The sequence below is a fragment of the Lissotriton vulgaris genome, chromosome 1_2, assembly GCF_964263255.1.
Source record: "Lissotriton vulgaris chromosome 1_2, aLisVul1.2, whole genome shotgun sequence".
NCBI lineage: Eukaryota > Metazoa > Chordata > Amphibia > Caudata > Salamandridae > Lissotriton > Lissotriton vulgaris.
The window spans coordinates 325687940-325832118 of NC_141686.1; the positions used below are offsets into that span (position 1 = coordinate 325687940).

The following is a 144179-nucleotide window of genomic DNA, read 5'->3' on the forward strand; positions in this document are numbered from 1 at the left end:
ACTGGTCCATTGGGAACTTAGACCATGTAATCTATGGGCATAAAAACCATTGGAAATGTCAAGCGTGGTTTTGAACCGTTTACGCTCAAGACTATTCACTAAAGCAGAGCCATGAGTATTCTGTACTGCGCAGTTACGGCAATGCGAGTTTAAATGCCTATAATCCAAAACCAAACGATATGAGCCGTCCGGCTTGTTTACAGTAAAAAGGGGGTTATTCATCGGTGACACACACGTTTCAATTACACCTTGATATTCCAATTGTTCAAGGATAGCCGCGACTGAAGCTTTGGCTTCACGCCGTATGGGATATTGAGGTTGAGGCTGCGGCTGAGACCGTAACGGAATCTCGTGGCTTGGAGACAATTTATCCCAGCCACACTGATTGCGGTACACAGCCGGCGCAAGCGCCAGAGCCCACTCTTCTGTAAAATGCAGCGCTTCCACTCTCGATACAGTGTGCGCGAAACTGGGGAGGATCACCTCCTCCCCTTGCGGAGCTGCGAGAACAAAAGGTGGGGGCCAGTCAGCCTCCGAAAGCAAAATGTCATACGTAGATGAGAGATTTTCCCAAAATACCCCTTTTACAGTTCGCTGCATGTCACCTTCTATTAACAGGACAATTTCAAAAAGACGTTCAGGGGAGCAACATGCGTATCAGCAGTCTCAATCACAACATAAGTGTCAGTCGCTGTCACCTTCAACAGTGGACAGAGGGCCTCTCTCACTATGGTAATCTCTGCTGCGCTGTCCAGCAAGGTCAGAGCCCACGTCAGATTCCGAAGCCGCGTTCTCACTATCTGGGGCATAACGATGCGCTGTCAGTGCGGCGACTTTCTTCGTTGCAAACTGTGGTCTCTTGGGCGTAGCGCCTTCCTGCTGATCTCCACCGTTACGCGGGCGGGGCTGACCACGTCCTTGCTGGCCACCCCGGCCCCTGCCGCCCCCTCCACCACCGGTTGACGGAGCTGATGAGTCCTGAAAGGAACGAGGAGAGCGTTGGTCAGAAGCCTGAAACCTTTCAGGTGACTTAATCATCGCGCGATCACGCAAATCATAAACCCGATCTGACTGCGCAGGCAACGGAGACGCAGGAGCAGAAACCTGTGTTTGTTGTTGTTGTTGCTTACCCTGATTCTGCTTTTTAGGCCAATTTTGTTTTTTGGACTTAGGTTGACCACTAGTATCCGAAGACTGACCCTGGGGCTGCTTTTTCTCCTTATCAGGAAAAGCTTTAAGCCCCTTCGCATTGCGACCAACCGTTTTATAAGCAGCCACAATAATCCTTGCAAACCGACGTGGTCTCTCGGCCTCGGGAACTAACGCCAATGCGTTAGCTACCTGAAAGTTCACTGCATCCCCCTTGACATTCGCAAGGATCAGATCGCAAACTACATCAAAGGTGCCACACAGGCGCATATCCAATTCAACCGCCGACTCCGGTCCGTGTTTATCCTGAACACGTTTAAGGACCGCACCCAGATTGGTCACAGACGGGGTACCATAGCACCTCGAATAGACCGCTGCAAAAGTCTTACCCCAGGTCTCACAGTCAACAAGTTCAGGTGCCAAATCTTTCGGTAAACTTAGTGTAAGAATCCTGTGTTTATCACCAGGACTTGTGCTGGGAAACACAGCTTCCAGCTGGCCGAATTTCTCAGCAAGCCAGAACGGAAAATCATCCTTGTCCTGGGGCTTTTTGCCCATCACGGAATTCACCATGACAGGATTGATTTTCAAACCAGCCTGTTCTGCACGAAGCTGCGCACCCCTAGGGGCTATGTCCTGAACATTACGGCTAGTGTAATGAACAAGCGCTCTAATCACTTCCACTGCGACTTCATGAAGCCGCCGCAGATCAGCCACGTTACAAGTGGCGCGATTAGGGTGAGGAGTGAATCCAGCCAAAGCGGGCCAAGGTGTGCCCGGAATGGACAAAGGACCTAACCTCGGAGCGGTTAAAGCGTGTGGTAGGGCGCCACCAAAACAAACTCCATGCTGCCAAGCATCAATAGGAACTTCCAGTGCCCTGTACGGAGCATACGCAACCGGTACAGCTGAAGTAGTGTATGAATGGAACACTCCAGAATTAGCGTCCACCGCCGGAAATGTCACCCACGAATAAAACAGTTCGTACGGGTAAGCATGTTCCGCACTCACCACCAGAACCACAGCCAAGCCTTCCACAGGGACATTATAAGCCCGCAAGTGGTCCCGCACCGCAATTCGACGATGCTGCGGGATGTCCACGGCTTGCGCCATGGTTGCACAGGAACTCGAAAAAACAAAGAATACTTTGTAGCACAACTGGGTAGTAATTCAAAGAAACCGTTTTAGATAGATTCAAGCTTGAAAAGACCTATTTCGAAAATAGGTAGTTTTTTCCGACACCGCCGTTTTCCGGTAACGGGAATGAAGGGGTTAAGGTTTGAATGATATACTACTCGAGTGTCATGATATAAGGCCAACAACGTATGGGCGCCATGTAGCAGGGTTTCCGTTCTCCCACAGAACTGTGCACAGAGATCTAGAACCTGGGTGAGTTAGGGTGACCCAAAACTCACCTTAGTTTCAGAAATCCCCTTACCAAGCTAGCTACAGTGTCTCATCGGTAGTAATAACTTCCCAATGACTTAGACAATCCAGAACATGAACTTAGGGTACCTCAGGTATCGTGGAACACATGAACACTCTTTCGTTATATAATCATTACTAACCGAAACTGGGAGGCAAAGAACACACGTGCAAGTTTGAAATGTTTATTTTTCAATGCAAAGTTCTCAAACGCAGTATCTTATATAATATCAACATACATAGTATAAAAACCAGAGTTAGCAGCATAGTCACTAGTCCATAATAAGCGAACGGTGATAGCATATTATAATGCAAAATCTATAGAAATCTGTATCACCTATATTTCGCGCACCCTATTTAGCATATTATATTATATCTAAGAAGGTCTCATTTGGGTTCTAGCAGGGCGGGCCCATACCTCTAAATTTCAGTAGGAGTAGATCACATCAACAGCTACCAGCTCTCTGCATGCGAAGCATCAAGTGTGTTGATTCATTCCCTGTAACTCTATCTTAAACCTGCGTAGAGCCCAATGTTGGCAGCAACATTATTTGTGTTATGTCTAATGTAGTGCGAGGATCAGGCTTTCAGCAACCTTGTGTTAGGTTATTCTTAGAGGGTGCAGTTCTCAGTGTGCAGACAGTTGTACCAAGCACGACTGATATCAGAGCAATAACATATTATTCTCAAATAAATCACATCTTTCGTCTAGGTGAAAGCTACAATAACAATTAGGTGTTGTGTGCAAACTGAAGCCGAAGGAAAATATGTAGTTTAAACATTTAATAAACTCATGCTAACTTAACACAATATATAGAAACGCAGTAACCATATGACAGTGGAGTGGTGTGGCTCACTGGTTAGAGGCGGCAGACCTGGAAGCAGAGGTCGGCCCAGGACCAGGGTTCGATTCCTGATGCGGCAGGGTCTTGGGCCATGGTCAGCGGACTCGATAATTCTCGTCTCAGTGCCTACTCCAACCATGGGTCCCACTCAGCAACTCTGGGCAATAGCTTGCTTAATCTCTACTAACGGCCCCATCAGCGCCGGGGATGCTTGTCTTCGCCTTGGAGATGCCCAGGTGAGAACATCTCACAGGGAAAGCCAGGATGGGTTCCCCAGCGGTATACAGTGCCAGGACGCCCCTTTGCTTGGGCAGCTGTGCGCTTTACAAGTATACGACATTTAACATCTAACATTTGAGTTGTTTCCTGAAGGAGAGGTGATCCAGGGTCAGCCGTAGGTGAGTGGGGAGAAAGTTCCATGTCTTGACTGCCAGGTAGGAGAAGGATCTTCCACCGACGGTGGATTTCCGAATTCGTGGGACGGAGGCAAGGGCGAGGCTGGCGGATGAGAGCTGGCGGGTGGGTGTGTAGAAAGAGAGGCGGCTGTTGAGGTACTTCGGGCCCATGTCGTGGAGAGCCTTGTGTGCATGGGTGAGGAGTCTGAACGTAATCCTCTTGTTGACGGGGAGCCAGTGCAGGTCTTTCAGGTGGGCAGAGATGTGGCTGCGGCGAGGGATGTCCAGGATGAGTCATGCTGAGGCGTTCTGAATTTGCTGGAGTCTTTCTGGAGTTTGGCTGTGGTTCCTGCGTAGAGGGTGTTCCCGTAGTCCAGGCGGCTGGTGACGAGGGCCTGGGTGACCGTCTTCCTGGTTTCTGTGGGGATCCATCGGAAGATCTTTCGGAGCATGCGCAGGGTGTTGAAGTAGGATGATGAGACTGCGTTCACTTGCTAGGTCATCGTGAGTGAGGAGTCCAGCATGAAGCCCAGGTTGCATGCGTGGTCCGTTGGTTTGGGTGCGCTGCCCAGGACCGGGGGCCACCAGGAGTCGTCCCACATGGAGGGGGATGGTCCGAGGATGAGGACTTCCGTCTTGTCTGAGTTCAGTTTCAGACGGTTGATCTTCATCCATTCTGCGACGTCTCTCATTCCTTCCTGGAGGTTGGCTTTGGCGGTGGTGGGGTTGTTGGTGAGGGAGAGGATCAGCTGGGTGTCATCGGCGTAGGAGATGATGTTGAGGTTGTGTTGGCGGGCGATGGCTGCAAGCGGGCTCATGTAGACGTTGAAGAGGGTAGGGCTGAGTGAGGATCCTTGCGGGACGCCACAGATGACTTTGGTGGCCGCGGATCTGAACGGGGGGAGGCGGACTCTCTGGGTTCTTCTGGCGAGGAATGAGATGATCCTCTCCAGGGCCGTTCCTTGGATTCCTGTGTTGCTGAGGCGCTGTATCAGGGTGCGGTGGCAGACGGTGTCGAAGGCTGCTGAGAGGTCAAGGAGGATGAGTGCAGCCGTTTCTCCGTTGTCGAGCAGGGACCTGATGTCGTCGGTGGCTGCGATGAGGGCAGTCTCGGTGCTGTGGTTTGCTCGGAAGCCGGACTGTGAGGGGTCGAGGGAACCTTTGGTCTCGAGGAAGGCGGGGAGTTGTCTGTTGACGGCCTTCTCGATGACTTTGGCTGAAAAGGGGAGGAGCGAGATGGGGCGGAAGTTCTTCAGGTCCGTGGGGTCCGCGGTGGGGTTCTTGAGGAGGGCGCTCAGCTCGGCATGTTTCCAGCTCTCCGGGAAGGTAGCGGATGCGAAGGAGCTGTTGATGATGTTCCGGAGTTGGGGTGCGATGATGCAGTCGGCTTTGTTGAAGATGTGGTGAGGGCAGGGGTCGGAGGGGGATCCGGAGTGGATGGTGTTCATCAGGCGGGTGGTGTCTTCGGTGTTGACTGGGGTCTGGGTGCAGAGAGTGGTGGTTGGGGGTGCTGGTTTGGTGGTCGGGTTCGTGGTATGTGCGTCAAAGCTGTTGTGAATGTCTTGCCGTGGAAGAACGATGCGAGAGCGTCGCAGAGGTCTTGCGAGGGAGTGATGTTGGTTTTGCAGGCGCTGGGATTGGAGAGCTCTTTGACGATGCTGAACAGCTCCTTGCTGTTGTGGGTGTTGTTGTCCAGTCTTTCTTTGAATGCTGTCTTCTTGGTGGAGCGGATCAGCTGATGGTGTTTGCGGGTAGCGTTCTTAAGGGCGGCCATGTGTTGTGTTGTCTGGTCGTGGCGCCAGGCTTTCTCGAGGGTGCGGCAGGTTTTCTTGGAGTTTTTGAGGTCGGTGGTGAACCATGAGGCTTTCATGCTGCTGGGTCTGCAGGGGGGGGGGTCTTTCAGTGGTGCGAGTTCGTCGGCGCAGTTGGTGAGCCACAGTGTGAGGTTGCGGGCTGCCTCGTCGGGGTCCGTCGCGTTGGTGGGCTGGTTCTGGCTGAGGGTAGTGGTGAGCTGGTCGGTGGTGATCTTGCTCCAGTTTCTGCGGGGAGCTTGTTGTGGGTGGAGGTGGGTCGTGGTTCTCCTGAAGTCGAAGTGGACGCAGCTGTGGTCTGTCCAGTGTAGTCCGGTGGAGTGGCTGAAGGAGATGTGCTTGCTGGAGGAGAAGACGGGGTCAAGCGTGTGGCCGGCGTAGTGGGTGGGGGTGTTCACCAGTTGCTTGAGTCCGAGGTTGGCGAGGTTGTCCTGCATTATTCTCCTGCATGACTCTCCTGCATGGCTCTGCTGCATGACGCTCCTGCATGACTCTCCTGTATGACTCCCCTGCATGACTCTCCTGTATAACTCTCATGTATGACTCTCCTTCATGACTCTCATGCATGACTCTCCTGCATGGTCCTCCTACATGCATGACTCTCATGTATGACTCTCCTGCATGACTCTCCTGTGTGACTTTCATGTATGACTCTCCTTCATGACTCTCATGCATGACTCTCCTGCATGGTCCTCCTACATGCATGACTCTCATGTATGACTCTCCTGCATGACTCTCCTGCATGCCTCTCTGGCATGACTCTCCTGCATGGCTCTCCTGCATGGCTCTCCTGCATGGCTCTCATGCACACATACAGTTCTCAAAGCGCCCCTTGTGCTGCTCACATCTAACAGGGCCTCGGGATCTGGAAGTCAAAGCTATGACTGCTGCATCAGGTTAAAGAAGGGTGCACTTACAGCGGCCATGTTATGATCAGGTGCACACTCATTGGCTGACTTGTAAAACACAATAGTCCCTCCCAAGGATATGGCTCCTGCAGCAGACAGCAGAGCATGCAAACCATCTTATTCCTGTTATAGACAGTGGAGGATCTGTGGTGGTTAATTTGTGCAGGTGTTTACAGATAGTGGGCACCACCATTCATTTTTAGGGACTAGGACTTATATTTCTTCATCAAACTTTGACTCTAGACAAGAGAGTGAGAAAGGCAGAAAAAGATAGAAAGACAGAGCGTGAGAGATGAAGGGAGCAGGGGTGAAGGGAGAGAGACGAGAGAGGAGAGAGATAATGGACATCGGCAAACAGACAGAGTGAGAGATGAAGGGAGCAGGGGGGAAGGGAGGGAGACAGAGAGAATGAGATCAAAGAGTGAGACGAGAGAGGAGAGAGATAATGGACAGGTGCAAACCGACAGACAGAGTGAGAGTTGAAGGGAGTGTGGGTAGGTAGAGAGAAAGAGATCAGAGAGAGAGAAGAGTGAGTTTGGATAGGTTAGGACAATTAGACAGAGTGAGAGATGAAGGGAGAGGGGGGAGGAGGGGGAATGGGTTCAGTGAGAGAGGAGAGGGAGCGTGGATAGCTGCAGACAGACAGAGAGAGAGAGAGATCAAGGGGGCAGGCTGGTTTCAGGATTTTCGCTATGACTGCTTCTTGTTCCCCAGTCTGGCCTTGATGGAACTGGCCGATGTAATGTTTGTGATGACAACAGGTAGAACTCTGGGGCATATTAGCAAGGAACCTGGTTAAAATTATTGCAGTTTTAGCAGCAGAAAACTGCCACTAAAACAGCGATAATGGGCTTGCTAATATGCGTTATAGAATTCCTATAGGAGCCCAGGTTAGATGTTGCATGACCAATGCCCACAATCCCATGGATGATCCGAGTCTGAAAGAGTTGTACCAAAGAAAACCTGGACATCTTGAGCCAGTTTCCCGCTCACTGTGAAGTGACGAAACCATGTAAAGAAGAAGCACGCGATGCACCAGAACTTTCAATACATGCAAATAACGATAGGTATTTCCAATTCATATTAAACATGGACACTTGTAGGTTTTGCTTAATTCTTTATTAAACACCCTTCGGCTGGCCAATATTTTGAAATAAACACTGAAATGCAACACAGCAGAAATATAGGTGGATTGCAAAACAATATAAAATGGCAGGAGTACAAAAATGGGAGTGGTAAACTCAAAGGTAAATTACAAAGAAGTAGAATACGCGACCAATCAGGAAACAAGACATAACAGGGTGGTAAAAGTGTTTGGCCGCCAGATAGGCCCATTTTTACAAAGACACTTAAAATCCTAAATGGGGTCATTTTATTCTATTTCAATTTCTCAGTGGGTGGAGTAAGGAGGGGGCATTATCTGCTGGTAAACAACAAGGAGCACCAATCAGGAGATGCAGTTGATGAGTCAGAAGATTCTGGTTTCGGATTGGACAATCACTATTAGGGGTCACAGGTAGGGTGCCAAGTTAGGTTGTTCTGACTAAGTTTCATTTTGTATTCTCGGTGCTGACATTAGGGGTGGGCATAACTTGTGTATCTCAGTGCTGTGAAGTCACACAATTACCTAAAAGATTCCACAGGATTATGCAAAATGACACAAGAAAAGTAATTCTTCATTTAGTGCTATTTTCTTAGAGTAAAATGCCCCTTGCGTCCAAAATGAACGAGAGGCTGCATTTTGCCTCAAGAAATATTGCGAAATGCAACAGAACACGAATAGCAGTGCAAACAGCCACTCACGCTCGCTAAATGTGCTCTTGGGGTAAGATTTCCCACCAACTTTCTCCAGACATCCTAAACCTTTAGGGCCTCATTTATGAGCCTGTGCGTCACTTTTACGCCGCCGGTGCGTCAATTTTTGTGCTGCACCAGTGGCGTAAAAAAATGCGCCTTGTTGCACCATATTCACAAAGTGATGCATCTAGGTAGATGCGTCACTTTGTAAACCCCTGCGCCACATTATACCTGCGACAGGTATAATGTATGCAAGGCGGGCGTATTGACGCAAGAAATGGTCATGGAAGTGACGCACTATAAGATTTCACAGTGCCACTTCTAGGACTCAAATCAAATGCGTCCAAATCTTATGCCTGCCTCACAGCAGGCGTAAGACTGACGCAGGCCATTTCACATGGGGCTTGCCCCATGTGAAAGGACACATTGCTGGAGTTGCATCTCTTTTGTGACACACTCCAGCAATGCATCACTTTTGTGCCACACAGATACGTCAGAAATACTGACGTATCTGTAACTCCTTGGGCGCAGCGATGCGTCACTTTTCATAAATGAGGCCCTTAGTGTTCTACAAACCCTGAAATTTGAAAAAGGTGCTAAGATCCCTTTTAAAACACATGCACACTGCTTTTTAAATGCGAGGAAGTGAGAGACAACTGCCTTCCATTATTCCTTCAGGCACCACCCTGTGCCTCCTTTCCCCACTGCCGGAAGTCCAAGGGCGGGATTTCCGGCGGTGGAGAAAGTGAAGGACACCCAAGGGAGGTTCTTGTGATTGACCCTTCTCCCTGCGCCTCGTCATGAAAAGGTAAATATCAGCTGTGAAGTGTGTTCTATCGCTTTTATTCTAAACTACAGAGCTCTACCTGGACCCCCACCTTGTGTCCCTTAAAAGAAGGGTGCGTGCCTCTGTTTTATACCCACAGGTTGTGTTTTCTAGTTTCCAGTTTGTACTGGACCCTGAGGCAGATGGACTCTGTCAGCTCCGGCAGGATTTGATGAAGCTCTTCAAAGTCGTCCCTTGTGAACACGTGGGTCGCAGCCGGGGGGCTGGCGATGGCCTCCAGCTCAGGGCGGCTCACATGATCCCACACACCGACAGCAAAGACCTCCACCCCCGCACCCCGGAGCTCCAGGGCCGGACCTGTGACATCATCCACTGACCCTAGACCTGGGATGAGGACCAGGACCCTGGGCACGTGGGCTCTGGCCCCCCCGCTCTCGACCAGCACCTCCCGTCTGACGAAGGAGAGGGCGCGCCTAGTATGAGCAGGATCGCCCATCCATCGCAAGGGCCGCAGAGAGTCAAACAGGACACTGACGTTGAGGGAGTCGCTGAAGGGGACCTCTATCCGGGCATCAGAGCTGAACGTGACCAGGCAGAACTGCACCGAGTCCCGGGACACGTGGAAGCTTCTCAACAGCTCCTCCAAGAAGGGCCTTGTGAAAGGAAAACTGCTAAGCAGTACAATGAGAGAAGAATGGACTAAAAGCACCACGTCCGCCTTTATATCCTTCCGACCAGAGCATTCTGAGGAAAGAAAAACAGACATGTCAGAGAGGAGCAGACAACATCCGCCCATAGCTGCCAAGGTTTCAGATTGCTTATGTGTGACATTTTCATAATTTCAGAGTAATTATGAGTGACATTCAACGACTGAGTGACACTTTCTAACAAGCAAAACGCCAGGTAGAACAGGATTACTTTAGAAGCCATTGGATAATCATCCAACTACCTTAGAAGTCATTTTCGCGTCATCAACCTCTTGAAGTCATCAGCAAAGCTTTGAAACCTGGGCTTGATGACTTGCAGATGACTCGAAAATGAGTACCTGATTACTTAAAACAAGACTGTTCTTGATGAGTTGAGGATGAGTATCTGATTACGTCACAAGATGGGATTATTCCTGATGACCTGAGGATGACTTGAAAATGGTTTGTTGATTACTTCATGAGCACTAACATTTTGTTTTTATTTGAAATGTTTCCAAACTTGTAAATACAAAATCTGATGAGTACTTTTCAAGCATACCAACCGTCTTAGCAAAGCTTATAATAGTAAAATAGAACTTGTGCTGAATGATTTTACAAAGGCTTGCAACGCAATTCACGGTGGGAGTTGTTTTGCATTGTATGCAGAAAGAGAGTGCACTGTTTAAACTGTGTGAACCTGCAGATTACAGGTTCCAATCATATGAAATAGCTCACCCTAGAGAAGAGAATTAAGCTTCTTCAGATATCTTTGTGTAGCGTACGGGTTACAAATTCACCCCTGCAAGATAGCTCAGTGAGCATAGTGCCTGTCGCATGCACATCTATGTAACTTGCATTCATATGCTACAATAATAGAAAGGCTGATCACAGAGTATCTGCTGGTGAGATCTGTGTTTAGCTTTTAGGTCATGCTCCAACCCACTGGAATTATGCAGCCAAATTATGCGGCAGGGTTGACTAAATCATGTGTCAAGAAAAGGCAAATAATGCAGCATAAAGTTGCACATTTTTTGATAGTATTACTTCATTATTTTGTCATTTTTGCACTTGCTAAAACAGTCCATGCGTAGGCTGCAACTCATTTGTACTAGTTTAGCAACGAAACATAGCAATAAGCAAAATAAAGGTGATCAGTCAAGCTTTGCAAAAAGCCTTCCACATGCAGCAACACGTTGCTGCATTTTTAGTTACTTTTGAACCAATAGAGCTAAAAACAATATTTTTGTTGTTATATCTGCAGGTTATGCAGCAGATGATGGATTATGTGGCATATGCGGCGGATCCATATTTAACGCAGCGGCAGCACAATTGCATAATTCATTAATGGCATCCTTCTAAGAGAGTGTATGAACACTTCTAAGTTCTTTCGCTATTCAGCAGTTAGTAAGCGCTTATTGTGGGGTCTGCCAAGATGAGCTGCCAGAGGTGGGAAGACTCCGCCCCACTTTTCGAAATGGCCATCCACACCTTATGCATCAGCCTTGTCCGGAGTTGCGAATACTTAAGGCAGAAATTTCTGAATATCATTTTATGTTCTCCTACAACCCCCAACACATACACACACACACACAACCCTACGCTCAGTTTGGACGATTGTGGAAGCTGGGACTGTAGCACAATCTTTCTGGTACTACTGGGGGCAACTTGGACAACAAATCGCACCTCCGCTCTAGAATATCACATACTTTCAACCAGTTTATTCAATTGTATTCACTATCACTTAATTTGCAGTAGCTATTAGTTAATATGGTTCTGAAGAAAGCAACGACGAATATGTCTTTAGTTTGCTGAAACATGTCGATCACATAGAACATCCAGACGGTCTCTATATTTTTGACTGTCAATAACAACTACTTTTTAACATTGGAAGGTTGGGTAACACCGGAATAAAGTTATAAGTACCCCCCTATCCTATTTTACATTCACTATTTTTTTCTTACATTCACACTTTTTGAGCACTGCAACATCAGTCCCCAAGTTTTGATATTTTTATCCTCAGAACTTGAGAAGCAAGACCTTAGTTAGACCTCACTGATCGGCGGTGGAGCTCCTTCCTACACCAGGACCCCCGACCGTGATAGTGGATTGGCTATCCCAGTAGTGGTCTTGGTGGAATCCCAAATGATGAAGGGCGGTTCCGTGTGGTGACTGATGGGCATCCCTCCTTGATCATCATGGGGATGACCCCCTTTTTTTAGATACACTTGTGTGTCAGACCATCCGATATATATGTTGTAATATGAACTACATAACCTGCCTGCTTCTATACTCCTGCTCATCCTGAGAGGATTGTCATTAGCTCCTGATTGCTCTGATCTGCCGCTGAGCCCCCACACTTGAAAGTCCATCACAGGGACTGGGGCACAGATGCAACACATGTGTGTATGCCTCCGTTAGCCTCAATGAGACGCCGTCTTTCTTTATATGCAATGTTGTCTTTCCAGTGATCTCTTTGCCTTCACCAATGTGCAGACTTTTGCGGTAGATATTCTTAAATGTTTCAGAACAGATACATGAACCATCGCTAGAGTCACCAATAGACGACACATAGTGCTGATATCAGCAACACTCCCCATGCCCCCATACAGCAATCTCCTGGAGAAATAAACCCACAAGACACCTTTTTTCTTGGAGAAAATTGCTGCAGGTTTATTTGCATAACAAATATGCCAACATGGTGTGTTATCTTACGGGCGATCCAAGGGCCGGCAGCCCCTCGACGCCTGCTACCTGATGAGCCAAATTACACCATAGCCATAGCCAATCAGTGTTCACCAGTTTTGGGGAAGGGGATAAACCCTCCCACCGGTAGACCGCCTGTCCACCCCATTACTCACGCCTCCTGAATGGGGCGGAGCATTCCAGACAACCCCTGGTTGCTCAGGTCCACAACCGCCCGTAGGCCTAACGGGGCTCCGTCGCTCCTCCAGGGTCCAACGCGAGGACCTCCCTTGGGATATTTGGCCTTTGCACCCTTGTTGTGCTCCTACAGAGGGTACCCCATGTACCTTTCAGCCTTCGGATCGCCCTGTAACTCTGCCTGTAACACAAAATAGGTTAAAAAACCTCTCTCACCCTACACCTTGCAAGTACGCCGGGTAAGCGGTAGGGAAGGAAACAGCGTCAAGGGTCGTGGGAAAGAGGACACCAGGTGGGTAGAAGAGGTATTTATACCTCACCCCCTGCCCACTTCTGCCTGGATATGAGGCGGGTGTGCGGATCCCTATGGGTCCCCCAACACTGTACTGACTCGTGTGCTCTCATGTGGCACTAGGGCAGGCGCCCTCCTAGCAGGGTCCCCTTCGTGGACCACGGGCCGCCAACATAGTGCCAATATCAGCAACACTCCCCAACTCACATTCAGCAATCTCCTGGAGAAATAAACAGACAAGACAACTTTTTTCGTGGAAAAAATTGCTGCAAGTTTATTTGCAAAACAAATATGCTAACTTGGTGGGTTATTTTACTGGCGATCCAAGGGCAGGCGGCCCCTGCCACCTGCCCACCTGATAAGCCAAATTACACTGTGGCCATAGCCAATTTTTGTTTACCAGTTTTGGGAAGGGGATAAACCCTCCTACCAGTGGACCGCCGGTCCACCCCATTACTCATGCCCCCCAAAGGGGGAGGAGCGTTCCAGGCAACCCCCGGTTGCTCAGGTCCACAACCGCCTGTAGGACTAACGGGGTGTCGTCGCTCCTCCTGGGTCCAACGCGAGGACCTCCCTGGGGATATTTGGCCTTTGCAGCCTTGTTGTGCTCCTGCAGAGGGTACCCCATGTACCTTTCAGCCTTCGGATCGCCCTGTAACTCCGCCACAGCTCTGGGTGTGGCCACTGTTACAACGAGGGTCCTCCACCAAGGTAGGCATCTTTACCTACACACTGCAGATTCAAGGGCCTCCCCCAGAACCATCAAGAACAAATCCATTCCCACTCTAGACAGGTGTACCCCATCTTCTTCAAAACACCCTGTGGACTTGGCGTGCAGCAAACCATGTCGGATGAAGCCAAACCCCCTCTGCTCGGTGAATTTACGCATAGCGCTGTTAATCCTCCTGCGCGAGGCCTCCATGACCTCCTCTGACCATGCCCCTTGCCACACCAGCCGGGGGGTTGTCTCCGACCACCATAAAGCACATGTCCACTGCTGGTTGCTCAACTTACACATTGTTGACTTCATTTCTTGCAGCAGTACCCCCTTCTCCCCAGAAAAGTCAGATCATTCCCTCCCAGGTGTATGACCAGCACATTGGGAGGAGAGAATCCCCCGTCTTTGCTGCAGCTTCTTCAGCAAGCACTTCCAGCGCATGCCTCGGTATCCCAGCCAAATTATCTCTGTGGCAGTAAGGCCATGCCTCCATTTCCTGCCCACTGTGACCCGCTCAAGACGTCCGAATGGCCAATCACCCAGACCTTTGTTCCTGGTAATTGAAGAAATGAAAGTTTGCAAAAAATGCTATTGAATCACTGCACAACCCAAACTACAAAAACTAAAAAGCACGTCATTAAACACCACTGCAAGCCACCGGCATCTGGTGCCGCAACAGGTTTCCCCGGGTTCCATTAATGATTGCCTGTCATTTCACAACTTTACATGTCCTCAGGCCCATTCTGTGACAAACTCACGCCCCAGCTGACTATTCATGTGTAGCCCATAACCCTGAGTTTTTCCCAAAGGTGTACCAGGATTATGTTGAATCTTAGCTTACTTCGCTGCTGATTGCCCCATGCACAATTATAGGTTTTTCTTTCTTTGCCTTTTCCGTTTCTGGTTGCCAAATTTGAATGACATTGCAAGCACCAATCCCAGGCAAATAAAAGGAAGCATAAATCGACAAGGGACTTGGCCTATTACTCATCCCCTGTCTGGTGCTCTGGACTGTTATGACAAGCGTCAATAAGGCCTTGCAATCATGTGTATCAGATCCTCTTGTGGAACACATCTGCTGGGTAGCTGATGTGCTTCCTATCTGTAGTACCTTGTAGTTGTAAATGTAAATGTACCGGCATTTATAGAGCGCACAGCTACTTCCCTGAGTAAGTGTCCCCGCGCTGTCTGTATACTGCTTAGGAACCCTTCCTGGCCTTTCCCTGTGAGTGTCCACTCCTGGGCACCCCCAGGGTGAAACCAGGCATCCCAGCGCTTTTGGGGCCGTTGTGGAGATTAAGCAAGCTATTGCCCAGAGTCGCAGAGTGGGACCCATGATTAGAATAGGCACTGAGGCGAGAATTATCAGGTCGGAGGAAATTGAGCCTAAGACCTGCCAAGGCAGGTATTGAACCCTGGTCCCGGGCCAGAGCTCTGCATCAGGGTCTGCCGCTCTAACCATTTGAGCCACACTTCTCCATGTGTTCAATGATGACAACAGTGAGGCCATTGTGATCACCCTTCATCCTCCTGTGCATTGATCATTTGGATAAGCCCTGGGGAACCTGGAAAGCTCGTTGAACCTCCTGTCCTCTGCCCAAATAGCAAGCACCACCCACTGTTTCCCCAAAGGGGCTCCCGTTAGAGAAGAGTGTGAGTCTTGCCAGCTTGGCCACCACAGGCTAATATACCTTTGTAACCATCCTCCCCAAAGAACAAACCTGCCAAGCTAATGGTGCGTCAAAACAAGAGGCCTTAGGGAAATGCCTGTCGCAGTTCACAATATCACTGGTGCAGAAACATTATGTTGGAACCTAACCTGTGCAGTTTCATGTCCTGGTGCAGTTCCCAATTATGGGATTCCACTGGACACCTCTACCTAATGCGCGTGACCTAGGTACTTGGTCCAGCTTGCTTGGAGGCTTGCCAGTCAATACACCAGCCCCAAGTAGAGGTACTGCTGCTAGTCTAACGCTAAGCGCCGCATTGCCCCTACTGCGCCTATGACAGGTCAATAACTTTGCTGCAGTCTGAATGTGGTCTGTGGTCTTTCCTTTTACTGGTTGGTAACAAATACTGCCTGACACATACCAATGCTCTACTGAAGATCTACCAGGTACAAGCATAAATCAATTAGTGGTAGCAGCAAACCCCAAGGGGCGGTATCCTCTCACAACGCATCCAAACATTTCCCCGTCAGATGCTAAACCTGAAAAGTATAAATGAATGTCTCCTCACATAACGCAACTGGTGCTCGTGTAAAGCTCTCTGATACCTGATACCTTCGGGTCAAGTTCACGCTATATAAAACTCCATTAAAAAAAAAGAATATTTAGACACATCTCATGTTTCAACACATAATGAAGACATACTGGGACATGAGATGAAGGCATACTGGGGCATGAGATGGAGGCAAGCTGGGACATGAGATGAAGGCATGCTGGGACGTGAGATGAAGGCATGCCGGGATGTGAGATGAATGCATGCTGGGACATGAGATGAAGGCATGCTGGGACATGAGATGAAGGCATGCTGGGACATGAGATGAAGGCATGCTGGGACATGAGATGAAGGCATGCTGGGACATAAGATGATTTCATGCTGGGACGTGAGATGAAAACATGCTGGGACATGAGATGAAGGCATGCTGGGACATGAGATGAGGGCATGCTGGGGCATTAGATGAAGGCATGCTGGGACATGAGATGAAGGCATGCTGGGATATGAGATGAAGGCATGCTGGGATGAAGGCATGCTGGGACATGAGATGAAGGCATGCTGGGATGAAGGCATGCTGGGACGTGAGATGAAGGCATGCTCTGACATGAGATGAAGGCATGCTAGGACATGAGATGAAGCGGTACAAAAAGGGGTGGTGATGAACCAATCAAACACTCATACCCAGTCAACAGATCTGGGTTAAATCCTTCACCGTTCTTTAGCCCACTCTACCACCCCAGTTCAGACATGGCCATATGCAAATCAGTCTGCCCCTGTGCCTCATGGGAACAGTCCAGCCCGAACTGCCAAGCCATGCCTTCCCTGAACCGGAAACAAGCTTCCTAGGACCGGTTTCTGGCATTACAGCCGTCTTCAGCCAGGCTTGCTTGAATCCAGTGGCAAAGTGAGCAAGGGACTTACGTCTGAGCATACCCTGCCAAATTATGGTGAACAAAGCGGTACAAAAGGGGGTGGTGATGGACGGAGCATCTGAACCAATCAAACACTCACACCCAGTCAACAGATCTCGGTTAAATCCTTCACCGTTCTTTAGCCCACTCTGCCACCCCAGTTCAGAAATGGCCATATGCAAATCAGTCTGACACTCTGCCTCATGGGAACAGTCCAGCCCGAACTGCCAAGCCATGCCTTTCCTGGACCGGAAACAAGCGCCCTAGGACCGGTTTCTGGTATTACAGCCGTCTTCAGCCAGGCTTGCTTGAATCCAGTAGCAAAGTGAGCAAGGGACTCACGTCTGAGCATACCCTGCCAAATTATGGCGAACAAAGCAGTACAAAAAGGGGTGGTGATGGACGAAGCATCTGAACCAATCAAACACTCACACCCAGTCAACAGATCTGGGTTAAATCCTTTACCATTCTTTAGCCCACTCTGCCACCCCAGTTCAGACATGGCCATATGCAAATCAGATTGACCCTGTGCCTCATGTGAACAGTCCAGCCCGAACTGCCAAGCCATGCCTTCCCTGGACCGGAAACAAGCTTCCTAGGACCGGTTTCTGGCATTACAGCCGTCTTCAGCCAGGCTTGCTTGAATCCAGTGGCAAAGTGAGCAAGGGACTCACGTCTGAGCATACCCTGCCAAATTATGGCGAACAAAGCGGTACAAAAGGGGGTGGTGATGGACGGAGCATCTGAACCAACTAAACACTCACACCCAGTCAACAGATCTGGGTTAAATCCTTCACCGTTCTTTAGCCCACTCTGCCACCCCAGTTCAGACATGGCCATATGCAAATCAGTCCGACCCTGTGCCTCATGGGAACAGTCCAGCCCGAACTGCCAAGCCATGCCTTCCCTGGACCGGAAACAAGCTTCCTCGGTCCGGTTTCTGGCATTACAGCCGTCTTCAGCCAGGCTTGCTTGAATCCAGTGGCAAAGTGAGCAAGGGACTCACGTCTGAGCATACCCTGCCAAATTATGGCGAACAAAGCGGTATAAAGGGGGGTGGTGATGGACGGAGCGTCTGAACCAATCAAACACTCACACCCAGTCAACAGATCTGGGTTAAATCCTTCACCGTTCTTTAGCCCACTTTGCCACCCAAGTTCAGACATCGCCACATGCAAATCAGTCTGACCCTGTGCCTCATGGGAACAGTCCAGCCCGAACTGCCCAGCCATGCCTTCCCTGGACCGGAAACAAGCTTCCTAGGACCGGTTTCTGGCATTACAGCCGTCTTCAGCCAGGCTTGCTTGAATCCAGTGGCAAAGTGAGCAAGGGACTCACGTCTGAGCATACCCTGCCAAAATTGCCCCTCAAAAGCTCCTTGTTGTTTATATAGAATCTAGGAATGCCAGTGAGCATCCTGAAGAGCCGGTGGGGGAGGCAGAGAATTTAGATGGGCAGCTTGAGGGGCCATTGGGCCCAACCGGGGAGAAAGTACATTCCAGGGTGGGCAGCAGTGTTTCTTCCAAGGGCATGTCCCCTTGAGGGCTGGAGGACACGGAGAGAGAGAAAGTGTATACGTTGGAGCTAGCCATGCTCAAAATAGATGGTCAGAAGTACATAGAGGGCAAGAAAATAGAAGTTGGGATGGAATTAGTAATGAAGAAGTTAGCCTTAGAAGAAAAGAAAATGCATTTTGAACATGAGAGAGTGTTGAGGGAATTGTAAAAGTTTATAGGTTCCTCTCTCTGGTGGCAGCGCACCACTGGTGCCTGTAGAAACAAGGGCCGACATCCCCAAATAAGTAGTTAAGGATTTCCACAAACATGAGGATATTGGTCAATGGTTCAGGGCTTATGAATCTGTAATGTTAAATTTACCTACAGAGGATCACGTGTCCTATGGCCACATGAAAGGAGCCCTAATGTCAGAGATAAAAACTAAATACAGGGCCTCCATTAAAGCCTATAAATCTGCTCTAAAGGCAGCACAGCTTTTTACGGAGAGAAAATTATTGCATCTCCTAACTCATCGAAAGAGATTTTCAGAATTGTTAAAACTCTTTTGAAACCCCCTGACCCCCCTCTTGCCCCAAATGCATGAGGCCCGCTGTGAAGAACTCGCATTTTTCTTCCACACTAAAATCCAAAAGATTCTTCTGGGTCTCCCACCCATCCCCATCTCCGAACCATTATCATCAACTAAACCTCCCTCTCAAGGCACCACTCCTGAACTCTCTTCCTTCACCCCGCTCACTGAGGAATTGTTACCCCCCCTCCTCAATGCAATAAAAAGTGGCTCGTCGCTTGATCCTGTTCCAATTAACATCCTGAAATCAGTCCTGGCCATTATCGCCACTCCAGTCATCAATCTGATCAACTCCTCGATCGAAGCAGGCACAGTCCCACAGGACTGGAAAATGGCCATGGTCAAACCATTGTTAATAAAAACTAACCTGGACCCTGGAGACCTATCCAGCTACCGCCCCATCTCCCTTCTCCCGGGTATCAGTAAACTGGCAGAAAGATTTGTAAACCGCCAACTGTCTTCATTTCTGGAAGCCTTTAATCTACTCCATCCTTCTCAAACAGGCTTCCGCCCTGGACAAGGGACGGAGACGGCACTTCTTAAGGTGGTTGAAGAGTCTAGGAGGATTCTGGACACAGGTGGCAATGTGGCCATTATCCTCCTAGACCTCAGCGCCGCCTTTGATACGGTAAATCACTGTATCCTTTTAGCCTGTCTAAACAAAATCGGAGTCTCGGGAAAAGCCCTCTCATGGCTTGAATCTTTTCTTCAGGAAAGGTATTTTAAGGCATTTGAAGGGGATTGCCATTCATCGCCGATACTCTTGCAGTGTGGGGTCCAACAGGGCTCCTCCCTTAGCCCCACACTTTTTAATGTGTATATGTCCCCCCTAGCTGAGATAGTGGACCCCTACGGAATTGAATTAATCAGCTATGCTGATGACACGCAGCTCGTGGTCTCTCTGAACCAGGCAGATTTGTCCCACACGAGTTTGAGTGACAGTCTTGAGGAGGTAGCAAAGTGGATGGGCCAGTCTCTGCTCAAACTTAACAACAAGAAGACCGAACTGATGTTACTGGGCAAGAAGGCATCATTTAATTCCCCCACTTTATGGCCCCCTTCTATGGGCACTGGTCCCACCCCAAGAAACGTGATCAAGCGTTTAGGATTCTGGTTAGACAAGGATCTTTCATTTAAAGTACAAGCCAGGGAAACTGCGGCCACCTGTTTTGGCCTGTTAAGATCCATACGCAAAATCCTGCCTCAACTGCCTGATAGAGCCAAAAAGATCCTAGTTCAAGCCTTGATTTTATCTAGGCTTGACTATGGTAACGCGCTCTATCTGGGAGCCCCGGCCTCTGTGAGCTCCTCAGCCAAACCAGCGCTTAGATCACTCTATTGGCTACCGATAAGAGAACGGATGCACTTCAAGGCCCTTTGTATTGCCCATAAAAATCTCCAAGGCAAAGGCCCCCGATCCTTACTAACCTGATTAAACCATACAAAATGCCCAGGAACCTGCGTTCCAATGATCTCAATCTGGCAGAAGTCAACAGAATCAATAAGGCTCGCTCTGGTGGTCGCCTTTTCTCTTATAATACCTCAAAGTTATGGAACTCTTTGCCCCTCTCCCTTCGTCAGGAACCCAATTTCCTCACATTCCGCAAGAAAATAAAAACATGGCTTTTTCCCGGAAACTAACTAAATAATCAGACTCCTTCTTTCATTCTCAGACCTCTTGTCACCACGGCTTTAAGCGCTGGGATGATTCCGGGTAGCCATGCGCTATAAAATAACTATTTTCATTTCATTTCATGTCCAAAGACGGTATGACCCCAGAGATGTACAGACAACGGTTTAGGAATTGCAAGGAACTGGAGTCTACCACATAGGTGGAATATGTGTCTTTCTTTTGTAGACCATTGGATGCGTAGAACCAAGAAAAGCCCACCTCAAGGAGGAGTGGGGGCTTGGTGGTGCAGGAATCACCTGAGTCTACTCTTACCCTCCTTATATAATAAAGTGAACCCGGAAACCTTCGTCTGCAGAGATAACCACCTTTATAGCAATAGCCCGGGCTATGGAACAGAGTCCCAATCTAGTCAGAGACAAAACCCAGGAGGCTGCTGCTTTACTCCACAGCGAACAAGCCTTACATTCATTTTTATTCCACTCTTTTGGCATTCAGTCCATTGTTCAATCAGGGCTGTGTTTGTAGTTGATGACCTGATCAAGGCGGTGTTTGTAGTTTATGACCTGATCAAGGCTCCGCATTCAGACCATTGTTCAATCAGCTTGATCAAGGCTCGAGCAGTCAGACCATTGTTCAACCAGCTTGATCAAGGCTCGGTCAGTCAGACCATTGTCCAGATGACATGATCACGGCGTCAAGGATGTTTACCAAGCAGGGAGTAGAAGATGAAAAACAAGCTTGTTTACACAGGGCGTAGGTGTCTCTTGGCTTTCTGTTGATGAATTGGTTAACTGCAAAGAACAGGGGGCTTGGGTAGGTGATCGTTTTTTTAGCGTAAGCAGAAATGGAGGCTGTAGGCAGGGTTTTGTCACGAGATGGCAAGAAATGGAGGAATGTAATGAAATTATTAGGACCTAGTAAAAACGTATTTACTTCAGCCCCTCCTTTTGCCATTGAGTGGCAAAACATGTTCTTAGGAAATGTCTATTTGCATTAGGTCGCCAATCTCTTGTTGAAGCATTATTCTTACGTTGATGTCACGTGTATTGACTGGGGAACTTTTAAGGGCCTGTGTACACATAGCACAAAGCATAGGCAAGCACTGGATACACAGGCAGCATGAGATGATGACTGCTGTTCCTAAGGCAAAAAAATGAGGATCCCCCATCCCCATCTGGAAAGGAGGCCCCAAATCCAGCCCATGAGGGACCAGTCATTTTGTTGTTGATGAATCTCAGAGGAAAGTTTATGCAGACGTTGGATAGCTTGATAGACTGATGGAGCGTTATCAGGTATGTAAATACAGCAGCTGGAGCCAATTAGTTTACATACACCACCACGATCAGCAAGGATGATTTCAAGTACCATTCGATGTTGTAGTGTCATCAGGTGGTCCGCCTGAAGCTCTGCAGTGATGTTTCCTAATCTGCCCCTGCTGTTTCATTAATGATTGCCTCCACCACTCGGGTAAGGTGTCGTATGCTTCGGATGTTGACCATAGGACACAAGAACGGCAGGAATTCTTTGAAGAAGTCCCCCGCCTCCTGTCCTGCAGTGTCATGGGCCTCAATTACTCCATTAGGCATACAATGGTGGAGGTGGGGATTGGTGAAGTGATGTGTCCCAACAGCAGTAAAGGTAGGAGGAAGAAGAAAGGCCAAATAACACAGACCTGACCAATTTCGTGGAAGCCAGGTATAAGCAGACTGTCCACAAACAAAATTGGTATTTAGAGAAGCGATTAGGAGTGGTCATGACGTAATATTCAGTGTACTGACTATTGAGCAGTCACTGACTCCTACCTCCCGGGTCCCCAGTCCATTTATGCACACTTGGCCATGCGTGTTGATCACATTAAAAGCCTGCAATTTGGTGGGAACTTTGCGTCTGGACCGAAAGCAGGAGAAGATTATTCTACTTGAGGTGTTGAACATAACAATCTCATTGCGTTCAGCACGAGAGATGTTCAAGATGTCAGATGTCGTAGTAGGGCAGAAAGGATTACTGACATTGCCTGTTCTGTTTTGGGTGAAAGTGTCATAAAAATCACCAATGATGGAGCTCTTGTTCCATTGATCGTATATGCATCGGTGACGAGCATCCTCCAAGCCAGCCAGGACTCAAAAACAGAAAATGGATAGACGAAATAGGGGACAGTGTGCATCATAGGGTGTGGCATGAGCCCACATACCCAACAGTGCGAGGTATTAATCACAAGCTGATGCTGGTGCAATAATTGTACAAAAGTATTGTTCATGAATTCCAGGCGTCGTGGTAGGTCGTGGGGTTACAAGGTGGCGTGGAGATGTTCTGCAGGTGTCAGTGTCAAATGCCAGAAACCGGTCCCCGGCAGACTAATTTGCATGTAGCCAGGTTCTGAGCTGGGATGGTGCAGTGAGCTAAAAAACGGTGATGGATCAAGCCCTGATCTCTTGACTGGGTAGGAGTATTCTGCATCATTCAGAAACTCTGTCCATCACCACCTCCTTTTCCATAATCGATTTTGTCCACACTAAGTGTGGGAGGGTATACTCAGACGTGAGTCCCTTGCTCATTGCACCATCAGGATTCAAGCAAGCCGGGCCGACGACTGCTGAAATGCCAGAAACCGGTCCCCGGAAGCTTGTTTCCTTCCCAGTATAAGAATTGGCTTGGTAGTTTGGTTTGCCCTGTTCCCATCATGCACTGGGACAGGAACAGACTAATTTGCATGTAGCCAGGTTCTGAGCTGGGATGGTGCAGTGAGCTAAAAAACGGTGACGGATCAAGCCCTGATCTCTTGACTGGGGAGGAGTATTCTGCATCATTCAGAAACTCTGTCCAACACCACCTCCTTTTCCAAAATCGATTTTGTCCACACTAAGTGTGGGAGGGTATCTCAGACGTGAGTCCCTTGCTCATTGCACCATCAGGATTCAAGCAAGCTGGGCCGACGACGGCTGAAATGCCAGAAACCGGTCCCCGGAAGCTTGTTTCCTTCCCAGTATAAGAATTGGCTTGGTAGTTTGGTTTGCCCTGTTCCCATCATGCACTGGGACAGGAACAGACTAATTTGCATGTAGCCAGGTTCTGAGCTGGGATGGTGCAGTGAGCTAAAAAACGGTGATGGATCAAGCCCTGATCTCTTGACTGGGTAGGAGTATTCTGCATCATTCAGAAACTCTGTCCATCACCACCTCCTTTTCCAAAATCGATTTTGTCCACACTAAGTGTGGGAGGGTATACTCAGACGTGAGTCCCTTGCTCATTGCACCATCAGGATTCAAGCAAGCCGGGCCGACGACGGCTGAAATGCCAGAAACCGGTCCCCGGAAGCTTGTTTCCTTCCCAGTACAGGAATTGGCTTGGTAGTTTGGTTTGCCCTGTTCCCATCATGCACTGGGACAGGAACAGACTAATTTGCATGTAGCCAGGTTCTGAGCTGGGATGGCGCAGTGAGCTAAAAAACGGTGATGGATCAAGCCCTGATCTCTTGACTGGGTAGGAGTATTCTGCATCATTCAGAAACTCTGTCCATCACCACCTCCTTTTCCAAAATCGATTTTGTCCACACTAAGTGTGGGAGGGTATACTCAGACGTGAGTCCCTTGCTCATTGCACCATCAGGATTCAAGCAAGCCGGGCCGACGACGGCTGAAATGCCAGAAACCGGTCCCCGGAAGCTTGTTTACCTCCCAGTATAAGAATTGGCTTGGCAGTTTGGTTTGCCCTGTTCCCATCATGCACTGGGACAGGAACAGACTAATTTGCATGTAGCCAGGTTCTGAGCTGGGATGGTGCAGTGAGCTAAAAAACGGTGATAGATCAAGCCCTGATCTCTTGACTGGGTAGGAGTATTCTGCTTCATTCAGAAACTCTGTCCATCACCACCTCCTTTTCCAAAATCGATTTTGTCCACACTAAGTGTGGGAGGGTATACTCAGACGTGAGTCCCTTGCTCATTGCACCATCAGGATTCAAGCAAGCCGGGCCGACGACGGCTGAAATGCCAGAAACCGGTCCACGAAAGCTTGTTTCCTTCCCAGTATAAGAATTGGCTTGGTAGTTTGGTTTGCCCTGTTCCCATCATGCACTGGGACAGGAACAGACTAATTTGCATGTAGCCAGGTTCTGAGCTGGGATGGTGCAGTGATCTAAAAAACGGTGATGGATCAAGCCCTGATCTCTTGACTGGGTAGGAGTATTCTGCATCATTCAGAAACTCTGTCCATCACCACCTCCTTTTCCAAAATCGATTTTGTCCACACTAAGTGTGGGAGGGTATACTCAGACGTGAGTCCCTTGCTCATTGCACCATCAGGATTCAAGCAAGCCGGGCCGACGACGGCTGAAATGCCAGAAACCGGTCCCCGGAAGCTTGTTTCCTTCCCAGTATAAGAATTGGCTTGGTAGTTTGGTTTGCCCTGTTCCCATCATGCACTGGGACAGGAACAGACTAATTTGCATGTAGCCAGGTTCTGAGCTGGGATGGTGCAGTGAGCTAAAAAACGGTGATGGATCAAGCCCTGATCTCTTGACTGGGTAGGAGTATGCTGCATCATTCAGAAACTCTGTCCATCACCACCTCCTTTTCCAAAATCGATTTTGTCCACACTAAGTGTGGGAGGGTATACTCAGACGTGAGTCCCCTGCTCATTGCACCATCAGGATTCAAGCAAGCCGGGTCGACGACGGCTGAAATGCCAGAAACCGGTCCCGGAAGCTTGTGTCCTTCCCAGTATAAGAATTGGCTTGGCAGTTTGGTTTGCCCTGTTCCCATCAGGCACTGGGACAGGAACAGACTAATTTGCATGTAGCCAGGTTCTGAGCTGGGATGGTGCAGTGAGCTAAAAAACGGTGATGGATCAAGCCCTGATCTCTCGACTGGGTAGGAGTATTCTGCATCATTCAGAAACTCTGTCCATCACCACCTCCTTTTCCAAAATCGGTGTCAGTGTCATAGCCAGAGGAGCTGGGGGAGAGGTCAATAACAGAAACCATCCCACAACCAGCAGGATGAGGAGAGCAAAAAGTATAACTATCGTGGAAAGGAAGCATTTATTTTTCAGAAGTTTGACATATTTCTTGTGCGCTTCAGACCCTTGCACCGCTGCCATTGTGCTCAGCTTGTTGTCACTAGTCGTTGCCTGTGATATGTGATTGCTTCACTGGGTGTGGATAACAAGAGTCCTACGGACTTCCCATTGGTCCAGCATACCAGCACCGGTCTCAGCCGGAGATATTATAGCCCTACAGCCTATTAGACACCAGACAGAGTCAAGGGCCAGCCCCTTTTCTTGGCCTCAAGTTGTAGCGAGTGGAAGAAGGTATTGTAGTGGTCTGGAAAGAGAGCTTCTCGTTCCTTCCTCTGGTCCTGCAGAGGAGGGATGACTGGACCCCTATGATTCAATCAGTTTCGGCTGCCATAGTGGTGTAATGAAGCTGAGCATCACTGAAAGGGACAAAGGTCGGTACTACTTCTGTGTCGCAATCCGGCAGTCCTTCTTTCACCCTTTGGACGTACGGGAAGGGGAGAGGCACCCTTTTACAATTGGTAGCATGTATCCAGTTCTTTCTCCCTTCAACTTTTACAGCAGAATGGGTGGCCAGAAGAACCTGTCGGCGGTGCGACCAGTGGGGCTCCAGACCCTTGCTACGCTGAAAATTTCGGATCACAACCCAGTTACCTGGTTAAATGGTGTGACCTGGACCTTTGCTGTTGTCGGGGATAGCAGCGTGTACCTGATGATAAAGAGTACGAAAAGAATTGGTTAACTGGTACAGGTAGTCAGTCAATACTGGGAACTCAACATCAGACAATTTCTTTGGCCTTGGTATGCCCCATACATTAGCTGGTCTACCGAATACCAATTCGTAGAGAGATAATCCTATCCTTGAGTGGGCAGTCGTCCTTACTGACAAGAGAGCAAGGTGTAGGGCATCTACCCAGGTAACGCCTGTTTCCGCCACTATTTTGGCCAATTTTAAATTAAGTACCCCATTGTATTTCTCCACCAATCCAAAGACACGGCCCAGCTCATCACGGACCTATCTGCTGTAGAACTAGAACAACTGATAATGACTCCCACACATGAGGCAGGGCACACGCTTGACGGTATTTTCTCTAACAACCCTTTCATTACCGTGAACAGAGTACTACCTCTTATTTGCTATATTTTTCGATATCAAAATCAAATCAAAGTCAGGTAAAAATGCTTCACACGATTCTCTTTTAATCACCAGAGATTGGCGAAACTTAGATTACAACCATCTTGATCTGATTATCACCGATGCTTTCGTACACACAGAGGGGGAAACGGACCCAAATATTGCGGCCGCCACTTACACCTCCATTCTGGAAAGGACGTTTCAAACTCTAGCTCCGCCCAGAACCTCCAAACGTAACAGAAAAATTCCTTCGGCTCCATGGTTCACAGAACAACTTAGGCTACAACGTCAATATTGCCGCAACTTAGAACGTAACTGGCGCAAACACTACAACACACCAGATAAAACAACCTACAAAGCTGCACTCCTTGATTATAAGCAGAAAATAGCCAGGGAAAAAAACATCTACTACACCACCCAAATAGACCAGGCGAAATGCAGCATGAAAAAGCTTTTTGATGTAGTGAACCACCTCGCAGAACCAGCTCACCCTCCTACCGAAACTTCACAAAGCCTATGTAATAAATTAGCTGACTATTTCTCAGATAAGGTCACCTCTATATTTAAGGACTTCATTCCCAATCCAAACATTATGGTGCCTACGAACACTCAACCAGAGCTGAACTCAGCTACTTTCATGGAATTCACCCAGGTACACTCACACCGTATTCACAAACTTATCTTGTCAACCAAATCAGGCTCCCTTCTGGATCCTTGTCATCCCTCTGTACTTCATTCCATTCCAGACACTATTTTTTCACCATTGACTCACATCTGTAACACCATGTTCTCATCTGGTATATACCCGAACATCTGGAAAAATACTATAATAAAACCGTTACTCAAAAAGCCCTCACTTGATCCATCTGAGTCCTCCAGCTACCGTCCCATCGCTTCATTGCCTTTTCCAGCTAAGATCTTTGAATCTGTCATGAATGAACAACTATCTGACTACATTCAAGCCAATGACCTACTAGATGACACCCAGTTCGGTTTCCGACAAGGTCATGGGACAGAAACGGCTCTGATCAAGGCCGCTGATGAAATCAGAGCTACAATGGACAACAATGGTCAGGCTATTTTGATTCTGTTAGACCTATCAGCGGCTTTCGACACGGTCGATCACTCTACTCTGATCGGCCGTGTCGAGGCCATTGGTATCAAACACAAGGCCAAGGACCTCATAGCTTCCTTCCTGGCCGACCGCAAACAGGCAGTGAAGATGGGTCCATTCACCTCACCAACATTCAAACTCCCTTGCGGTGTCCCTCAGGGCTCCTCGCTAAGTCCGACCCTTTTTAACATTTATGTGTCGGACTTTGCGAGGGTAATAAAAGCGTATAACATCAACCTGACTACATACGCCGATGATACCCAGCTGGTATTATCTATTCACAAAAACGGATCCACGATAGCGGCCAACTTTAGGGACGGTATGCGAGCCATTAGCAGTTGGATGGCCTCCAACTGCTTAAAACTGAACTCTGCTAAGACCGAGGTAATGCTGTTCGGCAAGGTCCAGCCTGCCTGGTCCCCCCTGTGGTGGCCGGAAGAGATGGGCACTCCACCTGAACCGGTTAGCAAAGTGAGGAACTTGGGAGTTACATTCGATGACAAACTCCTTTTTCATCACCATGTGAATTCTGTTGTTTCATCGTCATTTAACATCCTGCGAAAAATTAAGAAGCTTTTGCCATACCTCCCCATCACAACAGGCAAAACGCTCATCTCACCTTTGGTGTTTTCTCACACCGATTACTGTAACGCCCTTTTCCTCAACGCGCAGGAAAAAGTCATTTCCAAATTACAAATGATTCAGAACGCTTCTGCCAGAGTTCTACTTGGCATTCCAAAATTTGCCTCTGTTACAAAACATTTGGCCCAACTACACTGGCTCCCGGTCAGAAGCCGTACTAAGTTTAAGTCCTTGTGCATTGTGTACAAGGCAATAAACAACATGGGACCCAAATTTCTCAGAAACTCCTTAAAGCCCCTCCCAACTCGCAGAACGCTTCGTTCCAACACGGCCCACCTGCTTCAAACCCCCAGAACAAGAAAAGTAAACTGGGGAGACAGACGCTTCAGTATTGCAGCAGCAAGATTATGGAACTCCCTTCCTCTCAACATAAAATCTAGCCCCACTTTGCTCACTTTCCGAAAGCAACTTAAGACTTGGTTGTTTTCTCAATGAGCCCTCAGCTTTTTAGACTCAGAACTTACTTGTCCTTAAGATACTGGTACTATACATAGCTCTTAGCGCCGAGACACCCACGGGTAATTGTAGCGCTTTAAAAGTCACATAAATAAATAAAATAAAATAAATAAATAAATCCCGCTGACTGGGGGTGATTAGCAGCATGAAACTTTTGTCTGACACCAAGCCCGGAACACACAAACTGGAACACATTGGCTGTAAAATGTTGGCCATTGTCACTCCAAATCAAATGGGGCAACCCAAATCGGGGAAAGTATTCTTTCAACAAAACATTGGCCGTTGTAATAGATGTGCAATCCTTGGTGGGGTAGACCTCCACCCATCTGCTGAAGGCACAGACCACTACAAGGACATATTTCAAATTCGCACACCTGTCCATGTGGATATAATCCATCTGCATGGCCTCAAAAGGAAACGTAGGTGGGGAGAAGCCACCAGCGGGGTTAACTGTACCTTTTCCTGGATTGTGCATAAGGCAGATCATACATGACTTAACCACTCGGTCAGCATATAGGGGTATTTTTTCATTGTACCATGTTGGCTCTAGTAACTTGCATATTCCCTTTGCACTGATATGGGCAGGGCCATGGGCCATAGTGACAACTGGGGATGACTGTCTGGTAACATCCATTTCCTCCCTTCGGATATACGCACCCAACATCCCGCTATCTCTTTCTTTGCCAGATGTTCCTCCCATGTGTGCAGTTCTTTTGCAGTAGCATGAGATTGAATCTCGACCACACTCTGACTAGTATTTTCCAACATTCCTCCTTTCACCACCCCTCTTGCTGGTCCTGTCACAAACATTCCATCTCATTTACTTAGAGCAATCTGTCTTGCTGTTTGGTCTGCAAGGGTGTTGCCTTCCCCTACATTATCAGTCACTTTCTGGTGGGCTTTACATTTAATCACTGCAACTTTTCTAGGTAATTGTAAGGCGTCTAGAAGTCTGTGTATCAGGGGGCCATGCTGTAATCTGGTCCCATGTGAGGTGAGAAAATGTCTTTCTTTCCAGATTCTACCAAAACTGTGAGCCACCCCAAAGGCGTACTGACTGTCTGTATAGATATTAACAGTCATGTTTTTACTGATTTCACAAGCTCGTGTCAAGCCCATTAACTACTGTAACCAGAGTGGTGAGGGCATATGCAGCAGATGTAGTTCCATCCGATCTTTTAAGACATGAACCATCTATGTATAGTGTTCCCTCAGCGTCTGTTAGCGGGGTGTCTTGTAGGCCCACACGACCCTTTGTCTCTTCTTCAGTCCATAATATGCAGTCATGAGGGTCAGAATTTTTCCCTTGTATCTCAGTCGGGAGTAGTGTAGCTGGGTTTGGAATATTACATCTCCTAATGTCAATGTGACTGAAAAAAAGACTGAGCTCATAACCTGTAAGTCGTGCACTGGTAAGGTGTTGTGTTTTGGTGTTCTTGAGCAAGGTATCTACTGCATGTGGGACCATTAAGGTCAAGGGTGTAGACATAACAATACCTGCGCTTTGGCGGACCATAAGTGCAGCAGCAGCAGGAGCGCATAAACATCCAGGGAATGCTCAGGCTACTGGATCAAGTGTAGCCGAGAAATAAGCACAAGGGAGATTTTTGTCTCCAAAAATATGAGTCAAGACCGAGCAAGCGCAGCCATGTGTCTCATGGACAAAAAGGAAAACTTGTTTGCCATAGTCTGGGGTGCCTAACACTGGAGCTGTACAAAAGGCATCTTTGAGTGTCTGAAAGGCAGCCACATGCTCAGTTGTCCATGGAAAACCTCTCTCTGGCATATCTTTAGTAGTGAGAGCTAAAAGAGGTTTGACAATGGCCGAGAAGTTAGGGATCCATTGTCTGCAATAGGAAGTGAGGCCTATAAAGGCACGTACTTGTTTCTGTGTCAAAAGGGGAGGCATGGAGGTAATAAGGGACACTTGGTCAGCAGTAAGTTGTCTTCCCTCCTTCGAGAGGAGATGGCCGAGGTAGGTCACTTTCTCTCGACAAAATTGCAATTTGTTCAAGGTAACCTTATGATTGTGGGAGGCAAGGTGGTGAAGAAGATGTACTGTTGCTTGTTCACAAAGTGGAGCAGACGTGGCTGCTATTAAGAGGTCATGTACATATTGCAACAGAGTGGCTCCTGCTGGGAGCGTCAGGAAGTCCAACTGATTCTTGAGAGCCTGACTATAGGTGCTGAAGCTTTCAGTAAAACCTTAGGGGGCGCAGCAGAACCGGAAACTCCTCCCTACAAGGGAGAAACCAAAAAGATGTCTACTGTCCAGATGTTTGGGAATGCTGAAAAACGCATTCTTTAGGCCAATAACAGAAAAATGAGTGGCGGTCGCTGGGACCATGGTCAAGAGGGCTGTGATATCAGGGACAATGGGATACTGTGAGACCGTAATTTTGTTGAGAGCCCGCAGATCGATGACAACCCGATAAATTTTGGGGGCCGCGGGAGAGGGATCAATAAATTTTTTAAGAACTGGAATAATTGGGCTGTTACACTCATTACCACGTGTCTCCTCAACTACTCCCGGCTTCATGAGATCTGCTATTATAGATAATAGGGCAGCCTCACCTTCCTGGGGAAGGTGATACTGGCGAAGCCGGGGCACTTGGGCACCTTGCTGGATACGGACAGTATGAGGAGCAATGCCGAGAAGTCCTACATCAGTGTCAGAAGTGGCCCAAAGTGATGAGGGTAAGGCCTGCAGTACGGGAGGGAGTGGTCCAGAGAGGAACATAGTGGTGGAGGAATCTGGTGATATGGTAAGGGACACGCCATCAGGACTACAAGAAATTGTAGCATGTAAAGCCTTTAACAAATCCATACCCAGCAAATTTTCACTACATCCAGTCGTGAGGATCAAAGGAGCATCCATATGAGTTGGACCGAGATCCAGTGGGAGAGGATTAGAGATGGGCTTGGTGACAGGGATCCCAGAAAAACCCACAGAGACATCGAGAGAGCCAGAAAGGGGTGCCTCCGGTATCAAGGTGTGCGCAACAGAGGATCTAGTAGCCCCGGTGTCTCGGAGAAACTTTTTTTTATCCTCTGCAACTGAAGTCCAGACATAAGGACCTCCCTGATCCACAGGAATCCGTACTCTTACATTACCTCTTTTCTGGCTTTCCTATGGCTGGTAGAAACCTGTCTCATCGGTCTCATCATAATCATCGTTAAAGTATGTCCTAGTGGCCTCATACCCGTTGTCAAATATGTTGACTGTACCCTGGGGTGGACCCATACGGGGTCGAACATTAGGATCTGGTGCACGCCTCTGCCTAGGAGGCCCATATTTCTTTCCCTTTGAGTTCGGGGCCTAGTTTTTCCTGGCTGAATATTCTGGGCTAATACCGGGCATTCAGTAACCCGGTTTCCATAAGCCCTACAGTAGGTGTGAGAAGTTGGCCTGATATATGATGTTCACTAGTTCTAGTGACCACCTTGTATCAGTCCAAACAACCCTTATGATGATTGGTTGTAAGTCAGCCTTATAGACCAGCTATCCTAGGGGTAGCATGGACAAAGCAGTCTTAGGCTAAACTCTGTAAAGGCATGTGAAGCAAGCTGTTTTACCATATACACTCTCCTTGAATACCAAATGAAAGTACACCACACAGATATATATTAAAAATATATATATATATATTTATTTACTACAAGTATCCCCTATACTCTTTATGAGCACATAAGCAAATGCGTTAAAACAAAACAGTGTTTAAATTTACAAAAGTTGCACAATATGGATAGGTCCTGGTGGCCACTCAAACCATATACTAAAATAGTGATATAAGAACCACGTATGTAAAAGGAAGAAGGCCTAGGGCCTTGGCAATCGCTGGTACTACCAGGAGCTAACAATAGTTAGTGACCAGGAGGCCCACGGAGTGCGTGTGCAGTGTTGAAAGTTACACACGGGCACCCATAGATTTTCAATGGGTGCGTAAAAAGTACAAAGTTACTGCAAAGGGAACCTTCCAGATGGACCAGAACCTAACAACTTAAAACCTAGACACTAGAGATGTTTCTCTCATAAGGAGCACTGGAGTGCAAGCGTTACCTCACCCACAGGAAGCGGGTGCATAGGGTTCAAAGTGCGTCGGGTTTCGTCGTGTAGTTCAATGGAGCCTGAGGATGAAGATGCTGCAGGCGGTCAATCTAGAAGAGTTCCGGTGGATCCAAGGGTGGATCTGAAGAGGTGAAGACCTGAAAGCAGAAGGGACAATGTTCAAAGTCACTAGCCAGTGACTGGTGAGGAACCAGGAAGGGACCAGGCGTTGTCGGGTGCAAACAGGTGAAGAGGTGCAGGTTGTCTCCGCAGCCACGTGGACACGAAGAGGTCGAGGACATCCAGGAGTCGATCACGAGCTGCCCCACGAAGGCTCTAGCTGATGGCTTTATTTTACTTTGGAGGGAGCCTACCCCTCGAATGCAGCCGAGATCGCCGCCGACTCCGCGGCCCGCCTGGTTGTGGGCAGGACCGCCGGACGGAAGCGGAAGTGGCAACACAGCATGCTGACGCAGGGCTCCCATTCGGAGGAAAGAGCCCCGCGGTTGCGGCCAGATGGAGGAGAGCCCTGGGTCCCAGGAGGGGGACCAGGTTAATCCGAAATGGTGGCCAAAGCCGCCAACGGCAGTGTGAGGCTCCCAGGAGTCCTGGGAAGCCCCGCAGGAGAAGTGCTTCCGTCCCCATGGAGAGAAGTCCCCAGCGAGCAGCCTGGTGAGTAAGAAAGGGCTGGGGGGCTCCGTGGGGACTATTGGTGCTGCCAGATAAAGGCACAGCACCATGTGATGCGTTTTGAGCGGCCCCGGCTTGCAGCGGGCCGCTCCACATTGGATACAAGTTCTTTCACTTTGAGGCCATCATTATTTACAGGGCCAGAGGGGCCCAGGTGGTCCCCAGCTTTTGTGTTTAGAGCCTAGATGGCTCCAACGCTTTGCTCATTATTTTAAGGGCCCCGTGTGGCCCCAACATCTGCATTGTTATTTAAAGCACCAGCGTGCTCCACAGTGATGGGGGGCAAGTTCTCATTCCTGATTTTGGGCGCATAAATATTTCAGGAGCCCGTGTGCTCCAGGGAACATTATTTTTAGAGCCTAGGTGGCTCCAACGTTTGGCGCATTTGTCTCTGAGGGCCACTGAGAGCCTGGGCCTCATTTGAATGTTTTCCAGCTGCCCAGCAAGTAGTGGGCAGCTGCACCGTTTAGGTCTTTCTTTCTAGGGGACATGGTTAAGCCAGGAGTGAGACGCACTCCTTCGCCCCCATCTTTTCCTGCACAGCTTTGCAGCACTTAGTGCCAGCTGCAACGTTTTGGTTTGCGCAGATGCGCACCCTTGACTTTGCTGCCTAGGCAGCAGCCCTGACTCTTTGGACATAGGGCATTTGGGTCCCCCTTTTGAGATGGCCAGTTGGCCAGGGGGATCGTTACATTTATGGGGCGCCGGGCCCTAATGTGATTTCTGTGCTAAATGTGATGTGGTGCTAGGAAATGTAAAGCATTTAGTACGTTTTACGTACCCTGTTTGATACCTCTAAATATGGTTTATGATTATGAGGTTGTTTTGCATATTATGGTTTGTGTAAGTGACCTTATGCTTCACTGTGTGATTTACGCCCCTAATGTGAGTTATACTTAGGAGGTTAAGGTCTAATGTATTTAGACTTGTGTGATACTGTGCATAATGTAGTTTATGTCACAGACTGATGCAGGGTACAGGGATTACCAGTGTTTACTGGTTGTACGTTGTATGATCTATTTTACTTTTACTAAGTTCACTTTGTGATAGTTCTGACAGTGGTCCATGTGGCCCTGTCAGGTGTACGTAATCCCTTGTAAATATTGCCCAGTGCCAGTTGGCACAATGTCCATTATGTGTTTACTATTCTAATGTTTTTTGAGAATACAAATGCTATTTTTGATCTAACCTTGTGTGGAGTTTCTTTTGAACGGTGCCTGGGATGTTGTTGCTGTTGTGTGCGTGCGCAAATGCTTTACACATTGCCTCCGGGATAGGCCTTACTGCTCGTGCCAAGCTACCAAGGGGGTGAGCAAGGGTTATCTTTGGCGTGTAACTCGCTCGCTCTGACTGCAGTGGTCTATGTTTGGCTTTGGCAGAAGCCTTAGACAACCAGAGATCCCATTTCTAACAGAGGAGGAGACTGAGCTTCTTCCTGACCTCCTGTCTGCAACAGAGCAAAATGGGTCAGTGGATGGTGTAAACCTCTCTTCCACCTTGAACCCTGAGTAGCAGAAGGACTGTTGCCAGTTGTTGGGACAGTTTTCTGATCTATTCTCCCTGATTCCCAGTGTCACTGATTGGTGTGTCCATGATGTAGACACTGGGGTAAGTCCTCCTGTTAAGCACAAAACTTACAGAGTGACTGAAAAGGTGAGAGTTTGCATCAAGGAGGAGGTCTCCAAGATTTAGCATTGGGGGTGATTGAGTCCTCTATCAGCCCTTGGGCCAGCCCAGTAAGCTTGGTCCTAAAGGCTGCTGCACCGGGTGCCACGCTTAAACTCCAGTTCTGTGTGGAATACAGAGGGCTCAATTCAGTCACCAGGACTGACGTGCACCCCATCCCCAGAGCTGATGAGCTCATTGATCGGTTAGGTGCTGCCCGATACCTCAGCATGTTTGATCTAACATCTGGGTACTGGCAGATTGCCTAAACTGATGGGGCAAAAGAGAGGTCTGCATTCTCCACACCAGATGGGCACTACCAATTCCGGGTTATGCCCTTTGGGATGAAGAATGCCCCTGCCACCTTTCTGAGGTTGGTCAACCAGGTGTTGGCTGGACTGGAAGATTTCAGTACCGCTTACCTGGATGACATTGCAGTGTTCAGCGCCAGTTGGGAAGAACATCTGCGCTACCTTTGGGAAGTGCTGATGGCACTGCAGAGAGCAGGCCTCACGATCAAGGCGAGTAAGTGCCAGATCGAGCAGGGTTGTGTGGTGTACTTGGGACGCCAGGTTGGGAGCAGCCAGATGGTGCCCCAACAGCCCAAGATTAAGACTATCTTAGATTGGGAACCCCCCAAGACCCAGACAGATGTCAGAGTCTTTTTTAGGACTCACTGAATACTACAGGAGGTTTGTCAAGGGGTTTGACAGCATTGCTGCGCCCTTGACAGAGCTGACTTCCAGAAAGCAGCCCAAGAAAATGAACTGGACTAACACCTGTCAAAATGTTTTGGATGGCCTGAAGACTGCCATGTGCATGACGCTTGTGCTTCTGGGGCCCAACTTCCCTAACGAATTCATTGTACAGACAGACTCTTTAGAGCATGGTGTGGGGGCTGTTCTTTCACAGATAAATGAGGAGGGCCTAGATCAACCTGTAGCTTTCATAAGTAGGAGGTTACTTCCACGGGAACAGAGGTGGAGTGCAATTGAGCGTGAGGCATTTGCTGTGGTCTGGGCACTGAAGAAGTTGAGACCATACTTGTTTGGGACTCACTTCCGGGTTCAGACAGACCACAGGCCCCTCAGATGGTTGATCAGATAGGGATGCAAATCTCAAGCTGTTGAGGTGGTCCATTTCACTACAGGGGATAGACTTCACGGTGGAACACAGCCCAGGTTCAGAACACGCCAACGCTGAAGTGAAGAGAACTCCCAAGGGATGGGTAGTACTCCCCACATTTCAGCTGGAGGGGGACACTTGTTAGACCTGGCACCATTGGTGTGGGTATCCCTTCCATTATTTTGCTGTTGCCTTCTATGTTTTTGCTATGTTTTTGCTGGTCTAGATGCTTTGGGCACTTTGCCACTGCTTTTCAGTGCCAAAATACAAGTGCTCCCATTGTAAATTGTTGTAATCGATTAGTGACTCCATAATTGGCTATTTGATGTACTTGTCAGACCCTAGTACAGTGTACCATGTCTGCCCAGGACCTGTAAATCAAATACTGCTGGTGGGCTTGCAGCACTGGTTGTGCCACCCACAGAAGCAGCTTGTAAAATGTGGCATAGACCTGCCATTGCAGAGCATGTGTGCAGTCTGGGGCTGCCGTGTCGACTTGCCAGTCCCTAAACCTTCCCTTTTTTATGTGTTAGTCACCCCTAAGGTAGGCATATTACCAAGCCCCTTATCGCCGCGTTATCGGCACTTTTCGGCCGATAATGCAGCGATATCTGCATCGCCCTATTATCAAGGCAGTGTTAAGTCAATTAATGTGGCTTAATGACACGTTAATTGACTTAACGGTGCTTTGGTAACAGGGTCCTTTTCACGATAAACTCATTGTGAAAGGGGGCGTGCAGTGGGTTTTGCGGTGGGCGTTTCACCGCAACACCCATTCACTTCGACGCTGCCACCTATTTTCAAGCTTGGCGATAATAGATGGCAGCGCCGAATTTAAGAACAGGTCAGACCTGTTCTTAAGGTGGCGAAACGAGGAGAAATGCTTCATTTCTCCTCGTTTTTGCATTTTCCATGTGTGCTGCCTTGTGCAGCACACATGGAAAAAGCAAAATGCCAATGTTTGTTTATGTACAGGAAGGTGTCCCTTCCTGTACATAAACAAACCTCTTTTTAAAAATGCTAATTTGTAACTTACATGTGTGCTGCATAAAGCAGCACACATGTAAGTTACAAAATGGCATTTAAGCTTCGTTTATGTGCAGGAAGGAACTCCTTCCTGTACATAAACAAACCTTCCCTGCCTGCGCTGGCGTTAAGTTGTAAAACTTATCACCTTCGCAGGGGGAAGCGCTTGGCTGCACCATATCCTTGGTAATATGGTGCAGCCTAGCGTTTCCGAAGTGGCGAAGAGAGGCGTTAAGCCAAGGCAGCTAACACCTCTCTTCACCACTTAGTTGCTAATGTGCCCCCTAGAAAGCTGAAGGAGGAGACTGCCCTTGTGCTGTTTGCTATTTCTGGGGTTGGCCTGCAGTGGTTACTTCATTTGCTAAGGAAAGGGGAAGAGAACTTTGTGAATTTTTCATCATCCTGAAGAAGAATCTCCAAGGGCTTGAAGTGTGTTTGCCTCCTGCAAGAAGTCTCAGGGATACAAGACTTCACCACCAGCTCCCCTGAATTTCCTTGCTGGGAATTTTACCTGCAGAGAGGTGCCTACTGTTGTTTGGACCTTCTTAGAAGACTGCGGGTCGCTGGGAGCTGGAAGCGTGACGTAACGAGGAGAAGTGTGTCGCCGCTGCAGCAGTTACCATAGCATTGCCAAAGAAGCATGCCGCCGCCACAGCTGTTCGCCGTTGCATTACCGACGAAGCGTGTCGCATCACCGTAGAAGCGTGTCACCGCCGCAGATATCGCCATCGCATCACCGGAGAAGCGTGTCACAGGGCCTGTCGCATCTCAGAAGTTACCGAATTTGCCGCACGGCCGTGGGGCGTGCACGCATCATATTCAACGTTGTCTCATCGCATCAAAGATGCCATTTTGTCACATCGCACCGGATCATCGCATTGATTCGCTATCTTCTCGCATCGTCACTGGGCCGCAGTAAGAAACGACGCATCAACTCCCCACAAAATAAGGAAGTGATGCATCACCTCCCCTGCACAGCAGTAAGGAACCAACACATCGACTCCTCTGAGTGTAAGGAACTACGCATCAACTTCCCATCGACCCTTTTGTTTGCATTGTGTGACACACCAAAGGAACTTCGAGAGTTAAGGATTGCATTTACCATCTACATTGAACTAAGCTAATTTTTTACCATTTTAAAGACTTATTTCTGATTACTAGGGCTGGGCCGTCCCCCGGCCTGCTGCCCTGCCAAAGGCCCGGGACGGGGTTCCATCATGCCTGGGGAGCCTCCCCTTGCTCGGCTGGGTTCAGGGGCTCCCTGCGGCCCCTGGGAGGGTGGCCTCCCAACCCCGAGCTCCGTCCTCAGTCCCGCCCCTTGGCTGGGTGCCTGGGATGGTGTCCGGCAGGCCTGGCTTCACCTATGCCCCCAGGCCTGGGAGCCCTGGCTGGGTCCAGGGTCCCTGCCGGGCCCCGGGTCTGGTGCTCCGGAGGTCGGTACTTTCACGCCTTGGGTCTCCACTGTCACCTTGTGTGCATGGATTACAAGAAAGGGGGTAATTTTCCTCTGGATTACTAGGGAGAGGGTGGATCAGCCCTCCGTGAGGTCCGGTGATTCTGAAACAGGGGAAGGCAGAACCCGGGCCTGCCCGCCGGGGCCCCCAGGGGACTGGGTACCCACCTGCCTCTCAGCCCCTTCCCAATAGTCCTTTTTCTCTGAGTTTCCTTAGCCAGACCTCTGTGAGGTCCGGCGATGCTGAGACAGAGGACGGCAGCACTCAGTTCCTTCCCGATGGTCCTTTTTCTCCGAGCCTGCTTGACCTGGGAGCAGGCAGGGATGCTAAGCCAGCATACCCCCTGCGCAGGGTGGCCTGCCAAGGGGATGCCCCAGCCGTACTCTGATCGATTGGGCACTCTCGGTCTTTTTAGGGATGGGCTGCTTGTCCAGCCTCAGCTGTTGTTTCAAGCAAAGCGCTTCCACCCCGCATGGACCGAGCGAAGGCCGAGCAGCCCCAGCAGCTCATGCCCCCCAGTGGTCTGACTCAAGCGGAAGGGATCGGGTGGCGCCAGGCCCTTGGATACTGCTGCCCAGCAGGTCCGAAGACCCAATGTACCATGCCATCACCCCTCTCTGCCCAGCACATTTCCACAGGAGCTCGGAACAACTGTTCCAAGGGGTGCTGCCGCCGCTAGGCTCCGGCACCCCTCTGTCTAACTCAGGCTGCGCCTCGGCCTGCCTCTCCCTCCCGGGGGAGACGGCTGGGCCTGCCGGTGCCCATGCGACCGCTCCTCTCCACACCCCTACAGTGAGCCCTCCTGCCCAGGTGGGTGGGCTCCTTCCCTTGGCATGCTCCCGAGAGGGAGAGCTGCGTTAAGGTTGCCGGGCAGGGAGATGGGCATGCGGCCCCACCACGTCAGCAGGTGCAGCTACCTAGTTGATCCTGCCAGTAGCATATGCTTTTCTCAAAGATTAAGCCATGCACATGTAAGTACACACGACCGGTACAGTGAAACTGCGAATGGCTCATTAATTCAGTTATGGTTCCATGATCGCTCCATCTGTTACTTGGATAACTTTGGTAATTCTAGAGCTAACACATGCCGACAAGTGCTGACCTCCCGGGATGTGTGCATTTATCAGACCAAGACCTATCGTCCCCGTGACAATACATTCGGATGTCTGCCCTATCAACGTTCGATGGTACTTTCTGTGCCCACCATGGTGACCAAGGGTAACAGGGAATCAGGGTTTGATTCCGGAGAGGGAGCCTGAGAAATGGCTACCACATCCAAGGAAGGCAGCAGGCGCGCAAATTACACACTCCCGACTCCGGGAGGAAGTGATGAAAAATAATAATACAGGACTCTTACGAGGCCCTGTAATTGGAATGAGTACACTTTAAATCCTTTAACGAGGATCTATTGGAGGGCAAGTCTGGTGCCAACAGCTGTGGTAATTCCAGCTCCAATAGCGTATATGAAAGTTGCTGCAGTTAAAAAGCTCGTAGTTGGATCTTGGGATCAAGCTGGCGGTCCGCCACGAGGCGAGCTACAGCCAGTACCAACCCTGCCTCTCTACGCCCTCTTGATGCTCTTGACTGAGGGTTCTGGGGGTCCGAAGTGTTTACTTTGAAACAATTAGAATGTTCAAAGCAGGCCAGTCGCCTGAATACTTCATCTGGGAATAATGGAATAGGACTACGGTTCTATTTTGTTGGTTTTCGTAACTGGGGCCATGATTAAGAGGGACGGCCGGGGGCATTCATATTGTTCCGCAAGAGGTGAAATTCTTGGGCCGGCGCAAGATGAACCAAAGCAAAAGCATTTGTCAAGAATGTTTTCATTATTCAAGAACGAAAGTCGGAGGTTCGAAGACGATCAAATACTGTCGTTGTTCCGACCATAAACAATTCTCACTAGCGACCTGGCGGCATTATTTCCATGACCCGCCGAGCATCTTCGGGGAAACCAAAGTCTTTGGGTTCCGGGGGGATTATGGTTGCAAAGCTGAAACTTAAAGGAATTGACAGAAGGGCACCACCAGGAATGGAGCCTGCGGCTTAATTTGACTCAACTTGGGAAACCTCCCCCGGCCCGGACACAGAAAGGATTGACAGATTGATAGCTCTTTCTCGATTCTGTGGGTGGTGGTGCATGGCCATTCTTACTAGTTGGTGGAGCAATTTGTCTGGTTAATTCCGATAACGAGCGAGACTCCTCCATGCTAACTAGTTACGCGGCCCCCAGCGGTCCGCATCTGACTTCTTAGAGGGACAAGTGGCGTTCAGCCACACAAGATTGAGCAATAACAGGTCTGTGATGCCCATAGATGTCCAGGTCTGCATGCGCGCTACACTGAATGGATCAGAATGTGTCAACCATCGCCGACAGGTGCGGGTAATCCGCTGAACCCCATTCGTGATAGGGATTGGGGATTGCAATTATTTCCCATGAACAAGGAATTCCCAGTAAGTGCGGGTCATAAACCCGCGTTGATTAAGTCCCTGCCCTTTGTACACACTGCCCGTCGCTACTACTGATTGGATGGTTTAGTGAGGTCATCGGATCGGCACCGCCTAGGTCGGCAACAGCTCAGGTTTAGCGCGGAGAAGATGATAAAACTTGACTATCTAGAGGAAGTAAATTCATGACAAAGTTTCTGTAGGTGAACCTGCGGAAGAGTCATTAACGGCGGAGCGGCCCGAGTGACCGACGGCGCCAGGCTGAAGCCCTCAGCCACCTCCTGCAAGTATGCACCATAGGCACAGGGCCCAGCCCTGCCCTGGCATGCCCCGGCCGGTGGAGCGGTCCGCGGCCGCATGGGGTGCTCTGGCGAGGACCGAGACTTCGGTGGGCCTTTTCCACCTGGGGAAGGCACGACCAATGCTCAACCAATGCGCGACTGAGACAGAACCAAAGCTCACTCAACACAACCCTTCCAGCGGTGGGGAGGAAACAGAATGGCAGTGCATCCGTAGGCTGGTACCACCCCTCCCTCAAAAAGGCCCTGGCGCTGGCTGGGCCCTCCTGTGCCCGAGTCCAGCCTGACCGGGTTCCGTGTGACCGAGGAGCGGCCCTTCTCCTGCGGCAGACCGGCCCGGAAGAGAAGGGGCAGAGGGTCTGTCTGCTCCTCTCGGTGTGAGGTGTGCAGGATGGGGTGCCGCCTGGTTCTTCCCTTCCTGCTCCTCCGACCCAGGCGAGGACAGTGGTGAGCTGATCGCCAGCCAGCTGGCACGGCTCTGGCCGCCCGGCGACAGACGGCTGATGTGCAGTTGGGGCGAGCCTCCTTTGTTGCCAGGTACCAGGTTCAACCCGGTCCCGTGTGGCCGAGCTGAGAGGTTTGAAGACTCACCTGGTCCCTCCAGGGTTACCGAGCCGAGCGCCTGGCAATGTTTTTTTTATTCCCAATGGTGCAGTCTGACTCCCAGAGGGGAATCCTTGAATGGGATGCCCGGGCTGTCTCGCCGCGCGGGCAGTGGACGAACGGCATCGCCTTCCTCCCGCCTCTCCTGCGCCCACAGGTGGGAGAGCGTTTTTTAAAAGTTGCCTGGGACTCTTGGCGGTGGATCACTCAGCTTGTGCGCCGATGAATAACGCAGCTAGCTAATTGCAGGACACATTGATTTATCGACGCTTCGAATGCACCTTGCGGCCAGGGTTCCACCCTTGGCTATGCCTGTCTGAGGGTTGCTCGATCCTCAATCGCCCCGGGGGTTCCCCGGGATGCAGCTAGGGCCATCGCAGGGTGAGCTCTGCTTTCCCTTTGTCCCCCCACAAGGTCAGACCCCCCGATCGCCCGTGACAGGGTCCCTCGCCGGGTCCTGCCACGGAGGAACGCCACCTTTGCGCCTAGCCCTGAGAACGGGTCTGGCGACCGTTCTGCCCCGGGCCCGTCCCGGGGCACCTGGGTGCGGGTGGCACGTAGCTGTCTGTGGTATCCAACCGGCTGCCCGTGAACACGCGCCTCGGATGCCCTCCTCCGCAGCCGGCTTTCCCAGCGAGGGTGAAACCCCTCCCAGTGCGATCCAGGAAAAGAGGGCGCGCACTGCCGGGATGCCAGGCCCCTCCTCTGGCAGGGGGCTAGCCTTCCCTGCTCCCCCTTAACGCTCCGGCGTTTTCTTCCGACTATGACATCAGATCAGATGTGGCGACCCGCTGAATTTAAGCATATTACTAGGCCCGGGAGTTCTGGATCCACTCCGTGGGACTGGCGCCCGAGCAGTCCTGATGTGCAAATCGGTCGTCTGACTTGGGTATAAGGGTGAAAGACTAATTGAACCATCTAGTAGCTGGTTCCCTCCGAAGTTTCCCTCAGGATAGCTGGCGCTCAGAGCCCCCAGTTTTATCTGGTAAAGCAAATGATTAGAGGTCTTGGGGCTGAAACGATCTCAACCTATTCTCAAACTTTAAATGGGTAAGAGGCCCGGCTCGCTGGCGTGGAGCCGGGTTTGGAATTCGAGTGTCTAGTGGGCCACTTTTGGTAAGCAGAAATGGCGCTGCAGTGTGAATGGAATGCCGGGTTAAGGTGCCCAATGCCAATGCGGATCAGACCCCAGAAAAGGTGCTGGTTGATATAGACAGTAGGACGGTGGCCATGGAAGTCGGAATCCGCTAAGGAGTGTGTAACAACTCACCTGCCGAATCAACTAGCCTTGAAAATGGCGCTTGAGCATCAGGCCGATACCCGGCCATCGCCGTGACTGAGAGCCACGGGAGCTAAGCTGCGATGAGTAGGAGGGCCGCTGCGGTGAGCAAGGAAGCCCGGGGTGAGGGCCTGGGTGGAGACGCCACAGGTGCAGATCTTGGTGGTAGTAGAAAATATTCAAACAAGAACTATGAAGGCTGAAGTGGAGAAGGGTTCCAAGTGAACAGCAGTTGAACATGGGTCTTAAGAGATGGGCGAGCGCCGTTCAGAAGGGAGGGGCATTGGCCTCTGTTGCCCTCAGCCAATCGAATGGGAGTCAGGTTCAGATCCCCGAACCCAGAGTGGCAGAGACAGGCGTCCTTGCGGGTCCAATGTGCTAATGCAAACGATCCCGGAGAAGCCGGCGGGAGCCCCGGGGAGAGTTCTCTTTTCTTGGTGAAGGGCCGGGCACCATGGAATGGGTTTTCCCCGAGAGAGGGGCCCGAGCCTTGGAAAACCTTGCGGTTCCGGTGGCGTCCGTTGAGCTCTCTGGTTCTTGGAATCGGGGAGAGATGGTGTAAATCTCACGCCGGGCCGTACCACTATTTGCAGCAGGGGCGTGGGGCAGGCGTTCTCCCTCGGCCAGCGCATAGCAGCTGACTTAGAACTGGTTCAGACCAGGGGAATCCGACTGTTTAATTAAAACAAAGCTTCGCGAAGGCCCGAGGGGGGTGTTGATGCAATGTGATTTCTGCCCAGTGCTCTGAATGTCAAAGTGAAGAAATTCAATGAAGTGCGGGTAAACGGCGGGAGTAACTATGACTCTCTTTGATCCACACACTGGCCATGCAGGCAACAACAAAATGAATGAGGCTCTTGTCAATTGGGCTACTGTCATTTAAATTGGAAATGACTGGAACAGAAGCTAAAACTTTATATGTTTTGGATCAAACAATAAAAAAGTATGTCATACATTTTCTACACCTTCCTGCATGCACATGTGATGGTCTCCTATATTCGAAAAGATCATTTGGGGGCCTCAGTATACCAAAACTATGTACAACAATTGGTCTAAATAAAGTCAACAGTTTATTGTATCTCAGGGCAGCCCCAGATCTGTACATAGCTCATTCATTCATGTACACAGGAGAAGTAATAAATGAAAAACTGATAACATCATCAAAACGCACAAACTCAACATTTTAGACGGTAGGTTTCTGAGTTATGATTTGAATTTGTTAGCAACATTTGATCGGAGAAAAGAAGAATTTGAGAAATGGGCAAATCTCCCTGTCCAAGGTGATGGTATAAAATGCTTAGAAAGTAATCCAACCTCAAACTTCTGGATCAGCAAGCATAACAAAATGAAAAAACATCAGTACATAGCTGCGCTGATGTTAAGAGCAAATGTTTATTATACTAGAGAAACCATCACTAGGGGAAGAAATCGTACATTTGCTACATGTAGGTATTGTAATGATGTTTGCGAAACAATTCCACATATTTCAGGCGCATGTCCTAAAACCATGTCCTAAAACCAAGGACATTATTAGGATAAAAAGACATAATAAAATTCTGGAATTGCTCATTGATAGAGCAAAAAGGTGTGGTTGGATGGCATATAGGGAACCTCCTGTTAAGAATAACCAAGGTGAACTATGAACACCAGATCAATTTGATATGAAAACTCACAGAATTCCCTTGAATTAGCGTTTGAGAGTAAAGTTAAATACTATCAGGATCTGTCACAGCAAATCAAAGATCTCACAAAATGCACCCCTGTAAAATGTCATGGCTTTATCATAGGATGTTGTGGTCTTTGTCCTCAATGTAATGATGTTGTCCCAGCTGATCTAGATAAACAAATGTCTTTCTCATTCAAGAAAAATGTTTGCCTGACTACTTTAATGACACTCTTAAAATGTGCCAAGTGTTTATGGACAATTGAGTATCAAGCTTATACTGAGATGTACACTTTATTGCAGCACACATGTCACCCTTATAAAGCATATTGTTTTAACATATTAGTTGACACAAGATTGAGTATAGATGTGAATTTTATAGATGTGAATTTTTAGAATTTTATAGATGTGCATTTTCTAGTTAGATGTGCAAATTGTAGATGTGTATTTTTATAGATGTGTGCTTATAATAATTTAGATATAATTGTGTACATCATACTTATTGAAATGTCTTGAATGATGAATAATTACATACACATAATTACCACACATTGATTATTGATGTCCTGCTAATCATACTTTAATTTCTCTGGACTGTCCGTAGACAATTTTAAATTGTTGGAATAGTTCTGCAGGGTGTACTATCTCTGGCCTATATGTGATCCCTTTTCCAGTGAGGACAGCGTTCAGTGTGGCTGTACTCCGGAGCAAAAGAATGTTGTATTGTTGGAAGCAAAACCGATTTGACGATGATGGGCAGCATAATAACCCAGAATGAGCCACCGCAAGGTGGTACAGAAATAGCCAAATGCCTCGTTTTCTAATTAGTGACGCGCATGAATGGATAAATGAGATTTCCACTGTCCCTATCTACTATCTAGCGAAACCACAGCCAAGTGAACCAGCTTGGCAGAATCAGCAGGGAAAGAAGTCCCTGTTGAGCTTGACTCTAGTCTGGCACTGTGATGAGACATGAGAGCTGTAGGATAAGTGGGAGGCTCTCGGGCCGCCGGTGAAATACCACTACTCTTATTGTTTTTTCACTTACCCGGTGAGGCGAGCCTGGTGGTGCTCTCGCTTTAGGCTCCAAGCGCCGGGCGCCCGCTGGGCGCGAACCGCTCCGGGGACAGTGGCAGGTGGGGACTTTGACTGGGGCGGTAAACCTGTCAAACGATAACACAGGTGTCCTAAGGCAAGGTCAGGGAGGACAGAAACCTCTCGCTGAGCAGAAGGGGAAAGGCTCGCTTGATCTCGATTTTCAGTAGAAATGCCTGTAATGAAGGACATGTGGTGTAAGAACCAGATCTGCCGACTTGAGAACTGGAGAACCAGGTTCTAGTCTCAGCATTGCCTCGACATTCCGCGATTCTAGGAGAATCGCACATTCTGTCAATACCTAAAAAAGACCTCCCGTAATATGAGGGTGCTTATGTAATAATAATAATAATAACTTTATTGCATGATTTAAGAAAATCCTTTGCAAGTTACAAAAGATAAAAAATTATTGCACATTTAAAAAGAAGGAAAAAAACCTCAGTTCGTTATAAAAATGACCTAGGTGTTGCCCATGTTTGCGAAGTGCATGATTATAGTTGCCCTTTCGCCGACTCATTAGATGTAACCCTTTGAGGCAATGTAGTAAAGTTCTGAAAATTAAAAGTAGACCCCCTTTCTTGGTAATAGGCCCCCAGGCCCCCCATTTTTGCTGGCTGCACAATCGACATTGCACTGCCGCCAGCACGTTAGGTTTGGCCCTTTTGGCACCTCACTTCCATATGTTAGTGTAGGAATAACTCTTGCCTGTGCTACCTGCAGTGTTGGGGCGAATGTTGGGCCAAAAAGCTTCTTGTGAATGGACTTAAGTGCGAATGCTAGTGCCACACCCTTCTTTTTTTGCTCTTCTAGGTGAGTTTTGAATATGTTGTTGTTATCGAAGAGACCTCCTAGATACTTTTGGCACTTGGATTCTGTGATGCTTTCAGAGTTTAAGACCCATGTCTGCTTCTTAGGTCTTCCTGGACGGACAACTAGAATTTTTGTTTTCTTATTATTTATCTGCAGCTCGTTCTTTATTGAGTATTCGACCGTGGCAACCATAAGTCTTTGTAGGCAAATCTTTGTGTTGCGATCTCGATTTTCAGTATGAACATAGACCGTGAAAGCGGAGCCTCACGATCCTTCTGACTTTTTGGGTTTCAAGCAGGAGGTGTCAGAAAAGTTACCACAGGGATAACTGGTGGCGACCAAGCGTTCATAGTGACGTCACTTTTTGATCCTTCAATGTCGGCTCTTCCTATCATTGTGAAGCAGAATTCACCAAGCGTTGGATTATTCACCCATTAATAGGGAACGTGAGCTGGGTTTAGACCGTCGTGAGACAGGTTAGTTTTACCCTCCTGATGATGTGTTGTTCCAATAGTAATCCTGCTCAGTACGAGAGGAACCACAGGTGCAGACGTTTGGTATATGTGCTTGGCTGAGGAGCAATGGGGCGAAGCTACCATCTGTGGGATTATGACTGAACGCCTCTAAGTCAGAATCCCCCATTAACCATAACGATACCGTAGTGCAGTGGAGCCTCGTTTGGCCTGGGATAGTGGCCTCTCTCGGGGGGCCGGTGCGTAGAGCCACTCACTTGGGGACCGGAACAAGGACGGAAGGGTGCCGCCTCCATTGTCCTTCATGCACCGCATGTTTGTGGGGCATCCGGTGCTAAATCATTTGTACACAACCTCATTCTGGGCCATGGTTTCGTAAGTAGCAGAGCAGCTACCTCACTGCGATCTATTGAAAGTCATCCTCTGTGCCAAGCTTTTGTCTCTCCGGGCGTGGACGCCTGTCAACTCCCTTCTCCACCACACCCAGGGGTGGGTCCCTCTGCCACCGCGCCGTAGGGGGCAACGCAGGTTTGTGGGAGGCTGCCTCCACCATGTGCCCTCTGGCACAGGGGCCTCTCCCTCCTGTCCCTGCCCCACCGGGGTGTGAGACGGGGGCCACCATCCCTTGCGGGTCGGCAGGGTGACGAGATGGCCTGGGCCAGCTGGCCTCTCCTTCCCGCTGCTCCTGCCTCAGTCGGGCAGGGAGGTGAGCAGCAACCTTGGGGAAGGAGCCTCCCGAGTGGCTGCCTCAGTGTGCCTGGCCACCCCTCGCTGGACTGCAAGGGCGACTGGGTATGGCACCCTCCCAGGTCATCTGGGCGCTGGGTCGTCCCGGGCCATCTGGTCACCTGGCTGAGTGACCAGAAGGCCCTGCGGGCCAGGTGACCAGATGGACCTGTGGACTGGGTGATCAGATGGCCCAGTGGGCCGGGTGCTCAGATTGCCCTGCGGGCCGGGTGACCAGATACCCCTGTGGGCCGGGTGACCAGATTGCCCTGCGGGCTGAGTGACCAGATGGCCGGCCTGGCGGCTGGCCGGGCTACCTTCTACTTTTGTCCGTCCCCAAAGTTCTTTAAACCCCCACTACGTGGGGACATAATAGTCAAGAAAAATGGGCTCCCCAGGCAGGCCGTCGGGAAGAGGACATGGCCAAGATTTAACCCTCCTTGGTTTCAGCTGAGGGTCCGGGCGCTGGGGACGGGGGTCCACTGGGTCTCAGGGAGGCTATCCCCATCCTGGCTAGGGTTCGGAAGCCTGGCCCAGGCCCGGGGCTTGTTCTTCATCCCAGTGTCCCAGGGTGTGAAAGCCCCCTGTTCTGCAAGCCAGCCAATTGTGTGGGTGCTGGGGACGGGGGTCCACCGGATCCCAGGGAGGCTCTCCCTGGCCTGACTAGGATTTGGAAGCTGGGCCCGGGCCTGGGGCTTAAGCTCCATCTGGCGGGCAGGCCCTGGGGTGAGAGAGCCCCCTGTCCTGCAAGCCAGCCGAGGGTCCAGGCGTTCATCGGGACACGGGGCCTGGCTAGGGTTCGGACCTGGGACCGGGCCTGAGGATTGTGCTCCATCCCAGGGTCCCAGGGTGCGGGAGCCCCCTGTCCTGCAAGCCAGCCGAGGGTCCAGGCACTGGGGAAGGGGGTCCACCGGGTCACGGTGAGGCTCTCCCCAGCCTGGCTAGGGTTCAGAAGCTGGGCCCAGGCCTGAGGCTTGTGCTCCATCCCAGGGTCCCAGGGTGCGGGAGTCCCCAGTCCTGCAAGCCAGTCGAGGGTGCGGGTGCTTGGGACGGGGTCCACCGGGTCCCATGGAGGCTCTCCCCAGCCTGGCTAGGGTTCAGAAGCTGGGACCGGGCCCGGGGCTTATGCTCCGTCCCAGGGTGTGGGAGCCCCCATCCTGCTAGCCAGCCAAGGATCCAGGCACTGGGGAAGGGGGTCCACCGGGTCACAGGGGTCCACCGGGTCACGTGAGGCTCTCGTGGAGAAGTGTGGCTCAGGGGTTAGAGGCGGCAGACCTGGAGCTTGAGTTCGGCCCGGGACCAGGGTTCAATTCCCCGCCTCGGCGGGTCTTGGGCTCAAAATTCCCTGGACTCGTTAATTCTCGCTCCGGTGCCTTCTCAACTCACGGGTTCACACTCTGCGACTCTGGGCAATAGCTTGCTTAATCTCCACAACGGCCCCTCGCGGTGGGATGCCTGGCTTTCACCTTGTGGATACCCTGCCAGGGTTATCTCACAGGGGAATACCAGGACGGGTTCCCTAAGCAAGCGCTGAGATGCCCCAGGGTAAGTCGTGCGCTATATAAGTTTCATTCATTTCATTTCATTTCATTTCCCCGGCCTGGCTAGAGTTCGGAAGCTGGGCCCAGGCCTGAGTCTTGTGCTCCATCCGAGGGTCCCAGGGTGCGGGAGCCCCCTGTCCTGCAAGCCAGCCGAGGGTGTGGGTGCTGGGGACGGGGTCCACCGGGTCCCAGGGAGGCTCTTCCGGCCTGGCTAGGGTGCGGAAGCTGGGACCGGGCCCGGGGCTTGTGCTCCATCCCAGGGTGTGGGAGCCCCCATCCTGCAAGCCAGCCGAGGGTCCGGGCACTGGGGATGGGGGTCCACTGGGGCCCGGGGAGGCTCTCCCCGGCCTGGCTAGGGTTCAGAAGCTGGACCCGGGCCTGGGGCTTGAACTCCATCCAGCGAGCCCTGGGGTTTGGGAGCCCCCTGTCCTGCAAGCCAGCCGTGGGTCCGGGTGTTCATTGGGGCCCGGGGAGGCTCTCCTTGGCCTGGCTAGGGTTCGGAAGCTGGGACCGGTCCCTGGGCTTGAGCTCCGTCCGGCGGTCCCTGGGCTTGTGCTCCATCCCAGTGTTCCAGGGAGCTGGAGCCCCATGTCCTGCAAGCCAGCCGAGGGTCCAGGCACTAGGGAAGGGGGTCCACTGGGGCCCGGGAAGGCTTTCCCCGGCCTGGCTAGGGTTCGGAAGCTGGTACCGGGCCCTGGGCTCGAGCTCCGTCTGGTGGGCCCTGGGGTGCAGGAGCCCCCCCATCCTGCAAGCCAGCCGAGGGTCCAGGCGCTGGGGATGGTGGTCCACCGGGGCCTGGGGAAGTTCTCCCTGGCCTGGCTGCTTTCAGAAGCAGGTAACGGGCCGAGGAGCCGGGGTTGCTGGCCGCGAAGCGGGACGGAGTTTTCTGCCCACCCCTACTGATTACAGTATTGTGGATTTTTGTTGTTTTGTCTTGTGTTAAGTCTGGTAAAGATTACTTATTTTTCTAAACTGGTGTGGTGTCCATTTGTGCTGTTTTCGCTGTATTACTGTATGTGTTGATTGTGTTCACAAATGCTTTACACACTGTCTCTGAGATAAACCTTTCTGCTCGTGCCAAGCTACCAAGGGGGTGAGCAGGGGTTATACAGGAGTGTACCCCCCTTTCCTTGACTAGAAGCAAGGGTCCCTATTTGGTCAATGGTACCTACCTCTGCCAACTAGAAACTCCCAATTTGAAAACTCTCTAGAGTTCCAAAACCTACTGATTAATTAATAGGATATAGATCAAAACAGTGAACACTCGGTGAAGATGTATGTGTGCTAATTTTACATAGGTTCTAGAAATGACTGCAGCCCAAAGGCGGATCATTCCAGTCTGATGGGTTCAGAGTTAGGAGATTTAGATTAACATAATCCCTGCGTATCATAATTTCATTAGGAATCCTGAAAGATTTCTCCAGATTGTGTTGAGGAAACACTTGTGGTCTAGAATGGACCTTTTATATCAAATCACTGAGGGTTAAAATTGACCAGTGAGGCAAAATAGGACCGATTGAATCGAAAGAAGCATTGGATTAGCTTTCTTCCATAGTATAGTGCAAACTGATGGCTCCAACAGGATGTGTGTGGATTTGAGGGGCTTGAATAGTAATATCTGGGTGGATTGGAATACCCTAGTTAACCAACAGGAAATGCTACCTTTGTTGAACAAGGCACAGTCGTCTCCCACATTTTATTAATCGGATTCCTATTAGTCTGGCATCAAGTTCAGTAATTTTTAGAGCTCGATTAGTTACAGTCTTCAAGTTAATTTGATGCTGACATTGTCCTTTGCAATGTTATCTGACACCAATGTTAGAAATTCTTCAAACTTCTAGTTCTCAATGCCATCAGCTAAACCTGAACTAGGAACAAAATGTAATGATACAGTCATAGTAAAGTAAAAGCATCTTTATTGAAGTTTAAAGAAATGTTTGAAAAATATACAGATTAAATACACTCTAGATTACTAGGCTGGGTAAAAGGTGAGATTAATCACAAATATAAATGTCTATCAACCTACATGATATAAAACGCTACAGAATTTAAGCATTGTTTTCTTTAAACCTAGAATTCAATACACCCTGTAACCATAAATCTTGGGTTTCCCAATCATTGTATGTTTTATCCCACTTTTCACAGGTCTCTGCTGACATCTGCAAGGGCACCTCGTCATAGTTTGACAGGTGCCTGGTTTCAGTAGTTATGAAAGGCTCCCTGTGTAAGGTACGGTGATCCTAAAGTGTCTAAGGAGAGGGGATGTGACCTTGTGGCTAGCTTTCTGACATAGAAGCCTGGAAACATATGATCCTAATCCAGTTTTAGCAGAAAAACATTGTGATTCCGTACAAATCAATGTATAGCCCTGTTCCTCCAATTGGAAATGTGTGTAATGTAAAAATGTTTATTGTAAAAATGTAAAACTCAATACCTTGAATCCCAGCTGGATCCCCACTAGGTCTTTGTTTCAGTGTATGCAAATTAGGGATATAATAAACTCATTAAAACCAGTATTTGTAAAGCGCAAACTACTCACCCTTATGGGTCCCAAGGTGCTGGGGTCCGTCGTAGAAATTAAGTGAGCTATTGCCCAGAGTCACAAGGTGCTGGGCTGATCCGCCGCCGGAGCCAGGGATCGCACCGTGAGCACTTTGCTCTGAAGTTAGCTGCCCTGGCCGCTGCACCACACCTCCCCAGGGGGGGCACAACTAGCAGAGTTACAGAAAACTCCATGACATTCCACAGAATTCTGGCAATAGGTGTAAAATATGCAGCTCGCACTATAATTTACCACCAATAACGTGAGTAGCGCTAAAAATCAGCACACACTGCACCGTGTGTTGCGCAAGAGCGCTCGGTTAATCATGGTGATGTTGCTGGTGCTCAGTAGAACATCTACTTGAGTGGCATCAAATCTACTCCAATGGTAGCCCTCTGGCCACAACTGCTCGCAAGCGCCGGCAATCACCTACGTTAGAAAATTGTACTAGGGGACGCCAAATCTCACTCACTCTCACCAGCTCGTATATTCTGGAGCCTCAATGGAGAAAACGTCAGCCTGATAGCCATTGCAGGAATTTGGACAGTACTCTGTGTTGAAGAGTAACCCGAAGTGGCCACAATTCTGTCAATTCCACGGGTGGAACAGAATATTTCGCCCACCCCTAATGTAAATGCATTTCATACAGTTATCGTATGATATAATTGCTTGAGTGTATGTAAAGGTATCGCATGTACTTATCCTATTATAGGAATGTTTGAGTGTATGTAAAAGTATCTCATGTAGTTATCCCATAATATAATGGTTTGTGTGTATGTAAAGGTATCTCATGTAGTTATCCTGTGGTATAATGGCTTGTGTGTATGTTAAGCTATCTCATGTAGTTATCCTATGGTATAATGGTTTGAGTGTATGTAAGGGTATCTCATGTAGTTATCCGATGGTATAATGATGTGATTGTATGTAAAGGTATCTCACGTAGGTATCCTATGGTATAATGTTTTCAGTGTATGTAAAGGTATCTCACGTAGGTATCCTATGGTATAATGGTTTGAGTGCATGTAAAGGTATCTCTTGTAGTTATCCTATGGTATAATGATTTGAGTGTATGATAAGGTATCTCATGTAGTTATCCTGTGGTATAATGGTTTGAGTGTATGTTAAGGTATCTCATGTAGTTATCCTAAGTTATAATGGTTTGAGTGTATGTTAAGGTATCTCATGTATTTATCATGTGGCATAATGGTTTGTGTGTATGTTAAGGTATCTCATGTAGTCATCCTATGGTATAATGGTTTGAGTGTATGTAAAGGTATTCCATGTAGTTGTGCTATGGTATGGATCCAGCCCTCTTGGACCTACATTGGATATCTCTGAGTCAGGGGTTTACAGTGTTTCACCATTAGATATTCATGGTTTCTGTTATGCCATGTTATCAGTTTTCTAATCAGTTGGAATATTTCCCTTTCTTTATTACTTTTTTTATTTGCCCTCTAGCTCACATTTCTCTGAGATCTTTTGTTCTGGACATTTCTCTCATTTCAATGGGTTTTTTGATATATAAAAGGCAGGCGACCTGGCAAGAAAATATATCTAAACCTAATAACACTCCTGTGAAGGGGCTTAAAGTTTAATTTCTGGTACTATATTTTAAATCAACAAACAATTTAACATTTTGAAATAAAGTCAACTTACCTGCACGGTAACATAGTGTCTGTCTCAGGTAGGGGGATAAACCCATCCAGGAAGAGGAATCTTCAGTTCCAGACTCGTGTCTTACACAGGTGTAGTCCTGTCCACCGGGCCCTCCTTGTTTGTTATGTTGGTCACACTGAGTCACTGCTGTAGAGGAAAAAGGAAAGGGACTGATTTAAAGAGGGAGAGACAGAGAGAGACCGAGAGAGAGAGAATGTGAGAGAAAGAGAGATGAAATGATAGGGCTCGGAAGAAAGAGAGCTACAGGCAGAGAGAGGTAAAGAGAAAAGAAAAGAGAGTAAAAGAAAAGTGAAAGCAAGAGGGCCATAGGGGAAAGCTGAGTAGAGAGAGAGAGCGAGAGAGAGAGAGAGAGAGAGAGAGAGAGAGAGAGAGAGAGAGAGAGAGAGAGAGAGAGAGAGAGAGAGAGAGAGAGAGAGAGAGAGAGAGAGAGAGAGAGAGAGAGAGAGAGAGAGAGAGAGAGAGAGAGAGAGAGAGAGAGAGAGAGAGAGAGAGAGAGAGAGAGAGAGAGAGAGAGAGAGAGAGAGAGAGAGAGAAAGAGACAAAGAGTTGAGAGAAATACTAGGAGAACATGAACGACACAGAGCAAGAGAAAGGGCAGGCAGGGAGTGAGAAGGGAGAATGAGTGAAATTCAGATAGAGTGAAAGAAAGGGGTGAAATAAAGGAAGCAAGAGAAAGAGGGATACAGGTAGATCAAGAAATAGAGAGATAGAGGGGGAAGAGAGTGAGAGCAAAACTGTGAAATATTACTCTTTTAGTATTATTATAAATTACATTCTTCATAAATGCTTTTTTAAATCAGCCCTAAAGTGTTTTTTTAATCCTGGCTATATTGTCCATAGGCACAAGGTTGTTGGGAAAGGATAAAGAAAAGGTTAATGACTGAAACAGAAAAAAGAAGAGAGAAGAAGAAACTTCAGAGAGAAAGAAGACGAGAGTGGAGGAGAACCAGAGGCAGAATAAGAGAAAAAAAGAAGCTAGAAAGACCGAAAGATATACAGAAAGAGAGGCTGAGATAGAGATAGAGAGAAGGAGGATGAAGAGTGAGAGAGATGGAGGAATCAAGAGAGAGATAAAGAGAGAGGGAAATAGACAGGAAGAGTGAAGGAGACCGGGACATCATTCTAGGCCAGCAATGTGGCTACAATTTTAGAAAACTTTCATTGGCAAAGAGGGGACGAGATGCAATGTCCACACCTCACACATCGGCAGCGAAGCAGATAGAATTATATTCCAGTTTTTGCTTGTGTATAAATTGATATTCTGGTGGTATTAATATTAACCCTATTATTATATTGAGAGAAGAGATGCTCTGTTGCCGTGCATCTTTGCCATAAGACACTTCTTCGGCTACAACACCTCTCTTCACCTGGGCAGAGAGTCCCTCTCAAAATGCAGTGCTGATTCGCTAAGTTAACTTACACTTTTAAGTAGGTTTGAACTTTTGAGTAAGGTACGTACTTTGTGGTATTCACAATCTGCACTTTTCTAATAACTTACACTTTTGTAGTAACTTACACTTTTGTAGTATATCCAGCACTACTGATGGCCAACCACTGGTATTGCAACACCCTTCCATAGAAAATGAAATCCCATAGGAAAAAATATTAAATTAAATTAAATGATTTTAATAGATACAAATATAATGAAATATACATTAATGTTAACATATATGGAATAGTGCATATTTGTTATTTAATTATATAATATTTAGGTTATTAAATACTGATCTATACTACTATTATAAAGGAAGAACTTTGAGCCTTTGAGGCGGGTAAACTCAGGAACCACAGCGCCAATCCACACACCCGATACATCGTTGTAATTATCAGGGTGTGCAGATGGACATAGGCTATATAAATTAAAAAAATATAAGTTATTTAAAAAATTTACGAGAAAAAAAAAAGTAGTCCCATGGAAGTAGCGCCGGCCGCGACGTGCTTGCTGACATCAGGAGCGCGGGGAGGAACGGCGTCCAGGAGCGCGAGGAGGAGCGACGGACTTGAGCGCCGTGAGGAGTGGCGGACAGGAGGGGAGGAGCGGTGAGGAGCGGCAGACAGGCTGGGAGTAGCAGAGAGGAGCGGCGGACAGGCGGGGAGGAGCGGCGAGGAGCGGTGGACCTGTGAACTCAGGAGCGCGGGGAGGTGCGGCGGATGAGGTAAGTCTCCGGGGGACCCACGGACAATGTCGGAGCGGGCGGGGGCCCGGAAGCCAAGGTCTGGACGGGCTGCTACTCCGGGGGACCCACGGACAATGTCGAGGCGGGCGGGGATCGGGGCCGGCAGGGGCCGGTGCCGGCGGGGGCCCTGAAGCCTGATTGCTCCCGGACAAGGTCGGGACGGGCTGCTAATATTTAAATACAAATTAAATAAATGAAAATATGTACCCACTTCCAGAAAACAAAATAAATAAAACAACCTTAACTTTAAAAAGATTGCTTGCAGAGCTGCCATTTTCAGCTAATGAGATTAATGCACCAGCATTAACTGTCTCAGTACATATAAGCCATGCCCCCAGGATATATTTGAGCAGTACATGATCTAGTTCTTGAAGTTGGGGCGGGGTTACTGGAACTTCTTGACCCATAAAATGAACTCCTTAGCACAGCGCACCAATGGCAAGCCCATCTACACCCGTCTGCAACCAGAATATGTCCAGAACAGCTACTTTGCCGGTAGGACGGTAGGATCTGCTTTCATGGTCACCCCCCCTTTTTGCTGGCGTTCCTCTGTTTTGGGAGGAGTCTGATTGGGATCCTGCCAATCAGGACCCCAGCCACTCTGTGTCCTCCCTAAATTTGACAATGGTAAGTACTTTGGCACCTTCCCAGTTGGCTACTGGTGTACCCATGTAAGTCCCTAGTATATGTAACTGAGGTACCCAGGGCATAGGTGTACCAGGGGTCTCCCGTTGACTGCAGCAAGCGTTGTTACACCACTGGGAGTCCACCTTAACTGTGACTACAGGCCTGCCATTGCAGCCTGTGTACGTTGGTGCTAGCACCACTCACAACAGATATAATTTTCCTTATATCTGAGGTCAATGCACTAAAAACCTATGCCACCCCTAAAGCAGGCCTTTCAGCCCTGAAGGGAGGGTGCTAGGTTATAAGTGTGAGGGTGCCCTGTATGAGCAGGACACCCCCTACAATCCCTGGAGTCTATTCTCCAGGCTTTGTAAGTTGGGTCCGCCATTTAATACACATAGTGAACATCAAGTCAAATACGAGATGACTAACTATATGCTGGCTGCACCGAAACTGGTCATGTTTGGTATCAAACATGTTGGAATACTGCCCAACACCAATTCCAGTGTTGGATGTAGGATCCCATGTACTGGGGCTCCCCTTGGTTGCCTCCCTGTATTCCTAGTACCAGCCTTTTAGGGTCTAACAGCAAGCTAGTGCTGCTGCCGACCTCAGGCACGATTCTGCCCTCCTGCTGCTGAGCTGAGCTTGAGCATGGAAAGGTAGAACAAAAGGTGTCCTGTCACAGAGAGGTGTGACCACCTCCTATTGCAAGGATCCTGCTCATACACAGAACTGTGCACAGAGACCCAGGACATCAGTGAATTGTGGTGTACCAGAAATCACCTCAGTACCTAGAAAAACCCCAACCAGCTAGCATCAGTGTCACATTAGCTCTTCGTCATATAGCAAAGTAACCAATGATTAGACTACCTAGAAAATGCGACTTAGAACAAACTCAGGAATGGTGGGAAGTAAGAACACTCTTTCGTTATACTCTCATACCAGTCGACAACAGGAGTAAATTAGAGACAACGGTAAGGTTAAATTATTTATTTTAACAACGTGATCTCAGTTGCAGTATCTTAGCAAACATGATTAGAAATAATATGGTCAGCATTGTTACAATTCCATAAAATACAAAAGGAGAAATCATATTACAATGATTGTGCAAACGGGTCTTATAGTGCCTAGTTTTTACACCCTCCCTATATAGGAACTATGTTTATAAAACTAAAGAAGGTCTCTTAGGCTTGTTTGGGGACCCCATTACCTTTCCGCTCAGTAAGAGTAAATCACATCAGGATCAGCAAAAGATCTCTGCACCCCTAGAACATAACATGCGTGCAAAGCAGGCCTTATGCCACACAACACTCCCAGACAGGACTTAGTGTATTGGGCTGGGGAGGGGGCGATTGCCAGCACCACCAGTCTGCTTTGAAGGGCACATTTGGTGCCCACCTTGCATACTCCAGTTTGAGCCAGTCCATGGAGCCATTGGCTCCTGCTCTGGCACAAAACTGGACAAAGGACATGGGAGTGTCCTCCCCGCTGTACAGCCCCTCCTCTGGGAAGGATCCCTGACTCGTCCCAACCCTTTCCTTAGGGTATTTAAGGGCTTACCTGTGGGTGGCTCTTCATATTCGTCATGGGACAAGATTCAGATCTGAAACCACTTCAACTTCAGCCGTCTGGGCACCTTGGACTTCATTGGACTTCGCCTGGAACTGAGACTGCATCAAAGAAGACTCCTGCTGCTCCTGGTCTCGTCATCCTGCCAGTCTTCTGCTTTGTCTGTGCCTGTGCTTCATCCAGGTTCTTCTCCAGGCCTGTGGGCATCAAAGACATCCAAAGTAATCTTTCTTGGAGTGAAGGAGTCACTCCCCCTCATCTGCAGGTACCGCAACAAAGCTGACAGGTCTGCTGCTCCTCCTGATGGACTCCGAAAGGCTCAGGAACACAGGTGGTGGTTCTGCAACTCCCTCGAGACCTGTACTGTCTTCGCAGCAAGTTTGAGGCCAATATCCCTGGTCGGAACCACTGGAAAAGAGCCCCGGTGCATCACATCAACTTGCCGTTGCCAAGGCTTGTTGACTCTCTCCACCAGTGCTCTTCGAGCTACAAGAAGCTCCAGCCTCCAGTATCTCTTCCTGAAAAGATCTTTGTCCTCACCACTTCCTCTGCACCGTGGCCTTCATCTTTGGTGAGCTGCTTGAGGTCCTCTTGCGACTCCTGTGCCTTCGGCCTGTGGGTCCTCTTGAGGGTCTTTCTTTTAGCTTCAGTGGGTTCCTCTGCTCGCTCGGGCCTGCTCCGACTCTCTTGCACCTGGTGAGTCCCTCGGACCTTGCTGGTCCCAATGCTGCACCTTTTTCATTTACCATGTTTGTTGCTGCTGCCAAGGATTGTGTTTCTAAATTTGTAATTTTTTTTAATACATTTCAGTTAAATGCACATAACAAAACAGTTAACATTAATTGCCCACTGATATTGATACATTCGCAGATAACATGACATATGGTGATACACTTTTCACATGGAACCAATATTGCTCAACACAGTATACTACAGTCTTTGTTCAGCCGGGGATCACTCCGGAAGGACAAGGAGGTACGTCGTCATCGGTACCCAGATGTTTTTGGTCTGGAGGCGCTAGGCAATTCCTCTGCATATGTTTTCATTTGATCTCTACAATACGCTATGTCCTTATATCCCCCCTCTAACTTAGGATATGTTCTTTGACCCCAATGTTTTGCAACCCCTCTTTTAGCCAGTAGGAGACTAATCGCCATGCGCTTAGGACAAGACACTTTTTGTGCTTTCACGTATCCAAGTAGACATATTTTTGGGGTACATTGATCTGTTTCAGACACCACCTCAGAAGGATGTGTGTAACCTGCTCCCCGTAGTGGAGTATCTGGGGGCAGCCCCAAGCTAAATGTAGAAAATCAGCCCCTGGGGAGCCACATCAACTACAATTATCATCCTTCCTAAGGCTATGTCTCTGAAGTCTGAGTGGTGTGTGGTACAACTGATGGAGAAACTTAGGGGCCCTTTAGGATGTCGGGCGCATGGTGGTGGCGATCCGACTGACATCCTTGCCCGCCCGCCTCCCATTTCCCCGGCCATGTTACTATGGCGGGGGGGACTGCGGCGGACGGAATCTGCTTGTCCAGTTTAGTCGCCATGTGGTCAATGCGTAGGTTGAGCGCATCAATTTTGGCGTCTATAGATTGAAGGCTCTGCTGTATCGCCACCAGCGTGGAAGCCAACGCCGCAGATCCTTTGGGCCGAACAACCTGCTCTGAATCCGACATCGCCTCGCCACTGAGTTTTGCCACCCTCTTGGCCTTAAATGTGAGGCAAGATTGCTGCTTGTCTGTTTTGCCCATTTTTCAATGATTCACTGATCCAGTGGCCTGGCTGCATGGCAGTGAAGGAGTATCAGTGTCCTTGTCGGAGGGAGAATGCCCATCCATGTTACCGCATGCACTCCAGGTCTCCGTGTAGTTTTGATGTTGTCCATGACTGTCAGCACACACAGTGTGCTTTAAAGATTTTGACTGAAATGAGCACAGGGTTGTCTTCGGTATTTTACTGCTGAGGTCAGCTCTCACTCTGCTGCTACATTGGCGTGTTACTCCGAGATGGCCACAGAGAGAGCCTTAGTCTGGGGTTATGTCACTGAAATGGGTTCTCTATTGGACTGTGGCTTGTGAAAGAAATAAGGGCGAGAACAAAATGGAGACTGTCTCACTCAAGGGCCCGCCTCTATTGTATGTCTATTTGCGAAAGGCCGGAGACCACTGAGATAGCCCCGTTCCTTGCAAGTCATTAATGTCTGTGCCACTCACAGTAGGCGTTCAGATATCCTTTTATGAAATCTGTTGGCTCCGCATATATCTCCTTCAGCTAATGCAGGTATATAGTTCTCACCATGTTTGAACTCACTTTCTCTGTGTGTAAGAAAGTAGGGTCTGCTTTCATGGTTACCCCCTCTCCCCTTCTGCTGGTGTCATACTGTTTTCTGGCTACTCTGACTGGGATCCTGCTAATCAGGGCACCCGTCACTGTGCTTCCTCCCTAAATTGGTACTAAGGTATCTAGGGCCTAGTACACCAGGGGTCCCCATGGGCTGCAGCATCTATTATGTCACCCATGAGGGACACTTCAAACTTGGACTACAGGCCTGCCATTGTAGCCTGTGTGAGTTGGTGCTTGCACCTCTCATGAAAGATATACCTATCCTTATATCTAACATCACTGCACTTAAAACCTCTAAGTCACCCCTTTAGTAGGCCTTTCAGTCCCAAAGGCAGGGTGCTCGGTTCTAAGTGTGAGAGTGTCCCAGCATGAGCAGGACATCCCTGCAACCTTCACTCCAGTCCATTCTCCTGGGTTGTCCGTGCATCAGCCGTTACGATATATAGAGTGGCCATGCGTTATTACACGATGACCATCTATAAACTGGCTGTAACGAACCCTGTCATGTTTGGTATCACAAATGTTGGAATCATACGGTGTGGGAGGCATGATTCCATGCACTGTAAATCTCCTTCGGGGGCCCTCAGTGTTCCTGTAACCAGTCATCCAGAACCAGACAGCAAGCTAGGGCAGCTGCCGACCTGAGACTCGATTCTGGCCTCCTACTGCTGAGCCAACCTCATGCAGGGAAAGGCAGAACAAGAGATATCCTGTCACAGTTAGGTGTGACCACCTCCCAGACGGGGTTTAGCGTATTGGGAAAGGGTGAGGAGGTCACCAGAGTCACTCAGACTGCTTGAGGGGTACACTTGGTGCCCTCTTTGCATGCTCCAGCTCAAACCAGTTCGGGGAACTGTTGCCACCTGTTCTGGTTTGAAACTGAACAAAGGACATGGGAGTACCTCCCCGCTGTCAAGCCAGTCCTTGGGAGGGACCCCGGAAACATCCCAACCTTTTGCTTAGTGTACTTAAGGGCTTACATGAGGGTGGGTCCCTAGATTTGTCATGGGATTCGATTCAGATATAACTCTGTGTCCCCTTCAACCATCTGGCCATTCTAACTGAGTCGTACTGACCGCGTCAGACTGACCGCATCGAACTTCGCTTTGGGCACCAAGACTGTGACCGGAAAGACTCCTTCTACTCCAGATCTCTTCGTTCTGCAAGCCCGCTGCACTGTCAGTGTCCGTGCTCCATACAGGTTCCATCCAGGGCCTATGGATATCCAAAGACCCCTGAAGGAATCTCCCTTGAAGTCTGACCTCCTCATGGACTCGATAATTCTCGCTCCGGTGCCTTCTCAACTCACGGGGTTCACACTCTGCGACTCTGGGCAATAGCTTGCTTAATCTCCACAACGGCCCCTCGCGGCGGGATGCCTGGCTTTCACCTTGTGGATACCCTGCTGGGGTTATCTCACAGGGGAATACCAGGACGGGTTCCCTAAGCAAGCGCCGGGAAACCCTTTGTGGGTAGCTGTGCGCTATATAAGCTCAAATACATTTACATTTACATTTACATGGTCTGTCCAGGGCAGATTCTTCCATAAAGGGCTTGGTCAACTCCTTATTTAACTTGTCACTCATGCAAGAAAACTATTTCAATGTCTGGAAGAAAGCACTAGTGGGGCCTTTACTCGAAAAGACAAGTGCAAGTCCATTAATGATGAGTGATGCAAAGTAGTTGCCTTCAGGCAAACTCAAGTAATTCGGAAATTTTAATGTTTGGAAACTTATCCCCTCTGGACATTCAAAGAATCAATCAATCAATCAATCATTGTACTTATAAAGCGCGCTACTTACCCGTGAGGGTCTCAAGGCGCTGGGGGGGGGCGAGGGGGTGCCGCTATTACTCGAAGAGCCAGGTCTTGAGGAGTCTTCTGAAGGAGAGCAGGTCTTAGGTCTGTCGTAGGTGGGTAGGGAGGGTGTTCCAAGTTTTGGCGGCAGGGAAGGAGAAGGATCTGCTGCCGGAGGTCATTCATTGGATGCGGGGGACAGTGGCGAGGGCGAGGCTGGCAGAGCGGAGCCGGCGGGTGGGGGTGTAGAAGCTGAGTCTGCTGTTGAGGTAGGCTGGTCCGGTGTTGTGGAGTGCTTTGTGTGCGTGGGTGAGTATCTTGAAGGTGATTCTCTTGTCGACGGGGAGCCAGTGTAGGTCTCTCAAGTGGGTGGTGATGTGGCTGCGGCAAAAGACGTTGAGGATCAGTTGGGCGGAGGCGTTTTGGATGCGTTGCAGTCGTCGCAGGTGTTTGGCCGGGATTCCTGCGTAAAGTGCGTTGCCGTAGTCCAACCTACTGCTGACGAGGGCTGTGTCACTGTTCTTTTTGTTTCAGTGGGAATCCACTTGTAGATCCTGCGGAGCATGCGGAGGGTGTTGTAGCAGGAGGAAGAGACGGCGTTTACCTGCTTTGACATGGAGAGGGAGGAGTCGAGGTTGATTCCTAGGTTGCGTGCGTGGTCGGTGGGTGTCGGTGCTGTTCCCAGTGTGGTCGGCCACCAGGAGTCGTCCCAGGCTGAGGGGGTGGATCCGAGGATGAGGACCTCAGTCTTGTACGAGTTCAGCTTTTGTCGGCTGCCTCTCATCCATTCGGCGACGGCCTTCATTCCCTCGTGGAGGCTGGTTTTGGCGGTGTGCAGGTCCTTGGTGAGGGAGAGGATGAGCTGGGTGTCGTCGGCGTAGGAGATGATATTGAGGTCATGCTGGCGGGCTTTGTGAGCGAGGGGGGCAATGTAGACGTTAAACATCGTCAGGCTGAGGCATGAGGCCTGGGGTACGCCGCAGATGATATCGGTGGCTTCGGAGTGGAAGGGGGGAAGTCGGACGCTCTGGGTTCTGCCGGAGAGGAAGGATGTGGTCCAGTCCAGGGCATTCTCTTGGATTCTGGCTTCTTGGAGGCGTGTCTTTAGTGTGCGGTGGAAGACCGTGTCAAAGGCTGCTGATAGGTCCAGGAGGATGAGGGCTGATGTTTCGTCATTTCCTAGTTAGATCCTGATGTCGTCTGTGGCGGCGATGAGGACTGTCTCGTGCTGTGGTTTTGTCAGAATCCGGACTGGGATGGGTCTAGTATGTCGTTGTCCTCGAGGTGGCGTGTCAGTTGTGTTTTGACGATTTTCTCAATAACCTTCGCCGGGAACGGAAGCAGGGAGATGGGCCGGAAATTCTTGAGGTCCTTGGGGTTCGCCTTGGGCTTCTTGAGAAGGGCGTGCTTCCAGCTTTCCGGGAATGTAGCTGTCTCAAAGGAGATGTTGATTACTTTCCGTAGTTGGGGTGCGATGGCTGCGTCTGCTTTGTTGAATATGTGGTGCGGGCAGGGGTCTGAAGGTGATCCTGAGTGGAGGGAGTTCATGATCTTCCGTGTTTCGTCGTTGTTGACATTGGTCCAGGAGGTCAGGTGGATGATGCGGGTGGTGTTCATAGGGGGGGTGGAGTCTGACGTTGTCGGGGTGGTCATGTTGGTGTTGAAGCTGTCATGGATGTCAGCGATCTTGCGGTAGAAGAAGGTGGCTATCGAGTCGCACAGTTTATGTGAGGGCTGGATGTCGTTGGCATTGGCGCTGGGGTTGGAGAGTTCCTTCACAATGCTGAAGAGCTCTTTGCTGTCCTGTGTGTTGTTGTCCAGGCGGGTTTTGAAGGACGATCTCTTGGCTAATCTGATGAGATGGTGATGTCTGCGGGTGGCATCCTTGTGGGCTGTGTGGCTGTCCGGTGTTTGTTCGTGGAGCCATTTCTTCTCCAATTTCCGGCATACTCGTTTGGAGGTCTGGAGTTCTTCGGTGAACCAGGTGGCTTTCTTGCTGGTGCGGCTGTTGGAGGGTTTCTTGAGCGGGGCGAAGGTGTTGGCGCAGTCGTTAATCCACTGTCTAAGGTTGCGGGCGGTGGAGTCTGGGTTGGTGGGATCAGTGGGTGGGTTCTGGGAGAGGGTGATGGGCAGCTGGTCTTTGGTGACTTTGTTCCAGCACCAGCAGCGGCAGGGCAGTTGTTGGGTGTGGTGGGCTTCCTGTAGGTGAAATGGATGCAGTGGTGATCCATCCAGTGGAGTTCGGTGGAGCGGTCGAAGGAGACGTGGGTGCTTGTGGAGAAGATGGGGTCAAGCGTGTGGCCGGCGGCGTGGGTAGGAGCAGTGACGAGTTGTCTGAGGCCGAGGTTGTCGATCAGGGTGGTGGAGTTGGCGTCTTTGTTGTTCTCCAGGTGGAAGTTCAGGTCCCCGAGGAGGATGTAGTCCGTGGAGGCGAGTGCGTGGGTGCTGACGAGGTCGGCGATGGTGTTGCTGAACTGTGGCCGGGGTCCTGGGGGTCTGTAGACGAGTGTTCCTCTGAGGGTGGTGTTGGGGTCAGTGGCATATAGAGTTGATGGTCGCCCTGATGCTAACCTCAGTAGCCAGAAATGTGGGGGTTAAACTAGACGCAGAACTATTCTTCCAACCACAGGTGCAAGCTGCTGTTGCAGTTGGCTTTCCCTCATTAAAGGCCTTAAGAAAGATTCGATTATAACGAAAGGTACCAGAGGGTCTGAGATAAAAAAAAGGAGTTCAAAGGTGTAGGATATCTACCCAACAGACTGCAGTCCCTTATTTAACTATAGGTCAAATTGATCGACACAAAGGCTCTCAAGGGATGAGGAAAATACCCATCAGTCACCATACGGATCCGCCCTTCATCATTTGGGATTTGTCCGGACCACCGGTCTGAGAAAATTAGTTTTACAATCAAAGGATGACCTGGTGGTTAGGAGGTCCCCTCTGTTGTTCCAAATACAGTGTGGTCTACCACTCGATCTTAATGAGTGGAGAGAAAATATGGGACTGGGGTGTGCAGTGCAAATAACTGTGAGTGAAAAAAGAAACCAGAACAGGAAAATGTGTTAAAATTGGTTATCAGGGCACGGAACAACCTTTATTCTGTGTATGCTCTCAATACCAAGATTAAAAAATACATAACCTTAGGCAGTCAAATTAGGTAGACCGTCTGAGGTAAGGTCGACATGTTTCAGCAAACATGGACTATTGCGTCCTTGCTTTCATCAGGACCAGAAATATAAGGCTAGTGCTACTGCACAAAGTGAAAAAATCATAAAGTGACAACAGAAAAGGTAAAACAAGTGCAAGGAGTCACCTGTATGATCCAAATGCCAACACAGTTAGTGTTGTTCACTTAATCTGTAAGGTAGAATCGCCTCACCCCACCTTGCAGTGGCTCAGGGGAAAATGAAGCACCGCTCTGTCCGTCAGTACTCCGTGGCCGGCGTCCTAGCCGACTGGGGAGGAGAAAGATTCTACAATTTCTTCCAGCTGATGCACGGAAAGATATTGTACATGCCCTAGCAACTTCTAGGCTGGATTATGCAAATGTCCAGTATTTGGGACAACCAATCAGACTGTTAAATAGATTACATAGAGTGCATTAATATTCTAAGAATAGTACTTAATATTCCTACAATATCCAGGAGTGGATCAGGGGTAGTTCTTTCTCTTTCCAGGCAGCTAAATTATGGAACTCCTTGGGGGCCAGCCTTGCTGTCTAGAAATAGAGCCCGTCTTTTAGGCTTACCTCAAAACCTGCCTTTCAATGGAATATAGATAGCTAGAAGGGTTGACTGTGCTTTCCTTGTCATTATTGATTCTCTGCCTAGCGCCAAGACGCTCTCTTTTGAAGCAGCTGTTTTGTGCGATAGAAATACATTTTCATATATTAATAAGTTAATGAACAAAAAGTTTGCACATTACAACCTTTTGTACATCTCGCATCGCACTCTGGTGCAGGGTGGATCCTTTGTCCTGTGGCTCCAGAATCAGCCGTGTAATGTCCCACAAACTATGCCCACCCCCCACAGCCCCAAAGACTGCTGAACACTGCAGTGGACAGTGCACAGTGGGTCTGGGTGTTGTCCATGGCTGCTCTATGTGCCAACTCACCAACAGCCACACAGCCCTCTGACTGCCCTCAGTACCCACCCCCCTTGGCCCTACAGACCGATGAACACTCCAGCGTACAGTACTGAGTGGCTCCGGGAGTGGCCACTGGCCGCCCTCTGTACCCACGCCCCATGGCCCCACAGACCTCTGAATACTCCAGCGTACAGTACTGAGTGGCTCTGGGAGTGGCCACTGGCCGCCCTCTGTACCCACGCCCCATGGCCCCACAGACCGCTGTACACTCCAGCATACTGTACTGACTGGCTCCGGGAGTGGCCACTGGCCACCCTCTGTACCCACGCCCCATAGCCCCCCAGACCTCTGAACACTCCAGCGTACAGTACTGAGTGGCTCCAGGAGTGGCCACTGGTCGCCCTCTGTACCCACGCCCCATGGCCCCACAGACCGCTGAACACTCCAGCATACTGTACTGAGTGGCTCCGGAAGTGGCCACTGGCCACCCTCTGTACCCACGCCCCATAGCCCCACAGACCGCTGAACACTCCAGCGTACAGTACTGAGTGGCTCCGGGAGTGGCCACTGGCTGCCCTCTGTACGAACCCCCCACGGCCCACAGACCGCTGAACAGTCCAGCGTACAGTACTGAGTGGCTCAGAGAGTGGCCACTGGCTGCCCTCTGTACCCACGCCCCATGGCCCCACAGACCGCAGAACATTCCAGCGTACTGTACTGAGTGGCTCCTCGTTGGGCCGATGCTGCAATGCCCAATGGGCCCTCACACCCCCGAGGGGTGTCATGCTTCATCATCGGGCAGCTCCTCGTTGGGCCGGCGCTGCAATGCCCAATGGGCCCTCACCACCCCATCACCCTTCACAATAGTGACATGTTCTTCCTAACAGAGAAAGGGTTCAACGATACCTCTCATTCTATGTTTGATCTCCTATTACCCACAGGCTATTCTATTTTTAGGAATAACAGACCTATCAAAGTTGGGGGAGGTGTTGCAGTCATCTTTAGAAACTCCCTTCAACTTAAAGCTTCTCCCATCAGGGCCGTCCGCTCTTTTGAATGTCTATCTCTTGAGCTTCAACTACACCACCACTCACCCCTCAGATTACATGTCATTTACCGCCCACCTGGCAGTGGCCCTTCGTTTATGGAGGAACTCACTGACTTCATCAGCAACCAATACTCGCAAAGTGACAATAAGACCTTGCTGGGTGACTTCAATATCCACTGGGGCTCTCTGCAAGACTCTTCCGTGAATTTGCTGGCTGGCCACCTTCCTCTCTACAAACGATCTTATCCAACACTGCACAGAATCAACACACTCTAAGGGCTCAATCCTGGACCTTGTTATTTCTAAAGCAGGCATGCTCTCTATCGCTACCCCTATTCACGTAAACTGGTCTGACCACCTCCTCATCCCATTCTCTCTTAACCTACTCTATAACTCTTGGCCAACCTAAAAGGGCCATCTCCTGGTTCCGTGACACTAAAAATATTGACACCGTTTCCCTCTGTGAATCAGCTTTGCTGTCACTTCCAAGGCTAGACCCGAAACCTAGATGTTGACGTTCTCGACTTCCAATGCCTCTCAGTCCTTGCAGTGGAAATCAATAGCGTCGCTTCTCTCCGAAGCAAAAAGAAAAGGCACATTCCCTCAGCACCTTGGTTCAACAAAGCCCTCTATAAAGAAAGGAAGCACTCTAAGACTCCTGGAGAAACAATGGAGGCAAGCGCCCTCACCGATAATTTGGCCACGCTTCGTTCAGCAAGATCCAAGTACGACAAGCACATCTTCCTTGGGAAAGCATCCCACTTCAGAACCCTCCTTGACTCAGCCAAAAATAGACCCAAAAAACTATTTGATCTCATCAAGAATACTAACTGCTCTCCCCCAACCTCCAAGTTGGAAGATTCTACAAAGAAAGCTGCGGATTTCGCTGTATTCTTCGACGAAAAAGTGAAATCACTTGTGGATCAGGTCGCTCATCCTACTCCTCCACAGGAACGCAAATCACTAGTCATTTGGCAGAACTTCGACCCCATCTCTGAAGAAGTCCTCCTCAATTGCATCCTCAAAACAAAGCCCTACAACCATTCTCTTGACCCCATCTCTAGTGCCATTGCCATTGACTTCTATACCCATTCTCTTCCCTCTGTCAAGGCTCCCTTCCTGTTCCCTTCAAAACTGGGCAGGTCACCCCTCTGCTAAAAAAAACCCACTGCTGATGCGAATGACCTCAATAACTTCCGTCCCATCACTAACCTACCCTTTCTTGCGAAGATCACAGAAAGATGTGTTGCGAAACAACTCTCTCGTCATATCAGGCACAGTGATCTTCTTGACAATTTTCAGTCTGGCTTCATCCAAAATTGCAGCACTGAAACAGCCCTGCTGCAAGGGATTGATGACGCGCTGCAGATACTTGATTTGGGGGGGGTCTTGTCTTCTTATTCTCCATGACCTTTCTGTAGCCTTTGACACTGTCACTCACAACACCCTCCTCAACACTCTTCAACAGAGAATGGGCATGGAGGGCACTGTGCTTAAATGGTTTGCTTCCTTCCTCTCTGATAGATCCCAAATGATCAAAATAGCGGACAGTCTTTCATCTCCTTTGGCGGTGGGTCAAGGTGTTCCTCAAGGCTCTATACTTGCACCCACATTGTTCAATCTCTACTTGGAACCACTGGGAAATCTCCTAAGTAAATCCGGGGTCCACTATCATCTCTACGCAGACGACACTCGAATCTACCTCAAGGTTGCCTCTATTCACGATCGCTCTGTCTTAAGCTCTACTCTGGACTCCATTCAAAACTGGATGTCAAGGCATCAACTGATTCTTAATCCATGCAAAACTGAATTCCTCCTCCTCTCCTCCTCACTTTCTCCTCCCCCGGTTCAATCATGGATGGACCAGATGAATCTACTGAACAATAAACCCATCATTGTCGACAGCGCAAAATCCCTTAGTGTCATACTCGACACAAAACTCAATCTATTGTCCCACATTAATTCAATTGCAAAGTCTGCTCGATACCAACTCCGCCTTCTTCGGGGATTGGTCGCTTCTTCCCGGAGTATGACCTTAACACCTTCGCTGCGGCGGCTATTCCGCCACTGTGCTAAGGGGGCGGGGGGGCGCACGGCACGCACACGCTGGTGACGGAACCGCTCCGTCACCAGCCTCGGGTGAGCTGTGCTGATGACGGAGCGGTTCCGTCATGGCCCCGCTTGCTCAATAGAACGCGCCGCGCAGGAACAAAATCAGCGCACGCAGGCGCGTCGGGCGGGCCATGACGGAACCGCTCCGTCATCAGCACAGCGCCACCGCGGCTGATGATGAAGCGGTTCCGTCATCAGCGTCGAAGAGGTTAAAACCCTGGTCCAATTGATGGTCCTCTCCAGACTGCTGCAATTCTCTTCCTACTGGCCTCCCCAAATCCCACCTGTCCCCCTTAAGTCTGTTCTCCATTCAGCAGCTCGTTTCATTTATGGGGCCAAAAGAAGTGACGACATCACACCCATGTTATCCACCCTCCGCTGGCTTCCCATTGTGGCAAAATCTATCTACAAGACTGCCTGCATTACCCTCAAGGCCTTGCACTCCTCCTCTCCTTGCTACCTGGCGAATAAACTGAAACTCTCTGGAGGCTCTTGACCATCACGAAATGCAGAAAATCTACTGTTTGAACCTCCCACTTTCAAGAAGGAAAGATCAATGGCACAATCCTTTTCAGGCAACGCAGTGAGAATCTGGAACTCACTTCCGCCTCAGCTCCGGACCACCACCTCCTCCCAGGCTTTCAAAACTGACCTCAAAGTTCTCCTCCTTCAAAGACACTTCCAGAGTTAATTCATGTCCTCTCTATTATCTGAAGGAAGACCTTTTAGTATAGAAAATGTCCATTTTCCATGACTATGGAAGTGCCTTGTATGTGTATCTATAGAGAGAGAGAGGACTAGAAAGCTAGTCCGTATCCCCAGGGATTTATATGTTATCAACATGGACTAGCTAAATGTGACCGTATTATTGGACTCTGGACGGTATTATCAGCAGGCACCCATTGGGTGTATTTAAAAAGCCCTCACCCACCAACTTGGTTGGTGGCATGCTTCATCATCGGGCCCACCCAGTGACACCTAGCGTGTCCCTGGTGTGCTTCGATGCCTGATTACAGCGGAGCAGGTATGTTACTGAAAGTGCAGTGTGGTGGATTGTGAAGTGAAGTTAAAATGGCTAAGACGGTGGTCCCAGTACCCGAGGGTGAATTACATTTTAATACCTGGGCCTCCGTTAGCAGTTAAAAACAAGGCAGGTGGACGTTGTGGTGGTAAAATTAAGACCTCCTACATCCAGTTGTGGTCGACATGTTTCAGCCAGTGCCTTTAGTAATGCTGGCTTTTCTCAGGACCGTAGATAGTGCAAGTGCAGGTTAAAAACAATTAAGTGAGTGTAATCAGAATATGTGTCGCACTCACTAAGGTGCTATAAGTGTGCGAGGGGGATTCCCTCACCAAGCATACGCTAGTGTTTTGCTGTGAGTGCTCCCTGGAGAGATACTGCAAGTTGCTTTGACCGGGATTCTTGGTCAGGACCTGCGGGATACCTGTTGTACCGTCATCCGGAGGCTGATACAGGTACAACAGGTATCACACTTGCAGCAAAACGCTAGTGTATGCATGGTGAGGAAATCCCCCTCGCACACTTATAGCACCTTAGTGAGTGCGACACATAGTCTGATTACACTCACTTATTTGTTTTGTACGCTTTTGTAACCTGCAAACATGTCACTGTTTCCTCCTGTAATGCACCGTTTGCTACCTTGTGTATTTTGTTTGCTCACAATTGTCACTTTTGCCTCATTTAACTTAGCGTTTGCTTTTGTAATTTGTTCACCTATAATGTTCTCATGTATCAGTTCTGTTTCTATTGTAAAGCGCTCTGACACCGTCGGGTAAAGTCTGCGCTATATAAAAACGCATAAATAAATAAATGCTTCATCGTCAGGCACCTCCTCGATGGGCCGGCGCTGCAATGCCCAACGGGCCCTCACCCCCCCGAGGGGTGTCATGCTTAATCATCGGGCAGCTCCTCGTTGGGCCGGCGCTGCAATGCCCAACGGGCCCTCACACCCGAGGGGTGTCATGCTTCATCATCGGGCAGCTTCTCATTCGGCCGGCGCTGCAATACCCAACGGGCCATCACACCCCTGAGGGGTGTTATGCTTCATCATCGGGCAGCTCCTCGTTCGGCCGGCGCTGCAATACCCAACGGGCGCTCACACCCCGAGGGGTGTCATGCTTCATGGTCGGGCAGCTCCTCGCTGGGCCAGCACTGCAATGCCCAACGGGCCCTCACACCCCGAGGGGTGTCATGCTTCATCATCGGGCAGCTCCTCGTTCAGCCGGCGCTGCAATGCCCAAAGGGCCCAGCAGGGGGGCTGTTTGCTGGAGTTCTTTTATTTTTTTGCCAATGTGAAGAGTGAGGTGTAGAGTGGGTGTGATAATGTGAGTAGACTGGTGTAGAGATGAGGTAAAAATAACTTGGAAAACCCTCGGTGATTTTAATAACTGCGCTCATTTGTTATGATTAAAGTCAGGCCGGCTAGAAATGGATGCAATGGTCCGATCAAGCACAAGGTGATGTTTTAAGAGAAGCTCAAAGTTTTTCTTGTCTAATTACTGTCGAAAACATCATACCAATTCATCAGGACCAGAGCCCTAATCTACTCCTGTGAGGGTCGGTGACGAGTGTCTGTGAGTTATACTGCACCCTACAAAATATCACACTAGTATACAGTATACCTTCAGGATAAAAGCTGACCTAAAGAAGGAGATAAAACAAAGAAAATGAACAGAACAAAGAATAGCATGCTGTGCATTAAGAACAAGTGCATGCTGAGGCCGTCAACGCCCTTATATTGTGGGTGTGGAATGCACTAGTTTAGGCATGATTCATGCAAAGATACCACACACTGACAAGACAGACATGTAACACTCAGCGTAAGCCCAGAAGTATAATATGGGGGCAGAAGTGCAGGCGAAAGCCCCTGTCCCAACTAAGAAGGCTTACCAAGTATGGGGAAAACTGCACCACAACAATGAATGGTACTTTGGGGGGACAATATGGAAAGAATCAAATGATTGTGAGCACCAGAAACAAGTAATGCTTGTGGGGCCAGTCCAGTGGAGCCCGTCTGGGGGGTGGGGGGAGGTGTATAGTCAGGATATGCTTCTACTCTTTTGAATTTTTATTGTTTTGTTCTTGTTTCATTTATTAAACTAAGAGTTATTTTTCTAATTTTGTGTGGAATCTTTGTGTGTGGTGTTTTCACTGTTTTACTGTTTGAAGTGTTGCACAAATACCTTACACACTGCCTCTAAGTTAAGCCTGACAGCTCTGTGCTAAGCTAACAGAGGGTGAGCACAGTTTAATTTAGGGTGTGTTTGTGACTTTCCCTGACTATGATTGTAGTTACTGTTTGACCAGCGCTTTCACCTCAATCAACCAGAAACCCAATTTCTATCAGCAGCCATTAAGGTACTCCGTTAGCTTTCAATGAAGTTACAGATCAAAATCAAGACTCTTTCTCCCATCCACGCTTCCTCCAGGATGAAAGGTCCCACTGCTAAGAAAGGTGGCCTCTCACTGCACTTGTACCAGGATCCTGCAATCATCTTAGTAGCATGAACAATCAGAATTTAAAAAAACTGGTGGGAGATCTGTGGGCATTGATTCTGGAACGCCTCAAACCCTACCTTAAAACAAAAAGCCACTTGCCTCTAATACAGGAATATGAAGCAATTATGCTACCGGATATGAACGATTGTGCCATTTCTGAATGCAAAAATGCTTTTACAAATGAACATTACACAAATTGTGATTCCGTGACAAGTTACCAAATCGCAATTTGTGTTTGCAATTCGGTATTTGGAAGGGTAAGTTTATATCGTCCATTCCAAATACTGAGTCTGAAAGGGATATATGAATGTTTTGTAAATTATGGTGGCAAAACATTCCTATTTCACCGGCTCCTTGAAGGAGGTGGTAAACCATTCGCAAATCGGACGTGCTCCCCATAGGACCGTTTCCCCTTTGAGATTTTTTAAAGCAGGCAGTGGTCCCGTAGCCTACTCTTAAAAATTAACCTACAAAGTTTCACGTTTTTTTTTAAAGCACCTTGCTTTACTTTAAGGAAGACTGCGTGCATTAAAAATTAAAAAGCAATCGCAGTCATGGTGGTCTGCTAACCCTTGCAGGCCACCATCTCTGTGATGACTGTGAATCCTAATGGTCACAAATTCCAACCTCCCTCATTAATATGCATGAGGTAGATCAATTTGCAACCCACAAGGAATCCCTAAATGAAACTCAATGACTTTCATACATTAGGAACACCAAGTTCTTATTTACGAGAACTGAGAGAATCGCAAATTGGAAATCGGCGTTTGTAGATCTGGGCCTTACTCCTTTAGACCGGTGGTCTACCAAAGGCAGGTGAGAGCACGGAGAGAAAACAAGGCACACGGGTTTGGGATCGACGCGACATTCAGATCAGATCGATTCTAAATACCTTGGACTGTGTTGGCAGCTCTCAGGATCTTGTTTTATTTCCTGACTTCATATTGGCCTGCAGGGGCTTTGAGGAGACACATTTTACTCTATAAACATTCTACATAAATAATTTTAGGTTTACACGTATTTTTTTTGCGTGTGTTACAGAGGGCACTAAGGGGTACAAGGATGTGGGGGTGTATAAATTCACAGAAAAAATAAGGGATACTATGGGGGTATTCGCAAGTCTTCCTATAATAAAAAAGCTGACATTTAAAACCAATCACTGAAATTCACCAGTTATACATCACTGACACAAGTGTAACTTGTACATCATGGATTGAAGTTGTCATCAGTGATGTGATACGTGTTGTTGTAAGCAGTGCATCATAGCGGTGCAAGTTATAGTTATGTCAGGTACGTATATCTGGTGAATCTCAGTGTTTTTTTGTTTTTTTAACATTAGTTTTTGTTATCATTAGAAGACCTACCTATATCTCCACTTTAACCTTTGCTCTTTTCAGTAAATTTCTTTGGTTCCTATAATATAAAGTAATATCTGATTATGATATGTCTGCATTGCAGGCTGGTTCTAGTGTTGTGTGTGCAGCCAACTTACCATGAACCCACAGTTCTACTGATACCGCCTCACACCTTCATAAGCCACTGATCGCTGGTGCACACCAACATCCCTCCCTTGTGATGCACTGATCCCTGGTGCACACTGACATCCCTCCCTTGTTATGCACTGATCCCTGGGGCACACTGACATCCCTCCCTTGTTATGCACTGATCCCTGCTGCACACTGACATCCCTCCCGTGTTATGCACTGATCCCTGGTGCACACTGACATCCCTCCCTTGTTATGCACTGATCCCTGGTGCACACTGACATCCCCTTGTTGATGCGAGGTACAGTGGCGAGGGCTTGGCTGGAAGAACGTAGTTGGCGGGAGGGGGTGTAGAAGGACAGTCGTGAGTTGAGGCATTCTGGTCCGATATCGTAGAGTGATTTGTGTGCGTGGGTTAGAAGTCGGAAAGTGATCCTCTTATTGACGGGTAGCCAGTGGAGGTTTTTCAGGTGACCAGAGATGTGTTTGTTACGCGGGATGTCTAATATGATCCTGGCTGAGGCGTTTTGGATTCGTTGGAGTTTTTTCTGGAGTTTAGCGGTAGTACCTGCGTAGAGGGTGTTTCCGTAGTCCAATCGGCTCGTGACCAGAGCATGGGTGACTGTTTTTCTGGTTTCGGTGGGGATCCAGCGAAATGTTTTTTTGAGCATGCGAAGAATGTTGAAGCAGGATGAGGAGACGGCGTTGACTTGTCTGTTCATTGAAAGTGAGGAATCCAGGATAACGCCTAGGTTCCGTGCGTGGTCTGTCGGGATGGGTGCTTTTCCAAGGGCTTCCGGCCACCAAGAGTCGTCCCATGCAGAGGGGGATGTACCTAAGATGAGGACTTCTGTTTTATCTGAGTTCAGTTTCAGACGGCTGTGTTTCATCCATTCGGCCACTTCTTTCATTCCTTCATGTAGGTTAGTTTTGGCGGTGCTGGGGTCATTGGTGAGAGAAAGGATCAGTTGAGTGTCATCCGCGTAAGAGATGATGTTGAGGTTGTGTTGGCGGGCGATGGCCGCGAGGGGGCTCATGTATACGTTGAAGAGGGTGGGACTGAGTGAGGATCCTTGTGGTACGCCACAGATGACTTCAGTGGCCTCGGACTTGAATGGTGGAAGGCGGACTCTCTGGGTTCTTCCGGTGAGGAACGAGGTGATCCATTCAAGTGCTTTTCCTTGTATTCCGATGTTTCTGAGGCGTTGTAAAAGGGTGTTGTGGCAGACTGTGTCGAAGGCTGCAGAGAGATCGAGGAGGATGAGGGCGACTGTGTCTCCATTGTCCAGTAGAGTTCGAATGTCGTCTGTTGCTGCGATGAGGGCGGTCTCAGTGCTGTGTTTTGCTCGGAAGCCAGACTGTGAGGAGTCGAGGGATTTGTTGGCTTCGAGGAAGGTGGCGAGCTGGTTGTTGACAGCTTTCTCGATGACTTTGGCCGGGAAAGGAAGGAGCGAGATGGGGCGGTAATTTTTGAGTTCGGTGGGGTCCGCTGTGGGTTTTTTCAGAAGGGCGGTGAGTTCAGCGTGTTTCCAGCTTTCCGGGAAGGTGGCGGAGTTGAAGGAGCAGTTGATGACGTCTCGGAGGTGCGGTGCTATGACGGAGTCTACTTTGTTGAAGATGTGGTGAGGGCATGGGTCTGTGGGGGATCCTGAGTGGATGGAGTTCATCAGGCGGATGGTGTCCTCAGTGGAGATTGGGTTCCAGTCGTTAAGGGTGTTCAAGGGGGGAGAATGTTCATCATATGGTTGGGTGGGTTGGTCTCCGGGTTTGTTGTCGAAGCTGTTGTGGATGTCTGCAATTTTGTTGTGGAAGAATAAAGCCAGGGAGTCGCAGAGGGCTTGAGAGGGGGTGATGTCGTTGGAGTTGGCCGAGGGATTGGTAAATTCCTTGACGATGTTGAAAAGTTCCTTGCTGTTGTGGGCGTTGTTGTCTAGTCAATCCTTGAAAGCTGTTTTCTTGGCCTTTCGGATTAGTTGGTGGTGTGTGCGGGTGGCGTTTTTGAAGGCGTCCTTGGTGCTGGTGGTTGGGTCTTTTTTCCAGGCTTTTTCAAGGGAGCGGCAGAGTTTCTTGGACTTCTTAAGATCATCGTTGAACCATGAGGCCTTCTTGCTGCCAGGTTTGCTTTGACGTTTTTTCAATGGTGCTAAAGTGTCGGCGGTGTTGGATAGCCATAGGGTGAAGTTGGTGGCGGCTTGGTCTGGATTAGAAGAGTGGGCTGGGGTGTTTAGACGGAGCACACTGACATCCCTCCCTTGTTATGCACTCATCCCTGGTGCACACTGACATCCCTCCCTTGTTATGCACTCATCCCTGGTGCACACTGACATCCCTCCCTTGTTATGCACTCATCCCTGGTGCACACTGACATCCCTCCCTTGTGATGCACTCATCCCTGGGGCACACTGACATCCCTCCCTTGTAATGCACTGATCCCTGGTGCACACTGACATCCCTCCCTTGTAATGCACTGATCCCTGGTGCACACTGACATCCCTCCCTTGTTATGCACTGATCCCTGGTGCACACTGACATCCCTCCCTTGTAATGCACTCATCCCTGGTGCACACTGACATCCCTCCCTTGTTATGCACACACATTACAGATACTTTACCAGTACATACCTTTTTGAAATAGTATATGATTCTTTTCAGCTGGACGGAGGCACTGAGTGGGTTTCAGAAGAGAGGCGACAGAAGTCTGGAATGACCGGTCCTCATGTTGAGCGGCTTGTTGAAGACCAGCACAGGTCTTTTCATGATGATTGAGATCAGAAGAGCTTCTCGCTTTGGGATTGTAAAATATTTCTCTCTCCACTGCAAGACAGAAGGACCAGGAGAGACAGAGTGACTACAGGATGGGAGAATGAACAGCTGTGAGACTGAACGAGGAGAAAAGGTACTCTTCAGCAAGACTGACATAGGTCTACATTGTTTACAGTAATAACAACAAGCACTCAAGAGGCACTTTACACTGTCAATGTAAACATTGGTAAAGTGTGAGAATTGACTGACTCAATTGATATAACAATACAAGAGAATGACCATGATAACTAGGATCTAGACTACTAGACACATCACAAACAATGCTGATTGGTCCTGGGCATCTAAGATGTGCCACTATTCATGTCTTGATCATTTTGTAACAATATCACAGAAAAAGCAGACTACGCCCAACTTCAAGATCAACACTAACCATCCCCTGCCTGACTATTGATGTGGCTCACCTGTGGAGTACCTCAGTGTTTCATATTGTCCTGCATCATTTTCAGCCCCAACAGGGAGCCCCTTCTGGCTCTACTCACAGATAAAATGAAAGGACACCACCACACTCATGACTCACAGCTGTATTTGAAGGTCACGCCTGCGACAAACACCCAATTCTTAATTTGCTTCTTGTCCTTCGTCCAGACCGGGATGTACAGCACCTACCTGAAGTTTAATCTGACCAAACTAGAAATCCTGATGTTACCCACGAACAACATCCCACAACTAGTCATGCCTGGCTCATGGACAAAGAACCTGGATGGATTTAAACACAAATTTACACCCGGAGCCATCTCACTCTAGACACAGATCTCATCTTCATGGAACACATTCCCAAGAAAACTAAGAGGGCCGAAGGCCAGACCTTTCTACTAACTGAGACTAACTAGAAAGCAACTTTAGACCCACCATTCATCTGCTTGGTTGCAATGCTCTGCTCCACAAGCTTCTCCTTAAGAGTACTCTTCACACAGCAGTGCAGCAGGACGGCCAATGATGGACCTGAAGAACTAAGACCAATGACCCCCACCCTGATGGATCTCCACTGATTGCACCTCAAATCCTGTAGCATCGTCAAAACCAGCTGTATCATCTACAAAGTCTTAACGAATGGTAACCCCGCACATCTAGCTAATAAGCCAACCATCTCCTGTGGACCTACAGAAAGGACACTATCAGACTGGAGACAAAGCGGTGGAAAAATCAACAACAAGGCAGCAGGCCTTCTCCATCCATGCATCTAGAATATGGAACAACAATCCCATAACAGCCAAAAGTGCTCCAATTTAAAGAATGATTCAGAAAAGGGGGTGGTGATGAACAGAGTGTCTGAATTAAGCAGACCACTCTTACCCAGTCCAAAGATCAGGGCTTGATCCATCACCGTTTTTTAGCTCACTGCACCATCCCAGCTCAGAACCTGGCTACATGCAAATTAGTCTGTTCCTGTCCCAGTGCATGATGGGAACAGGGCAAACCAAACTACTAAGCCAATTCTTATACTGGGAAGGAAACAAGCTTCCGGGGACCGGTTTCTGGCATTTCAGCCGTCGTCGGCCCGGCTTGCTTGAATCCTGATGGTGCAATGAGCAAGGGACTCACATCTGAGTATACCCTTCCACGCTTATGGTGGACAAAATGATTCAGAAAAGGGGGTGGTGATGAACAGAGTGTCTAAATTAAGCAGACCACTCTTACCCAGTCCAAAGATCAGGGCTTGATCCATCATTGTTTTTTAGCTCACTGCACCATCCCAGCTCAGAACCTGGCTACATGCAAATTAGTCTGTTCCTGTCCCAGTGCATGATGGGAACAGGGCAAACCAAACTACCAAGCCAATTCTTATACTGGGAAGGAAACAAGCTTCCGGGGACCAGTTTCTGGCATTTCAGCCGTCGTCGGCCCGGCTTGCTTGAATCCTGATGGTGCAATGAGCAAGGGACTCACATCTGAGTATACCCTTCCACGCTTATGGTGGACAAAATGATTCAGAAAAGGGGGTGGTGATGAACAGAGTGTCTAAATTAAGCAGACCACTCTTACCCAGTCCAAAGATCAGGGCTTGATCCATCATTGTTTTTTAGCTCACTGCACCTCCCAGCTCAGAACCTGGCTACATGCAAATTAGTCTGTTCCTGTCCCAGTGCATGATGGGAACAGGGCAAAACAAACTACCAAGCCAATTCTTATACTGGGAAGGAAACAAGGTTCCGGGGACCGGTTTCTGGCATTTCAGCCGTCGTCGGCCCAGCTTGCTTGAATCCTGATGGTGCAATGAGCAAGGGACTCACATCTGTGGAGAAGTGTGGCTCAGGGGTTAGAGGCGGCAGACCCGGAAGCTGAGATCAGCCCTGGACCAGGGTTCAATTCCCCGCCTCGGCGGGTCTTGGGCTCAAAAATTCCACGGACTCGATAATTCTCGCTCCGGTGCCTTCTCAACTCACGGGTTCACACTCTGCGACTCTGGGCAATAGCTTGCTTAATCTCCACAACGGCCCCTCGCGGCGGGATGCCTGGCTTTCACCTTGTGGGTACCCTGCCGGGGTTATCTCACAGGGGAATACCAGGACGGGTTCCCTAAGCAAGCGCCGGGAAACCCTTTGTGGGTAGCTGTGCGCTATATAAGCTCAAATACATTTACATACATTTACATTTACATCTGAGTATACCCTTCCACGCTTGAATCCTGATGGTGCAATGAGCAAGGGACTCACATCTGAGTATACCCTTCCACGCTTATGGTGGACAAAAAGATTCAGAAAAGAGGTGGTGATGAACAGAGTGTCTGAATTAAGCAGACCACTCTTACCCAGTCCAAAGATCAGGGCTTGATCCATCACCGTTTTTTAGCTCACTGCACCATCCCAGCTCAGAACCTGGCTACATGCAAATTAGTCTGTTCCTGTCCCAGTGCATGATGGGAACAGGGCAAACCAATTCTTATACTGGGAAGGAAACAAGCTTCCGGGGACGGACTAATTTGCATATAGCCAGGTTCTGAGCTGGGATGGGGCAGTGAGCTAAATAACGGTGATGGATCAAGCCCTGATCTTTGCACTGGGTAAGAGTGGTCTGCTTAATTCAGACACTCTGTTCATCACCACCCCCTTTTCTGAACCAATTTAAAAAAAGCGCTAAGTATCCGCCTCTTTAAAGAACTTTAGCTCACAATGCAGTACCGTGTGCCTTTGTTATTAATAAACAGCTGACTCTTCAGTCACACGATGACTGTATCTTTGCCTTTGACACTCTAAATGCTCTGCTGCCTTTCAGCTATGTTAGCATACCACATACATACTTACAAAACTTGGGCAATGTCACATATTTCATTTATATGCATAGACATCTGGAACATAACAGTCAGATTATAAAGCCAATCCTTAGAGCAATATAGGGCAATTAAAAATACTTTGAAACAGAAAAATTGCGACAGACTCAAATAATGAAATCAGATGAGCGCTATTGCAAGTCTATGGTTCAAAAGCACAATTCAGGGTTAAACATACAAAGCCAGTTTATGATCACAAACCCTACAATTCACAAAATCACAGGGTTTGCCACCACAAAATGTCCATTTACTATGTACTAAATCCGTTGGACCAGCATAGTTTTTGCCACACATATCAAATCGCAATTAGGAAGGGCTGTAAAAGGGGTGTTTCTTCCTAACTACAGTGTGGTATTGTACGCACAATGGTCTCTCACCGTAAATGCCGTCACAAACCATTGACCAGTTCCTGAAACCCCGATGGAGGAGGTAACTGCTTTGCTAAGGAGAAGGGATTCCGAAGGGACCTTTGAAAGTCATGTCATTCGATCACGGGGGTAACATGCTATGGTCAACTGGATCACCGCTTGCTCTCCCCGAGATCTTCTCAAATGGAATTTTTTTAAAGCAGCACCAGCCCCTTTAATAAAACAAGGCTCCTTTTTTTAAAAAAAGAAAAAGTGTTTTACAATGTAAATACAAGAAGGGGGTCTGCATCTCCTGGCAGGTCTTCGGCTCTGAATTCACAGCTAAGGATAAGGATTGCAAATTGTCACCTTCCTAATTAATATTCATCAGACAGGTCCTTTTACTACCTCCTGCGAATGTACATTTAGCCATTCAACTTTTTGTACATGTGTTGAATCACAAATTACATTACCTTTCGGGGGTGGGTACACTAAGAGGGTATTGTAATTTTCAAAAATGTATTTGTATTTTATGGTTTTTCTTTTGTTTTCATATGGACTACATCCCAGCTGATATAGTTGGCAAATGGATGAAAGGCAATCAATTAAGATGCTTTGATTGCACGCAGTGCCTGCTTGGAAAGCTCCGGGATATATAACTATAATCTATGTCAATGGTATTTGTTTAGAAAGTACCAGCCTCTTTATTGCACTTTAGCCATACTTTCAAACTCCAGCTGCTTTGGTACTTAAATGGATGTTTCTCTTTACAGTATCTGTTTACATAGCACAAGTCTCTTTATGCACCTATGCACTTCGGATACACCCTAGATGCACTTTAGAACCTCACCTGCAAAGGTTTCCAAATGGAGGGATCTTTTTGATCATATTGGGGCAGATTCACAGTACTAATCTGAGACAAAATCCTAAACTTTCTACTTTTGGTATTCACAGAAGACATTTAGTAGTAGCAAAGTTAGGATTTTGTCTTCAGTTAAGATTTTGTCTTACTTTAGGATTTTGTCTTAACTTAGGATGCTTTCTTAAGTTAAGATTTTGTCTTAATTTAGGATTTTGTCTTAAATTAGGATTTTTTCTTAAGTTAGGATTGTGTCTTGAATTAACCTTAAGTTTGTCTTAAGTTTTGGTCTTAAAACAAAATCCTAATTTAAGACAAAAGCTTAACTTAAGACAAAATCCTAACTTTACTACTACTAAATGGCTTCTGTGAATACCAAAAGTAGTAAGTTTAGTATTTTGTCTCAGATTAGTTCTGTGAATCGGCCCAATTGAGACGTGAGGTATAAGGGCAACAATCTTTCAATAGATTAGAGGCCTATTTTATTAAAGTACCTGTTTTTATGAGCACGAGTCACTTTATACACACTGATGCACTTTTTTTTGCTAGCACAAATCTCTTTCCAAGTTGATACGGTATACGACTGGATGAAATGTATCCTAAAGGATGATGCTATGCACGAATCACTTTATATATTTTTGCTTCATTCTGGCTAATGTGAGCTCTAAATCCTCCACCTGGAAAGACTTTAGATATACCAAGAAGCCTTGTTTGCACACTGCACTTTTTGAGAGTTTGGAGAGTATATGTTTACTGTATTTAGTTTTCAGAACAGCGTGCGCCCCTTTTTTTAAGCCTAAGTACTAGTAGGTAATAAGTAGTGAAGACCTCACAGTACTCTCTTTTCATGCCAATGGACTAAATAATAATTGTAAAGCCAGAAACATAGAAAGCTGTCTCAGAAGTCACTACCGGACGTTATATTCCTACAAGAAACCCACTTTAGGTACTCATTGGATGCGAGTAAAATTCTCCAGAAATGAGCAGGCTTCCATTGTTCGCCAAACGCGGGTTGTGCACAGAAGGGGGTGGAAATATACGTAGATGAACATGTACAATTCCAAGTATGAGTCACGTAGAGAGATCCAGGAGGGAGATGGGCTTTTGTACACAGAAGGATAAATCAGTCAAATCTTATCTTAGCTACAATTTATGCACCAGTTCTCGATAACCCTCTACCTCTACTTCAGCTTAAACAGGATTTAACTAGTATCCCTGGCCCTATCATATGGGGGGGTGATTTCAACGTTCTTCAGGATCGACCAGGTGACTCTTCCAAGAATGTCTGAAAACAAAATAAGCCTCAGGTGACCATTGCTGTGGCCAGTTGCAAAAGGGATTTAGACCTGGTGGACCTGTAGCGCCTCAGAAATCCAAGGAAACATGCCTTCTCATGCTTCTCTGCAAAATATAACACGGTCTCCAGGTTAGACTTCTTACTGGTTTGACATGTTCTCATAATGAACATGCAAGATTACATCCCTAACCCGTTCTCAGACCATGCATTAGTTACAATGGTAATAGCAGAGGCAGGGCCTGAAAAAAAGCATAGGAGGTGATATTTTTTATAAAATCAACTTAGAAAGAGAGAACTGGTGCACAGAGGTAAAATAAATTAGAAGCCTTTTTATTAACAATTCAGATACCACCTCGATAGGCATGGTATGGGACGCCTTTAAGGCTGCACTACGAGGGATAATTACATCTAAATAATTCCCCCAACACAGGGCCATAAAGGAAAACAAGACTACAGATTGAGTTAAGGCTTGCACAAGCAAAAAGAGAGTATAACAAAGTTAGAAACCCAGCAACAAAACAAGAGCTGTTTCAAGCAAATCAAGAAATGCAGGTGTATTATTACTACCGAGGTGATAGAGCTAACATAGCATACCTCCAAAAGACATATGAGGAGAGCGAATATAAAGGGAGATTACTTGCATGGCAGGCAAAAGAGAAACAGGTCCCAAACAGCATTGAATCCCTAAAAGACGGGGAATCTAAAGCACATTTACCTAGGCCCTCGGACATTGGGGAGGCTTTTCTCAGACACTATGAGAAAATATATCAGATAGATCAACAGACACTGCCTGACCATATTGTAAGATTTCTAGATAAATTACCAATTCCATCCTTGAGCAGAGAACATAAAGGTTCAAAAACGACAGAATTCACTATTGAATAATTAGAAACAGTAATAAGTTCCATGGCCAACTGCAAAGCGACTGGGGAGGATGGATTGCCAGTAGAACTAAACAAAAAGTTTGCCTCAATATTGAATGCCCAACTCCTTAAATTAACTAACTACGTACTAAAAGGGAGCACACCTCTGGCCTCCTTTCATACAGCGGTGGTAGTTAGCATTCTGAAATAGGATACAAATAGGGAAAATATCAACTCCTATAGTCCAATAAGTCTTCTTAATGTTGACTATAAGATTTTTACAAAGCTTCTCACCAAACAGGCTCAATAAAATTTTGGGATCCTTGATCCACATGGACCAATGTGGCTTTGTAGCCGGTAGACAACTATCAGCCAACCTTAAATTTTTAATAGAAGCACTGGATTATTTTAATAAAAACAACATAGCGGCACAGGTATGGCTTTTTTAATTCTTGATAAATTTGGCTTTCCAGAAAGTTTTATACAAATAAAAGTTTATATAGGGGCTTGCAGGCACAAATAACAATTAATTCCAGAAATAAGTAGGGGTACAAGGCAAGGATGCCCCTTATCCCCAATTTTATTTGCCCTATTTATAGAACCTCTGACAATAGCCATTAGGCATAATGCATTACAAACTGCTCCACTACAGGGCATGACCAATATAAAACTATACGCCGATCACATTGTTTTATTTCTAAAACCCACGGAGAGTAACCCGAAGGAAATATTAGGGATTTTTTCAGGCGATTGGTGGCTATAAAATAAATAGGGCAAAACAGAAATGTAGCTTTATAATTCCTTGGTTGATACACTAATACCAAGCTTTAGGCTAATATATTACTCCCGGCCCAAGAGATACCTGGAAATACATGTGTCGGAAAGAGTAGGGGAGTTGTATAGTTTAAACTACGTTGTCCTGGTGCAAAAAGTTCAACATTTACTAACAAAATGGAATCAACTTCCAATATCAATATTAGGCCGGGTGGTGCTTCTACGAATGACAATCCTACCATTAATTAATTTTCTGTGCAGCAGCACCAGGTCCAACAAGGCACCAAGACTAGCGCTAGCTACTTTAAACTACCCGACTGAGGAGGGAGGGCTCTCCCTCCTAAACATAAGGGAGTACTACCACGCAAACTTTGCACACAATAATCACAGCTCAACTCTCCAGTTATAGCAAAAATGTTAGATGAATATAAAATCACAGACCCAATGAGGATAACTAAGAACCTGAAGAAAGAATGGTACAGGGTTCTCCAATGACTTTTAAAACAAAAAACACAATTGTTAATATTTTATGATATCCCTTGGATAAATAGTTCTACAAGACTGGGTGACCTATACATTAGGGAGGACAGGCTGTTGCAAACCGGTGTATTAAATAAATGGCAGAAGAATGGGGGTACAGACAAGTAGGAGACTTTCTTAACTCAGAGATTGGGCTGCTTCATTCCAGAGATATGCTCAAGTGATCATATATCCAAATCAAGCATTTTTTTAGAAAGTATTAGTCTTAGAGTGCTAAGAATAAGAACAGAATTAAGCAAAGCATTACAAGAAAAAACAGACAAGCGGTCAATAAGCACTTGGGTGAAAATCTTGAATGAAAATGAATCCTCTATTGTTTATGAAAAAGCTCAAGATGAATGGCAGAAAAAAAGAAAGCCTTCAGATCTCCTGAGCAGTCTGGATTAGAATGAAAAAACCTAATTTATTTTGTTTATTTATTTAAAAAATGTTATATAGCGCTGGCTAGACCCGGAGGTATCAGAGAGCTTTACATGGGTATCAGACAATAAATTGCAGGTTACAGCTTTACAAAGGTTACACAGTTATTAGAGCATGGCAATTTTAGTTACAAGTAAGGTTGAGACAAACAAAAAGGAACACATAGGTAAGGGAAAAAGCTGTCAAGGGGAGATATTCCGGGTAGTAGGGGGTTAGAGCAGGGGAAGTAGACAGAGAGTGGAGGAGGGAAAGAGGAGGGGAGGGTCAAAGACACGGCATGGCAAGAGGAGTGTGACAGGGACACAAACCGGTAGGCGAGTCAAAGCTGCGCCCAAAGTCCAGAAGCTGTGATCCCAGGGGGAGTGGTATCATTTCCACATCTCTGTTGCGAGAGGCTCCCTAAGCGCAGTGGACTCTCTCAGAGGGGTCTCAGACTCCAAGGCCTATTTACTGGATCCTTCCCCAAAAAGGGGAGAGGGAGTGCTTTGGCAAGGGGTGTCATACTATACCTCAATTGTGAGTGGCTCCCTTGGCGCTGTGGACTCTCTCAGCTAGTATTCTGAGACTCCAGTGAATATAACTTGGATCTTTCCCCAAAAAGGGGAGAAGGAGTGCTTAGTCAAAGGGCATAAAAGGACAGGGGGCTAGGTGATGAAAGCAGGCAAGGGGAGATATTCCGGGGAATGGGGAGGTAGGAGCAGGGGAACTAGACAGAGAGTGGAGGAGGGAAAGAGGAGGGGAGGATTAGAGACACTGCAAGGCAAAAGAAGGGGGAGGGTGACAGGGACACCTACCGGTAGGCGAGTCAAAGCTAAAACAATTAGAGGCGCCAATTTTAGAAGAATGCAATTTTACACAAAATGGTTGATATATAGGACCCCTGAGCTTCTCCCTAATATATACCCTCAGATTGAGGAGAGGTGTTTTTGTTGTTCCAGGAAGGGGGGAGGTACTTGGTCTCATATTGCCTGAGATTGACCAGAGATCAAGCAACTACGGGGAAAAATTGAGAAGTACCTCAGAACAACTAAAGGGCAAGTTTTAACTATTGATAACAATATTTCTATCCTGGGATGCTGTCCAAACATATTGATGGATAAAATGCAAGAGTAATGTTTAATGATTTCAGCCCTAGTGGCAAGATCATTAATTCTGCAAAATTGGGGCAGTGATATTGTACGCCCCTTTCAAGCTTGGAGAGCTAAACTCCATAAAGACAAAGAGTTAGAGAGACGATATGCTTTAAGATCAGGGTCTCTTACGTAATTTGAGAAACACAGGAATTCAATATAAAATTAATCTGTGTAAAGAAAAAGAATGAGAAAAAAAAAGAAATGTTAAAAGGAAATTGTGTAAACTGCGACTCCCTTTTTGTTATTTCCTGTTCTATGTATTCTTAATCAATGTTTTTTGATGTGATCTAGAATGGGTTATATATGTGGTAATGATGTCAACCGAAATTGAGTACTTCAAGCACCAAGCACTTTATTTTGTATATGTGTGTCATACTATGCATTTAACTCTCAGTAAAAAAAAAATTGCATTTCCTTTCGCAAACCAGTAGGTGGGCAAGTGCACATCCCTAGTTTGTGAATGGGAATAGTATATCCAATTCCACATCCTTGCTACCGGCTCCTAACAAAACTATCTATGTTTGTAGCTGTATTGGTGGGCATTGACCGGTCCGGAGTGTGAAGATCTGATCATTGCTGCTTACCCAGACGGTAAAGAACGATGATTATGAAGGTCCACACGGCTGTCATCACTCCCAGGGCTATAGCTTGTCTCCTCACACGACGGAGCTCTAAGAGAACTGCAAATAAAATAATACATTATTATTATTCACTATTCAATACCTGAAGTACAACCTCAGTGAAGATGTACGGCCCTGTCCTAGCGAGTGTCTTTGAGTGTGTATCAGGACTAGCCAGGGACTGTGTGTGTGTGTGCAAGGTCCAGTAAGTCACTGTATGTGTCTCAGGTCCAGTGAGTGACTCTGTGTGTGCCTGGTCAAGTCAGTGATTCTGTGTGTGTGCCAGGTCTGGTGAGTGCCTCTGTGTGTGCACCAGGTCCAATAAGCAACTCTGTGTATGTGCCAGGTCCAGTAAGTTACTCTGTGTGTGTGCCAGGTCCAGTAAATGACTCTGAGTGTGTGCGTCAGGTCCAATCAGTGACTCTGTGTGTGTTCCAGTTCGAGTGAGTGACTCTGAGTGTGTGTGCCAGGACTAGTAAGTGCCCCTGTGTTTGTGTCAGGCCCAGTCAATGACAGTGAGTGCGTACCAGGACAAGACACTGAGCGTTTGCCACAACTGTCAGAGTACTTTAGTGTGTGCCAGGGTAAACAGTGCCTCCCATCTGTGCCAACATTAGTCAATGACTTTCAGAGTCTGCCAAGACCACCACAGATTGCTGGTGTATACCAAAGTGTAATACTGGCTCTGAGTGTGTGCTGAGCTAGACAGCAATTCCTTGTGTGTGACAGGTCTAGTTATCAATTTTCAATGTGTGTCAAAATTGACCCTTGACTCTCAGCGTGTTTGAAGTCCGGCCGGTGACTCTGTTTGTGCCAAACCCAGACCATGATTGTCTGCGTGTACTAGTTGTACCCAGTAACTCCTAGTGTTCACCATGACTAGCTTCTGAGTCTCAACGAGTACTGTGGTCTTTGACTCAGTGTCTCCCAAGATGGGACACTGACTAACAGCGTGCGACAACACTGGCAGGTCAGTTCAGTGTATCCATGACTAGTCAGTAAATATCAGTGTGCATCATTCATGGTCAGTGACTCCCAGTAAGCTCCATGACTAGCCTGTGTGTCTCAGTGAGAGTCATATTTAGAGCTTTGGCTCTCAGTGTCTGCCAAGATGAGACACTGACTATCAGTTAGAGACAACACAGTGTATTCCATGACTGTTGAGTCAATCTCAGTGTGAGTTGAAAGCTAACCTCATCATACTGTATCATAATAGCTTCTCGAAGTGCTGCCTTACCTTCGGGAGAAGGTTCACCCCTCCTCGGAGCACTGGTTGACGCCATTTGATCCTCTGCAATCCACAGGGCTCTGTGTAGAGAAGAGCTTGAAGAGAGGTGGTTTGTACCTAAAACAGACACAGGAAACACCCTAGAAAGTGCTGATGCATCTCTCCATGATGCACACCGTGGGGGAGGGAGGGAGGTGCTGAGGATCAGATACAATCTTGTTAATGCTGCAGTTTGTGTGAGATGAAGAGATGCTGAGAGTCAAGATAAGAGGCAGCATCACCAACACCTATCTTCAGTGGTGCGTAGGAGGGAGGTGGATGGGGTAGAGAAAGAGACCGAGAGAGAGGCAGAAAGGGAGGGACGAAGAGAGAGAAAGAGTGAAAAGAGGCATTGTGCAAAGGAAAGTGCTGTGAATAGAGAAAAAGTTAAATATGCCCCAAAGTATGGAGAGGACCCTGAGCTAATTCTCGTTCACCTAATTTGAAACACTATGCAACATATTTACAGGGGAATTGCACCGTCGGAATGTCTCTTCTACCGACGTTCCAGTGGCACAATGTCCTGCACCATATTTACAAAGAGGCGTTAAGCCACTTTTTGAGGCTTAACGCCGCTTTGTACACATGGTACCTTTTAACACAGGTATCTGCGTGAAAGGGGCGGGCAATGGGTGTTGCTTTGGGCGTTCCACCTCAACACCATTGCTTTTCACGCTGCTCCAGATGTACAAGGATCTGTAAATCTGAGGCAGCGCCAAAAACAAATGCCATTGAAAAACAGGCGCTATAGTGGCGCAACGAGGAGAAACACTTTTATTTCTTCTTGTTTTTGCTTTGAAAGTGATTCTTCCCACAAATGAGAAACCCTTAAATTAACCCTGGGCAATGAACTCCGCTCCGCTAGCGGAAGTTGCAGAGATTTGGTATCTACGCATTTCATTGACAATATGGAATTCATGCAATAATTCCCACTCTGCTGCGCAATGGAGTCACCCTCTGTACCCACAACCCTTTGATAAATCAACTTCATCTTTACATGCTACAAAAAAACATATAACTGATTCACAAAAGTGAACTTTGAAAAACATCAGGCAATAAGAGAGGTGATAATTTTGGGGTCGACCCTTACCTAGGGAGAGAACCAAGCAGATGCATTGAACACAAAGAGCATATCATGCGGAACAATTCGGTGGTTGTCCCATCCTCCGAGGACCGCCCCAAGCAAAGCTATGGGCAAAAATACAGTGTCAACCAAAGGCTCAGCAAAGCATTATGGGACGAGATTCTAGCGTTTAGTGAATATTATAGTATTGGCTCTCAGCTGAGCCCAAGAGCCTGTCCCTTGAGGAATGTTTTGATATTGGATACTATAATATTCACTGCACCCTAGAATATTGTCCCATAATGCTTTGCAGGGCCTTTGGTTGCAATTGTGTTTTGCCCATAACTGTGCTTGGGGTGGTCCTAAGAGGATGGGACCATCACTGAATCGTTCAGCATGATGTGCTCCTTGTTTTCAAGGCATCTGATTGGTTCTCTCCTTAGGTTAGAGAGGAAATCAAAATCATCACCTCTCTCACTGGTTGCTGTATTCTCATTTTCACTTTTGTGAGATGATTATATGCATTTTTAGTTCATAATAAAAGAGTTGCTTATCTTTACCAAGGGTATCTGAGGTTTATGTTTTATTAATTGTGGTGAGATGGAATGGAGTTGTGGAGCGGAATTCATGGTGTTTTTGATCAATTCCGCAGAATTCCATGTAGTGGTACTTTGCCAACTACGCCCACACTTACATTCCTGCATTTTGGAAATAGCCGACAGTGGAGATGCAAGATTTGCTGCATCTCCCTCTCCATCATTTCTTGTAAATATGCCCCATGACTCTCTCATGCCCTCTAAAGCCAATATGTTGATTTGGATATTTTTACTAGTTGATCTAGAAAGTATATTACTCAAATTAGCTACCAATCATACAGCTCACACATTTTTGTCTGCACACCACCAAAACTGGGGGCACCTTATGTACTGTGATTTCTGTTACTATTAAAATGCTCAGTTCTTGCAAGATACATAATAAGTATACGCCGGTATGTTAGATGTTTGACTAATGTATTTGAGTTTTGTTAATTTTTGACATACATAAAGATCCTTGTGTTTATGTTAATATCTGAACAATAAAGTAAATTGTCCTCATTCACTTTCAGCTGCTGCTACCTTAAGGTCCTGAAACAGAGGCATCAAGGGCAGGGTACCACGAGCATGCTAGTGCAGTCGCTGTGACCCTTAATTGATGTCCATAGATGAAGTCAGAACCCTTCTACTGTACTCGGCATTGGTCGGTCCACACCAAAGACCTGCTCTTGAAGCCATTCTCAGCAGACATGCCCACAGGCAGGCTCACTCTACTGCACCACTGATCTGATCAGACCAATCTCTTACCTCTTACTCTTTGGATCCACCAGAACAATTTACTCTGATCCATTCCCCTAGTATCCCACCCTTAAAAAGAACACACCCCTTGAGTAAAGAAGACCACCTCAAACAACCTGCCTCTATGCTCCTGACTTATATGATTGATGAGAACCTGCAAAAATAAGCCACCATTGAGCCTCTGGTTCCTTTCTATATCATTTTATTGGCAAACTCAAATTCATTTTATTTAGCATGCTCCAAATAATAAAAAATATTATGAATATAGAATAGTATTTTTTTAAGGAAAAATATGATAACATGCATTTACTGTGTCAGTTTAATTAAGAGAAAGAAGTTGGCGAAATTGGCAGAGATTAATTCGACAGGATACAGCAGAGTTACATTAAAATTCCATGAGAATCTGCTGAATTCCGTGACGGGCATTTGGTGCTATTTTCTCAGCACAAAACGCACCCTTGCGTCGGAAAATATATGCAAGGATGCATTTTGTGCTAAGAAAATAGTGCAATGAACCGCGCTTGGCACACTTACATACCCTGCAGTGATTATAGTGCAGAGTATGAAAGGCACTGACTCCGAGTGGTACGCCATGGTTTCTTAACTTTAGAAACTACTGCATATGACTCTGCAATGCACACCCCTCAGCATCCTTGCACACTCTGCAGTGATTATTAAAGAGTATGTAAGGGTGCCGATGGGTGTTTACTGCAGTGATTATACTGCAAAGTATGTCAGCGTGCAGAGAGGTATGCACGGAAGTGTTTATTCTGCAGAGAATGTAAGGGCACCGAGGGGTGTGCACTGCAGTGATTATTCTGCAGAGTATGTAAGGGTGCCAAGGATCGTGCACTGCAGGGATTACTAAAGAGTATGTAAGGGCACCAAGGGATGTGCACTGCAGTGATTATACTAGAGAGTATGTAAGGGTGCTGAGGGGTGTGCACTGCAGTGATTATACTGTAGAGTATGTAAGGGCACCAAGGGGTGTGTTATACTGCACAGTATGAGAAGGCGCCAAGGGGTGTGCACAGCATTGTTTACTGCAGAGTATGGAAGGGCACTCAGGGGTGTGCACTACAGTGATTATACAGCAGAGTATGTAAGGGTGCTGAGGGGTGTGCACTGCAGTGATTATACTGCAGAGTATGTAAGGGTGCTGAGGGGTGTGCACCGCAGTGATTATACTGTAGAGTATGTAAGGGTGCTGAGGGGTGTGCACTGCAGTGATTATACTAGAGAGTATGTAAGGGTGCTGAGGGGTGTGCACTGCAGTGATTATACTGTAGAGTATGTAAGGGCACCAAGGGGTGTGTTATACTGCACAGTATGAGAAGGCGCCAAGGGGTGTGCACAGCATTGTTTACTGCAGAGTATGGAAGGGCACTCAGGGGTGTGCACTACAGTGATTATACAGCAGAGTATGTAAGGGTGCTGAGGGGTGTGCACTGCAGGGATTATACAGCAGAGTATGTAAGGGTGCTGAGGGGTGTGCACTGCAGGGATTATACTGCAGACTATGTAAGGGCACCTAGGGGTGTGCACTACAGTGATTATACTGCAGAGTATGGAAGGGTGCTGAGGGGTGTGCACTGCAGGGATTATACTGCAGAGTATGTAAGAGCGTCAAGGGGTGTGCACTACAGTGATTATACTGCAGAGTATGGAAGGGTGCTGAGGGGTGTGCACTGCAGGGATTATACTGTAGGGTATGTAAGAGCGCCAAGGGGTGTGCACCACAGTGATTATACTGCAGAGTATGTAAGGGCACCTAGGGGTGTGCACTACAGTGATTATACTGCAGAGTATGGAAGGGTGCTGAGGGGTGTGCACTGCAGTGATTATACTGCAGAGTATGTAAGGGCACCTAGGGGTGTGCACTACAGTGATTATACTGCAGAGTATGTAAGGGTGCTGAGGGGTGTGCACCACAGTGATTATACTGCAGAGTATGTAAGGTCACCTAGGGGTGTGCACTACAGTGATTATACTGCAGAGTATGGAAGGGTGCTGAGGGGTGTGCACTGCAGTGATTATACTGCAGAGTATGTAAGGGCACCTAGGGGTGTGCACTACAGTGATTATACTGCAGAGTATGTAAGGGTGCTGAGGGGTGTGCACCACAGTGATTATACTGTAGAGTATGTAAGGGCGCTGAGGGGTGTGCACTGCAGTGATTATACTGCAGAGTATGGAAGGGTGCTGAGGGGTGTGCACTGCAGTGATTATACTGCAGAGTATGTAAGGGCGTTGAGGGGTGTGCACTACAGTCATTATACTGCAGAGTATGGGAGGGTGCTGAGGGGTGTGCACTGCAGTGATTATACTGAAGAGTATGTAAGGGAACTGAGGGGTGTGCACTACAGGGATTACTGCAGAGTATGCAAGGGGGCTGAGGGGTGTGCACTGCAGTGTTTATACCGTAGAGTATGTAAGGGTACTCAGGGGTGTGCACCGCAGGGATTACTGCAGAGTATGGGAGGGTGCTGAAGTGTGTTCACCGCAGTGATCACTAAACAGAGCGGAAAGAATGAGCTTGCATTGAAGTGTTTTGAAGTCATCAGACTCTTAAGTCAATGTTTCAAATAAAGTTAAATGCACACGGTGTGTAAATATGATTACATTTCCAAGTTTATGTAGTAATTTGTAGAGTTTATATCCATCATTCATGGTTTTTGGTTCATCAAAGATAAAACCTTGCAACATCTAAAGCTCAGCTGGTGTATTATTATTATTTCAAGAGGCAAGAGTGTGGGCTTAGACTTCTGTAGACAATGTCACTGATTCCTAACCCAGCCATCCCCTCAGGGAGAAAGGTTTCACCACTGATAGATAATGTTTCTATAGATATCAAGAGTCTATCAAGTACTTCCCATAACTTCACATGAGCAGAATGAAGCCTTTTCCCAATGCCTCTCTGAGATCCTCTTCACAACCCTCAAAAGAACTAAAGGGGGGTGAAGGATTTCCCAGGGGGGAAAGGGGATTGGGATAGAGAAGAGACTGCCTCGTCTTCTTCTTAAGGTGTCTTCTACTTCTACTTCTAGAGTTTCTTGTTTTATATTTTAGAACACTGTAAAACAAATGAGCATATTACTTCACACTTGAATACTCTCTACCTTATCATGCCTATTATGCTAGGTATTTATCTCTTCTTGAACGAACATACCCTTAATAAGACAGGCTATTGCTCCTCTTCTGTTTATGATTCTCTTGTGTTGAGTTGAGAATTTATTTCTCATATGGTATTTAGATTACTCCTAATAACTATACTTTCCTGGTAAGTGAAAAACTTTTATGAATAATAGTATTGTGCAACTGTACAAGTAGAAATTGTTTCAAGGGAGGCTTTTACATTTATTATTGTAAACCTTCCTATTCAGACTTCATAATAAGTTCTGTACCACTTAAATGTTTTAAATCTTTTTCTTAATTTTTTCTCTACGGGTTCTTGCATAGACTGGCAGAGTATGATACTGAAGAAAATATAGTGAGTGACAACCTTCAACCTTGGACTCTCTGTGAAGAATGATACTCTATTGATACCTCTTCAGTCTTTTTCTTTTTCTTTTTTCTTTGTAGGCTCCTCCTTGAAGCCGGAATCACACCTGACGAGAGACGGAACACTAACACTGCAGACGGGCATGCACAAATCAGAACTAAGCTACACTATCCTAATCACTGGTACGCAGGGACAAAACACGCCACTACTCTCCTGACTACACTCGATGAAGTGCGCTGTTGGGAGGGTGCGCATGTGCTTCACACTGTTCCTTTAGACCTCGTGCTCCCAACTGGGAGACTCAAGTGCTGACCCTAGACAGCTAGTGGTGACCATCTTGGAAAACAGCAACCCTACCTATCCTGTTCATGATGAGTTTTAAAACTCTCTCTGGCATTGGTAAAAACTGAAGCTCCTGCTCTTCCTGCTCTGAGACACTGATCCCACCATTTGGTTGATCTTGTTTCCTGACAATAGGTGAGTTTCCACACTGTCAATTTATGTGAATATATGCATCAACAAAAACTATACCTTATGAGTTAATTAAAGCCAATAGATAAGCAGCCTAAACCCTTAGCAAGGCATTGACCTCAAATGATCAGAAGCAACAAGAAACCCCAATCAGCCCTGGCCAGTCGATGAGGTTTTGATGCACTGCTACTGAACATGTTCCTTGGTGCTAAGATTGGTATTAAATGCCATACCTAAACAGATACATTTCTGAATTATATACATTATTGCTTTATGAACAACTCATAATATAGTTATTTTATCACATAATATTCTGAAGACCATAATTTTAATTTTTTAAATATTTATTTAGCAACAGCATTTCTTTACAAATTGCTACAAAGTTGCCACTTTACTCTGGAGACCTTTGGGAGTAAGATCAAACTTCATAATGTCGTCAGCATGTTTTAATAAAATATTTAGTTCATAGCCCAATTGTGGGGTGAAAATCATATGCAATTAGTTTTGCTGTTACATCAGCAAAATACTGGGAAAAAACAACACACCCTTTATCAATGAAAATCTCTTTCTTTACAGGAATAGTAAAGACAAATAAATGTGTGGCACCAAGTTGTGCCCTATTCCAGTGTCCTGCGTGTAGCTACTTTAAAGAATTAAATAAGTGTAAGAGTAGAGCCCATTCTTCCAACTCATCCCACAGTAAAGCACAATCAACTTCATTGAAGAATGAAGACAAATCAGTAAGACAGAGGCTGCTTACTGTGAATAGGATATTTTTTAGCTAAGAACCTAAGGGAAATAAAGTTTAAGCAGTCCTATATTTTATGATCACAGTCTACACAGATGTAGTAAGGATTTACGCCCCGTTTAGTGACTGTGTGAATAGTGTTATGGGCCTGTGGTTGGAGAGGGGATGAGGGTTACAAGTCTTTTCTTCGTATAAATGGGCACAACCAAGCTCCTTTTCCATGACTCGGGAGTTTAAGAATTGGTTTTACAGTCATTAAATAGCACGCTGAGGTTCCGTGACGATTTGAACCCGTGTTTTCAATATTGTCGGAAATACATAATTTTGGTATCAATGAACCGCAAATGATCCATTTAGCATATCCTGGTGTTTTCGCTATGCCACTAGCAAGAGTACTCCTGATACAAACACATTTCCGATCTACCCATGGCATCCATCTTAGATCATGGCAGCCATTTTGTGTTTCTTGCCCTCACATACGCAATAACCTCTGATCACTGCATCTCGATTAAGGACACGTAGGCTTAGCCGGCGATTCACCTTTCCAGTGACACGTGCACCTTAGAACAGAACACGCTGTAGCTGCATGACTCGACAAAGGCTACCTCCTCTGCCCGAGGCCAGTCCTGCTATACTGGTTCTTGTGTTCGTTGGCCTGATCATGATTAGGTGGCCGAAGCCGGTAGCCTTGCCCATTTACAACCCACAAACATCTCTTATCCTGCTTTTCTATCTTCTACACCTGGCTCTGCTCCTTTCCTTCTGGGCCTTTATTAGGGGGAGGTAACGAAATTTACGATGAGGCGGTCTGGGTCTTGAATGAAAAGTTGACATGAGATTATGATGGAAAAGTGGGAACCCCTCGGTTGTAATGTTTTGACATCAGATATTGTCGATGATTCCTGTGCAACGCCAAATATTTATTGTTTAGGACACAAAGGTTTGGGAATGTATTACATGTAAAGAATTTGCCTCAAGCTCAAATTTTAGTATATAAGGAGCAAACCCTTTTGTACAAATCGAACAGGCTCCTAGAATCTGCTTTGTGTAGTTTCTGTGACTTCTGTGTCCCTGCAGTAATAAACCTTTGGTCTTTGACGCCACCATCGAGAAGCCCGTATTTCTGTTTATTTGTGCACTGAGACAGGTGGAACTCCGGGGTCTTCGGGTGTTATCCCTGACACCTCTGGACGGAACCAAAAAAGTCCAGAACTCCAATTGGCGCCCACGTGGGGCGACGTCATTCGGTACCGGTCCAAAAGCCTGAAGAGTTTGAGAAGCTTCGTGTGAAGATTCCTGAGGGAGGCGCCCCACTTCATCGATCCCGGCATATCGCAAAAGTGGCCCGACGTTCTCTTCCACGAGGGGTCCCGTTCAGGACGGCTGCAGTGGTCTGTTGCCTTGACCGTCGCCCTGTCTTGGACCCGAGGTGCAGTCCTTAGTACGGCGAAACGTGACGGGTTTCTCCTTGGTGACGTCTTCAGTGCCTCAGTTAAGTATTTAGTGGTTGCTAGTTGGTTACTTCGTAAGGGTTGTTAAAATCCTTTTGGTTCTTGGTTTGGTTTGGTTTCGTAAGATTATCACTAGTTGTACTGGTTACGATAATCTATTGGTTTAGTTTGGGTATCGATACATTTGTTCGCTTTTGGTAGGCCTAAGTTCTTGGTTCAAGTGCACATTCTTGTTTGTGTTTGTTTGTTCTGTGTTCCGGATTGCAAAATGGTAAGTCGGAAAAATTGTATGTTGTCGTGCTTTGGTTGCAACAGTGATTCCCGGTTGGAGGACTCATGTCTGGTTCCTCCGATCGGAACTCCCCTATATGATCTTTATTGTAAATTTGGAGTGGGTCCTATATCTTATAACGAGGTGTGGGTCCGATACACTGAAAAAGATGGTGTCCTTAGTTGGCCACTACATGGTAGTTTTGAACCTGAAGTTCTTGACAATTTAGAAGTAAAATTGTTCAAGAAGAAAGCCCGGCCGGCAATGTTTGATTCTTTCCGTTTCTGGCGAAAAGAATCTAAACAGAGAGAAATTAAAAGGTTGAAAAAAGAACAGAAAGAGCAAGAGTTAACTTTAGAACAAGCGGCTAAGCAGCTGCAAGAAAACGAGTCTGAGAAGGCCATGGAGGTGGCTATTAGAGAGCGTAATTTAGCGATCAACAAATGCTACCCTGCCTTGCCATTGAGTACAACTAAGATAGTAGAGGACCCCGAAAACGATCCTCTGTTGTCTTACTTGTTACAGTCACCCCCACCGTATGCACAGGGTGCTACGGCTCCACCTGTACCGAATGTTCAATTGCCGGTTGCTGGACAACCTGGTATTCCTGCTCCTGCCCCTCAGAATCAAGCTCCTGTGCCTCCTGTGGTTAATGTAAATGTTCCTTCGGCACCTCCTCTTCCTGGGTTGCCGACTTCTTTGCCTATACCTATATTGCTTACACCTACTGCTTCACAAGCTACCTTACTCGATACCCCTACTGTCCCTGTACTATCTGTTCCAACTGCTACTGTGTTTTCTACATCTGCTAGTATTATGACTCCGCTTTCTGTTCGTCGAAGAATCACTGACTCTGTCTCTAACATTCTGTCTCCTTTCTATAAATCTTTAATTAAGACCCCTACTTCTGAGTCTGTACATAGACGTAGTCAGCTTCCAAGTACTGAGGAACGAGGAATCTTAGATTCCACGGCTCTCCAATGGATTTCGAAAAATAGGAGATATAGTACGAGAGATGTACTAGATACATTTATGCAGTGGAACGAACCAACGCAACGATATGTATTCGACGAGATGTGCTCTCTTTTACGTGAGGAACTAGAAGAAGATGACTCAGAATCGAATTTAGAAGACTTAATTAAAGTTCAGAAAGAGTTTGCTGCAGGAATGATAGTAGGCCCAAATATAAAAGAAGCGATGGAACTGATTTTAAGTTATAGGAATGATCCATCACTTCGTTCACCAAGGGACTTAGAGAAAAGTAGTACGAAGCAGAATCGCCAATATCCAATGAGGGAGGTTCCTCCAATTTGGCGTGATGCTGTGCAAGCTGATGCGGTCCGTGGTATTGCAGCCGCTCCGGCGCAATTCCAGAGAGTGTGGATACACATTCCGTGGAAGCGAGCTGAAGTGTTAGCAGTGAAACAGGCCTTGCCAGATCCGCGTAAGAATCCTGCTGGGTACTATAAGGAGTTAGTACAGACAGTTGAGGCTTGGGTTATGAATTTAGCGGACATCGACATGTTATTTGGGAATGTAGTTCCACAACCAATTTGGGCTAAGATACGTAAAGAGAATCACCCAGTTGCCCTAGGTGGTGATTGGGCAGCTATCATAGCGGCGGATGGTCAGCAAATAGGAGGTTCCAAACCCGAACCTCTAATTGCTAATCTTCCAGGTAGGATAATCGACTTAATGAAGACTCTGATGCCAGCATTGCGTGTTAACTGGGACAAATTATCCGCATGCAGGCAAAAGAAAGATGAAAGTGTCTCCGACTTTTTCACAAGGTTTGAAGAGACTTTTGTAGATCACAGTGGTCAGGATATGAGCACAGAAGGAGGACAGAGATTGTTTGTCGATAAATTTGTACACAATTTGCTACCAGAACTCTGTAACAAATTGAAAGATTCCGAGAGTGCATGGGCTGTCTCTACAACTGCACAAATACTTGCAACTGCACAGTATTATGAAAATAGGGATAAAGAGGAGAAAGAGAAATCAGATAAGAAAACGAAAGATTTAAAAACTAAGGTTCTTTTGCAACAGGCATATCCGCCTCGCATGAATCAGACTAATACGCAGCAAGGGTCATATCAAAGAACAGATTATAGTTCACCGAGGCCTCAATATCAGTGGAACCAGTGTGCGTACTGTAAGAAAGAGGGTCACTACCAGAATGACTGTCCGATCTTAGCGCAAAATAATGCTGCAGCAGCTCAGAGAGGTCGTGGTGGTTCTATGCAAAATTCTAGAGGTCGAGGACGAGGCGCTATGCCTCCACAGACGAATGATCGCCCTTCCAATCAATTTGATCAGCGAAATGGACAGTCTGCTCAACAGAATAGGTCGCAACAGTATCATGTCGAAGACTATTGTGAAAATGACGAGGGATTTCAGCAAACTGGATACTAGGACAGCCATGGACAGAGAGAGGGATTAGTATCAGTTCCAGTGGATCAGAGTGGGCCTTATGTCGCAGTAGCAACATCAGGTGTAGTCGAACCGTTTCTGTTGGATACTGATGCCGCAAAAAGTTCTATCATTCATGCGAAACTCCCTGGCGCACCTTTGTCCGGCTTAACAAATGTTTCTGTAGGATTTTCAGGCGCCCCTGTTTACAACCCTGTATCTGGTCCTTTGTCTATTTCTGTTGGACCGTGTCAATTGAAAGCACCCTTGATTTTGACGACAGGTTGTAATGAAAATCCGCTTGGTTTAGACTTGTTAAAACGCCTACATGCGACATTGTACTGTTCTCCGGAAGGAGTACAGCTAACGTTAGGTAAAAGGATCACCTCTCCGATGTACTTGTCAATGGATGCACTCCCACCAGAGCTGCGTTCTCTCCCTGATACTCTTTGGGCGACTGGTCCTAACGATGTGGGCCTTTTGGAAATACCACCATATGTAGTCACTTTAAAAGCAAATGTCAAATTTCCACGAATTCCTCAATACAAGATTTCTAGTGAAGGTGAGCGTGCACTTTTACTAATTGTACAAGATTTGATTAAGAAAGGTGTGATAGAAGAGACTAGAGGAAATGTCTGTAACAGTCCTGTATTACCGATTTTGAAACGTACTGATCCTTCTAAACCTCCAGTATATAGATTTGTTATCGATCTCAGAGAGGTTAATAAGATTGTGGTTCCGCAGTTTCCTGTGGTTCCAGACATTACTACCTTGTTAACATTGATTCCTGCTACAGCCACATGGTTTTCAGTCATCGACTTGAAGAATGCCTTTTTCAGCATTCCGATAGCCGAGGAAAGCAGAGATATTTTCGGCTTCTGTCTAGGAGGTCGAAGCTTCAGGTTTAAACGCGCTCCACAAGGCTATTGTGAGAGCCCATCCATTTACAGTCAGGCATTAAAAAGTCAGTTAGATTCCTTTGTACTTCCTCCAGGTTCTGCTCTAGTGCAGTATGTAGATGATCTTCTAGTGGCCGCCGATGACAAGGAAACTTGCAAAGCAGCTACGATTTTGTTATTACATCATTTATCTAATCTGAATCACAAGGTGTCACCTGCAAAAATGCAATATTGCTGCCAAGAAGTGACCTACCTAGGTCATCTCTTGTCAAAGGAGGGAAGGAAGTTGACCCCAGAGAGAATAAAAGCAATTACGCAGATTAGTGTTCCTCGTACACAGAGAGAAGTACTTGCTTTCTAGGTATTACCTCTTACTGTAGACAGTGGATCCCAAATGTTTCTCTTTTAGCAAAACCATTGGTAGCTTTGACTGGGAAAAATGTTCCGAGTCCGGTGCCATGGTCTGCCGAATGTCAGGAGAGTTTTTCTGAGTTACGAAATGCACTATGTTCAGCTCCTGTGTTGGGCACACCTGATTACAGTAAGCCATTCACGCTCTATGTTCACGAGAGAGAAGGTTGCACGTTGAGTGTTCTGACACAGAGATTTGGTGACAAACAACGCCCTTGTGCGTATTTTTCATCAACATTAGATCCGGTAGCTAGAGCGTTGCCTAGTTGTTTGAGAGCTACAGCGGCAGCTGCGGCTTCCATTCGACAATCTGCTGGTCTAGTGATGAATAATATGCTAGTGGTCATGGTTCCTCATGCTGTGGACACACTCATGAACCGAACCAAGACACAGCATCTTACCAGTGCTAGATTATCTGGCTACGAGCTGACACTGCTAGCGAGTCATATTCAGATCAAAAGATGCAATGTATTGAATCCAGCAACACTGTTGCCGGCCAATCAAGAGTCGAGTGATTCCGAGCCCCATGATTGCTGTTTCAGAACTGAAGAGGAGACAAAAGGACGAATTGATTTAAAAGACACCCCATTGTCAGATCCAGATGGCACGTTGTATGTTGATGGGTCATGCTTTAAATTGGAGAATGGTGATGTGACTGCTGCTTATGCAGTAACGACTTTGAGTACGATTGTGGAGACTGCGAGAGTGAGTCAGAATTCTGTCCAAGCTGCAGAATTAATCGCTCTAACGAGAGCGTGTGTTTTAGCTGAGGGAAAGAGAGTGAATGTGTTCACAGATAGTCAGTACACGTTCGGCGTGGCCCATAATTTTGGCCGTTTGTGGAGAGAAAGAGGTTTCATTACGTCCCATGGGACTAAGATTCAACATGGTCAGCTAGTTAATGACTTGTTGGAATCTCTAACCTTGCCGACTGAAGTTGCGATTGTGAAATGCAATGCTTATAAAGCAATCACGGATGATGTTGGTCGTGGGAATGCTTTTGCGGATGAGACCGCTAAACAGACAGCTAGAGATATGATGAGTAGAATGTATGTTGCAACGTCTGCAAGATGGATTTCTGAGTCTGGAATGTGTGAGGATACAGTGGAAAGTGTGAAAGAGATTCAGAAAGAGGCGACTGAGGAGGAAAAGCGTACATGGAAAGAAAGTACGGGCAAGTTGGATTCGAGTGGGTGTTGGATTGACTTGTCGGAACAACAGCGTTGGATGTTGCCTGATGCGTTTGTGCTTGCAGTAGTGACAATGGCACATGGAGTAGCGCATATAAGTTCTAAGGGGATCTGTAAGATGTTAGCTCCAGTTTGGAAGAATGATGGGATTAGTAAGTGTGCTGAGAGAGTGGTGAAAAATTGTATGGTATGCCTGATGCATAATCCTGGCAAGGGAATCCCTACTCCTGCTGGTCACTTCGCTCCTCCCTCTTGCCCTTTTGAAGTGATTCAGTTAGACTTCATTCACATGGATCGGTGCAATAACTTAAAGTACGTCCTGGTGGTAGTTTGTGCTTTCTCCAGATGGGTCGAAGCATACCCACTGAAGGACAATACTGCCTTGTCCACTGCCAAAATCCTTCTCAAAGAATACTTCCCCAGATTTGGAATGCCACGGATTGTATGGTCAGATAATGGAAGTGAATTCGTAGGGAATGTTATGCAGAGTGTGTGTGCCGGTTTAGGCATAAAACAAAAATTCCACAGTGCAAACCATCCCCAGTCTGCTGGTTTAGTTGAGGGTTACAATGGCACCCTCAAACTAAAACTAGCTAAGATACAGGTATCCACGGGTCTATCCTGGCCAGATGCACTACCCTTGGCTTTATTATCAACAAGAGCGACTGTACATTCTAGAATAGGGCTTAGTCCCTACGAGATAGTTTTCGGTCGTCCCGCTAACATTTGGGGAGTGCCTAGGCCAAAGGAATTTTGTTCTCTGGAATATCCAATGTTGATTGATTACCTTTACGACTTGACTGCTAAATTGAGTCTTATTCATCAACAGGTTTTCGATGCGTTGCCAAAGCCACCGGAGAGTCCAGGTCACCAGCTGAAACCAGGTGACCACGTTGTGGTGAGGAACTTCGCCAGGAAAAAGAACCTTCAGCCCAGATTTGTTGGCCCCTACCAAGTTCTACTTGCAACGAGAACTGCTGTTCTTGTGGCCGGACGCAAGCACTGGATCCATGCGACACACGTCAAACGGGTGCCCCTGCCACTCCCTTATGACGACTGGGTTAAGAAGGGAATTGGTGCCTCTGAATTCGAGCAAACACCCAAGTTTGTCCCTTTTAGCGATGCCGAATTGATAACTGACACTTCGAATTCTGACTCTCCTCCTGAAACCATTCCTTTGAACTCTGAACATTTGTCCTCTGCATCTGAAGAAACTCTGTCATCTGCGAATCTGAACATTGCAACATCCACTAATGATACACTATTTCCGGATCAAACAGTTCCTGCAAAACTAAGATACAATTTACGGTCTCGTAATATGGACAAATAAAGCAGGAAACTGCCTATTGTGATATTTGAATTTTGACATTTTGCCCTCAGCCAGGAAGTTTGCTATTGTTTTATTGTTTTAAATTGCCTTGCCGTCTGGGTAGCCGTAGGGTCGTGGCTGTGTGCCTAGTTGAATCTGCGGGGGTCAGACACAAGGTCGATCTTTCTGTTAGTTCTGGGAACTCCCAGGGCTGATAGAGGCATTTTCATCTACGTACACATCATCAGTGGTCGCGAGCGGATTGTAGAAGATGGAGCTTCCTGCGCTGCAAAGAGAAAATGTGATTTATGTTCACAGAAACAGACTTTACAGAATCCTCCACAGCAAATGTTTTCTGATGCAATGTGCTATTACGTTTTTAATTGTTTTAATAACGTTGGTGGGTGGAATTGTCTTCGGTGTGAATTTGATTTTTGTGCCAGTAACTACAATACCTCCCCTTGATCCTGCTACTTCTACTGTTTCTTCTATGCACTCTTTTCACTCATTTCCTGAACATGAGCAAGCTCGACGCTCAGAATTCATCAATAACACTTTCATACAACTCTTGCACCAACATCAACTGGTAGTTAACACCACAGACTGCTGGGTGTGTGGTTTGATACCCCACACTATGGATAAAGGCATTCCTTATCTGGTATTGCCTTTTAGCTATAATGGATCATTTCAGGCCCTTCAGACCATTTTTGCTTATGCCCTTGAAACCTATCCTCCGCGTCCACCACGTTCCACTAAATATAACTCTGCCAACAAAGCGTTAGTCCAGGGAATTATTGACATGATCAAGGATGTCAATAATACTCCATCTTACCCTAGAGATGAATTACGAGTATATTTGAGTTGGAATTCATCAGAGTATCGCCTTAGTTTGGGAGAAAGCAAGCGTAAAAGCTCAACTCCAATCTGGGTCGTGCCTCACCGAGGTCAGGTCTGTTTGCAAGGAAATGGGAGAAATCCGAGAGCTCAGCTAGGGAGGAGTGAGTGCATTGAGACTTACGTGTTTCCGTCTAACTCCTCCCCTGCTTTTCTTACTGCTAGGGGTACCTACTTCATCTGTCAAGACAGAGCGTATACATGGTTGCCTGCTGACTTTTCAGGTTCATGTTATATTGCTCGACTATTGCCTCCAACGTACACTGCTTCATCTGATTATCACAAGACCAGAGTAGCAAGAGGTGTCTTCAGCAAGGAAGATACTGCTGGTCAGGAAGCTGGAGACTTCTTCAAAGGTTTCCTTCCGTTCTGGGGGCCTATGGCCAATAGTAGAAACATACGTCAGCTAACACGGGTAGTTGAATCTACTATTACCAAAACTACTGGTGCCCTTAGCAACTTGACAGCTGAGCTTCAGGCGGATAGACTCATGACGTTGCAGAACCGTATGGTTCTAGACGTAATACTTGCAGATCGAGGTGGGGTATGCAGAATGATCCAATCGAGCTGCTGTGTTTTTATTCCCAATAATGCTCCAACTGTCTATGAGGCGATCTCTAAGCTACACAAGATTTCCGACTCTATACATGTAGACAAGGGAAACTGGTCCTTCATGGAGTGGTTTTGGACTCTGATATCAGCGTGGGGATGGAAGGTTCTGATGGTCATTGGTGTCATCCTAGTATTCCTGTTCTCGTGTTGCCTGATTATCCAGTGTGGTCCCGCTCTGTGTAGTCTCTGTGCTGCAACCTGTTTCAGGAAACCACCTGCGTTTGGAGAAAAGGCGCAAGAAAGGATGATGATACAGCAACATGTCACTGACCTGATGAGCATAGAGTTAGACTCTGACATAGACTGAGTAATTGCCTATGTAAGGGCAAAAGGAGGGTCTGAGGTTCCGTGACGATTTGAACCCGTGTTTTCAATATTGTCGGAAATACATAATTTTGGTATCAATGAACCGCAAATGATCCATTTAGCATATCCTGGTGTTTTCGCTATGCCACTAGCAAGAGTACTCCTGATACAAACACATTTCCGATCTACCCATGGCATCCATCTTAGATCATGGCAGCCATTTTGTGTTTCTTGCCCTCACATACGCAATAACCTCTGATCACTGCATCTCGATTAAGGACACGTAGGCTTAGCCGGCGATACACCTTTCCAGTGACACGTGCACCTTAGAACAGAACACGCTGTAGCTGCATGACTCGACAAAGGCTACCTCTTCTGCCCGAGGCCAGTCCTGCTATACTGGTTCTTGTGTTCGTTGGCCTGATCATGATTAGGCGTCCGAAACCGGTAGCCTTGCCCATTTACAACCCACAAACATCTCTTATCCTGCTTTTCCATCTTCTACACCTGGCTCTGCTCCTTTCCTTCTGGCCCTTTATTAGGGGGAGGTAACGAAATTTACGATGAGGCGGTCCGGGTCTTGAATGAAAAGTTGACATGAGATTATGATGGAAAAGTGGGAACCCCTCGGTTGTAATGTTTTGACATCAGATATTGTCGATGATTCCTGTGCAACGCCAAATATTTATTGTTTAGGACACAAAGGTTTGGGAATGCATTACATGTAAAGAATTTGCCTCAAGCTCAAATTTTAGTATATAAGGAGCAAACCCTTTTGTACAAATCGAACAGGCTCCTAGAATCTGCTTTGTGTAGTTTCTGTGACTTCTGTGTCCCTGCAGTAATAAACCTTTGGTCTTTGACGCCACCATCGAGAAGCCCGTATTTCTGTTTATTTGTGCACCGAGACAGGTGGAACTCCGGGGTCTTCGGGTGTTATCCCTGACACCTCTGGACGGAACCAAAAAAGTCCAGAACTCCAACGCACGAGCCTTTATTGCATTGTCCAGGGTTCATTTAATTAGTGTATCTCAATCCTGATCTGGACCTTGAGCCCACTAAGCTTTCACAAACTGAGTTAACTTGGTACTCGAATTAGGTGGATTTACTTAACGTTCACCTTTTGCTGCTGACACACTTAAGGCATCTTAAATAAAACAGCAAATCTGCTTCAGTCAAATGTGAAGTTTCATTCAAGGGAGGTTCACCAGTAGCAGGTGGCAGCAATAACACTCTGTGGACTTCCAGAATGGTCTAAGATGCTATAAGCTCATAGCTCAGTGATGATGCAAAGGGCTTTGACTGGCATTATGGTAATCCTGGTGCACAAGTCTCTCTTATCAGCATTATTCCTAGAATATGCAATGGGCTCTTGTTCTCATGCTGCAGGCAGGCCGCTAACTCTGGGCCCCTGTTAAAAATGGGGGTCTCTAGTTGTCAACAGTTTGCACTTTTGTCCAAATGGGGACCATTCCTTCTAGTCAGGATGAGGGGGATACACTCCAAAAATAACCCAGCTCACATCCTTGGTAGCTTGGCACGGGCAGTCAGGCTTATCTCAGAGGCACTGTGTAAAGCATTTGGACATAACACACAGTAATACAGTGAATACACTACAAAAGGACACCACACCAGTTTTAGAAAAATAACCGGTATTTATTTGTGAAAACAGGACCAAAAACTTATAAAAAATAATCCTACATAGAGTATTCAAAAATATGCACTTTGCAAGAATGACTTTAAAATCCAGTTCCTTGAAGTCAGTAGCTCCGTTTGGGGCTACCGCGGTGCTGAAAAACAACAGAATCTAACAGTTCAGCCCACCGCATCCGTGTTGACCGGCGTTGATGTCAGCAGAATTATAAACAGTACCTTAGGTTGCGGCCGATTGCGGTGGTGTGGGCTGGTCGAGGTGACCATCGTTGTTACGATGTGAAGCGATGCGGTGTGCGCTGCCCTCGGGTGGCAGTGCAGGCAACGACTCGGTGATGGTCATTCAGCGGTGTCAGTGAGACCAGGGCAGCGGTGGAAAGTGAGGCAGTGCTCGTTGTGGTACTGACAGGTCACGATGCAAGCGGCAGTGCGGTTTGATGGCAGCTGGCGCGGTCAGCCACAACTGCGGTGTGGGATGGAGTGGAGCTTCGTATGACTTATGAGTGAGCAGTACCCTCAAGCAGTACCCCTAATCAATGGTGCAGACATGGGTGTTGAGGTCAGTGGGCAGCAACGCCGTCAGTGAGACTAGGTCAGTGGAGGGAAGCGAGGCGGTGCAGAGTGCGGTGCCCACAGGACACAATGCAAGCAGCTGCTCGGTGGTGGTGGCTGTTGTTGTCATCGGTGAGACTAGGGTTGCTGTGCAAAGTGCGGCAGTTCCCTCTGCGGTTCCTTCAGGACATGGAGCCAGAAACATAGTTGGTGACAGTGTTGGCTACTTTCCCCCTTTGTCACAAATTAAACCCACGGTTTCAGAGGCGGTACCCAGAGGTAAGTAAAGTGTTTACTGTCCCTGAGACTTCATGAACAGGAGGCAAGCTCTATCTCAAATCCATGGAGATACTCAGCGACAAGTGAAGAAAGTTCAGTCCTGTCCTTTCACTGCCCAAGGCAGAAGGAGCAATTTCAGGCCAACTCAGCAAACCAACAACACAGCAAAGGGGCAGTTCTCCTCCTGGCAGATCTTCCACTTGACAGGTTCCTTGATCCAATTGAGGTCTAAAGTTCTGGGGTATGGGCCCCAATATTTATGCTCTTGGGCAGAGAGTGTCTGTGCTCAGTCAAAACCAGCTCAGTTCTCTCTGGCCCCAGCTTCCTGGCAGGAGGTGGAGACCGCATTTTCCAAGGCAGATCAGGCCCATTAACGTGCAAGGAAATTAGATACAATTTTCTCCCACTACTCTAATTGCAGCCCAGGTCTATTCAGCTCAGCCCTGACTCATCCAGGAAAAGCAGGACACACCTCAACCCCCGGTGGCTGTCTGAAGAGAATGCACATCCCCAGCCCCTGTCACTCCAAAGCCAGACAGCCAATCCACGAACCAGCTGAGGCACATAAGATGGCTAAGCAAGAAAATACTCACTTTCACTGAAATTCAGCTGCAGCCATGGTTTGCCTCTGTACATATAAAGTAACATTTTTCTCTAGCTTCCTTGGGCGAAGGGATGTGCTTTGAATCATTTCAAAGTTATATGCTGAGTCTCCAGTGCTAAATTCACAGTGCAGAAGGGTGTATTGACTTAGGTCTTATATCTCATGTTTCTGTCCAAAGACAATTGTTTGTAAGTAGGTGGATTGAAATCTAACTGTTTGATTGGTTTACTGGGAAAGTAACATTTCAGCACTGCCTTTTTACATAATGTCATGCCATGAATGTGTGTGCTATAATTGCTATAATTGAGAATTGGAATAAGCCTTCTTGTGCACATCTTTCCTTAATGGTCTTGGCTGAATATTGAGGCACAGGACTCTCCCTTTCCAGTAAAATTGACCCTCCTTTAAGTTCATTCAGTTGAAGCATCAACATGTCCCTAGGGTGTGGTGCTTTCCATTTTTGTTCTGTTTCAGAGATGAACCTGTCTCCTGCGTTATTCCCTTCAGGTGCCTGAAATGTTTGATGTGTGTCTCATGTGAAAAATCCAGTACATATCACAAAATAAAACAATCAAAGAAGACACATAGCAGCAATCAAATATAAGTCACAAAATTATAAAACACATACATGAGCGCCCACTGCGAGCTACCCCTACCAAGACAAAACCTGAAGTCTCAGCAAAAACCTGAGCTGGTGGAACTGAAGATGGTGCTTACTGGATTCCTGTGTCACACTTATGACATCTGTGTATCCTCAACGCTTCTTCTGTTATCTCTCACCAAAGCTAACCTTCAAAAGGGGGTAAGTGAGAATAATCTAAAGTAAATGAGAGCAACAGAAAACATTTGAGACCCAGAAAAACAAAGCACTGACATGCACTGCCACAGCCTAAATGAAGGTTTTGGTAATAAAACAAGTAACCCCCTGTGTGCATACATAAAACACACCATGTGAATGAAACACCAACCAGCAAGAACATTGTGGGAAATGGGGTTCCTGGATGAGGTGGGGTGAAACCCAGCTCAAGCATCAATCACAATTCTTGTCAGGGTGAAAAACCAGCAAACCCCAAATTAACCTGTGCTTAACCCTCTGATAACACGGCTCAAAATCAGTCAGGCTTAACTTAGAGACAGAGTTTAAAGTATTTATGCAGTACACAAACAATAATAAATTAAGACCCAACACAAGAAAAATTCCACACCAATTTAGAAAAATAGTTAAAATGTAATAAATTATTTGACATCAAAACAACAAAACCCAATTATTAGAACAGAGGATATCCAATTTCAAAGGTTTAGGTATAAATAGTGCTGAAAAGCATAAAGGGCCAACTGGTGTTAACTCGTCGCACCATACCGGGACTGAGTCACAAGTTCAGCCCGATCGCGATGGAGTGTGGGCTGGATACAGGGAACAGGTTAGACCCGCTGAACAAAGTACCTTAAATCCTGGTTGCAGGGTGTTGTGAGGTCCTGTGTTAAGGATGCATGGTGCGGAGGCAGTTCTGACGAGCTGGGGGGCTGGGATGCGAAGTCCTGCACCAGGGATGTGTCACGCAGTGGCAGCTCTGAGGAGGTGTGGAGCTGCGATGTGAGGTTCTGTATAAAGGATGTGTTGCACAGCGGCGATTCCGATATGAGGCTGCGGTGTAAGTGTTCGTACTGCTTTGCTTTTGCGACAAACTGGCCTTGCAGACCACCTTCAGACCCACTTCCAAAGGCCCACACAGGTGGCACTACTTTGAGGGTAAGATTCACAGCAGACAGAGGCCGGGTGCAGGGTTCAAGGTGGTGGAAGCCTTTTCTGTCCCTGAGGCTCTGGTGAGAAGGCCAGACAACTACCCCTCAGACTCAGTCTGTTGGACCTGGGTTCAAGATGCAGGTCTAGTCTTTCTCACCAAAGCAGCAAGTCGGCAGGGCAGCGGAGTAGCAGGGCAGCAGAGTAGCAGGGCAGCACAGCAGGGGAGCAGAGTAGCAGGGCAGCAGAGCAGGGGAGCAGAGTAGCAGGGCAGCAGAGTAGCAGGGCAGCACAGCAGGGGAGCAGAGTAGCAGGGCAGCACAGCAGGGCAGCAGAGTAGCAGGGCAGCAGAGCAGCAGTTATTCCTGCAGGGGAGCAGCACAGCAGTCCTTCTTCCCAGTCTTCCAACGGGCCATATGTGCACTGAAACAGTAAGATCTCTGAGGGTCCAATATTTATGCTTGGTGTCAACTTTGAAGTGGGAGAACTATCTGGAGTCCCCCCCTCCCTACAGAGATGCCAAGAATTTCCTGCTTTTCTTTCCTTTCCCAGCTTGTCTGGGGGCTCAATCGACTCATTTGAAACCCTTTGTGAGTGTGCGGACCCGGAGCCTTTGGGATGTGCAAGCGTGGTACATGGCAGGTCCTATCCCATGCCAAGTTTGAGATGGCCCATCCGGCCAACACCCATTGCCCCTTTGTCTCAGTGTCTGGGAGCAACACGAAAGGAACTACAGCCAGCTACATCTAGTCATGCAACCTTAGATACAGGCTGCAGGCACTAAATGGCTGGGACAAGAAAATGCCAACTTGTGACTTAAAATCCGACTTTACCATGAAAGAGGGTTTCAAATTAGACCAAATCCAACTTTCCTACTTGATACCAAATGAAAGTTATCACTTGAAATAAGGTGACCCAATATTATCCTATTTAATAGGTAGGCCTTGCAGGAGTGAAAAACAGATGTAAGAGATTTTCACCTGACCGGGACATGCCCAACTTTCTAAATACACTGCACCCTGCCTTCTGGGCTATGTAGGGCCCACCCTACAGATGACTAATATATTAAAATGAAGGGTTAGGCTTAGCAAAAGATTTTCTTTAAAGTTGTATGTACCGTGTACTCTCTTAATTATTATTCCTTCTCTGTATACTCCTACTATACAATTTATCTTGCTAGTCTGATACATATGCTGTCTGTGCTACGCGTGTCAACATTACTAGTATGTACCAGTACCTCACTGTGGCTCAGACCAACCTCTGGGTGGTCATTCCCAAGGAGACAGTCAAGGGGGAGGTCTTTACAGACTACCACCCTTCTCCAGCTAAAGAACCCAGCTATTGCTAGGGGTACCACAGCCACAGGCCTAACAGTAACCTCCCCTGAGATAGCCCTTATTTGTCTGCTCTCACTTGGGCTATACTGGTTGGAGAGAACCAGCCTGTCATTCACAAAAGTGTGACTGGAACAGGTATCTCTCAGGACAGGGCTGGAATTCCATTCACCAGTAGGTGGTGACAATGTTTACTCCCCTCTGGAATCTTCAGCTCACCTTTTGGGCTCATTTCCTAGTTAGAGGCTGGGGCGACCTTGTCATCTAAGGAGTTACCATTAAAAGTTACACTAGCAACCCCTGGGAATGGAATGTACTAGTTGGTTTGTTTTTAGGACAACAGCGGTCCCTGGCTAGATGCCCTCTCTTGTTTTACTTAAGGAACCAAGCTTTCTTGGGGTCCCAGTTCTTATCCCGGTACCCATTTTTAGTTTGAGACACATCACTGCCCCCTTCCCTCCTGGACAGGTTTTTGAGGGCCTACAGCGAGAAGGAAGTGATCTGTGTAGGGTCACCCGGGTCACCGCTGACCACCTCTCAGCCTTCCTTATCAAATGAAGAGTCGGAGTGACAGTGGAGAATATATACCAATAATTCTTTATTCAGATATGCTCAGAGCGGGGAGCTGTCTGTACAGTTACGAAAGAGTGCTACAGAGGGAGCTGAACAATCACAAGTATGGATACATTATACATGTCATGTTTAGTCAAGAACACACCCACAATGGAATTTTCCAGGCAGCTGCAGCTGAAAGGTGAAAGACACACAAAAAAGGTTTTTACTCCCATATCTTGCACAACTCGGCCCAGTCCAAGGACGTTTCACTCTGTGCCACGATCAAAGTACCAGACAGGTGGGAGAGGTCCTCTATCTAGTGGGAAAGCTATGTGCTGGCACTAACTGTTCCTTATTGCACAAACAAAACTTAGCGAAGGGCATTGGGCCTAATCTAACAGACCCTGCTTTCCCCACGTGCTAAAAACTATTCCTAACCAGCGGAAAGGAAACGCTATTTATATATATATATATATGCAGTAATATTATAACAACAATAACATAACAGAAAATGCAATACAGCGTCCGAAGGAAAACATCACAGAAATTATGGACATTTCTTGCATTCTTCATCAGACAATGGAACAGCAAGGAGGGATGAATCGTCAACTATGCCCTCATCAATATTCATAATATTATCAGTGTCTTCCTCTTGCATCATGGCAGCTTTGGTAACATGGGCTGAAATGTTCTGTTTTGGTGTAAAGATAGTGGCATAATAAGAACAACAGAAAGGAAGACACTGAATGAGAACGCAACAGAGCACTAACACCACCATACGGTAAAACATTTTCTCGAGAATCCAACCTCAATGGCTGAAAACAGATCAATTCCAGTCTCTGCTTTCCAGTACCTTAACATTCTCTATGATATCCATAATGTGTTCGGTTATATTCTTTTCCAAATTCTTAATACTGACCACACCCTAGTCACCGACCACTGCGCATACACCACCACTTTTGGCCAGAATAAAATCCAATGCATATTTAGTCTGTTCCGAATGCACCCGCATGCTTTCTAACTGAGTAGTGATGTTGCGTAAAGCCGCTACTGTAGTATTAGATAGGATTTGCAACTTGAATCCGAAATATTCTCTAGCTTTCTCACCTCTGGCCATGGAAGTTCCACACAGTGTAAAAATGGAGGAAAGGATGGATCCAAATGTGATACCATTCCTATGATTATTGATTTCAATATTGGTTACTCCTTCACAGAATTCTTTCGTTAATGTCCTTTTTAACCATCTTGTTTTAGGTTTAGCATATTTACATGGTACACTCAAAGGCAGAACCATTACTAGGGCCACATCATCAGTACCATTATATACATTAGAATAAGTCCCATTAGACAAAAAGAAAAACCCTGGGTGTACAGAGTTCATTCGAAAAGTACTTTAATCTTCTTCGTCCACTAAGGGGGACTGTATTTTTGTATAATAATATCTCTGAACAATTAATGTATGCTGCCCCAAACATATTACTATTAATCCTAAAAGTTCTATTATGAAGTGCACACATTGTAATTGGGTGGTTTATAGCAACAATGGGGGAACCAACCAGGGGAGGGAGGATTATGTAGACCAGGGTCATAGAATGGACTCCCCAATTAGCAGTAAGGATCATTTTAAGGTGATCTTACTTAACACACGCTCTTTAAGGAAACTTGAACTGCATGTTTCGGAGCTGCTGTAAGAGTCCAGCCCAGACATAATGTATCTGACTGAAACTTGGCTAACCAAGGCTTCTAATAGCACCATTACTATGGACATTCCCACAGCATATCCGATCCTGAGGAAGGATTGTGTGGGGAGCAAGGGGGTGGAGTTGCAACTATTTTTAAAAGTGATATTTCCTACAATATATTCCATATAGGAGAGCTGGACAGAGCTGAATATTTGGGCTTCCATTGTGCATTATCAGCACACCAATGCCTGGCTGGAGTCTTAGTATTCAGGTCCCCTGGTCCAACTGGTAACTTTGTCAAGCCCTTGAGCGAATCAATCTCATCCCTAACAATTTTTGGTACTAGGTGATTTCAATATTCACATTGACAATCCTACAGAGCAGGAGACTATTTCACTGATTGAGTCTCTTGCTATTTTTAACTTATCCCCATATGTCTGTCACCACACTCATGATAAGGGTCACACACTCAACAAGATCTTTTCGAACATAGAGCTTCAAATTAGTTTAGTTTAGTTTATGGCATTTATTAAGCGCTTGGTTGCACAGAGAACAGTGCGTCCCCGCGCTGACAACCCTACCTACAACTCTTCGGCCGGGCTCAAGAGGCTGGACACAGGGGCAAGAATACACTATGCTGGGTTTAACCTGGGAAAGAGATGGGGTTTCAACCTCTGTCTGAACCTGGTTTCAGAGGGCTCCATCCTCAGTTCGATAGGAAGGTTGTTCCAGTTGTTGCTGGCGTGGAGTCTGAAAGAGCGTCCTCCCATCCTTCTCTGTGTAATTGATGCGCCTTTACCCTCAGTATGGTCTGATCATTACCTGATTAGTTTTAAGGTATGTGAATTGGTAAGAAGCCCTCCATCTCATGAGAAGCATCAAACTACTACCTCAAGACCCTTTCATCAACTTACCCCTGCAGCCTTTAGCGAAGCGCTTGTCGAGCATCCACTTTCATTCAGTGACAAGAATTGGCTGCAGCAACGCTCAATGGCGCTCGCACCTCCTTCCACTCGTTCCACTAAGTTAGCAATAATTTCAGCACGTTGGTACAATGCAGCTCTTAGGCTGAGCAAAAGCACCTGTAAAGGGCTGGAAAGAGTCTGGCACAAAAATTTTGACTCCGAGGACAAAATAACCTATACGCAAGCCTTAAAACGTCCACAACAATAATATTTCTGAGGCAAAAAAATCTATTTTCTCCTCTTAAATCGAGTAATTTGCCAATAAAAGCAAAGGCATTTTTAAAATTGTAAAAGATTTTTCTTCTCCGAAGGCAGCAGCCAGACTTTTCACTCCCACTATGGTATCGACAAGCCTACTTGCCTCATTTTTCCACAATAAAATTAAGACCATCCAAGACTCCTTCATGGAGACCCTCCAGGTGGAGGGAAGGAGCATAAATTATCTAACACTCCCGTTGAGGGTCCATCTCTGACACAGTTCCCTCTTCTTCCAATGGAAGCATCCTTGAAGATCATGAAAGGTCTTAAATCAGGCTCCCCCATGGACTCCTGCTCTGCCAAAGTGTAAGAAATGGTCGCCGAGGCTATCAACCCAGCCGCAAAATTTTGTCCTCAACTACTTGCTGAAGAATGGCCAAGTGCCAAGCAGGTGGAAAAAGCTAAAATCTTACCACGACTAAAAAAGCCTTCGGCCGATCCCTCTGTGGCATCCAACTATAGACCTATCTCGCTCCACCCATTCTTCACCAAAGTACTAGAGAAATATGTGAACTCAGTTATCAAGGTCTATTTGGAAACCCACAATCTTTTCCACCAGAGCCAGGCCGGCTTTAGATCTAATTTTAGCAGAGAGACAGTGCTGCTTGAAATGTATGCGTCCATTAAAGAGAAGCTATATAAAGAAGGGAAAGAGGTGCTGATCTTGCTGGATCTCTCCGTGGCTTTTGATACTGTGCCACATGACCGACTACTGCACACATTGGAGGAGTGCGGCCTGGTGGCACAGTACTTAAGTGGTTCTCCTAATTTTTTGAGGATAGATACCAAGAGGTCTGGTCCCCTCCTTTCGCCCCCCATCCCATCCCTCCTCTGAAGGTGGGTGTCCCTCTGGGCTGGACTTTGCCAATGTCTTATACCTCGGCCTTCCGGAGTGCCTTCTGAACAGACTTCAAGTGGTCCAGAATACGGCCGCCAGGGTGGTCCTTATGCTTGGACCGAAAGCCTGGATCTCACCCCACCTGAAGTGGATAGATTGGCTTCCCTTCCAAAATAGAATTTTTTTTAAAGCCCTGGTTTTAGCCTTTAAAGCTTTATAAGGTACAGGCGCACACTATCTCAGAAAGAGAGTTACACATTACGTCCCCTACAGAACTCTGAGATCATCTTTCGGGAATCAGGCAGTTGTCCCTAATTTCACCTGCACCCGAACTGGAGGTCATTCTTTCCAAGTTCAGTTGGCCCGGGTCTGGAACATCCTACCGGTAACTCTTAAACTGGGGCCTGAGGTACTCACCTTTAGGAAGATGTTGAAAATCTGGCAGTTCCAGCAATAACCTTAAAGATTCTCTCTCCCTTTTTCAGGGTCCGCAACAGCTTAAGCTCCAAGGTTATGATACAGACGCGGACCAGGTTAGCCAAATCCAAACACTCCCTTCACTTCTATACACTGGGATGGCCGAGTGTAGGTGTAATTCACAAGTGACAATGGATATGCAGTCCAAAGAGTAGTGACAGATCGGGTAGGGTAACAAGCAGTCCCTTTCTCAAAGAACCTCTTAGGTGTTTCCAAAAACACAATACTCAGAGTGGCTCTTTTATTCTGTTTTAGCTTGCTCTTTCCTTAGCTCTTTTCCTAATCTATCCCACACTGGTAAACGTGGAATACCCACAGAGTATACTTGTTCTAACTAATGTTCAAATAGCAAAAACAAAGCAAAGCAGAATTCCCTTTATTTTGATCCCTTGTTGGTACTGCTACTAAATACTTTCCTACCGTGCACAGTCCATCCCTAATCTTTTTTGCTCTACAGGCTCAGTCCGAGGATGTAAATTGTACCTGGCAGCTCCAGGCATCATTGGATCGCTGAACAAAGGCTCCTGGATAGCTCGTATTCCTGGTGGTACAGCCTTGTTCAGAACGTATTCGTTTTCCTTGTCTGTTTGTATCCAAGTTAATTTTGCACTGCTGAAGGGCACCACCCTGGGGACTTGTTTACATTCAACATCTCCTAGTCCTTCCTTGACCCACTGGTCATAAGGCAACAGCAAAGGTATCCTTTTACAGTGTACACCATGCACCCAGTTCTTTTGACCAGCAACTTTTACAGAAGTTCGTGTAACCAGCAAAATCTGTTCAGAACCTTTCCACCTGGGTTCCAAACTTTTTTTTCTCTGAAAATTATGTATAAGACGTAATCTCCAGACTGGATGTTGTGGCCGGGTCCCTCTTGTTTAGGAGACAATGAATCTCTGACCTGTTGATGAATAGAACCCAAACTTTCCGTTAACTGCCCAAGATTAACAAGCAATACCAGATATTCTAGTTCTGAAAATCTCTATGGGCGGGAAACACCCCAGACATCAGCCGGGCATTCGAATACCACCTCAAAAGGAGATAAACCAGTTCTAGAGTGTGCTGTCATTCTAGTTGACAAAAGAGCTAACAGAAGAGCATCTGGCCACTTTAACCATGTCCTTGTGGATTTTTGCCAATTTTAGTGTGAGCCTACCATTGTACTTCTCAACCAACCCCCGCTGACTGCGGGTGATTGACAGCATGACATTTCTGTTTAATGTGCAAGCCTTCACATATTAATTGAATCACTTTCCCATTAAAATGAGACCCTTTGTCACTCCAGATAATTCAGGGCATACCAAATAGAGGAAAATACTCTGTAAGGAGTACTGTCGCAGTCGTGATGGCCATATTGTCCTTGGTGAGATAAGCCTCAACCCATTTACTGAAAGTGCATATAACCATTAAAACATTCTTGAGGTTATTACAATGTTCCAATTCAATAAAGTCCATTTGAAGGACTTTGAAAGGGAAGGTAGGTGGTGCACAGTTACTGGATGGTGTGGGATTATTATTTCTCATGCAAATCATAAAAGTTTTCACCAGATTAACAGCGGTCTTGGAGATATCATAACACCACACTGGAGCCAATAATTTAGTAATGCCTTTTGCGCTAATATGAGCCCGACCATGGGCCAAAGGCCATACAAACCCCTGGGAGTACATTTGCATCAGGCAACATCCAGTGCTGTTCTTCAGACTTGTCAATCCAACACCCTTCTTTGTCTAATTGTGCTGTACTTTCCTGCCATATTGCTAATCCTTCCATTGTGGCTTCATTCGGTTTTTCTTTAACACTCTCAACTGTATTCTCAAACATGGCGTTCTCAGGAACCGATCTAGCTGGACGTGCAACAAACATTCTCAAATAGTCTCTTTACCTGTCTGATCTGCAAATGCATTTCCTCTGCCCACATCATCAGTCAGTTTCCTATGAGCGCTACACTTCACGATCGCCATTTTCTTAGGTAGTGTTAGTGCAGGAAACAATCATAAAATAAGCTGTCCATTTTGTATTTTAGTGCCATGGGAATTAAGGAACCCTCTCCCAGCCCACAATTGTCTAAAATTTATGTGCAACCCCAAATGCATATTGCCTATCTGTATAGAAGTTTACAATTAATACTTCACTCAATTCGCAAGCTCGAATAGGAGCAACAAGCTCTGCAGCTTGAGCTGACTGATAGGTGTTTGTGTTGTCTCTACCACTGTAAGTAACGTAGTAATAGCATAAGCTGCTGTAGTGTTGCCATCTTGTAACTTAAAACAAGAGCCATCGCCATATAGTTCCCCTTGTGGATAAGATAAAGGAACATCAGTCAAGTCTACCGGTCCTTTCGTATCTTCCTCATTTGGAAAAGACAGTCATGTTTATCAACCGCATTCTCAGAAGGAAGCGGTAGTAATGTGGCTGGAATCCAGGTGGCAAGTCTTTTGATCGTAATACACTTAGCAAACAATGTCAATTCATAGCCTGTAAGACGGTACACAGTCAAAATATCGAGTAGGAAATATCGACCTACCATAATATCGAGTCTGAAATATCGAAGGAGCATAATATCGAAGTCAAGAATATCGTAGGACAGAATATCGACCCAAGGTAAGTAATATCGAAATTCTTAATATCGATGTACGTAATATCGAAGTTAGTAATATCGATAGCATATATATCAATGTTACTAATTTCGATGACACTAATATCGATATTTGTATTATTTTATAGTTTTTTATTATGTATGTGTTATATGTTTAATTTAAGTTTTTAAAATAATTACTATTATATGTGTATTAATTTTATATAATAATGAATTAATTTATAAGAAAATTGTATGTTTTAGTACCGGAGCGGGTTGTGGTGGGTTTATAGGGGAATAGGGTGGGAAGTAATTTAATTATGGTAAATTGATTATTAATTAGTAGGATTTATTAATAAATTATAATTAATTGGTAATTATTTGAAAATAATAGGAAAATAATTTAAATTAATTTATTAATTGATATATATGTTCTGTAGCGGGTTGTGGATTTATAGGGGAATAGGGTGGGAAGTAATTTAATTATGGTAAGTTGATTAATAATTAGTAGGATTAACTCTCTGGAGTGGGAATAGTAATTTCTACCCCTACGCTATCCAACGCTTTCCCTACTGTTGCACTCGCTGGAGTGGGAATAGTAATTTTTACCCCTACGCTATCCAACGCCTTCCCTACTGTTGCACTCTCTGGAGTGGGAATAGTAATTTTTACCCCTACGCTATCCAACGCTTTCCATACTGTTGCACTCTCTGGAGTGGGAATAGTAATTTTTACCCCTACGCTATCCAATGCTTTCCCTACTGTTGCACTCTCTGGAGTGGGAATAGTAATTTTTACCCCTACGCTATCCAATGTTTTCTCTACTGTTGCACTCTCTGGAGTGGGAATAGTAATTGTTACCCCTATGCTATCCAACGCTTTCCCTACTGTTGCACTCTCTGGAGTGGGAATAGTAATTTTTACCCCTACGCTATCCAACGCTTTCCATACTGTTGCACTCTCTGGAGTGGGAATAGTAATTTTTACCCCTACGCTATCCAATGCTTTCCCTACTGTTGCACTCTCTGGAGTGGGAATAGTAATTTTTACCCCTACGCTATCCAATGTTTTCTCTACTGTTGCACTCTCTGGAGTGGGAATAGTAATTGTTACCCCTATGCTATCCAACGCTTTCCCTACTGTTGCACTCTCTGGAGTGGAAATAGTAATTTTTACCCCTACACTATCCAACGCTTTCCCTACTGTTGCACTCTCTGGAGTGGGAATAGTAATTTTTACCCGTACGCTATCCAACGCTTTCCCTACTGTTGCACTCTCTGGAGTGGGAATAGTAATTTGTACCCCTACGCAATCCAACGCTTTCCCTACTGTTGAACTCTCTGGAGTGGGAATAGTAATTTTTACCCCTACGCTATCCAACGCTTTCCCTACTGTTGCACTCTCTGGAGTGGGAATAGTAATTTTTACTCCTACGCTATCCAACGCTTTCCCTACTGTTGCACTCTCTGGAGTGGGAATAGTAATTTTACCCCTACGCTATCAAACGCTTTCCCTACTGTGGCACTCTCTGAAGTAGGAATCGTAATTTTTAACCTTACGCTATCCAACGTTTTATATAATTAATTGTAAAAAAATTTAATGTTTATTTTATTTTTTATATTACTTACATTTTATGTATGTTATTGTTTTATGTTTGTAAATGTATCAGTAAATTAGCATATATGTTATTAATTTATAAATTAGTAAAATAATTATTAATACTTATTGTTCAGTACATATATATTATATATTTACTGTATATATTTCATTAATGTATTATTAATATATATGTATTATTCATTAATTTTAAACATTATTAGATACTTTTAAATATGTATATTTTATTTATTAGTGTTATATACTTAATTTTACATTTATATATTAAAAGAAAAAAAATCGATATTTTTAACATAGATATTTTTTACATCTATATTATTTTTTTGATATTTTTGTACTTACCATGTTGTAGATAGGATGTCGATATTTTTGCCCTCGATATTGTTGACTCGATATTCTTGTAGGTCGATATTTTTGAGGTTGAAATTCTGTCAGTGATCCTGTAAGATGTGTATTGGTGAGGTGCTGTGTCTTTGTCTTATTCAAAATTGTTTCCACAGCATCGGGTACCATAACTGTGAGGTCAGTATCAAGTACGAGTCCAGCCGATTGTCTAATTGCCGCAGTCGCTCGCAGACAACTCGGAGGGCCCTTCTGAAAGGGTCAGCCACAGCAGAGAAATACGCGAATTTTGGTGTTAAGACAGAGAGAGCACAACCAGCCATCTCATGAACATACAGCACAAACTGTTTTCCATAGTCAGGTGTGCTTAGCACTGGAGCAGAGCAAAGTGCAATTTTTAATTGTTCAAAAGATTGCTGATAATCTTGCGTCCAAGGCAAAGGCTCATGCGCTGTTTTCATTGTTAGCGCAAGTAAGGGTTTAATTAGCATATGTCTGAGGGATCTACCGTCCAGGAGGTGCAGGGTTGTGACGCTTTGTAAATGTAAATGTAAATGCCAATTTGTATCGCGCAACAATCGCTCCAAGGAGCATCTAGGCGCCAAAGTAAGGATAACCAGATGTCAGGTTGTCTCTATGCTTGCTTGACCAGATCCGAAATCACACTAGGCTTCTGGCAGTTGTATCTTGGAGATTAAAGATCCAGGTTTTTAGGTGTTTACGAAAGTCTATTTCCTTGTCCAGTAGTCTCGGATGTGGGGGGAGGGTATTCCATGCTTTTGCACCTAATACCGCCAGGGACTTTCCGCCTCGGGTTTTGAGTCTGAAACCCGGGACGGTAAGCAGTTTGGCAGTTGAGGATCGTTATGCTCGAGTTGGGCAGTATCTACTAAATTTTTCCTTTAGATATAATGGGCCTAGGTCATGAACAGCTCTAAAGGTAATTAGTAGTACTTTAAACAAGACCCTTTTTGTTATGGGCAACCAGTGTAGTGCATTGAGGGCTTTGGTTGCTGATGTTATTTTCGGCCACTTCAAAACCAGCCTTGCTGCCGCGTGCTGCACCATCTGAAGTTTATGTGTGACTGCTTTCTTTGTACCAGCGTAGAGGCTGTTGCAATAGTCGATGCGTGATGTTACTAATGCAACCGTAACTGTTTTTCTTGCTTCAAAGGGCAACAAATCAAAGAACTTTCTCAGTCCCTTTATCACCCCAAAGCACATGCCTGCCACTCTAGCCGCTTGTTGTTTGAAAGACAGGTCTGCGTCGAAGTACACTCCCAGATTGCGGGCCAAGTTGGTGGTATGAGGCGGTATTTCTGCCTTTTCTGGCCACCACAGTCTGGGGATGAAATCATTTTTTGGGCCAATTGGCATGATCTCAGTTTTACCAGTGTTGCATTTTAGGGGATTTAGCTGCATCCATTCAAAGGTGGCCGTTAGGCAACCTTTGAGCTTTTCCTCCCAGACCTGGTTATCCTTATCCATTACCAGGATCAGTTGTGTATCATCAGCATAGGCTATTACCTCTATGCCAAATGACGATATCAACTTTATCAGAGGTGCGGTGTAAACATTGAACAGAGTTGGGCTCAAGCTTGAACCCTGAGGAACTCCCTTCAACAGTGATTTTTCGCTGGAACAGAATTCCCCCAGGGTCACCACTTGTCTCCTGTCACTTAAAAAGTTTTTTATCCACTCTAGTACTATCCCTGTAACGCCAGATGTTATTAGCCGGTCTATTAAGATGGCATGTGAGACCGTGTCGAAGGACGCCGACAGATCTAATAAGATCAGGACGGCCTTCTTACCTTGGTCTAGAGCTGAGCGGATAGTTTCTGTAGTGAACAGGAGAGCCGATTCCGTAGAATGTTGGGTCCTGAAGCCTGCTTGGTTGGAATGCCATGCTTCACTATCTTCCAAGAAACTTGTAAGCTGTTTGTTTACCATTGACTCTGTGATTTTACACAGAGCCGGAAGTAGTGAGATGGGTCGTAGGTTTGACAGTGTGGTGGAATCGGAAAGTTGGTTTTTTTGCAGTGGTTTCACTGCTGCCAGTTTCCACTCAAGGGGGACATTGGCCGTGGATAGTGAGCTGTTGACAATAGCATGTATTACTGGATTGGCAATTTCCACAATGAGGTGTAGGAGTGTAACAGGGCATGGGTCAAAAGTGGATCCTGATTTTGTTGCCAAAATAACTCTTCTGGTCTCCTCCAAACTAACAGGTTGGAAGGTTGTTAACTGCGTAGCCCCTAGCCTTGTTATGTCACCCTCTTTTCTTGGCTCTAATATAGGGTCATCAAAGTCCTTCGTCAAACCCTGTACTTTTTCCTTAAAATAGTATGCGATCTTATCACAGAGTGTCTGTGATGGCGGAATAACCTGCGCTAAGCATTTTGGTTTGTTAAAGCCATTCACAATTTTGAATATTTCCTTGTGTTTGCTGTTAGCTGTTTCTATTGCCGATGAGAAATACCTCTTTTTTGCCTGTTTAATTAGCGCATGATAGGCATTTTTTATCATTTTATATTTGCTACGTTCTGTGCTACAATAGTTTTTCCGACAGCTTCGTTCAGCTCTTCTTAGCTCCCCTTGTTTTTTTTTTAGTTCTCGGTCGAACCAAGGTGCGGATGTCTTCTTTCTTTCGCGCCTCGTTCTATTTTTTCCCTGCCCTGCTGTACCTTTCAGTGCATTCATCCATGTTCTGAAAGTAGTGGGATTTGGAGGTCCTGCCAGCTGGGGTCTACAGTCCCTGGCCATGGTGATTAATTCTGGGTGGGACAATATCGTTTTCCACTCATCCCGTTTGGCCTGGCTGCGTATATTCTCATGTTCATTCTTTCCGTTAAGCACAAGGGGAAGCTTAAAAGGGATCAGCATATGGTCAGTCCAAGTTTGGGGTCTAAGGGGGTCGGTTGTTAAAGTGTCTAAATTAGTGGCGATACAATCTATCGTATGGCCCGCCTCATGGGTGGCTTGGGTGTCACGAATGGTGAGGTCCAGTACCTCCATGGTTTCCCGATGGGAGGCAGCAGATGCGTCTGTTTTGGACTCTAAATGGATGTTTATATCACCCATCAAGGTAAAATTAGAATACCTAAGTATTAGTGGGCTGAGCACTTCTCCGATACTCCCCTGAAAGCCTGTGCAAGGTCCTGGTGGGCGATAAATCAGTGCCCCAGTGAGGGAGAAGTTGTCATTAATTTTGATGGTAAAACCCATCCCTTCCGCGTCAATTGGGAGTTGATCCACTGGCAAGTCGATGTGGTTGTGGGGAAGTAAACCTGGAGCTACTGCGAAAAGTAGAAATTCTTCAAAACGAGGTAGAACAATTGAAGAAAATGGTGACAATCCTAAACACTAGGGTTATATCCCCAGCAGTCTATCCTAGCATACTGCCCCACTCCACCCCCTTAGTACCCTCCTCTTATAAGGGTGCCCCAGTTAACAAACCACCAAGCAATAAACCACAAGGGAGTGGTGATACCGTCTCACAGAGGGTGCGTGACATAAGGATAACAATCCCACTAGTGGCGCATGATTTGAGGGTGGGAAAAGTTTATGCTGACCCATCGAAAACATCGACAGCACCCACAGCACCTGTGGGGCGATACATTCCTTATAACCAGAAGCCCCCTGGTCAACAAACTCGGGATCCACCCAGGGACATAACCAGGGACTCAAGGGCAATAGTTTACATGGTGAAAGTGCCAAAAATACAGGATAGCCAGAGCTATGAAACTGCCGACTCCCTTTGCAATAAAGCAATACACTGGCTTCGCCATGTAAAAGGCTGTAGGTCTATAATCCGTGAAGATATACAGGGTGTGAGAAGAATTACTTTGCGAAACTCTGTCTTAGACTGCATTGAGTTAAGGCTGAAAGACCCTGTCCTTGCCGACAATCTCCTAGCATTGGAGTTTCGCACCTCAGCTCCCGTTCACTCAAAAATTCAAATTAGACATATGCCACTTTGGATGGAAGCTATCACTGTAGATAGAGAGGTTTAAGGGGATAGGAGAAGTGGGTCGGGGATGAATAAGGTCGACTGACTATCTCTCAGGGATACTGAGATCAATACCACCAAAGCAATACCAATATTCCGAAGGGATCCAGACTCACCAGTACAAATTGTAAACCCCGGAACCATATCCGGACACTGTCCTGATGTAGATAGCGTTCAGCTTAGACCTGGTGCCTCCAATCTTTCCCCTGTAGTGGAACCAATGGACAATAGATCTAACACAGTAACACTGAATATTCTCTCATGGAATGTAGCAGGGCAAGAGAAGAAACTTAAACTTCCAGAGTGGCACAGATTTGTGGGAAAATACGAAGTATGCCTTTTCCAAGGAACATGGAGTTTAACACCACTCCACAAATCAGGTTACACATCGTATTGCATTCCCGCCATTAGCTCTAGTAAAGGGAGGCCATGGGGGGGGGTTAAAAATCTCGATAAGAACTGCCCTTAATTGGTCAGTCACTCCCCATAATGGTCACTCTAGTGACATTTTACATCTGACCATTAAAGGCTCGTCTAATGGCCCGGCTCTTGAGCTTTTTAACATATATGCTAGAGGCTCTCCTGGTGTCCAATCATCCCCTGTTATAAACGTCCTAGAGAGCATGTTAGTAACTATACCACCACACTCTAAAATAATTGTAGCTGGGGATTTCAATGTAACCTTGCAACCCCTGAGTGTAGGTGATTTAGTAGGAACTGCTGAAGAGGATGCTAAATGGGACATCCCGCCTCTTGGTGTTGATCCGATTAAAAAGTGGTCCCAGCATGCCATCCAAATTAATGCCCTTAGTTTGTAATATGATTTAAGAGCTGTTAACGGGAGCACGCGCTCCGACCTAAATGGCGCAAACACCTTCAATCGATTATGTTCCCCTTCTAGGATAGATTAAATCTTTCTGGATGTCCGACTATGGCGGAACCTGGTCGATATGATAGTTGTGCCCTCTCTAGATAGTGTTATATTAGAACACAAAAGGAGGTCCAAGGGGAATTTTATGAAACCGACAAAAATTAGCAGTGAGTCAGAAGGGCCAACTGAATTATGTATCCAACAGAAAAAACAACCAAAGTCTTTAAAAAATAGGGAAGAGCAGTCAATGTGAGCGAGTTCCCATCAGTCCACCATCGAGACCGCCCTTCATCATCTGGGATCTCTTACTCGTTTAGAGAACTGGTAGACCACAACAGATCGGCAGATTTTGATAACCAGGCCAAGGGTGTACCAAACACACTAACTCAGATGTGAACAGGGTGTGCCTAGTGAGGAACTGAATAGCAGTGCAAAAAAATGAAAGTGTTGAAGTGAAAAAAAGAAAAAAAGAAAAACAAAGAGAAAAGCTCTAAAATTGGATAGTGATAGGGGATTTTTTTTTTAATATGCCCCCTTTCACTCCCAAATCAATAAAAACAGTGGAAGTAGTAGTATAACAAATGACTACCAACAAGAATGTTAGGTCGACATGTTTCTGCAGTCACTGGAGCCTGTATCCTATATCCTTGACTTTCTAAAAAGATTGCACATAGGTAATTATGCGAGAATTCGATGGGGAAGCCAAGGGGAGGTGACAGAGAGAATTGTGGTGAACAAAGGGGTACGACAAGGATGCGTGTTGGCCCCCACCCTATTTTCGCTATTCATTAATGGGGTGGTGGCCTATCTCAAGGAGGAACAAACAGACGCTCCAGTGTTGGCAGGGGAGGAGACACCCACCCTCTTTTTTGCCGACAATACTATCCTAATTTCTAAGTCACCTGGTGGTCTACAGAAACTCCTAAACAGATTTGATTCATTTTGCAAGGAGCAGGGATTAACTATTAACACCAGTAAAACCAAGCTGATGACAATCAACCCCTCCAAACGCTTTAAGAGCAACATTACTCTAAACGATGTCCCACTAGATGTGGTTGAGTCCTTTGACTATCTGGGGATTAGAATTTCGAAAAGCATGAAGTGGTCCTTTCTATTTAGATAAGATGCTTTTAAACCATAAACGGGTGTCCGCGGCAATCGTTAGAGAGCAGCATCTTCTGCAAGCAGGCCAGTTGCCCCGGCGCTTGCTATTTATGATGGGAAAGCACTACCCTCTGCCCTTTACGGAGCAGAACTCTGGGGCATGGAGAATATTGGAGATTTATCCAGGTCTGAAAATACATTTTTAAGAGACCTCACCTTACTCCCTACCTCCACCCCTCTGAAGCCCTTGTTCTATGACACAGGAAGGAGGCATATCCAGGATATTGCTAGGCTTCACCCCCTGCTCTTCTGGGCCCGCCTTAAGAGGTCTACTGAGCTGTCCAATTATGCTGCGGCGTTTGATGAGTTGTTGACAGTTGATACAGGGCACAGGATAAAATGGTTGGCTGACCTCAGACACCTAGCTGGCCTCATTGGATTAAGTGAGGCTTGGGCTAGCCAGATTCCACCATCCAAGCAGGACTTAAAACGTGCTTACTGGGACTGGGTGTTGAAACGTGATCTATCCACTCACCAGTCAGGGAAACTCACCGAGGGGTTCTTCGAACATAAAAACATCTGTAGATTGGAACCCTATCTCGACTTCATCCACGTCCCTAGGGACAGGACCTTATATATGAAGATGAGATTTGGAACCCTGCAAGTCAATACTGTGACATCATTATGGAAAGGGTCAAACACAGTTCCTGCACCGTGCCCATGCTGCGCACATCCAGATGAGTCTATTGCTCACTTTTTTCTGGCATGCCCGGCTTATAAAAATGCTAGAGAAAAGTGGCTTAAGCGAGTGTAAAGCATTGGGTTTTATTAGCCACGTCGCTGCACTACGCATCCTGAAAACTGACACCTCCTCTCTGACATTAGTTTGCGGAGTAGCCAAATATTTGGGGTGTGCTTGGTTAATACGAACTAAAGCCTTAGGAAAGAACGTAGCGGGCCCTTAAACCTGAAAGATATGGGGCGACTGACTTCACGTGACACTTTAATGCTTGGGAAACACTCGCTTTTATTCCCTTCCATTTATGCATTTGGGATAATGGATTTATGAATTTAATCATTAATTTTAATTTGTATATAGTGTGGTTTTTAATGGTTTTAATCCAAATGGTTATTATGACATTTCTGCTCTTTTTTAAATGTGGCAATCTAACCTTGTGATTTTATATATGTAATGTTTTATGATAATTCTTTTATCGAATAAAGCTTATTTACTACTACATTTAGGAGTCTCCTAAACTAAGAAAAATCCTAACTTTAAGACTTTTGGTATTCACAGAAGGCATTTAGGAGTCCTAAAGTTATGAGTCCTAACTTCTGTAAATACTGAAATGAGTAATTGCCTTCTGTAAATATCAGAATGAGCAAGTGCCTTTGGTGAATACCAAAATGGTAGTAAATTTAGGAGTTTGTCTTAAGTTAATTCTGTGATTTGGGACCTAAGACTCTCAGTATAGCCCTGAGGAGTGTGACAAAAGCGGAAACTTTTACTAGCTAGTGTAAATCTAAATAATTGCCTACTATCTGGAAGTATAGGAATACTAAAAATTTATTTTTCAAATATATAACAGAGAAAAACTGAGCTGAACACGGAATCATTGTCAAAAGTGTGGTAATATCAGGAACCACTGGGAATTGGAGAACCACTATTTTGTTAACTTCTCACAAATCAATTACAAAACAATACACATCTTCAGTTTTATCAGAAGAATTTGACAATGTCCTTTTGAGGACAGGAAGAATAGGACTATTACATATATTCCCTGACGTTTCTTCGACCTGAACAATCCTGAACAATTTGAAGAAGGACCCGTTCTCCTGCCTGTGGTATTTTATACCATTGAATGTGAGGCAATACAGCATTATCCTTAACCTGTATAGAAACTGTAGATATGTGTAATAGGCCAACAGCAGTATCACCAGTGGTCTATATCATGGACGGTACTTGATCAAATTCAGGTAGAAGGGGTCATCTTGAGATAGACACTGCCTATTACCAATCTACAGGCCCATGGTAATATAAAAACCATCACAACTGATATTATACCCTACTCCTTTCTTGTATTGCCTCTGTGGGTATTAACAATGGTTATCTGCAGATTCTTCGAACTAGGTCGTCTTAATGGGAAGCGCAGAGAATAGGATTTCAAGATTACTAAATTCACAGAATGCGTTACCAATCTTCCTTATTATTTAGGCCTTTTCTTATTGTATTAAAACGGGACATGAAAAATTGACGGGACGTGAAAAATTGACACTTGGACGGACAAATGTTCCACGCAGTTGTAGATTAACATGCACAACTGCGGCCCACTCAATCTTTGATAACAGTCCTCAGCAGCAGGAGAAACTTTGGTTTTGATATGGGAAAAGAATCCCTTGACCGTGAAAAGACCAAAAAGAGTAAGACGTAAGGTGCACATTTAGAGAAAAAATAGAGGGAATACTTCTAATTGAAATTCAGCATTTAAGCAAAGTAACAAAATAAGAAAGAAAATTGGGTTAATTAACAGGCACCTTATACAAAGAACTTTGCATTCTAGAGTCGGTTAATGAAAAAAATACACCTAGACAAGATAACTCAGTAGGACAACGCGATCATCTATAAAACACGATTATCTTTAAAAAAAACCACGATTATCAAGAAAATCCAGCAGTCCCGAAGGCACGATCCCTGCCTAGTGGATAAGTTGGTTGACCAGTCATCCTTTTTAGAATCTGAAAGATGAGAACTAAACATTAAGGACATTAAGGACATATATTTTTTATATTTTTTTGTTTTCAGATAGCCACGTATTATAAATCAACACAATACGGTGGCTCCCTTGACCTAAAAAAAAGTACATATTCCAGGAAACTTGAAGGTAATTAGTGTCTTCATAAAGACAGTATAGATGCCAAATGGTCAATTAAATACACTAAGATACCAAATTATTTATCTTTAAAAAGGTACCTGAATCAGATGATAAATCAAGAACTATTACAAATCAGCAAAAGCACCTATCCTTAAGAAGGTGACACGGAGAAACATGAGAATAAACCTCAAATTGAAAACAGAGGCTGAAATATGTCCAATCTTTTCATAAGGTAGGCATATTAAAAAAGTTCATGCTGTAATAGTTAGCAAAAGGCTTTTATTAAGATAGCTTTTAAGATGTAATATGGCTCTACATAACCTAGAATTAGAAACTACATATTTAATAAAAAAGAGAGTGCCTTAAAGTACTGTTTTAACCTTTGTTTGAACAAATGTCTAGAGTTAAACTGTAAGCTAGGAAAGCAAGAAGTGTAAAAAATAAGTACATGATGTATGTATCTAATTGTATGTTTCTTTTTAAATAGAACTTTGTCCTGATGAAGGTGTTATAACAAAAACTGAAACGCAGCGTCGACAACTTGTATTTTATTGTTTTTTTATGTGAATTGACACATTTTTAACTGTATTGAATGGCACTTTCTTTGTGTACAACAATCTGGTATGTAATAAATTGAACAATTTTCTCAAAATTGACTTGATTTTATTTTCATTTTTATTTGTATTCTATTAGAAATGTGGTTGTGGCCTTAATGGATTCTTGAGTTATCAGTGGATGCATATTACTTTTTTCTCCATTTATGGAAACATAGGGACCTGTTTTGTTGCTTGTTTATTGCTCCTCGTCCCCTGATTGGACTAGTTAGGAGACCTCCTTTCTTTTTGATAATTAAATTCAGTTAAACCATTAATTACAAACCTATCCCCTTAATTTTTATTCATAATTTCATTTCCCACCCGTATTCCTTTTCTATTTGCAATATAATTGTATTCAGTCTGAATGCAATTCCGCATCGTTGAACTTTTCACTGTCCATTCCCAAGCTAGGACACTTTGCGACCTTGGCTTTCATTCAACATCTGAATCATCATTCCGGGTTAACTTTCAGTGCCCATGCGCCATTGTCACATGACTAAGCTTAATTCACTTATACATGAGAGGCCCAAATACGCACTGGTGATAAAGTCAGAAAGACAGATGTTACTTTAAAAAATAAAGAGTTACACTGTAATCCACCACCTCTATTCTATCCCAGTTTATTTATTAGCCTTTTCCCCGTATTAGGTTTAGTAAAAATCCCTACCAGATGCCAACTTTCAGTATTCCTCCTTCTCTTTTTCCTTTTTATATTTTCATCTTTGTTTTCTAAATGTTTAATCTTTTTATATATCCAGCCTTTCCTTTCTGCCATTTGTATTTCCTCTTATTCCCTCTTTCTCTTCTTTCCTTTCCCATTCACTTCATATCTTCCTTTTCCATTGTTTCTGAAACATTTGCACCAAAACATTATTGCTAAAACTATTATCATTATACCAAATGTTGGAAGAATTATTTGACCTAAAAAACATTTTTCCCTCGATCAAAAAAACAAGATCCTATTGAAGAAATACTTTTTTCTAGTCTCTCCCAAACACTGTCAACCTCCAGTGGTTTAAAATCTTCTTGAGGTTTTGCAATATTCTTAATATACCCTATAATTTCCATACTTTTGTCATGAATGTAAGTACAACAATGTTGCACTTTCAACATGTTACAGACTCGGCCCTCTTTTGCTAATAAGATATCAAGTGCAAGTCGATTTTGTAAAACCATATAGCTAATGTCAAGCATTTATATGTTTATCATCAATAAACCCCCAGCAGTATCAGTTGAGAGACAATCAACTACTGTTGACAATTTACAAATTCTATATGAAATCAGAATGACTCTCACTGAAGATATCAAAGCACCAATTAATCTCATACTATTTCTGAAAAACTAGCTTCCCTTCTTCGTGTTAGTCCATTAGTGTTTTCATTGCTTCCAGTGATTCTTTATAGATTTTACATTTTTGGAAACACTATCCCATAGTAGCAACTTCCGTACCGAGGTGCAGGCAACTTATAGGAAGCATTATTCCCAAACACGTAGTAAACCCCTGGAAATACTTGATCAGTTCCCCCTTTTAGTCCCCAACCTCCCAAAATTAGGAAGTTTTGTTCACATTCCCTGGAACCAATAAATACATTATTATAATCTGTTTTTAACCTATGGAGGCAGGTTCTCCCTTTCCTTTCAAAGTCCAGTGACATCGCAGCAGGAGCTTTGCCAGTTGCCAGTTGCTCATGCATGAGACATCTACAAAGAGCTCATCATCGTGTTCTTTTAAAGGCACTTCTTTGATGTCGGGGCAGGGCTTAATACACATCTCATCCACATCTAGACAATCATGATCCACTTCATCTTTCACTTCTTCACAACATGGGTCTGGTAATATTGTGGCAGGGTTCATTACTGTACATCTTATTACTGTCACATTCTCTGCTCCTAGAATCACTCTATCATACTTAGTCAGACCCCCCAGGATATAGCGGCATGGATTCGCAAATTTAGCGGCACAAAAGTGGAAATTTGGCGGGAATTTTGCGGCATTTTATTTGGCCATTTTTCCTACAACAAACACCTATACCTTAGCTTTTTTAGTTATTTAACAACTTAAAGCTATATCGCTATATTGAGGTGTTAAACTGGTACTAATGAGGTGCATCCAATGCCCATAGAGTGTTACCAAGTTGAAAAGTACCGAAATAATGACATAATCCAATGACTAATTTGCTACATTATACCGCAAAATTTGCCCTTTATCGCCAACAAAATTACTCAACCCTACTGCATAATTTAGCCTTCTACTGCCACATCATTCCAGTAACCCTGATTATAAACTTCCTTTTAAAAGCTTGGTCCAGGATAGTTGGAATAAATTTAAACAATCCACCGGCTCACAATTCCTTCTTAAGTTGTATCTCTTTTACTCTGTTCCTCACAGGCATATAACCGCTTCAGCACCCTCTGCCACTCGGAGCACCTACTTTTCCACTTCCCACTCCAAATATTAATTTGCAATTTAGAAAACAGCAGCATCACTTCATTTACAAAAATACTATTACCCGCAACTAAATGTTAATGCATACTAGAATATGGCACGTTTCTTGATAGAGTACATTAGTTCACAAGGCTGTACATTTCACAAATGCAGTTCATCTGTTCGTGAGCCGGACACATTTTTGTTGGGCATTGGAATTTCTGCGCAGCCTCCACACGGATATCTGGTGATTTGCCCAAGATCACACAATTGGGTTAAGTGGTGCTTGCCAATATAAAAGCTGAAATGCGCACTTGACCCAGCTACGGATGTAGAAGCCACTTGCCAAAACCCATAGTTTCATCTTTGCATCCTGAACGACCCTCGGCAGGGTACCTTTCCCACTCCAGCCCGTTGCATTTCCTGCCAGCCTTTCTGCCCAGCCCACCTTGGCTCCGAGGTAATCAGCCCCACATGCCAAACTCGGCACACGGAGCGCGTAGAAGGCCCGTGGCCCATCTCAGGGCGCTACTGTTTATTTGAACTGCGCCGTCCCCACTCTGCGCGGGTTCACGCGGTCAAGGGTGTCGAGGCGCATTAATGGCCCGGGCGCTGACGAGGCAGTGTTTGGGCAGATGGCTCTCTGGATGGGCCCCGCTGCACCCCGCCCACCGGCCTGTCAATCTCCCTGACCGAGGGGGTCACGGGATGCCGTGAACCCAGACATGTTGTGACACGTGCTTCCGGTGTGCTCGGCTTCGTGAGCGCCTTTGACCTCTTTTCAGGGTGCTCTGCTCCTCACGAGCCAGGTCACTTCAGGCCCAAAAGGATTCTTGTAAAATAACTTTATCAGTAATTCTTGTAAAAAAAAACTTAATTCGTAATGCTCTACATAATCCTGATTTATGTTCACGCTGTTGAACTATGTGATGTGCAGTGAACTGTGTTAATTATATAAACATATTTCTCGTGGTTTGGCTGCAGGTGAAGTTATTTGGGGTGTGCCTGTGTCACTCACGTCCTCAGTGGGATCACAATCTTTTACTTCTTCCTCTAGACTACAGGACATGGATTAGCTTTTGTAAAAATACCTCGATTTCTACAAAAGTGCCGATTTCGCGGGCACTTTTGTAAAAATCGCTCCATTTTTACAAAAGTGCCGATTTCGCGGCAAATCGCAAAATCGCGAAATCACGATATCCTGGAGGGTCTGCTTAGTCATCCAACCAGAGGTAAGGTGCTGTGTTCGAGTTCTTGTCAAAAGAATCTCGACTGAATTTGGGTGGTAAACCTTTACTGGATATCCCCTCACAATCGACTCACTTTGCTCCAGACTACTGCTTTAAAGCAGCCAGGTAAAGCTGAAGCCATCGGATCCAGAGTAGCAAAGAAATATTCTACCGGACATCAGCTTAATCCATGCCTTTGAGTCAAAACTGAAAGTGCACAACCTTCTCTCTCACAACAGAACAGTTCAAATTCTTTCATATAAACAGGCATACCCAAGGCAGGGGCAATATCTTTTGCTTTCTTCTGGGTCAATTGAATAAATGGTTTTGCCAGCAGAGAAAACCCAATAATCCACTGCCTACAGTACCCAACCTATCTGGGAAACATGCTCATCTCCTTTTATGTCTGGGGTAATTTCATTTGCTTGATTATTTTTATTCTTTCTGGGGTTACATATCTACCTCCTCTTTCAATTTTTTGCCCTAAATATCCTATAACTTTTTGGTTACAAAACTGCAATTTCTCTGGAGACACCTTGCGTCCTCCTTCGGCCAGACGGTTCAGTAATGCATTTGTGTCAGGACACAATCTTCTCGTGATTTTGATGTCACCACCAGTAGATCATCAATGTAGTGAACAAGGACTGAATTTCTGGGCATGACCAATGTTTCTAGGCACTTTTTCAGGATTTGATTAAAAATTGAGGGACTCTCTATATACCCTTGAGGAACTCGGCACGATGCCAAGACACGGTTTTCGAACTTAAAGGCGAAAAAATACTGGCTATCTGAGTGTAAAGGAATAGAGAAAAAGGCTTGGCATAAATCAATTACTGTAAACCAGCTTGCATTCCAGGGAATCTGATAAATGATCAAGGGCAACAAGGCACTACAATGTAATTGATCATTCTCAAATCCTGCACTATCCAATATTTTTCACAAAGCTTTTTAAGTCTCATTAATGGCAAATTACAAGGACTACCCATTATTTCTTTTAAAATACCTTGTTTAATCATTCAGTCAGATGCAGCGGCCAGCGGCCAGCGGCCAGCACCAGTGCGGGAATCATCAGAGAAGCGTGAGAGGCACCAGCGCTAGCTGGCCACGCCCCCTTCTACTGGGGACTTCAAAGTTACCTCGCATCTCCCGCTCCGTGGGAGACGCAGCGTCCAGCGGCCAGCACCAGTGCGGGAATCACTGATGAAGCGTGAGCGGCACCAGCGCTACCCGGCCACGCCCCCTTCTATCGGGGACTTTAAAGTTACCTTGCGTCTTCCGCTCGGCGGGAGAAACAGCGTCCAGCGTCCAGCACCAGTGCGGGAATCACCGGAGAAGCGCGAGAGGCACAAGCGCTATCTGGCCACACCCCCTTCTACTGGGGACTTTAAAGATACCTCGCGTCCAGCGGCCAGCACCAGTGCGGGAATCACCGGAGAAGTGCGAGAGGCACCAGCGCTACCCGGCCACGCCCCCTTCTACCGGGGACTTTAAAGTTACCCCCGTCTCCTGCTCCACGGGAGACGCAACGTCCAGCGTCCAGCACCAGTGCGGGAATCACCGGAGAAGCGCGAGAGGCACAAGCGCTATCTGGCCACACCCCCTTCTACTGGGGACTTTAAAGATACCTCGCGTCCAGCGGCCAGCACCAGTGCGGGAATCACCAGGGAAGTGCGAGAGGCACCAGTGCTACCCGGCCACGCCCCCTTCTATCGGGGACTTTAAAGTTACCTTGCGTCTTCCGCTCAGCGGGAGAAACAGCGTCCAGCGTCCAGCACCAGTGCGGGAATCACCGGAGAAGCGCGAGAGGCACAAGCGCTATCTGGCCACACCCCTTCTACTGGGGACTTTAAAGATACCTCGCGTCCAGCGACCAGCACCAGTGCAAGAATCACCGGAGAAGCGCAAGAGGCACCAGCGCTACCCGGCCATGCCCCCTTCTACCGGAGACTTTAAAGTTACCCCGGGAGACGCAGCGTCCAGCGGCCAGCACCAGTGCGGGAATCACCGGAGAAGCGTGAGAGGCACCAGCGCTACCCGGCCACACCCCCCTCCTACCGGATATTGCCAGCATCTGTTTACGGCCCACGAGACGTGTGCGTGCTAAGCCCGGGCCAAGGGCAGGCAGTCTGTTGCCATCCGGGGCCGGAGGAGGCCGGGCTGGGCCCCCCCCCTTACAGCACGAGAAGCAGTGGCTGGATAAAAAGGTACTGTTTGTAGCCATTAGTGGGGGACGCACTGGGACTCCGGAAGATTGCTGCGATTTGCCCCGACAAACTGTGTGGACTTTGGTTAGCAGTTAAGCAAATTTGAACGTATCCATTTGTGCCCCCAATCCTCTTAGTGTTAAAGAATGGGGAAAAGGAAGTCCATGGAGGGGGGAGTTCCAGCTTCATCAAAAAAGGGAAGAAAATCCAAGAAAGGTGTATATGCAGCCAATAACTGTGTATTAACAAGGATAGAGGCAATAGTTACTGAGTGTGAGGAAGTGTTGGGGGTCAATAACTCAAAGCTCCAAGTTGAGGCTAACGACATGCTGCTTGAGGGCAAAGCCAAGAGTAATCCCGGCCATCTTTAACAAGAAAAATCCACAAGCGAGTGCTGTAGGAGAGGTGCATAGATCAGAGGAGGGTGATTTAGTGCCAATCCCCATACTGCAGATTGGTCCGATTGGTCACGATCCAGCTTGTGACACTGCCAACTGCAGTTCTGATGTGGGTTTGACTAAGGTTCAAATTGAGTGCTCTAATAGATTTGACATCCTGGAGCACATTGGCGAGGATAACATACCAAAGTCCGTGAGCCAAGTCATTAAATCACATTCCCCCTCGAATGCAGAATCCTGCAGTACCTGTTCTTCAAATTTAATCAGCTTGCTGCATAGAGTAGCTCTCCTTGTAAGCGGTTTAGCTTCGCTAAATAAGAAGATGGATGCTCTTAAGGTCAACAGCACTGCCTCCCTTGCTCTCCCACTACGGGTATTAGATTCTAGCCATGGGTATAGACCCCCCACCTTAAAAATGAAGTGATCCATTGGACTAGGCATGTTAGGGGGTGTAGGTCGGTGATAAGAGAGGATCTAGCAAAAGTCAGAAGGGTCAGCCTAGGTAGTTTTGCAGCGGACAGTATTGAAATACAGCTATTCAGCGCTGTTATTGCCAAAAATCTGGTGGAACTTGAATTCCGTACCCTGCCCCCAGGGCACTCTCTTATCCAATTCATTGTACCCTACAATGGTCATCCGAGGTGGAGGGGTCTGACTCTGGTCTTGGCTTAGTTGATTGACTAGTCAGACCCTACACTATCGATCCCCGCCAGGGAGCAGAGGATGGAGCTTGGGAGGCTGAGTCTGCCTGCCCAAGTGGTGTATGGGTGGACAGGCCTGCGGATGGGGGTTCTGATGAACCATTCTTTGGAGAAGGTAACAAGGCCAGCTTAATCCGACTCCTCTTGTGGAACATTGCAGGGCTGGAAAGAAAAATGCTTCTCCCAGAGTGGAACGACCTCATTGAGAAACAAGATATCTGTTTGTTCCAAGAGACTTGGAGGTGGGTCCCCTTGCACAAATCCGGTTATGCAACATATTTTATTCCAGCAATAAGTATGGGGAGGGGACGACCTTCTGGGGGTCTCCTTATCTGGCTTAGTATCCCCCTAAATTGGGCTATCACCATGCACACTACACCATCTAAGGATATCCTTCAGCTGACGGTGGAAGGTTTGCCAAACAAGTCCAAATTGGAAATATTTAATGTGTAGGCCAGAGGGTCACCTGGGAACACCCAATCTACTATTCTTTCTGTTCTCGATTCTGAACTGTCTTCTCTACCCCCTAACTCCGTCACTATAGTGGCGGGAGACTTCAACTGCACATTCGAACCGCTAAGCGAGGAGGATGTGCTGGGTACGGGAGAACAGGACAGCAGATTTAACGTCCCGCAGCTAAGCCTCCCTCCGATTAAGAAGTGGACCCAACGAGCCATACAACTGAACGCCATTTCAGTGGAGTTCAGTTTGTGAGCTGTTATCGGGCGAACTCGTTCCGATCCGAAAGGGGCCAACACATATAACAGGCCTAGTTGCCCATCGAGAATCGATTATATCCTTTTGGATATTCGACTATGGGGTGATCTATTGGATATGGAGGTGAAACCATCCTAGGATAGCGACCACAACCCACTCTGTATGCAGGTAAGAAATAACTGGACGATCTCCAAGACCTCGAATTTGCCGAGGATGCCGACTAAAGAAGTAGTCCCCACTCACTGCAACCGACGCCTTAAATGGCATAAGGTTGCTGACCAGGGGGATAAACTGGGCATTATTAAAGAGCTCATTGAGCAGAAATCAATTGAGTTCAAGCTGATCAGCACGGATATAGAGAGTCCAGAGCCCTCTCCTCTTCCTGATCTTTACCAGAGGTTGATTGATCGCTTGGGAGTACTCTTTACCGCCCCGGGCCCTAGCATTCAGAGGACCAATAATAGACAGTTTTCCAGGCCTACAAACCTGTGGTACTCAGACGTTTGCAGGGAAAAGAGGCGTAGTCTCTCCCTGGCTCTAAAAACGAACAATCCTCCCCTGGTTAGACTAGCGAGAAAGGACTGCGCTAGGGTAGTTGAGTCTGCTAAGCATAATTGGGAAGAAGAGCATTGGCAGGAACTCAAAACCGCCTCTCTTTTAAAATCCCGCAGTTTTGGGGGAAATACTTAATAAGGGTGCTCGGAAAGGATCCGATCGGATTTCTAATCACATTACGGAGCAGGACTGGCAAGCCCACTTTCTTGCTCTGGACTGCGATGCTGAAACATTTGTTGGAATGGTCCAACGGCTCCTCCCCATTAGTTGTGGTGGATTCTAGCCCAATCTACTTGTCAGAAGGGAAGCTTGTAGAAGAGCCTTTTGTGCTCACTGAGGTTTCATCTGCCATAGCTGGGTTAGCCGCAGGAAAGGCGGCGGGTCCGGACGGCCTTCCTGGCGATCTACTCTTGCGAGAAGTTAAAGTGTGGGCTGACCTCATCCACCCTATGATGAATCTGATAGCTAGAGGCCACCCAGTCCCGGACTCCTGGAAAGGGGTGGAGGTGGTCACGATATATAAAAAGGGCAATAGGGAGGATCCCGCCAATTACAGGCCGATTAGTTTAATCGATGTAATACAGAAGGTGGTTGGCAGGGTCCTCTTATCGCGAATGAGGTCTTAGATGGACGAAGCAAAAGTCCTATTACACTTCCAGGCAGGTTTCAGGAAGAAAGTAGGGATGATCGACCAAGTGTTTAGATTCTGTACCCTACATTGGAAAGTGGTAACAATAGGAAGGGGTAGCCTGTATCTGGCATTCATTGACTTGAAGACCGCATTCGATCTGGTCCCCCGGGACAAACTGTGGGCAGTACTGCACTACCTGGGGATTCTTCCCATGAGCCTTGACTTTACAAAGCTTCTCCATGAGGGGAACTATGCAAGAATCAGGTGGGGTAATCAAGGCCAGTTAACGGGAAGGGTGGCAGTAAATAGGGGGGTGCGCCAGGGTTGTGTTTTGGCTCCAACTTTGTTCTCTCTTTGTAAATGAGGTGGTAGACCATTTGAGAGAGGTTCCATCTGATGCACCAACCCTGGCAGGGGAGAAAACCCCCACCCTCCTATTTCCTGATGATACTCTACTGGTCTCAAAAACATCCTCCGGTTTACAGAAACTACTAGATAGTTTTAGCCACTTTTGTAACTTAAGGGGCCTAACGATTAACACAGAGAAAACAAAATTGATGACCCTCTCCCCTTCCAATCGCTTTAAAAACAGCATGAACCTGAACGGCACCCCCTTGGAAACTGTAGAGTCCTTTGACTATTTGAGGATTAGGCTGAATAACCAAATGAAGTGGGATACACACATAGCCAAGATGCTCCTTAACCACAGAAGGGTTTCGGGAGCGATCTTAAGAGAACAACAGCTCTCAACCAGCAGACCAGTAGGGCCGGCTCTTGTGGTCTATGAGGGTAAGGCACTCCCCTCGGAGCTCTACGGATCGGAGTATTGGGGGTTTGAGGATGCTTGCGACATAGAGAGATCTGAGAACAAGTTCTTCAGGGGATTGATATCTCTCCCTCCATCCACCCCCTTGACTCCCCTCCGCAGAGACTTGGGGAGACAATACTTTACAAACATTGTTAGACTACGACCTCTATTGTTTTGGGTACGCCTAAGAAGAACTCCCGAACTGGCCAACTATGCAGCTGCATTGACTGAGATTATTCGGCTAGACTCGGGGAATAAGATCAAGTGGATTGGCAGACTTAAGAAACTGATAACAGAGATTGGGTTTGGAGAGGCCTGGGCATCCCAGACCGCGCCAGCTAAGCAAACAATCAAGAAGGCATTCTGGGAATGGGTGAAAGGGGTAGAGGCTCGTAAACCCAACAGGGGGTCTCTCACTGAACAGTTCTCAGAGCATAAGTTGGTTGCCAAATTCGAGCATTATTTTGTCTTATTCAATCTCCCCTGGATAGAGTGCTATACATGAAATTTAGGCAAGGAACGCTCCCACTTAATGATCTGGTAGCGGGTTTGAGGAACCACAACCTGTCTTCTGTGAGCTGCCCGGGTTGTTACGCGCCATCAGAATCGCTCTCCCATTTCTTTTTCGCATGCCCTGCTTATAGAGTTCCCAGGAGGAGATGGTTGAATCTATATGTAAAAATATGGGATTCACTGACTACAGGGCAGCACTACGTACTTTTAGAACAGATACCTCCTCCCCCAGTATAATCAGTGTGGTATCAAAATATCTGGGTAACGCTTGGCTGACCCGCCTAAAGCTCAGTAATAGCAAGAGTCTTTAAGGAGCAAATGCTGTCTTTCATTTCAACTGTAAAGATTAATATTACTTTATTGTATATAGTGTATAATCCTGTTTTTAAAAGGTTTCTTTTATCATCTTTTTTATCAACTTTTTATACTGTTTACAGTTGTATGTATTGTCGAATATTCAATCCCCTAATCATGTGTAATGCTTTTATGATATTTTATATCGAATAAAGTACATACAAAGACATTCATGCAATTTCTGGCGCAACTCCTGCCTTCACTTCTGGACTTATTTTGTATTGTCGGAGTTTAGATAAACTGCACCTTATTTCACCGTTACTTTCACTGGATTTACATTTGACATAAACCCAATATCTTTTCCTGTAAAATCCCACATTTCTGGATTCACTGTTGTTCTCATCTCTTCTGGTAATTAATTTTTGGTCATCAAGGAATACATCACATCTACTTCAGTGCCTTGCTTAGCAAGCATCATTTTGTATACAACGTCTTCATCAGGGGTTTGGAAAGCAACACCATCTGGTGTACAGTAGATCGTGCAATTCATTTTGCATAGTAGGTCTCGTCCTAACAGATTTACTGGACTGAAATCGCAAACTACAAATCGATGCATGTCTTTAGAATTTTCAATATGTACTACCATTGGTTTCGTAATTGGGGTTCTAATCTGTTGATTTGATACTCCTGCAACTTGGATTGACTCTCCCGAGGGGGGTAGGTTTGGGATGTCTGCTTTTCTCTCAGTGGACCAGGTAGCACCAGTGTCCAATATAAAAGTGATAGCACTACCTTCCACTTTCCTATCAATAAATGGACCTGACTGATCTACCAGCAAGGATGTGCCAACACTCCTCTTCCTTCCCCTCAGGCACAGTCATTGTGCATAGTCCATTGTGCGCCGGCGGCGCGCCGAAGGCGCGCCAAAGGCACGCCCGTCTGGGCCCGTCCGGGCCAGGCCGGGCACAGGGCCATCCACTATGCCAGTTTTTCACGAGCATCGGATTAGACATTCAAGGGACTACCTCCTTCAATTCTGTGAGGTAAATTCTCTCCCTACCCCGATTCCTTTAATCACCTTCCACAACGATGCACCTGAGATCTCCTTTAACCAGACAACTAATAGCTTCAGTCTGGCCCTATTGAACTGCAGATCGGCTGTCAAACATGCGTTAGAGATACAAACGCTTATTCAGGACCTACAATTAGATACTCTTTTTCTCACGGAAACCTGGCTAATGCCCCATTCAGATGCCGATATTGTGAGTATGCTACCCAATGATTACCTCATACACCATCAAAATAGAATAAAAGGCATAGGAGGCGGATTAGCGATTATTCACAGGAATTCCATTACTTGTAGGTTACAAGAAGGAGGGATTGAGGACTGTGAAAATGCTTACTTCTCCCTTCAACTTACCCCCAATAAATCTATGTCTGGTCTTCTGATTTACCGCCCGCCGGGGGCCATAGGTAACTTTGTCAGATCATTACTGGACACCACCACTTCTTCTTGCACCTTGACCCCTAATTTTATCCTGCTCGGCGATTTAAATCTACATTGCAAGGACAGTACTAATAATACTGCGAGGGACCTTATCTCAGAACTGAAAGTACTTGACCTCCATCTGATCAACTCAGAGGCAACCCACACTAAGGGTCACCTCCTTGATCCCATATTTGCCAATCTTACAAAAATTGAAACTCGCCCTGCACTCCCTCTCCCCTGGTCTGATCACTTCCTCATCCCTTTTATGTGGCAAATCAGTAAAACCATTTGCCACTTGCAAACGCCTAGAGAATGCGACAGACCATGGTCTAAAATACCTCTTGAAGACTGGACACAAGAGTTGACACGATCTACCCCCTTTGCAGATCCTGATCCTGTGTTAGCTAACGATAACTTCACCAACTGGATTATTTCCACTTTGGATATTGTCGCCCCGAAGACAGATTTAAAAAAAAGAAGTACCACTTTTAAATCACCATGGTTCTCACAGGAACTCAGGAATCTTAAGAAAATTTGTAAAACTCATGAGCGTAAATGGAGGAAAACATGGGATCCTATTACTAAGGATGAATATAAATCAGCGATGAGGACTTACAAAGCGGCGCGGAAAGCAGCCCAAGCCTCCTTCTTTGATAAAAAAATTAAAGCTGCCTCCAACTCTTCTCGGGAAACCTACAAAATAGTTAAGGAGCTTCTCACTGTACCCAACACTCTCCCAAACCAACTACCCACAACTGACAGATGCAACCAAGTAGCCTGCTTCTTTCAAAATAAAATCATCAAGATCCTACAGTCACTTCCTCCTTTACACGAAGACAATCCCCTGACTGCCCCATCAGTCACTGTCAGCGGCCCTACTTTAGATAACTTCAGCTCACTTTCTGAGGACGATTTTGTAAAAACCCTCTCAGATTTGAAAAGTGGCTCCCCTAATGATCCTGCACCCATCCGCATTCTCAAAAAAGTTGGACCCACCATTTCGCACCTGGCCACTAATCTTATTAATGCTTCGTTAAACCAGGGACTGGTTCCTCCTAACTGGAAACATGCCATTGTTAAAGCTCTGCATAAAAAACCGGGTATGGACCCCACAGATTTGACTAACCTCCGCCCAATTTCACTCCTTCCTGGATTAAGTAAGATAGCAGAGAAGGTAGTTAACAAGCAATTGTCCGCCTTCCTTGAAACCAACAACCTCCTTCGACCCACTCAGACAGGCTTCCGTCCAGGTCAAGGGACGGAAACAGCCCTTTTGAAGGTAGTTGAAGAGGCAAGATGCATCTTGGATTCGGGAGGATCAGTGTTACTGATCCTCCTGGATCTAAGCGCTGCATTCGATACGGTGGACCACAA

The 144179-nt window shown here is 46.6% G+C and overlaps 1 protein-coding gene and 3 pseudogenes across 1 annotated transcript; 3 read left to right on the plus strand and 1 right to left on the minus strand.

Moving 5' to 3' along the window:
- Positions 1-9244: 9244 nt before the first annotated feature.
- LOC147736637 (collagen alpha-1(XII) chain-like) lies at positions 9245-89139 on the minus strand. The gene is made up of 5 exons (XM_086953794.1): positions 89016-89139; positions 87743-87838; positions 77457-77648; positions 54045-54191; positions 9245-9861 (listed from the first exon to the last, which is right to left on the minus strand). Exons 1-5 carry the CDS (start codon positions 89059-89061, stop codon positions 9245-9247), a joined length of 1098 nt encoding a protein of 365 aa, XP_086809920.1. The 5' UTR covers positions 89062-89139.
- LOC147736638 (18S ribosomal RNA) lies at positions 39824-41583 on the plus strand (annotated as a pseudogene).
- LOC147736639 (5.8S ribosomal RNA) lies at positions 42447-42585 on the plus strand (annotated as a pseudogene).
- LOC147736640 (28S ribosomal RNA) lies at positions 44163-48016 on the plus strand (annotated as a pseudogene).
- Positions 89140-144179: the final 55040 nt, after the last annotated feature.

What these genes read in the sequence shown, in the direction of transcription:
- LOC147736637 (XM_086953794.1), bottom strand. Translation starts at nt 89,061, where the DNA reads ATGGCGTCAACCAGTGCTCCGAGGAGGGGTGAACCTTCTCCCGAAG. An exon ending in CATCGTTCTTTACCGTCTGG is followed by an intron (nt 77,649 to 87,742) that starts GTAAGCAGCAAT and finishes TCTGTCTTGCAG; the next exon opens with TGGAGAGAGAAATATTTTAC. An exon ending in GACACTATGTTACCGTGCAG is followed by an intron (nt 9,862 to 54,044) that starts GTAAGTTGACTT and finishes TTCTTTCCTCAG; the next exon opens with AATGCTCTGGTCGGAAGGAT.